Source organism: Schistocerca serialis, chromosome 6 (genome assembly GCF_023864345.2).
Source record: "Schistocerca serialis cubense isolate TAMUIC-IGC-003099 chromosome 6, iqSchSeri2.2, whole genome shotgun sequence".
NCBI lineage: Eukaryota > Metazoa > Arthropoda > Insecta > Orthoptera > Acrididae > Schistocerca > Schistocerca serialis.
Window position 1 is genome coordinate 306,326,627 of NC_064643.1, and position 108,866 is coordinate 306,435,492.

General features: G+C 42.5%; 1 protein-coding gene across 1 annotated transcript; it reads left to right on the plus strand.

Annotated features, from left to right (window-relative positions):
* Positions 1 to 311: 311 nt before the first annotated feature.
* Positions 312 to 108,626, plus strand: LOC126484835 (ankyrin repeat domain-containing protein 12-like). Its single transcript, XM_050108429.1, has 7 exons — positions 312 to 428; positions 25,191 to 25,352; positions 34,966 to 35,216; positions 60,666 to 61,938; positions 81,946 to 82,013; positions 100,050 to 100,247; positions 108,001 to 108,626. The coding sequence occupies exons 1-7, from the start codon at positions 361 to 363 to the stop codon at positions 108,624 to 108,626; spliced, it is 2,646 nt and encodes an 881-aa protein (XP_049964386.1). The 5' UTR covers positions 312 to 360.
* The last annotated feature ends 240 nt before the right edge of the window (positions 108,627 to 108,866 follow it).

Consider the following 108,866-nt stretch of genomic DNA (forward strand, 5'->3'; position numbering starts at 1 on the left):
GCATGCCAGACGGCAACGAGTCCACCCTCTGAGGGTGGCGTTCCGTTGACGTCTAGTGTGAATCGACTTTTAATGGGAAACCTATTGATGCGGTATCTGATTTGCCTCCGAATTAACGATTCCATTTTGCGCTCGATATTTTGACCCCTAATTTACGTAGTCGTCTTTTCGGTCCACTCCGTGGCGCCCAGTGTTAATCGATCTTCAGGTGAGACAGGTATGAGTGTTGCTTCTCGTGCTTGTCAACATCAGCAGGTAGTTTCCTCAGTTGGCAGCATTGCTATTCAAATTTCGCGTGGGAAACATGGAGACAGAAATGCGATCAAAATATGTTATAATTGTCAGTGGCTGCACCGTGAAATGGAAGATACCAGGAATATTTATTTGGCATATGCTTTATACGATAGTATTGAAGACAAGAGTGTGAGGTTAGTACTGCATGATGAATGTAGCAGGTAGCAAGCCCAGTTATACTGTACCTTCTTGCTTCAGCTACAGCTAGGCTTTTAAAAAGTTTATCTACACATGTAGCTGTGAAGTACTTGATAGGCAACACTTCTTGACGTAGGCTATAGTGCGTTAAAAGTTTGCTTGGGTTCTATTAGTGACAGAACGTAGAAGAATGATTGATTGCCGCTCTGTTATCCAAATCTGAGTGTTCGCATTGGATTCGTACATGGGGGAGTGATAACATTCGTTCTTTATTTCTTATTTGGCGCCTAATTGTGGTCGGTTTCACAACTATAACATGTGTTAAATTGTCTTATTACCTCCATTTAAGATGCCTTACCGATAATGCGAGATATATTTGTGGGAGATAGGCCTGCTTCACATGTCACCGAATAACTGACAAGCTGTAGCGCACTTTGCATTAGAATAAAGCTTATGCTGTACCGTATTGTTATATTTTCATTTTTAATAAAATACTCCTAAAATGCCACAATGTAACGGTACCAACTTGAAGTAACATTTGCGCGAGCTGTGGCAGTCGGGTGAAGGCATTGGTTTACGTATGAATTTGTATTTGGTTCCAGTGTCTGCAGTGTGTAAAAGATTTTTTTTTTTTTTGCAATATAGCATAAAGCAACTTAAGCAGTGTCGAAAAATATTTAGCCTATATAAATTATTACAATTTTGAACAAATTGGTAGGTAACATTGTGTATATTTGCCCCGGGATTTGTGTTTTGGATTTACAGAGTAGACTTACGGAAATTATACATACAATAATTTCTATTTCTGTGTACTTTTGTTTGGATCGTAATATACCTTATTTTTTTCTTAAGCTTTACACACATGACTACAGTACAAATATACAAGTAATAAAATATTCATTATTTACCAACATACTTTTCTGCACTCTCAAATTCTATTTGCACTAAATAATCCTTATGAAGTTAATAAATGTGTTATAATACTGTGCCCCCCACCCCCATCTCGGGACTAGTGTAGCAGGGGATACAACCCGTCGGCTTTGGACAATGACGTCACAAGTGGCCAATCGAGAAGCGATTCTTCTTAGTGTTGTAGCTCCCTTCAGCGGCTGATAAGTGTTTTTTGGCTTTTGAAAAAAAAAAAAATCTCACGAGATAGAATAAACAGATCCACTTTATTAAGCAATCAGTTAAAAAACGAAACTGAAACATAACAGCAAAAGCGAAAATGGTAAACTGCTCTCTGGCGACTTGTGATGTCATTGTCCAAAGCCGACGGGTTGTATCCCCTGCTACACTAGACCCCCCCATCCCCACCCTCCCTCACCCATAGACTCTTAAGTAGGCACTTTACCACATGAACACATGAAAATACGACCTTTGTTCACACTTCTGTCTGTGGTAGTCTTCTCAGGCAGTCTGTATTTCTTCCCATATGAATGGAAATCTGATTTTTTTCCTTTAGTAATATGTTGTCACTTATTAAGGGAACTATTGCTCTGTAAGTTTTGTGAGCATTTATGGAAATATCAATGTTAGATTTTGCAAGGTAGTAATTACAAAGAAAAATGTTGCATATGTCTTTGCATCAGCCTAAGTCTATACCACAACTATTCACTCTATGGACAACCACTGTAAACATGCTGCTAAGCCTGTGGCAGTCCCTTCAGTCTGTTCTGAAACCTGACTGTGGAACTGTCAGTGTGTTGCTATGCCCATGCTCGTCTCCCTGTACTCCCTTCAGTCCATCTGGGAAAATGAGTCAGTATCAACCCAAATGAGTAAGATGTGGAGCAGAGAAGAATGACAATATTGTGTGCAATAGATCTTGGACACATGATTTTCTTGTAAAACACATTAAATTGTGGCAGGCTGTTGTAGTAGCTGTCTTTCATTATTAACCCCTACACAGAGTTCTCTGAGTAAGCTAATTTTTAATTCTGTAGTAAGCATTACTTATGAAGTATGTTTTGGCTGCATTTATGAACTGATATGATTTTGCGGTCTCTTTTATATATTTGGGGAAGGCAGTATGCAATTTTATTCCCTAATGGAAAATGCTGTTTTGAGTTTGTTTTCCTTGGTAAATGTGGAGTCCAAACTAGCCCTTGTTCTGGGATTATGCGATTGAAATAATAGTTAAATAATTACTAATGTTTTGCCTGATTGGTACAACAGATTGATAGCTGTATTTGGTAGATGCAGTAAGGATACTAAATTTCTGAATAATTACTTATAATGAGGTTGTTTACTACATGTCATTATTATTCTTATAGCTATTTCCTACAGCTCGAAAACTGTTAATGTTTTGTGTCTTTGTTCCTTAGAAAAGCATTCTATATGTAAACTCTGAGTGTTTGTAGTAGTATTAGTAGTAGTGGCAGTATATCACTGCAAGACATTGCTCGTTACACATTGATAGGACCCTAAGAGAGTAACTTACTGCTGACATTCTTTTTGCCAGCCGCTCTTTGTGTGTTCATTCCATGTTGACTGACAATATTCATTCCTATAAGCTATGTGTTTGTTAAACAATCTGTAGGTTAATCACATGTCCTCAATGCAATAGATATTTTTCCTCTTTGTGCTGAAATGCATGCTGTTTGTTTCCTTTATGTTCAGTGTTAATTTATTGCATACGGCTCACTTGTAGACATCCTTGAGGGGTTCATTTACTTTCTCAGCTAAAGTTGCATATTTGGACACCCATCCTCCTGCAATCTTAGTTATGGTGACAGACAGGATTACTGGAGACTGGGATACCACTGGTTTTGACCAATGACATCATCACCATGTGGAAAACTCACAAGCAACACACTACAAAAACAAACAACTCAAAATTGCCAAAAAATAAAATTTCAAAAAATCGCTCAAGACACACCATAACATCCCAATCTCCAATTCACCTCTATAGCGCAACCCTTGACCAGGTTACCAATAAACACCTGCGCAGCTACAAAAACAGACATCGTGATCCCCAGTTCACTTTTATAGCTTAAACCTAGAGTAAACATGCACTTAAGGTGTCAGCAGCTTTTCTGTTGCATATTGCAGTTGCGAAGTGAACATGACAGATGAGGAGGCACGTAGGACAGGTTGGCAGAACCCATGAGAAAATTGTTATTGATAAATATTATGAGTGGATCAATGTTTTTTAATTAAATATTGGCAGATTTACTCAGTTGTTGCACAGGCACATAAGAGTAAAGTTTCAATTGTACGACTTATTCATTTATATGACAATATTGTGCCATTGCATAATTTCATACACTTCACACCGTGACAACTGTAGCACACTGAATGACTCAGTAACATACCACACAAACGCACCGTCACCACCCAATTAAACTGCTGGAGCATACCACCTCTTCTTACATCAAGCTCTCTACAACATTTCACTTCCACTCTAAAACACACATCGTGGCTCGATGACGTCACTCAGCGTATTGCAGCACAGCACAACTACGTCACAGGTCAGAGCAGGTGGGTGGCATTGTATAACCAACTACTCCGCAATGAAGCGGACTAAGTCATCTCTTGCTGGTGACCATATGGCACCAGCAGTCTCAAAGAAGGGCAAGAGAGAATATAATGCCGACAGGTATGACCCTAAATCATTTCCCTCACTCGCTACACCAGGGAGGAACATAGAGCTACAGAACAGAGAGAGCCATGCTCGCCTCGGTTTTTAGTATGTAGCAGAACCAGTTTTTTGTTGAACATCTCTTGAGGGTAAGTTTGGAGAAGTGACAGTGCTGTCAAAGATGCGAAACGATGCAGTCTTGATTCAGACAGCATTCCCAGCCCAGTCCCGAGCGTTACTAGCCTGTGACAAGCTGGGCGATATTCTTGTTTCCACCACTCCCCATAAAAGCCTCAGCATGGTTCAGGGGATTATTTTTCATCGTGACCTCCCCTTGCAGTCTGATGACGAGCTCCGTGCCAATTTAGAATGGCGGGGTGTTCATTTCATCGGGCACGTTTACAGGGGACCCAAAGACAACAGGGTTGCTACCAGTGCCTTCATCTTGGCCTTTGAGGGCCTTGCCTGAACAGGTCAAAGTGATGGTTTACTCCTGTGACATTAAACCATTCGTCCCTCCCCATATGTGGTGCTTTGAGTGCTGTAAGTTCGGGCGCATGTCTTCCCGCTGCACTTCCAGCACCACATGTCGAGACTGCAGACGTCCACTGCACCCAGATTCTCCACGTGCGCCACCTCCCACTTGCATCAACTATGGAGAGCACCACTTCCCCTGCTCACTGATTGCCCAGTACTCCAAAGCAAGAAGAAAGTTAAGGAGTAAAAGACCCTGGACCAGTTGACTTACGCAGAGGCTAAATGTAAATTCGAAAGATTACACCCCATTCAGTTGACGTTGACATATGCTGCAGCTACGTCACCATCGCCATCCCAAGTGCCAGTGGCTCCTCACTCTGTGCCACGAACAGTGGGCCACCAGAATACATCAGGGGGGAAATCTTCCTCCATTGCTCCCAAATCGCCTACTTCGGGAGCAAGCGCACCCCCCCCCCCCCCCCCCCCCCCCAATGCAGGGGACATCAGTCACCTCCCCCCCTGCCAGAGAAGCAACAGCCTCCTCTGGCTCCTCTCATGTGGAAGGGGTCGCTTGGGGCCCTCTCTTCCAAGGTCTCCACTAATGCCACGGCGGGCACTCGCCAGTGGCTCAAGGAGCCAAAAGCTGCTGGATGAAGAGCTTCGCAGTCATCCTCTGTGCCTGAAGCTGCTTCAGAGAAATCTTCCATTCAAGCCCCTGAAGAGAAGCAAGAGAGCGAGCAAACTAAGTAGTACTTTGCTAAGAAACAGGACCCTCTGGCGGCCCCAACACCACCACTCCCTATCAATTCTGCATCTGAGGATGCAGTGGAAATCTTTGCGTCCCCTATGGACCTGGATCTCACTGAGGCCTCATCCACCATAGAAATGGCTACAAATACTCAGTCGGAGGTAGCAGGGTGACCGTCAGGCGTAACCTGCATCCTTGTGTGTTTCCTGCCTTCCCAGCCTCACGATAATGTCATCCTCCAGTGGAACTGTGGCGGTTTTTCCCACTATCTGGCTGAGCTATGGCAACTGTAATGCTTTACACCTGCTTTCTGCATTGCCCTCCAGGAAACCTGGTTCCCGGCAATGCAGACCCCTGCCCTCTGTGGCTATAAGGGATATTACGGATACTGTAGCAACTATAATAGACTGTCTGGTGGAGTTTGTGTCTGTCCTAAACTCAGTCTGTAGTGAAACTGTGCCCCTTCGAACCCCTCTTGAAGCTGTTGCTGTCAGAATAAGGACAACACAGGAAATAACTGTATGTACTGTATATCTTCCTCCTGATGGTGCAGTACCTCTGAATGTATTAGCTGCACTGATTGATCAACTCCCTATACCTATCCTACTTTTGGGAGATTTTAACACACGTAACCTCTTGTGGGGTGGCACAGTTCTTACTGGTCGTGGCAGAGATGTCGAAAATTTACTGTCACAACTTAACCTCTACCTCTTAAATACTGGGGCCACACATTTAAGTGTGGCACATGGCACATATTTGGCCATTGATCTCTGGGTTTGCAGACCTGGCCTTCTCCCGTCTATCCACTGGAGAGCACTCGACGACCTGAGTGGTAGTGACCACTTTCCCATCTTCCTGTCACTGCCCTAGCATCAGGCCCACGGACAACTGCCCAGATGGGCTTTAAACAAGGTGGACTGGGAAACTTTCACCTCTGCTATCACCGTTGAATCTCCCCCACACGGTAACATCAATGTGGTGTTGAGCAGGTAACCACAACAATTGTTTCTGCAGTGGAAAACACGATCCCTCGTTCTTTGGGGTGCCCCCAGCGAAAGACAGTCCCGTGGTGGTTGCCGGAAGTCACTGAGGCAATTGGGGAATGTCGGCAAGGTCTACAGTTGCATAAGCGGACCCTTACCTGGAGCACCTGATCGCCTTTAAAAGGCTCCGTGCCCGTGTTCGCAGCTTATCAAAAGGCGGAAACAGGAGTGTTGGGAGAGGTAGGTGTTGACAATTTGGTGCCATACGTCACCTTCCCAAGTCTGGACAAAGATCAAACGAGTTTTTGGGTACCAGACCTCAACAGTTGTTCCTGGTGTTAACATAAATGGCGTATTATCTACTGATGCAAATGCGGTTGTCGAGCACTGTGTCGAGCACTGTGTCGAGCACTGTGTCGAGCACTGTGTCGAGCACTGTGTCGAGCACTGTGTCGAGCACTGTGTCGAGCACTGTGTCGAGCACTGTGTCGAGCACTGTGTCGAGCACTGTGTCGAGCACTGTGTCGAGCACTGTGTCGAGCACTGTGTGTCGTAGAATTACCACCCAGCCTTTCGCACTCTCAAACGGCGGCTCGAAGGGGGTCCTCTCGTTCACTACACACCACAGTGAAGCCTATGACACCCCATTCACAGTAGGAGTTTCTCAGTGCCCTTGCACATTGCACCAACCCAGCTCCTGGGCCAGATCAGATCCACAGTCAGGTGATTAAACATCTCTCGTCTGATTACAAGTAACACCACCTTGTGATCTTCAGCTGGATCTGGTGCAATGACATCTTTCCGTTGCAGTGACAAGAGAGCACCATCCTACCAGTGCTCCACCCGGTAAAAACTTGCTTGATGTGGATAGCTATCGGCCCATCAGCCTCACCAATGTTCTTTGTAAGCTACTGGAATGTATGGCGTGTTGGCAGTTGGGTTGGGTCCTGTCCCGGAGTCATGTGGCCTTCTGGCTCCATGCCACGGCGGCTTCTGCCTGGGTCGCTGTACCGCTGATAGTCTTGTCCCTCGAGCCTTTTCCAGACGCCAACACCTTGTTGCCATCATTTTGTATTTACGGAAAGCGTGTGACACCACCTGACGACAACATGTACTTAGTACTTTATATGAATGGGGTATGTGAGGCCTGCTCCCGATATTTATCCAGAATTTCCTGTCGCTTTGTACTTTCCGTATCAAAGTTGGTTCCTGCCATAGTTCCTCGCATATTCAGGAGAATGGGGTCCCACAGGTCTCTGTATTGAGTGTATCTCTATTTTTAGTGGCCATTAACGGTCTAGCAGGAGCTATAGGGCCGTCCGTCTCACCCTCTCTGTATGCAGATGACTTCTGCATTTAGTACTGGTCCACCAGTACTCGTGTTGCTGAGGGGCACCTACAGGGAGCCATCCACAAGGTGCAGTCATGGACTCTAGAACACGGCTTCCAGTTTTCAGCCGTGAAGTCGTGTGTCCTGCACTTCTGTTGGCATTGTACTGTTCATCCAGAACCAGAACTTTACGTTATTGACAATCCCCTCACTGTAGTGGAGACATATCGATTTTTAGGACTGGTTTCCGATGCTCGATTGATGTGGCTTCCTCACCTTTGTCAGCTTAAGCGGAAGTGCTGGCGGCACCTCAATGCCCTTTGCTGCCTGAGCAACACCAAGTGGGGTGCAGATCGCTCTACGCTGTTGCAGCAATACAGAGCCCTTGTTAATCCCGCCTTGGATATGGGAGTGTGGTTTATGGTTCGGCGGCGCCCTCAGTGTTGCATTTACTAAACCCAGTGCACCACTGTGGCGTTAGACTAGCGATGCGAGCTTTTAGGATGAGTCAGGTGACCAGCATCCTTGCGGAGGCTGGACTTCCTCAATTGCAGATCCGGTGTGCCCAACACAACTGCTGGCCAGTTACATTGCACACGTTCATGGTTCGTGGTTCTCCTGCACAACCAAATTACTGTCTCCTTTTCCCACCCACGGCGGTTCGTCTCCTTCATTGGCGGCCCAGATCAGGGCTTACAATTGCATTTCGCATCTGATCCCTTCTATCTGAACTGGAGTCCTTGCCTTTATCACCTATACTCGAGGTACAATCGCTTACACCTCCATGGTATACACCTAGGCTGTGGCTTCGCCTGGACCTTTCACATGACCCAAAGGACTCGGTTAATGCCGCGGCTCCCCGCTATCACTTCACCTCTATTATTGACATGAAGTGAAGTGATTTACACAGACGACTCGATGGCTGATGATCACATCTGCTTTGCGTATGTACCATGGAGGACATATTGAACAGCATTCCTTGTCCGATGGGTGCGGTGTTTTCACTACAGAGCTGGTGGCTGTAACTTGTGCTCTTGAGCACACCCGTTAATGCCGTGGGGAGTCGTTTCTTCTGTGTACTGACTCCTTGAGCAGCCTACAAGATATCCACCAGTGCTACCCTCGTCATCATTTGGTAGTGACCATCCAGGAGTCCATCTGTGCCCTGGAATGGTCCGGTCGTTCAGTGGTGCTAGTGTGAATCCCAGACAACGTACTTGCTGACAGGCTGTCCAAGCAGGCTACACGGAAACTGCTTATGGAGATCGGCATTTCAATAACTGACCTGTGTGTGTGTTTTTACGTCACCAGGTTTTTCAACTTTGGGAGACGAAATGGCGTAACCTCAGCACGTGCAACAAACTGTGTGACATTAGGGAGACTATGAATGTGTGGCCATCCTCCATGTGGGCTTCTCACAGGGACTCTGTGGTTCTCTGCGGCTCCGCGTTGGCCACGCTTGGGTGACCCACGTCTACCTCCTATGCCGTGAAGACCCGCCTCAGTGGTGATGCGGCACCCAGTTGACAGTGGCCCATATTCTGGTGCACTGTCCCACTTTGACTACCCTGCGACAAAATCTTCAGTTACTGAACTCGTTGCCACTAATTTTATCTGACAATGCCTCATCGGCTGATTTAGTTTCACGTTTTATTCGTGAGGGTGTGTTTTATCATTTGATCTAAGTTTTAGCGCATGTCCTTTGTCCCTCTGTGTCCTCTGCCCTAGTCCTCTTATGGTGGAGGTATAAATGTATTGCAGAGTGACTGGCTTCTCCTGTTTGTTCTCATGGTCAGCCAGCCATGGTAATCTCTTTTGTCGTTCTAATCTCTTCTACCTGTTTTTTGTGTTTCTGTGTTTTTCTTCTTCCCTTTTTCCATTTAAGTGTTTGTTACCCTTCTGTCGTTCTTGTGATTTTTCCTTTCTCTCCGTTTTGTGTTGTGAGTTTTGCTTGTTTTATTCTCACCCTTGTGGCCTTTTTTATATTCAGAACAAGGGACCGATGACCTAGCTGTTTGGTCCCTTCCCTCCCTCTTTTAAACCAACCAGCCTTTCCAACTCCTCGCACACCTGTTCCCATTCGGACCTATCCTTCTGCACTGCCCAGCTTGCCCATCGTCTTGAGTGTCCGTTCTGACACCTAACCAAGCGACCATTTCCCATATGCTATCCATTTGCTGACTCCTACCCGATCTGCACGCATGCCTAAATGGCAGCTTTACTCCTCCCTGGTGACCTTCGAAGAACGAGATTTCCCCAGCAAGACAACTATGTTTTTGTCGACCCTTCGGTGATTTCGTTGAGTCGATCCACAACTCTAAACTTTATGAAGTATTGAATTATTACAGTGATAATATTAATTACTTAACACAATACATTAATTTTAAGAGAACCTGTGAAGTTGTCATTCAGTGGAGTAGGTGACATTTGCCAAAAAACTTCTTTAATCCTCTACATTATCCACAGGATATTTAATATCACCAAGAAGGTTTCTGATTATTCTTTCTGTCATAGAGTTAAATGTTTTGTCTCTGTTGAGGTTGTTCTGGTCCTACTGTTAAAACCATAATCCACACTAGTTTTTTTGTGTCCGAGGAATACTGTTGATTTTCAAAGGTCATTGATAAATCTATCTATTACGAAGTACTTTTCAATATGTCAAGGTTTTTAAGAGGTCACTCCAGGATGTTAGAACTGATGTCAGATATAATGCATGCATCTAACTTCTGTATTCAGAGAATGCTACTCTTGCAGGTAAAGTTTCTTCAAAAAGTGATTCCAGAACTCATTAGCAAATGAAAGTGCAGAAGAATAAGTAAGCCATTGTTACTGGCATAATTGCAAGTTCACACAGTCAAGAATTACTTTCCTCCCACACATTTGTGCAAAGGATGCCCCAATATCTGTATTCATCAGTCTTAATGTTCTTGAACCATCCTAAGTTAGAATGGTGCAAATTGTGATCTCTGAGTGCTGGATACATTTCTGCAAATCAGTGATCAGGTGATCAAGAGCAATACTGTGTTAAAAAAAAAAGGAGGTTGTTAATCAGGGGCATCACATTACGAGACATCTCCAGTGTCCTCTTTGTGTCTGTGCAGCGAGCTACCTTAATTTAAGTATTAACTGTATTTTTCTTACTTGTCACTTCTTCTTCCGTGTGTTTTTGCTCTTAGGAAGCTTTAATTGTCGAGTGCTATTAATAGTGTTCCATAGATTTCGTGTTTGTTTTGAATACAGTCAGAGAGAGTCCTTTTAGTCAACCATAGTGCCAGTAGTGCTAGTGTTTGTTTTCAATACAGTCCAGAGACAGGTAGTGCTATTTTCATTGTTTTCTACAAGAAGTGGCTAGCAATCACAGTTTAGTCAATAATCAGCCGCCTTTAGTGAATTAGCAGTCTAGTTAAAAGGTGATTAACTCTCTTCAGTAAATTGATTCCTTAGGATGGATAGGATGTGTGACTGCTGTGTACGGACACAGGAGGAGCTGGCCACTGTTCGCAAACAGCTGAACGTGTTGATGGCCGCGGTCAGCCGTCTTCAGGCTGCTGTCTCGGATTGTAGTGGCAGTGGGGAGTCTGGTGCGTCGCAAGGTACAGTCCAGGTGTTACATGCTTCACCCACTGTCCCCTGTGGGTCCGGGGTAAGAATAGGCCCGAGGTATTCCTGCCTGTCGTAAGAGGCGACTAAAAGGAGTTTCAACCGTTTCGGCCTTGGGGTTTGACCTCCATTTTTCAAAATTCTACAGAAGTACGAGCCTTTTGGGGAAGGACGCCTTACGTGGTGTACCACTGGTCCTCAGTGCACTAAGACCTTGGCACTCAGCATTGTAACAGCGTTGTAATCATACCCACTATTCCTCAAATTGGGCCTAAACGCCTGAGGGGTTGTACAAGTTACGCCCATAGTGCGTCCCCATCTGCACCTACGATCATGATGGACTTTCCATGGCACCCGAAATCCAGCACGGTAGCCAGCTCGTTGTGGTGGGGTCGTCATGTACCCTCTAGGTTGTAGCCCCCTGACAACACAGGGATCGTACTGCTGATAGCTGAGCTGCACCCTCCCCACGTCGGCCAAGGAGTAGATGCCCGTCTCCTTGGGGCATCAGGACTCCCGGCAACGGTCATCCTGCCAGGTGGCCCTTGCTGAGGCTGGGTGGCGCCCGTGGGGAGAGCCCCTGGTCGGAGTGGGTGGTATCGGGGCGGACGTTTCGCAGATGAAGCGTCAACATGTATCAGGTCGCTCTGCGGCTGGGTCTTTTAAAAAGAAAGGTACTGTCTGGTTCTGGTTCTCCTGCCCTTTCCCCCTTGGCCACTCCCTGGGAGGAAGGACAGGCCCGCTGGCTTGGGGCGAAGTACTTCCCCCGCTATTTGGTCTGTTCTCGAACCGATGGGGGGACGTTCGCCACCTCCAAGCCCATGTTCTTTGTTCAGCACATCAAGGACATCTTCGGGGAAATCGAGGCTCTCAGTAAAATGCATTCGGGGTCCGTTCTTATAAAGACCACCTCCGCCACACAGTCGGCGGCGCTCCAGGTGTGCGACCGACTAGGGGACATCCCAGTGTCCATTGTCCCGCATCTGGCACTGAATAGGACGCAGGGGGTTATTTTTCATCGGGACCTCCTGCTGCAATCTGATGAGGAGCTCAGGGCCAACCTGGAGCGCCGAGGCATGCATTTTGTCCGGCGAGTCCAGCGCGGCCCCAAAGACCGTCGCATCGACACCGGGGGCTTTATCCTCGCCTTCGAGGAGGACATTCTCCCGGAGAAGGTAAAGGTGATGTGCTACCGGTGTGACCTTATGTCCCGCCTCCTATGCGCTGTTTTCGGTGTTTGTGCTTTGGGCACATGTCGTCACGGTGTGAGGCTGAGCCCCTTTGTGGCGATTGTGGACGCCCTCTTCGTGAGGAACATACATGCACCCCACCACCTCGGTGCGTTAATTGTCCTGGCATCCACTCGCCTAGATCCTTAAACTGCCCCGCGTATCAGAAGGAGAAGAAGATTCAAGAACTCAAAACTTTGGATCGTCTCTCTTCTTCTGAGGCCAGGAAGAAGCATGACCGCCTCCATCCCGTGACGTTGACCACTTCGTTTGCCTCAGTCGTGTCCACTCCTTTCACAGTATCCTCACCCCTATCCTGTCCCCCCTCCACCTCCTCCCCCCATCCGGGGTCTATGCCTCCGCCTCCAAAATCCCTCCCTTCCAAATCCTCCTCCCCGCGGCCCCCGCCCCCCGCCCCCTCTGCCCCAGGGGCCTCCCTTCGTCCTCCTCCCCCCCTGCCGCCTGAGAAGCGATCCTTTTCTCAGGCGTCCATCGGGGAAACGTTCCGGACCCCAGCTTCCGAGGTCCGGCATTCCAAAACGGACCCCGCGCGTGAGGACCTTCTTCGGGTCCAGCCCACCATCCCTGTGCCTCCTCGGACTTCCAAGAAGGGCCCAAAGAAGAAGTCTCTATCCCCTTCTCCACCCCGGCACGTTTCATCTGACACTCCATCCGTGAGTCACTGCTCCCAGCCGTCCTCAGTTTTGCCGGGATGCTCTGCTGCCAGGCGCTCAGCAGGCCTCTCGTCGGCAAATGATGCTGCCCCTCCTACACAACCCGGGACAGCGGCCGCAGCTGGCGACGACTCGTTGGAACAGGATCCGCCTCCCGCCAGTTGTAGCGTTGTTCCCTCGAAACCTGGCCCTCCGCGGCCGTCGAGGTGACCAGCTCTTCCCCCGTCTCGTTCCCCCTCTTTTTTGACTAGCGATGGCCTTGTTACATTGGAACATAAGAGGTATTCGATCTAATCGGGAGGAATTACAACTGCTCCTCCGCCTGCACTGTCTGCTCGTCCTTGGTCTCCAGGAAACCAAGTTGCGCCCAACTGACCGTATTGCCTTTCCCCACTATACCTCGGAGCGGTATGACCTCACCCCTGTGGACAGTATCCCAGCTCATGGTGCGGTCATGTTGCTCGTTCGGGACGATGTCTATTACCATCCCATCCCATTGACCACCCCACTCCAAGCAATAGCTGTTCATATTACTCTTTCTGCTTTTACTTTTTCAGTTTGTACCATCTACACTCCATCGTCATCCGCAGTTAGTCGGGCTGACATGATGCACCTGATTGTTCAGCTTCCTCCGCCGTTTTTATTGTTTGGTGACTTCAATGCCCATCATCCCCTTTGAGGCTCTCCTGCATCCTGTCAAAGAGGCTCACTCTTGGCGGATGTCTTCAACCATCTCAATCTTGTCTGCCTCAATACTGGCGCCCCGACTTTCCTCTCGGACTCTACTCATACCTACTCCCACTTGGACCTTTCGATCTGTTCTACCACTCTTGCCCGTCAGTTCGAGTCGTACGTCCTTTGTGACACCTATTCAAGCGACCACTTCCCCTGTGTCGTTCGTCTCCTGCACCACACCCCATCCCCACGTCCTTCGAGCTGGAACATACCGAAAGCTGACTGGGGACTTTACTCCTCCCTGGCGACCTTTCCGGACCACGATTTTCTCAGTTGTGACAGTCAGGTCGAATACCTCACGGCTGTTATCGTCAATGCTGCCGAACGTTCCATTCCTCATACTACCTCTTCTTCACGTCGCGTTTCCGTCCCCTGGTGGAATGAGGCTTGTAGAGACGCTATCCATGCTCGACGACGTGCTTTACGCACCTTTCGCCGCCATCCTACGTTGGCGAATTGTATTGGATACAAACGACTCCGAGCGCAATGCTGTAGAGTCATCAAAGACAGCAAAAAAGCCTGTTGGGCCTCTTTCACCAGCTCCTTTAACAGTTTTACACCCTCTTCTGTCGTTTGGGGTGGCCTGCGCTGGCTGTCGGGCATTAAGGCCCACTCCTCAGTACCTGGCCTGTCCTCAGGTAATGAGGTCCTTGTTGATCCTCTGGCTGTCTCCAACACCTTTGACCGGTTTTTCGCGGAGGTTTCAAGCTCCGCCCATTACCACCCTGCCTTCCTTCCCAGGAAAGAGGCAGAAGAGGCTCGGCGACCTTCCTTCCACTCGATGAATCTGGAAACTTATAATGCCCCCTTTACTATGCGGGAACTCGAACGTGCGCTTGCACTGTCCCGGTCCTCTGCTCCGGGGCCAGATGCCATTCACGTTCAGATGCTGGCACACCTTTCTCCGGCGGGCAAAAGCTTTCTTCTTCGTACCTACAATCGCGTCTGGACCGAAGGTCAGGTCCCCATGCGTTGGCGTGACGCTGTCGTTGTTCCTATACCCAAACCCAGGAAGGATAGACACCTTCCTTCTAGTTACCGTCCCCTTTCTCTTACAAGCTGTGTCTGTAAGGTGATGGAGCGCATGGTTAATGCTCGGTTAGTCTGGATTCTTGAATCTCGACGGCTACTTACCAATGTCCAATGCGGCTTTCGTCGCCGCCGCTCTGCTGTTGACCACCTTGTGTCCTTGTCGACATTCATCATGAACAACTTTCTGCGAAAGCTCCAAATGGTAGCCGTGTTCTTCGATATGGAGAAGGCTTATGATACCTGTTGGAGAGGAGGTATCCTCCGCACTATGCACAGGTGGGGCCTACGCGGTCGCCTGCCCCTCTTTATTGATTTCTTTTTAACGGATCGAAAGTTTAGGGTACGTGTGGGTTCCGTATTGTCCGACGTCTTCCTCCAGGAGAACGGAGTGCCTCAGGGCTCCGTCTTGAGCGTAGCCCTTTTTGCCATCGCGATCAATCCAATTATGGATTGCATTCCACCTAATGTCTCAGGCTCTCTCTTTGTCGATGACTTCGCGATCTACTGCAGTGCCCAGCGAACATGCCTCCTGGAGCGCTGCTTTCAGTGTTGTCTAGACAGCCTGTACTCATGGAGCGTGGCAAATGGCTTCCGGTTCTCTAAAGAGAAGACGGTTTGTATCAACTTTTGGCGATATAAAGCGTTCCTTCCGCCATCCTTACATCTCGGTCCCGTTGTTCTCCATTCGTGGAAACAACTAAGTTTCTTGGGCTCACATTGGACAGGAAACTTTGTTGGTCTCCGCGCGTCTCTTATTTGGCGTCCCGTTGTACACGTTCCCTTAATGTCCTCAGAGTTCTTAGTGGTTCATCTTTGGTAGCGGATCGCACTGTCCTGCTTCGCTTGTATCGGTCCATAGTTCGATCGAAGCTGGATTATGGGAGCTTCGTCTACTCGTCTGCTCGGCCATCCCTCTTACGCCGTCTCAACTCCATCCACCATCGGGGGGGTTACGTCTTGCGACCGGAGCCTTCTACACTAGTCCCGTCGAGAGTCTTTATGCTGAAGCTGCCGAATTACCATTGACCTACCGGCGCGACGTACTGCTGTGTCGGTATGCCTGCCGGCTGTTGTCAATGCCCGACCACCCCTCTTATCAGTCCTCCTTCGCCGATTCTCTCGACCGTCAGTACGGGTTGTATGTGTCTGCCCTGCTGCCCCCTGGAGTCCGCTTCCGTCGCCTGCTTCGACAATTGGATTTTGCCCTCCCTACCACCTTCAGAGAGGGTGAGAGCCCGACACTACCTTGGCTCACTCCCGAAGAAGGGTACTCCGGCTGAAGTGTATTGCTCACGGTTTGTCGAACTTCGTGCTAGACTTGCCGGTCACACCTTTATTTACACCGATGGCTCCAAAACTGACGATGGTGTCGGCTGTGCCTTTGTCGTTGGGGCCGCCACCTTTAAATACTGGCTCCTTGACCAATGTTCCAGCTTTACGGCCGAGCTTTTTGCTCTCCATCAGGCCGTTCAGTATGCCCGCCGCCACCGCCATTCATCGTATGTACTCTGCTCTGATTCCCTCAGTGCTCTTCAGAGCCTTGGAGCTCCCTATCCAGCCCATCCCTTGGTGCAACGGATCCAGCAGTCCCTCCATTCTTTCACTGATAATGGTTCTCCTGTCAGCTTTCTGTGGGTTCCCAGACATGTAGGAGTGCCTGGGAATGAGGCTGCTGATGCTGCAGCCAAGGCTGCAGTCCTCCTGCCTCGGCCAGCCTCCCATTGTGTCCCGTCATCTGACGTTTGTGGGGTTGTTTGTAAGAGGCTTGTGTCGTTGTGGTGGGATGCTTGGTCATCCCTCCAAGGAAACAAGCTCTGGGCAGTAAAACCGCTCCCAACTGCTTGGACAACCTCCTCCCGACCGTCTCGGCGAGAAGAGGTCCTTCTGACCAGGTTGCGGATTGGGCATTGCCGGTTTAGCCACCGCTACCTGCTCTCCGGTGACCCAGCCCTGCAGTGCCCTTGCGGTCAAGCATTAACAGTGCGCCATGTTTTATTGTCGTGTCCCCACTTTAGTCAATCTCGTGTTGTCCTGTCCCTGCCATCTACTTTACTGGATATTTTAGCTGATGACGCTCGAGCAGCTGCTCGTGTTCTGCGTTTTGTAACTTTGACTGGCTTGTCCAAAGCCATCTAACTTTTTACTTATTTTATCTGCATCTTTGTCAAGACTTACTGGTGTCCCCCCTCCCCTTGAGTTTTACTAGATTCCATGTGCTCTAACAACTGTGACTGGGCGCTAATGACCTCAGTAGTTGAGCGCCCTTAAACCCCACTAAAAAAAAAAAAAAAAAAAAAAAAAAATTTCACCCACTGTCCCTGCTGTCGAGACATCTTCGCGGGTACCGGGTGCGGTTGGGCCACCCTCTCCCCAAGGGGAGTGGTGGGGTCAGCGGCATTCGCGGCGCACGAGGCGGAGGGTAAATGTGGAGGCTGGCCGTGTGGCATCGTCCACTCTGCCTGAGTGTGGACATGTGGCTGCTCCTTCAGCAAGGTCCGAGCAGGCACACGGGGGGAGGGGTTTATTAGTTATCGGGAGCTCCAACGTTAGGCGGGTGATGGAGCCCCTTAGGGAAATAGCGGAAAGGTCGGGGAAGAAGGCCAGTGTTCACTCTGTCTGCTTGCCGGGGCGTCTCATCCGAGATGTGGAGGAGGCCCTACCGGTGGCGATAGAGAACATTGGGTGCACCCGACTACAAATTGTTGCTCATGTCGGCACCAATGACTCCTGTCGTCTGGGTTCAGAGGTCATCCTCAGTTCGTACAGGCAGTTGGCGGAATTGGTGAAGGCGGAAAGCCTCGCTCGCGGGGTGGAAGCAGAGCTAACTATTTGTAGTATAGTTCCCAGAACAGATCGCGGTCCTCTGGTTTGGAGCCGAGTGGAAGGCTTAAACCAGAGGCTCAGACGATTCTGCGGAGATCTGGGGTGCAAATTTCTTGACCTCCGCTACCGGGTGGAGAAATGTAGGGTCCCCCTGAATAGGTCAAGCGTGCACTACACGCCGGAAGCGGCTACAAGGGTAGCGGAGTACGTGTGGAGTGCACAGGGGGTTTTTTAGGTTAGAGAATTCCCTCCCTAGGCCCGACAAGACGCCTCCTGAGACGCGGCAAGGTATTAGTAGGCAAAATGCAACAGGGAATAGCAATATTAATGTGCTAATAGTAAACTGCAGGAGCGTCTATAGAAAGGTCCCAGAATTGCTCTCATTAATAAACGGTCACGACGCCCATATAGTACTAGGGACAGAAAGTTGGCTGAAACCAGACGTAAACAGTAATGAAATCCTAAACTCAGATTGGATTGTATACCGCAGAGACAGGCTGGACAGTGAAGGGGGAGGCATGTTTATAGCAATAAGAAGTGCAATAGTATCAAAGGAAATTGTCGGAGATCCGAAATGTGAAATGATTTGGGTGAAGGTCACGGTTAAAGCAGGCTCAGACATGGTAATTGGATGTCTCTTTAGGCCCCCGGGCTCAGCAGCTGTTGTGGCTGAGCACCTGAAGGATAATTTGGAAAATATTTCGAGTAGATTTCCCCACCATGTTATAGTTCTGGGTGGAGATTTTAATTTGCCGGATATAGACTGGGAGACTCAAACGTTCATAACGGGTGGCAGGGACAAAGAATCCAGTGAAATTTTTTTAAGTGCTTTATCTGAAAACTACCTTGAGCAGTTAAACAGAGAACCGACTCGTGGCGATAACATATTAGACCTTCTGGTGACAAACAGACCCGAACTATTTGAAACAGTTAACGCAGAACAGGGAATCAGCGATCATAAAGCGGTTACTGCATCGATGATTTCAGCCGTAAATAGAAATATTAAAAAAGGTAGGAAGATTTTTCTGTTTAGCAAAAGTGACAAAAAGCAGATTACAGAGTACCTGACAGCTCAGCACAAAAGTTTTGTCTCAAGTACAGATAGTGTTGAGGATCAGTGGACAAAGTTCAAAACCATCGTACAATATGCGTTAGATGAGTATGTGCCAAGCAAGATCGTAAGAGATGGAAAAGAGCCACCGTGGTACAGCAACCGAATTAGAAAACTGCTGCGGAAGCAAAGGGAACTTCACAGCAAACATAAACATAGCCAAAGCCTTGCAGACAAACAAAAATTACGCGAAGCGAAATGTAGTGTGAGGAGGGCTATGCGAGAGGTGTTCAATGAATTCGAAAGTAAAGTTCTATGTACTGACTTGGCAGAAAATCCTAAGAAATTTTGGTCTTATGTCAAAGCGGTAGGTGGATCAAAACAAAATGTCCAGACACTCTGTGACCAAAATGGTACTGAAACAGAGGATGACAGACTAAAGGCCGAAATACTAAATGTCTTTTTCCAAAGCTGTTTCACAGAGGAAGACTGCACTGTAGTTCCTTCTCTAGATTGTTGCACAGATGACAAAATGGTAATATCGAAATAGACGATAGGGGGATAGAGAAACAAGTAAAATCGCTCAAAAGAGGAAATGCCGCTGGACCTGATGGGATACCAGTTCGATTTTACACAGAGTACGCGAAGGAACTTGCCCCCCTTCTAGCAGCGGTGTACCGTAGGTCTCTAGAAGAGCGTAGCGTTCCAAAGGATTGGAAAAGGGCACAGGTCATCCCTGTTTTCAAGAAGGGACGTTGAACAGATGGGCAGAACTATAGACCTATATCTTAATGTCGATCAGTTGTAGAATTTTGGAACACGTATTATGTTAGAGTATAATGACTTTTCTGGAGACTAGAAATCTACTCTTTAGGAATCAGCATGGGTTTCGAAAAAGACGGTCGTGTGAAACCCAGCTCGCGCTATTCGTCCACGAGACTCAGAGGGCCATAGACACGGGTTCACAGGTAGATGCCGTGTTTCTTGACTTCCGCAAGGCATTCGATACAGTTCCCCACAGTCGTTTAATGAACAGAGTAAGAGCATATGGACTATCAGACCAATTGTGTGATTGGATTGAACAGGTCCTAGATAACAGAACGCAGCATGTCATTCTCAATGGAGAGAAGTCTTCCGAAGTAAGAGTGATTTCAGGTGTGCCGCAGGGGAGTGTCATAGGACTGTTACTATTCACAATATACGTAAAGGACCTGGTGGATGACATCGGAAGTTCACTGAGGCTTTTTGCAGATGATGCTGTGGTGTATCGAGAGGTTGTAACAATGGAAAATTGTACTGAAATGCAGGAGGATCTGCAGCGAATTGACGCATGGTGCAGGGAGTGGCAATTGAATCTCAATGTAGACAAGTGTAATGTGCTGCGAATACATAGAAAGATAGATCCCTTATCATTTAGCTACAAAATAGCAGGTCAGCAACTGGAAGCAGTTAATTCCATAAATTATCTGGGAGTACGCATTAGGAGTGATTTAAAATGGAATGATCACATAAAGTTGATCGTCGGTAAAGCAGAAGCCAGACTGAGATTCATTGGAAGAATCCTAAGGAAATGCAATCCGAAAACAAAGGAAGTAGGTTACAGTACACTTGTTCAACCACTGCTTGAATACTGCTCAGCAGTGTGGGATCCGTACCAGATAGGGTTGATAGAAGAGATAGAGAAGATCAAACGGAGAGCAGCGCGCTTCGTTACAGGCTCATTTAGTAATCGCGAAAGCGTTACAGAGATGATAGATAAACTCCAGTGGAAGACTCTGCAGGAGAGATGCTCAGTAGCTCGGTACGGGCTTTTGTTAAAGTTTCGAGAACATACCTTCACCGAAGAGTCAAGCAGTATATTGCTCCCTCCTATGTATATCTCGCGAAGAGACCATGAGGATAAAATCAGAGAGATTAGAGCCCACACAGAAGCATACCGACAATCCTTCTTTCCACGAACAATACGAGACTGGAATAGAAGGGAGAACCGATAGAGGTACTCAAGGTACCCTCCGCCACACACCGTCAGGTGGCTTGCGGAGTATGGATGTAGATGTAGATGTAGAAAGATAACGTTCTATAGAGTTCTGAAAACCTAAATTCCCTTGCTTTTCTTGATAATATTTCCACAATAAGACAGTCATTTTACAAAAAAATTTAAATTCTAACAGTATTTTAATTCTTCTGAATACATTTGACATCTTTCTTCAGTTCAGCTCAAGGTTCTTTTACACTTACAGCAGTAACCAAGTCACATCATACATGAATGCAGCCTGGTGGTGTCTTAGACTCCTATTTCAAAAGGTGCACTCTGTGTCATTTTTAAGACTCAAAAAACCAAAGTGTGGCAGGGATGAAAATGTTTGCTTATATTCTGCTTGAAATCTGCCTCTTCCTGGTCAGGCAAGTGGACAGAGTTGATGCTGTTTCACTCATTGGTGAAATTCACTCACTGTTCACTATTGGTAGCTTCTGATATCAATTCTCTTCTTGGGGGAGGTGGGGGGTGGTGGTGGTGGTGGTGGTGGTGGTGGTGGTGGTGGTCTCTCTCCCTCTCTCTCTCTCTCTCTCTCTCTCTCTCTCTCTCTCTCTCTCTCTCTCTGTGCGTGAGTGCGTGTGTTTGTTTGTTTCAGCATATGTCCCACATACGGATTTTTGAATTTCCTTGTACAGCACTCTCATTGCATTTGTTCCTTGAAAATGACACATTGTGCACCTGTAGAAATATTGGCATTGGTCAGAGATGCCACCCAGCTTCATTCCCATACATTGTCAAACATTTTATTTGCTGGGAGAAACATCTGATTGTGAATTGCCACTCAGTGTTCTGCAGAAGAAGAAGAAGTAGAATAGTAGGAGTTTGAGGAGGAGTAGGCAAAGTTAGCCCAAATAAAGACTCCTTGTGTGGTGTTTTGTACTATCAATATCATAAGAAATATTATTCTTTCTTTTGCATAATCAACAAAATATCTGAATTTTAAATTTGTACCTGATCAATACACTGTCCTCAAATTAATGGCACATATTAGGTTAAACAGTATTATTGAAGATGACTGGAATGTAAAAGATAATCAGTGTTTGCAGTGGTGACTGTCACGTCAATAAACATTATTGAAGTAAACATTGAACCTTCCTCTCTTGAGGCCAGTCTATTGACCAACAATTTAAAATTGGAATTTGGATCGTGATTTATCATTGAAACTGAATGTTGTACAAAATGTCCCATGCTAATTCCACATACATATGACAAAAGATGAAAATATGTTTAGAAGCACCAGCTGGTTTCATAAATTTTTGCCCTCAGGGGCATTGGTTCACTGAGTACATGCTTTGCGACCCCAGGGTTCTATAGCTGGGCATTGGTAAGTGCCACTAATCTCCTATTACCATAAGCTCTGGGCATGCTTCAATGACCAGTGTATGGTGCGGCAGTGGAACATCGTGTATCGCAGGGAAAGTGGATCTTGGCATGATCACCCAGATTGCGAGGTGTGCTGCGTGCTGATGAGATGCATTACTGTTGAGGTGGAACAGTCGTTAGCGGGCAACCTCTGGGGAATCTGCCGAACCTTAGTTGTATAGGCTTATTCAGGCACATTGGACTTTGTCTGAGTGGACCCTTGTTTCCCTAGCTGCTCGTGGGACCGAGATGAAACCCTCGAAATCATCTTCTCCTCCTCCCAGTGAGAAGGGTGTACCACCTGGAAGTATTCACACCCAGTCCTCCAAACGAATGAGGGAGGCTAGCCCTCTTGGTATCCTGCATCAGCTGAATTATGATAGCAGGAGTCGTAAATCAAAATGTGTTTTTGGTCATTAAGAGGAAGGAGAGGCATTTGAAAAAGTGTCACTCTTCTATATCCATAAAAGCTTGGAAGGACTTGGTGGAAGCCTGAAGTCTATTAAGCGGGTGTGGAATGGTTCCCTCCTGGTTGAGACTAAGAGGGCAAAGCTGGTGGAACTACTTACGAAGACCGAAAAATTGGATTAATATGATGTAACTCTTGAACTGCATAACTCCCTTAACTTGAGTAAGGGTGTGGTCACGTCATGACATGGATATCGACATAGCCGAGCTTAAAAAGGAATGGGCATTACGGGGGGTAATGGATGTAGAGCAAAGGATGCGTAGAAGTAATGGAGAAATTGAGAAGACTGCCACCTTCATTGTGGTCTTTAATTCTCCGTCGCCTGACTACATCATGCCAGGTTTCCTCTGACTCAGGGTTAGGCCTTATGTACCTAACCCTATGCATTACTACAAATGCCAGCGTTTTGGTCACATAACTCTTGAGTTGCGGGGGTGAAGTGACATGTGGGAAATGTGGAAAGGCAGCCCACGGAGGTGGGATTGACTGTTAATCTCCAGCAGTCTGTGTTAACTGCTCTGGGAGCCACCCAGTCTGGAGCTGAGACTGCCCTTTTTTGCAGAGGAACGAAAAATTCGGGAAATAAGTCACCGAACAGATCCCCTGTGCTGAAGCCAAAAAGGACTATAAAGTGACTAAACCTCCCATCTTTACCACTTTTTATGCTTCCATGGTGCAGAAGCCTGTTCGTAAGTTGACGCCTCAACGCAGACGTCTTCAGTGTACAACCATCCACCACCAACACCTGTACTTGCATGTATACATGCCAAAGCAAAACAAGTAAGGATAAAACAATAAAGTATTTTAAAATGTCTTAGCTATGGTACATGGAGAGCAGACAGGACTTGTCTGCTCTGGTTTTACATGGCTTTTGTGTGATCTCGGCTGGATTATGGGTGCACGGTGTATGGGCCTGCGAGACCCTCTTATTTAAAGCTGTTGGATGTGGTGCACCATAAAGGAATTTGGTTGGCTACTGGGGCTTTTAGAACAAGCACCATACCAAGCCTCCGTGCAGAGGCTGGTGAACTGCCTCTTCACGTCAGGTGACAGCTACTTACCATGCACCAGGCATATAAAACACTGTAGACCCCATACACACCCATCTACCATAATGTTGCTCGGCCTCCACTGGAAAAGCTTATTTGTACTCGGCAATAGGCAACGAGGCCCTATGGGGTTCATGCACGGGATTGTCTTCTAGAGATGGGTGTGATCGGTCTTCATGTTTTACATTATGGTGGGAACAGATTTCCACCTTGGCTTCTCCATAGGCCCTGACCTATTTTAGACTTGACGAATTTTAAGAAAGATCACATGTCAGATTTTACATTTCAGTCTCTGTTTTTTAACATTTTAGATATGCATCATGGTTTCACCATAGTCTACACTGATGCCTCCAAGCAAGGAAATTCCCTTGGCTGCTCTGTTGTGTTCCCCCACCATTTCACCAGGATTCGCCTTCCTGATGAGTATACCATTTTCTCAGCAGAGCTCTACATGATCCTGGAGGCACTGGAGCATAAGCATCCTGTTGGGGGAAATGGTTTCTTATTTCCTCAAATTCCGTTAGTGCCTTACAATTGTTACAGAGCCTGTACCCGTACGAGGAGTTGGTCCGCCTGATGCATGATCAACTGTACTTGCTCCAACAGCAGGGTAAACGGGTCTCATTCTGCTGGGTGCCAGGTCATGTAGGGATATGGGGAAATGAACAGGCTGATCAGGCTGCCAAGAAGGCCTGTAGATGACAGGATGTGGCACAGTGTCCTATTCCCTCGCAGGCTGTCGTTTCTGCACTGCTCAAAAGAAGTACGTGCAGTTGTGGGATGAAGAATGGCTGGCGGTGAAGGCGAATAAGCTGCAGATGGTGAAGTCGACAACCTGACCGTAGCATTCCTCCTGGCAGTTGCTCAGGTGGGGTGAAGTAACCCTCACGCATCTTAGAATTGGCCTCTGCCCTCTCATGCATAGCTTTTTACTACAGTGAGAAGATCCCCCGTTTTGTGATACTTGTGGCGTGCACGTCTCTATCCACCGTATTTTAACAGAGTGCATTTTATATCGTGATGCAAGACCGGAAGCAATTATTGGTGGGGATCTGCCCTCTATTTTAGCTGAGATGAGTGTGACTGAGATTTTAAAGTTTTGTGATGTGTATGGAATCTGGCCTAAACTTTTAGGCTGGAGCTTTTAGTGTGTTGCAGAGTGGCTGGCTTCTCTCTCTCTCTCTCTCTCTCTCTCTCTCTCTCTCTCTCTCTCTCCCCCCCCTCCCCCTCCCCCTCTCCCTCTCCCCCTCTCCCTCTTTTTTTTTCCCCCTCCAGTCAGCCATGTCCATCTGCTATATTGTTTTAGCTCTGTATTGCACTTTCTTCCTGTGTCGTTAATGTTGTACTACTGATGCAATACTTCATTCCGTGGTTCTGTGTGGGTACGCACATAGTTTTCCAACTTTTGCTACATGTGTTTTACATTCTATTTTATCTTCCTGTTTTGTGTATTTGATGGACACCCCTCAATCTGTTTTCACTTGGGCGCTAAAGACATTGCTGTCATGTGCTGCATTCAAACATGTCCTTCTGTCCATCATACATTTTTTCTAACTTTTAACATTACTGTTCCAGTCACATTAGACAACTTTTGGAAAACGAGAAGGCTAATCCAAACACACTGCTTCCAGAAAAGGACTTCACTCCTCTTCATTATGTTGTTGGGTGTGATTCACTGTTGTTTGCTGAGGAAGTAGCAAAATTATTTCTACAGCATGGAGGTGATCCAAACATCAGGTAAGAATGAGTATAATAGGACAGTATTTGAAGTCTTTTTGTTTTTTACTGTAAAACGAGGATAATAAGAGTCCATTGTAAATAGTAGACTGTATTTTCTCTATCTGGTAGTCATAGTTAAAATTTTCAACTTGTCTTTCATATATTACTTATTCCGTTTTCTATTTCCATTAGTTACTTGTAAGATGATCTCTGAATACATTATTAGTATTTGAAAACTAGAAATTGCTGTCTTCATTTTTAGTATTCATTGTTCCCTTTTCTTTGTTAACTGATCAGTAGATCACTATTGTTTTAGCTCCAAATGCAGAAAAATCAAAGTTGATACATACGAGGAGGAAAAACCAATGCATAATGTTTGAATACAGTATTAATAGTGTGCTGCTCAACACAGTTATGTCGATTAAATATCTAGGCATAATGTTGCAAACGATATGAAATTGAAAGAGCATTTTAGGATTTTAGTAGGGAATGCAAATGGTAGACTTTGGTTTATTGGGAGAATTTTAGGAAAGTGTGGTTTATTTGTAAAGGAGACCGTATTTTAGGAAAGTGTGGTTCATCTGTAAAGGAGACATTATATAGGACACTAATGCAACCCATTCTTTAGTATTGCTGGAGTGTTTGGGATCTGCACCTTGTTGGGTTAAAGGAAGACATCAAAGCAGTTCAGAGATGGCGTCTTAGATTTTTTGCCAGTAGGTTCAAACAACATACAAGTATTGCGGAGGTGCTTTGGGAACTCAAATGGGAGTCACTGGAGGAAAAGCGAAGTTCTTTTTGATGAGCACTATTGAGAAAAAAAATTAGAGGATGGGCATCTGAGGCTGACTGCAGAACTATTCTACTGCCACCAATGCACATTTTGCATAAGTACCACAAAAGTAGCACTGAAAGACCTGAGTCGAAACAAAACCCTGGGAGTAGACAACATTCCATTGGATCTACTGATGGCCTTGGGAGAGCCAGTCCTGACAAAACTCTACCATCTGGTGAGCAAGATGTATGAGACAGGCGAAATACCCTCAGACTTCAAGAAGGAGAAAAAACCTTGTTTCACAAAGCGCGTAGCACCCAGCGCACGTTGGTTTATCGATTACTCATATGCTTTTCGTGCGCCTTCCTGTTGGTTTTTGAATACACTCTGTAAGTTTATCTCTGAATGAATCAAAAGCCGCACGGGGTAGCCGTGCAGTCTAGGGCGACTTGTCACACTTCACGCAGTGTAGGGCGACTTGTCACGGTTCGAGCGGCTCCCCCCGTCGAAGGTTCGAATCATCCCTCAGACATGGGTCTATGTGTTGTCATTAGTGGAAGTTAGATTAGTTAGTGTGTAAGCGTAGGGACCGATGACATCTGCAGTTTGCTCCCATATATATATAAAAACAAAGATGATGTGACTTACCATACGAAAGTGCTGGCAGGTCGATAGAAACACAAACAGACACATACATACACGCAAAATTCAAGCTTTCGCAACAAACTGTTGCCTCATCAGGAAAGAGGGAAGGAGAGGGAAAGACGAAAGGAAGTGGGTTTTAAGGGAGAGGGTAAGGAGTCATTCCAATCCCGGGAGCGGAAAGACTTTACCTTAGGGGGAAAAAAGGACGGGTATACACTCTCTCGCGCGCGCGCGTGCGCGCACACACACACACACACACACACACACACACACACACACACACACACACACACACAAGCAGACATATACAGAGGCAAGGAGTTTGGGCAGAGATGTCAGTCGAGGCGGAAGTGCAGAGGCAAAGATGTTGTTGAATGACAGGTGAGGTATGAGTGGCGGCAACTTGAAATTAGCGGAGATTGAGGCCTGGTGGATAACGGGAAGAGAGGATATATTGAAGAGCAAGTTCCCATCTCCGGAGTTCGGATAGGTTGGTGTTAGTGGGAAGTATCCAGATAACCCGGACGGTGTAACACTGTGCCAAGATGTGCTGGCCGTGCACCAAGGCATGTTTAGCCACAGGGTGATCCTCATTACCAACAAACACTGTCTGCCTGTGTCCATTCATGCGAATGGACAGTTTGTTGCTGGTCATTCCCACACAGGTCAGTTGGTAAATCACGTGGGTGCTTTCACACGTGGCTCTGCCTTTGATCGTGTACACCTTCCGGGTTACAGGACTGGAGTAGGTGGTGGTGGGAGGGTGCATGGGACAGGTTTTACACCGGGGGCGGTTACAAGGGTAAGAGCCAGAGGGTAGGGAAGGTGGTTTGGGGATTTCATAGGGATGAACTAAGAGGTTACGAAGGGTAGGTAGACGGTGGAAAGACACTCTTGGTGGAGTGGGGAGGATTTCATGAAGGATGGATCTCATTTCAGGGCAGGATTTGAGGAAGTCGTATCCCTGCTGGAGAGCCACATTCAGAGTCTGATCCAGTCCCGGAAAGTATACTGTCACAAGTGGGGCACTTTTGTGTTTCTTCTGTGGGAGGTTCTGGGTTTGAGAGGATGAGGAAGTGGCTCTGGTTATTTGCTTCTGTACCAGGTCGGAGGGTAGTTGCGGGATGCGGTAGCTGTTGTCAGGTTGTTGGTGTAATGGTTCAGGGATTCCGGACTGGAGCAGATTCATTTGCCACGAAGACCTAGGCTGTAGGGAAGGAACCGTTTGATGTGTAATGGGTGGCAGCTGTCATAATGGAGGTACTGTTGCTTGTTCGTGGGTTTGATGTGGACGGACGTGTGAAGCTGGCCATTGGACAGGTGGAAGTCAGCATCAAGGAAAGTGGCATGGGATTTGGAGTGGGAGCAGGTGAATCTGATGGAACCAAAGGAGTTGAGGTTGGAGAGGAAATTCTGGAGTTCTTTCTTCACTGTGAGTCCAGATCATGAAGATGTCATCAATAAATCTGTACCAAACTTTGGGTTGGCAGGCTTGGGTAACCAAGAAGGCTTCCTCTAAGCGACCCATAAATAGGTTGGCGTACGAGGGGGCCATCCTGGTATCCATGGCTGTTCCCTTTAATTGTTGGTATGTCTGGCCTTCAAAAGTGAAGAAGTTGTGGGTCAGGATGAAGCTGGCTAAGGTAATGAGGAAAGAGGTTTTAGGTAGGGTGGCAGGTGATCGGCGTGAAAGGAAGTGCTCCATCGCAGCGAGGCCCTGGACGTGCGGGATATTTCTGTGTAAGGAAGTGGCATCAATGGTTACAAGGATCGTTTCCGGGGGGGTAACGGATTGGGTAAGGATTCCAGGCGTTCCAGAAAGTGGTTGGTGTCTTTGATGAAGGATGGGAGACTGCATGTAATGGGTTGAAGGTGTTGATCTACGTAGGCAGAGATATGTTCTGTGGGGGCTTGGTAACCAGCTACAATGGGGCAGCCGGGATGATTGGGTTTGTGAATTTTAGGAAGAAGGTAGAAGGTAGGGGTGCGGGGTGTCGGTGGGGTCAGGAGGTTGATGGAGTCAGGTGAAAGGTTTTGCAGGGGGCCTAAGGTTCTGAGGATTCCTTGAAGCTCCGCCTGGACATCAGGAATGGGATTACCTTGGCAAACTTTGTATGTGGTGTTGTCTGAAAGCTGACGCAGTCCCTCACCCACATACTCCCGACGATCAAGTACCACGGTCGTGGAACCCTTGTCCGCCGGAAGGATGACGATGGACCGGTCAGCCTTCAGATCACGGATAGCCTGGGCTTCAGCAGTGGTGATGTTGGGAGTAGGATTAAGGTTTTTTAAGGAGGATTGAGAGGCAAGGCTGGAAGTCAGAAATTCCTGGAAGGTTTGGAGAGGGTGATTTTGAGGAAGAGGAGGTGGGTCCCGCTGTGACAGAGGACGGAAGTGTTCCAGGCAGGGTTCAATTTGGATAGTGTCTTGCTTTTTGATTTTAGTAGACCTAATAGACATTTGATATTGGTACTCCGTGAATTATATCGTGTTATAAATATGACCATTGTTGCCAAAACAGTCTCGTTTATTTGGTGTGTGTTAAAATTGCTGCAATATTAGGCAGGCTTATTTCATTTTATCTAACAGACAGTGACAAAACACATGTAATCAGATCGCCACACCACTCTTGGATACTATTTGTATTAACAGCTTTTTCACAATTCAACGACGACATTTCGATTTTTCATGTAGCAAAAAGTTTGACGAACTTTGATGAGGTAATAGATTCTTTCCCAGAAAGGAAAGCACGCCATGTAAAGCTGTAGCAAGATTAGAGAGGAAGAAAAGCTAGGACTTAAGGTCTTTACTTGTTTTATGTATCCTATATTTAATTTTATGTCAAACAAAACAGCAAGTTATTAGCTAACAGGCAATAAAGAGTGCAAATTTTCTGCAGAGTTCTCATTCTCCCGATTACAAATAATCCCATCCAGTATTAATTGTGTGTTTTTTATTTTTATTTACTTATTTTTTTTTAAGAGGGGCAGGATGTCAAACCGGTCTACTGGGAGCAGGAGAGGCACCACAGGACATTTTAATTTCCACTGTCCTGAATGTAGTTTGATGGCATCCAGTACAAAATATACACGATTCAGTTCCACAGAGCGAAATACAGTGTTGTGCGATAGAAGAATGCTGTATGAAGAGGGGTGGCACTGCGCTCTGTCACATGTAAGACCAAATAATATGTCTTACATTTCCTTGAACATATGTTTTACGTATGAGACATCTTCAGAAAGATGTGCGCTACAGAATGATCATATTTTTGAAAATTCGATTTTTTAAAATTTTTGACGTCTTATCTCAAATGCTCGAGGGAGGGGGCCAGCGGTGGGGGGCTGGGAGGGGAGGGGCGGGGGACGCCACTATCTTAGTATTGCCCCGGTTCGGAAATATCATAGATCCGGGACTGATGTGCAGAGCAGTGAGAATTATAGTGGGGAAGTATGTAGTCTCTACGTGACCTGTGTTTACATTTAATGATTTTGCTATTTACTCTTCGTTTACTGCTCTCACGTCAAATGAAAATAAAATGGATTTCTGTGGGCGGGAGCTGTCAAGTGAATTAAAATACATTCACATAATTACGGAAGGCTAATATACGTTATTAGTTTCAGATTTTATTTCCACTTTTCTGACAGCCATGCATGAATCGCCTTGTAGAACAATGAAGTTATTTTTGTCGGTTTGCAAAAGAAATTTGTTTTTTATTAATATTTTCTGCTGAAGCAGTCAATGTGTTTGATACAGTGTTTAGTTCCACACTATTGGCTAATTTCAACTGCTCGCTGCATTTCAAGTGCACTTTTTCATCTTCTAGCACGTGGCATTATGGCCTAATAAAGAATCAAAAATGAGTTAATACAGTACTGGTACTCCGAGAAAATTTACATTCTGAAACCAACAATGAAAAGCTTAATATCAGGTCGAGGCCTACTTCATTGGGAATCTGGACATACGAATGTGCTCTTTAAGTATGCACTTTAAATGTGCCATTTTAGTATGGTTCACGAAATTCCGATGCTGTTGGAGTATCCTCTGATGTTTTTCTTTTCTTTTATGACATACTGTAAGATCTTTTAATGTTTTACACGTACGAACATATGGGCTTCATGCATCATAGCAGTTGCCAAAGCGCGGTGGTGCCTGTTATCTGGCACTCTCTGACGACTACTGAAACAAACCTATTTGTAACAGGTCGTGGGAAAATATTGCGAATGGTTGGTTGAAAAGCGTTATTTTCAAAGTAAATTTCCTTTTACGCAAGTTGAACTAGGTGCGAGAGTGTACGATGAATTTCTTAAATCAAACAGTATTTGATGACGAGCCAGTTAGAAGAATTTTGAGTCTAGATCAGACATTCATGTTGTTATTATGAACAAATTGATGTATTGCTATGGGAAGCTCTTTCTCCTCTGCGGCAGCTAATTTATTTGTGGAAAACTTTGAGGACAGGTCACTGGACTCGGTTAAAAAATTTACTGGTAAGTTTGTGTGATGTATTTTAAAGTGTAACGTGCAAAAAATGTCAACATTATATGTGAAAACTTAGCTTCTCTTGCAGCTTATTAACCTTAGAGACCAATATTATATGTGTAAGCTTTGCTTTCCTTGTAGCAACACTATGTATATTAATTTAAAACATAACTTTTGCTGTTGGTGTATCCGCGCTACTTAACTCTGATGTTGCCGTTAGCTGACTACATCATGTGTCCTGTGGTCTGATTAACTGCTGTCATCGGCTGGCGGGATCACATTACATGAGCTATGACTGGCTTACAAAAGCGCATCGCAATCTCGATTACAATGGTTCGGAAAGTAACATGCGATGTTTGGTGGAATATGAATTTATATTTTCATAATACGAAAATATGCAATGTACATGTTGCTGCACATCAAAAATCTTTCCGGAGTTTGTTCCCTGAGTTTCGTTTTCTAATGTGCCAGGAAATTCTACACCCGTGTCTACAAACATTACCATTCAAAGGACTGATAAGTTTTACAGTTCCAAGGGAAAATATACTGTCACTTAATAACATGGAAAAAGTATGTTTTCAGCCGGGAGAAAGTGCATTTTGATGCGGGAAAAATCCGGGAATTTTTTTTTTTCGTTGTCCACGTATACACTCTGTTATGGAATAATTTGCATTCATCTTAGCCTACCAATAAAGGTCTTTAACATTACTATGAATCAGAGAGACCTGTGACCATTTGTGCTGCTCTTCTTCATATACATTCAGTTTCTTCTGTTAGTCCAGTTTTGTATGGGTTCCATACATTTCAGCACGTTCTAAGATGAGAAGCACAAACACTATGTAAACTGTCTCCTTTGTTGACCGACAGTATTTTTCCAGTATCCTGCAAATGAAAACTGCCAGCTGTTTTATCTGTGACTGAGCCTATGTGATATTCATACAAATTGTTAAACACAGTGTGTTAGCTGTTATCGATCCTGGTAACTCCATTGGCTGTCTGTTAAGTTTTGGGTTGCTATTGTGTGCTTGGTCTTTAATATACAACATGAAGAAAAGGACCTGCAGCACACTTCTGTGTCACCCCTGAAGCTATTTCTAATTCTGTTGACACTCTGTTCAAGACAACATGCTGCATCTTCCCTACCATGGAATCCTCAATCAGGTCACCAATTTTGTTTCACACTCCACGTGAAAACACTTTCGTTGTGGTATGGAGCCAATTTTGTTTCAGAAGTCAAGAAACATTGCTTCCATCATGATTTCTGTGATTCATGACTTGCAGGATGTTATGTGAGGTAAGTGAAAGTTGAGTTTCACATGATCGGCGTTTTCAGAATATGTGCTGACTGGCCTGGAGGAGATCATTCTCTTTGAGGTAACTCAGTTTGCTTGATCTCAGAATATGTTCTAAGAGTTGACAACAAATGGATGTCAAGGATATTAGACAATAGTTTTGTGGATAACTCCTGTTACCTTTCTTATATAGGTCTGTTACCTTCCTTATATAGGGTTGTGGCCTGTGCTTTTTTTCCCCATCATTAAGCGTAGCTTTTTGTTTGAGGGATCTACAGTATACTGTGGTTGAAAATGGAGCCAGCTCTGCTGAAAATTCTGTATAGTTCGTGACAGGAATGTACTGGGACCTAGAGCTTCATTTAATTGTAGTGATTAAGTGTTTCTCTCATGGAATTATTAGCCAACTTTCACGTGGTTTGAGTTTTTGAGGGCTGTGTTGACAGATTTTGGCTGGAAAATTGCAATGAAACTCATTATTTAACAAGGGTTCTGTCTAAAACCCATTGTTTGTATCTTCTACCTGAAACAAACTTATTAGCAACATGTAGCTCCATGTATATAGATCTGTAAAGCATGCTAACTGCTTGCCAGTCAGATAACTGATGTTTCTGTACCTTTTGTTATTATTGTTGCCTGTATAGTAATTTACATTGATATTTGCACTTATATATTTTGCTTAATCTCTTTCTGTCACTGTCTTCTATTAAGTGTTTTGTGTGTTTCATCTGTTTGGTGAGTAGTGATCTACCCACTTATACACAGGTGCAATGACTGTGTGTTGATAACTGCTGTCTTGATATAACTATAAATACGACTGATGCTGTCCTAACTATCAGCAACATAACTTTGTATGAGGAGGGGCAAACCTTAAGTTATTTCATCCTTAGTATTTTTTCCAGTTGAAAACACCATGTTTGTTCCATACTGATCTCCAGTTGCCTTTTTTCCTACTGGATATAGACAAAGTAAAGTGCTTGTGGAAAGATCTACCAAGAGCCATTGTCTGGCATGGTGCATCAGCATGCGTATAGTATGCATCTCTGGTTGCGCAATGAATTTTTAGTGTTTATTTTTTCTGTTTGTGTGCTGACATTTATTCTGCCACTGTAGTGTTCATAATGGGTGACATCAGGAAGATACAAAAATATTGAGTAAACAACCAAGAATGATATCCTTCCATGTATATTTTTTAGAGAACAGTGTTAAAAGAATGCTGTCCATCTGACACTGTCGTATACCTGCCTTTTTAAGTGCACGCCATTATGAAAGGGCATGATGAAAAATGCCTCTGAATTATTTATGTGAAAACTCATGAATTTTTTAAAATAAAACGAAGTTCATTTTCATTCTACATCTCCCTTCTTATTGTCTACACATTTGCAGCCCTCTGCTGCTAGATGGCTATGAATTATAGCATCTAGCATGATATAATGTAACTATTTCAGCGCATGAGAAACAGCATGCTGTAATTGAGCTTCTGATGCAAAGAGTTCGTCCACACATCAAGCACCCTTTTCTTCAGAATGACAATTCCAGACCACACAAGTGAGATCAGACATCTGCAACAATCAGATATCGTGGGTTCGCTGTCATTGATTATCCTCCATGCAGTCTCTACTTTGGCCCCATCAGATTTTATCTGCTTTCAAAACTTGAAGACCTTCGAGGACTTCACTTTGGTAGTGCTAAAATGGGGCAATCAGAGGTGAACTTGTGGCGCTATCAACAAAGTCAAACATTCTACAGTGGCTGTCTCAACAAACTGGAATGTTAATTTTATTTAAAAAGCTTTGAGATTTCACATAAATTCATAACCATTAGATTTCAGCATGTTCTTGTAGTATAAGGCATATCACCTCAATGATTCCACTTTTTGTGACTATATTTGACGTAATATATTTTTTTTCATGATTGTGTGTGGCATGTAGTACTGAAAATCAAATTTTTTATTACGTTGTCATTCCTTACATGCTTCTGACATTCACCTGTTCTAATTATGGCTGATGCTGTGATTTCAATTTGAATCTACAAATTTCAGATAATTTAACTTTCTGTGCTTTGGCTTATGGCACCAACTCTTAGTAAAATTTGTCAGCTTGAATAGGTGAACTTTTCAATGCAATTCTTATGTTTATTGCCCATGGCCCTTCTTAACCCTGACTATTAAGATTTATCTTGACATTTCTATCTTAACATTCTTGTTGGTCCCAGAACGGAAGATTTTTTGTTTCAGTTTGTCTTCTATCGCTAATTTAGGGAAAAATTAATTTATGTGGGACATTCTGATTATTTCTTTTTAGAACTAGGTTTTGAATTCATTGCAGTCCAAGCAATTATTAAATATGCTAAAAAGTGTTATTTGTGATGTTGTGAGTTGTTATTGTAACAAATTTATCTATGGAAAGGACAGGCAACATTATCATTTCTTAATATACAGGAATTCGGATGGGTTGACACCAGTACATGTTGCTGCTGCTTGGGGCCATGCAGATCTGCTGAGGCTTTTGCTTCTGAATGGTGGGGATCCATGGCTTCAGGATAATGAAAGCTGTACTGCATTTCATTATGCTGTCCAGGAGGCTCATTGGAATGTAGCTGAAGTACTTCATCAGTTTCATTTGAAAGATATTTCTCTGCAGCAAGCCAATAACAGCTCCATTGAGAAACCAAAGTATGAGGTAAATCTTGGTAAGTTTGGTAATATTTGTTTGGAATAATCAGATTGCTTGACACAACTTATTAGTTCTGAGGTGATACTGGTGTTGTTCGACTAGTTCCTGCAGATTCCAGAGAAAGGTACGATGTATCACTTAGACAGCAGCTACACTACAGCCTGTATATAAAATTTTTTTTGAATAAGTTATTGTTGAAACTTTTAGGTTTTATGTAGAATGAAATAAAAGACAAAAAAGATTGGAAATTCAGCCTGAATGATTGGTGCTGAGCAACTCCATAATGTGAAGTAAGTATGTGCTTTCACCACAATCACCACTTCATCCTGCCCCCCCCCCCCCCCCTCTTCTTTGCCCTCCCATTCCCACCCCGCCCCTGCCCCTGCCCCTGCCCCTGCCCGCGCCCCCATCCCCATCCCCGCCCCCCCACCCCCAACCCCCAACCATCTCTTCTTCCTCCTTACGGAACAAGGTTCTAACATTGAATAGGCCTGTGGACTGTCTGTCTGGAGATAGGATGATTGAACCCACACAGTCCAGATTAAAAGTTCCCATGTTTTCCCAGCACACATTAAGCAGATACTAAAATACGAGGGCAACCACCGATAGGCTATAAATAAAAGAAAAGTTCATAGAAAACAATTATTTTATTACCAAAAGTTTTGTACACTTATGATTACTTTTCAACATAATCACCGAAAGGATTGAGAAATTTATCGTACCTGTGAAAAAGCTTCGCAATACCCTCTTCAAAAAATGTTGCCGCCAATGATTACAAATGAGCATTGATGTTTTGAAGATCATGTTGGTTTGAAAGTGCTGCCCTCCTAGCCAAGTCTTCAGTTCAGGGATAAGGTGAAAGTTGCTGGGTGCCAGGTCAGGACTGTGCGGCTGATGATCGAAAATGTCCCATTGAAATTGTTCAAGGAGACGTTGGGTTGTGCCAGCAGTGTGTGGGTGAATGTTGTCATGGATCAACACAATTCCGGTCAGCATTCCTCTTAATTTGCTTTGAATGGTTCTCCGCAAACGTCGTAAAGTTTCACAATAAGCAGCTGCATTGATAGTGGTTCTGGGCTGCATAAACTGTAGAAGCAACACACCGTTTTGGTCCCAAAACATGCTATCAATAACCTTTCTGTTGTTGAATGTTTGTTTGAATTTGTTTGATATGTTTGGTGAATTTGGATGCATCCATTGTTGTGATTGTCATTTTGTTTCTGGTGTGTCGTATTCAATCCAAGTTTCATCTCCAGTAACAGTTGTTTTCGAAATGTTCTCTCCTCCATTGTGATTACGGACAAGGTAATTTAAAGCTGATGCCATTCGGTGACTTGTGGGCGTCTGTCAACATTTTTGGAACCCAATGAACTACAAAGTTTTTCGTAGCATAAATGTTCAGTAATGATAGTGTACGACAGATCTTGAAACTTCTGGAATTTCCGTAAACAAAGAAGTTATGGTGAATCTACGATTTTTCTCTAACCATTCTGTCAACTTGTTCAACAAGGTTGGCTGTAACGACATACTTGCACCCTTGGCTCCCTTCGTCATGAGCATCATTTCAGCCATCTTTAAACGTTCGTTACCATTCACTTACAACACCATCCGTCATGAAGTTATTACCGTACACTCGGCTCATTCTCCGATGAATTTCTCCTGCACTATTCCCTTCAGCTTGCAGAAACTGAATTACACTTTGTAATTCACACTTGGTGGGAGCAACAATGATGGCAGCCATGTTTACATGGCTGTAGTGCAACGTAGGCTGATGTCTTGAGGTCGGCAATGGCGGAGTGTGTAGTGCTGGGGCGGGGGCGGGGGGGGGGGGGGGGGGGGGGAGGTTGGAAAAAAAAAGCCTCTCTTGTTTCCTTTCAAAGGGTTGTGGCTGAATTTCCATTCCTTTCCTTGTTCAGAGAGCTTGTGTTCAGCCTGTAACAACTAAATTGTTGAGAGTACTTCAAGGTCTAATCTTCTACTCTTTTGTCTTCCCTCTTGTCCTCCTCCCACTGCTTACTTCCTCCCTTATTCTTCATTCTTTCCCAATGCAAATTTGAAATAGCTCCAGCTGCGTAAAATTAAATCAACTCTATTCTTAAGAATTTGTTGTATTCATTTACATTGTGCCATTTGTTTATTTTCAGTTACTATTTTACATCTAATAGTTCCTGTCTCTTAAATGCTGTTGCTTTAATTGTTATTAAGTGGAATTAGTGAGATAGCATATGTAAGTATTCATTAAGTCAGCTGTTATTAATCCATCACCAACAAATGAAACAGTCATTATGTATTTAATATTGGTTACGTTTTGTGTGTATTTCTTATTATTATTAAACTGTATTTGCAACCTGTGACTCCTCGTTGTGTTTTACAACTCTTTCTTGGCAGGGGAACAGAAATGTATGATTGTATTTTATCTGAATTTTGGATCATCACATTTTGTCCGGTGACAAATTGGATATCACTGCAATGCGTTTCTCTTCTTACGTCATCACAAGTTTACAATTTCCTTGCAGAATAGTTACCAATCTTTTGATTAAAATTATGTAGCTGGTGTCTTGTAACAAATAAGCCAGGCAACACAATCAATACAGTTTAAATTGCTCTTTTTTATGTACTGTATTGCTTCGTTACTGGCACTGATACTGTAACTGTAGCACCAGTCAGTTTGCAAAATAAACTCAAGGACTTGCTCACAATTTATGAGAAACTGAACTGTTCATGTGTGTGTACACACTTGCTAATAAAACTTCACTGCTCGCATATGTCATTAGCGGAAAAATTCCAGTCTGCAATGAAACTGCTCAATGATAAGTGCCTAGCATTACAAAAGGCGAAATCTTCTAAAGTACATTGTGCACTTAGACTAATCAAAGCTACAAACTATTACAGTGCAGCCAGTTGCCACCCAAAATCAATCACTGACTCTGTTAGTGTGAAGGATACAGAGCTCCTTTATCTGTCGGTAAACCCGAGATCAAGATTCTCTAGAGCCTTACAGAAGTCATCCAGTCCAGGACGCACAGCATCTGCTACATGAAATGTTTTGACTCTTTAAAGCCCTTTCTCACCACTCATCAGTTCCCATCTAAATTATGCGATGTCACTATTACACCCTTGTAATTGATCTGCTATTGGCTGTAGCATCTGTAGCTCCCCCATCTTCGCACTCTGTCATAGTGCCATGCAGTAAGTTGCAAATTTGCAAAACTTTGAAGCACTTGGCCAACTTTAACAACTATAATCAAACAAAAGTTATGTACTTCCATGAATGTTTCACCAGATAAAAGAATCTCAGGTTCAATAATGTCTGAATTTGTTGTCTGAACCAAGTACAGGAACAGTGCAATTGTTTTGATTTGTGTTCTGATCTCTGCAGCTGTCAGAGGATAATGAAATATGTTGTATATTTGGTTGAATCTGTTTAATCCATCTCATGATACAGGTACAGATTTCTGAGCTACCTCACTTTCAGTTCAATCCGAGCATAGCAGAATGCATCATTTGTCTAAGAAAGTTCATAGATAGTCAAATTGTTTGCTCATATTTTCAGACTACAGGACATTTAACTGACTTCACTTGCAAGACAGACTGTAAATGAAATGAGTCAAGGATACAGAGCTCTTGCCTGCTTTACATCTTCCATAATCAGTAGCTATTTCTTGATTGCACTCATTTTTCCTTGCAATATGCTCATTATACTCTTTTTTTCCATTGCTTTCTTTTCTTCATAATTATATGCTTTCTCATGACTCACACATTTTTGACATTGATCCTTTTTAAGTTTGCATAAGGCAAGACTGTAGTTCTGATCAAATGGTCTTCTAAAAGTTATTTTGCTGGCTGGTTTGAAGTCCATACATTCTTCCTTATATGGACTGTATATTTTTGATATGCTTACAAGGGGAGGCCCTGCTGTTGGAATCACTGATTTATTTCAAACTTTGTACACCTTTAGTAAGTCATTAAAACAACATAAAGTGCAAGTAGCAAGATGCACTACTATAGAGTTCCAAGAAAGTCGCAAGAGAAGTTTTATGCGTCTGTTATGTACCTGATGTATGTGTGCGAAGGTGCCGATTCTAAGAAGTTGGTATGGTAATGTGGTTAGCCTACGCAGTTCACAAGACAGTCGAACACAGTTCGAATCTGTCTTGCATGTTACGCTGTCTTCCACCTTTAAGCTCTCAGGTTTTCAAATCTTGTCCAGTGCAGCCCCCCAACAATCAGTCTTTCCTTCTCATCCTGTCTGGTAAGTCTCTCGTGACCTGCGATTCTGGGCGACTTTCCCAGAATCTACCTCTTTTCCTAGACCTCTCCAGTCCTCCTCCTTCACCCTTCTTCCTTCCCCTTCAACCCTTTCACCTGAAGGAGGATCCACTGGCTCCGAAAGTTTGCCTAGTTATAATCTTTTTTGTGTGTTCTGCCACTGCTTGGTGAGTACTTTTTTTTATCCAGCCAATCATCTTATTTTTTTTCAAAAATTGATTGTTTTTGTTGTCCTGAACTTTCACATGAGAAACAGAAATTTACGCGCATCTATTATTCTCACCAAATCCTCGAAAAAATATATAAAATGAATATTGAAGAAGTTACCTTTTTATTTACTTTTCACCTTTCACTGACATATTGGAGGTCAGCATTCACATTTGTTTTAAAAATATGAATTTAAGTTTCTTGTGTGATGTTTCTGTTTCTCTGTATTGGAAACAACAGTATGAAGGCAGGGTCATTCAACATCATATCATGCATGTCATGTCACCCATCACCTTAGATTTTCATGAAACTGTGCACTTTTTCTTATGCTTATAATGTAAGAACATGCACAATCTTTTTGCTCTCAGACTAAAACATTTTTAATATTAAACAATAGAAACTCCATGATGGAATATAACAATATTAGAGAAAGAAAGTTGCTACTTACCATATACCAGAGATGCTAAGTTGCAGACAGGCACAACAAAAAGATTCTCACAGAACCGATGGACGCTGAGGCTGCCGTCACGCCGCCGCTGCCGTTGCCCATGGAGGTCGTTGCTCCCCTCCTTATCTGAGCATACCCAGCAGCGATGCATGGTGGCGGTGGCACCGCTGTCGGAGTCGTGGGCTGAGGCGGCAGAAGCCACGAAGCCTCCAATTCTGGCGGAAACAACCAGCGGCAGAAAACTGAGGATGCCACAAATGAATCTGGTTCCGGAGTCCCTTGACAGTGCTATGCTGCAGCAACCAGAAATGAGAAATAAGGCATGGCCAAGCCGGCGAAGAATGCGCCCCTGCTCCCAGCGCTGCCTGCCAGAGAAAACGCGATAGAACACCAAACACACGGTGTGAAGCCAGAACGAGGTGAAGCAGCGGGATCGCATGGTGGCGGGTGCAAAAGCTGCAGGAGTGACCGATGGGCGCGGCCATGTAGCAATTCCACTGGGGAATGGGTGCCGTGCGGCTGAGAGCGATATGAAGCAAGGAAAGTCCAGAGTGCTCACTCGCGAGAGTGCGTGGCTTGCAACTTACTCATCTGCGCTTTAAACGTACGCACAAAGTGTTCAGCCTCACTGATTGACTGGGGATGTAACGGGGCTGAGGTCAGATGGTGAATGAATGCCATTAGCAGCACAGAACGCTCCCAACTCTGAGGACACGAATTGGGGGCCATTGTCAGAGACAATAACTTCAGGAAGGCCCTCAATGCAAAAAATAGATGTTAAAACCCGAACAGTACTTGCAGATGTAGAAGAAGACATAGGTACAACAAAGGGGAAGTTGCTGTACGCATAAATAACTATCAACCAGCGGGTGTCTCAGAAAGGACCTGCAAAATCAATATGAACGTGCTGCCAAGGTGCAGTAGAAGTCAGCCACGCAGAGAAGTGCTGGCAGGGAGCAGATTGATGCTCCGTGCAAGAGTGACAGTTAGCAAGCAAATTCTCAATTTGTTTATCAATGCCTACTCAAGTGCAGTGATGATGTGTTAATTGCTTCATCTGCACTATACCCCCAGAATTTCAGATTGCAACGAATGAGGTACAACCACATGAGACTGATCATTGTCAGTTCGTAACAAGATAACGCCATGGTGTACAGACAAGTTGTGACGTTGTGCAAAGTAATGTCGAACAAGTGGATCTCGAATCTGCGAAGCAGATGGAGTCCATTGAGTACGAATATACTGCAAAAGAATCTGCAAAGAAGCGTCAGTGGCTGTCACGGAAGCAATGCGACGAAAATCCACCGGAGGCCCATCAGCTAATTCCTTATCTTGCAAATCAATAAACATGCATGACCATTCGGAAGAATCAAACTCTTCGTCAGGACTGATAGGGAGACAGGACAAAGGCATCAGCATTGCAATGCTGGGCCATAGGCCTTAACAAGATTTCGTGATTGTAGTTAGACAAAAACAAAGACCAATGTTGCAACTTTTGTGCAGTACGGGCCGGTACTGGCTTTGACGGGTGAAACATCATCATCAAAGGCTTATGGTCGGTGACCAAATAGAACTTGCGACCGTACAAAAAAATCATGAAACTTTGACATTCCATAGACAATAGCTAAAGCTTCTTTCTTGATTTGAGAACAGTTTTGCTGGGCAGAATTGAGCAACTTAGACGCAAAAGCGAATTAATGCGGTTAGGGAGAACCGCTCCAATGCTGTGAGAGGATGCATCAACAGCCAAAACAACTGGGTTGGGGGGATCGACAGGAATCAAACAGAGATCACTCAACAAAGCAGATTTGAGCTTGTGGAAAGTAGCGTCACATTCCGAAGACCAAGCAAAAGGAATGTTCTTACACTGAAGATGATGCAAAGGCACTGCAATCTGTGCTGAATATAATATATGATTTTTGCCCAACACAGACGGAAGTTCTTTCAAGTTCCTGGGCACTGGCAAGTCTCTAATAGCACTGAGATGTGACGGCGAGCGGTGGATACCTTGTCCATTAATCATATGTCCTAAATACTGAATCTCAGTTTGAAAAAATTTGCACTTATCTCTGTTACACTTTAGTCGTGCCTGCAAAAGTACTGTAAATAAGGCACACAAATTCTGTAAATGTTTACCTGATACAACTATATCGTCCACGTAATTTGAGCAACCAGGGACAGTGGCAAACAACTGCTGCAAGTAAGGCTGCGTTCACACTGCCGACCGGGCCGGCCAGGGATGACGCGTACTGGCTCGGCTCGTGCCTAGCCAGCTCAGGCCGACGTGTAGTACATTCACATTGCGCGCCGGGACGGTGAAATGGAGGAAAATCCACTTCTCCGATTTTCATGTTTTAAAAACTCTTAACCATATATAAGACTTCGCCACATCGTTTTATGAACTTATTTTTTCCTTAAAAGCGTTACTTACGTCGTGAAATAAGAAAAAGTCTACTTTTCGTTTCGCGTGATTTCTTAGTTTCGTAACGCTTCTCAACCGATTTTGAAGAAAGTGTGCGGCTAAAAAATCTGATTTTTTGTACACGTTGTATTGTAACATCTTAGCTTCGTATTGAATCATTTATCTTTCCATATTTCTTAACAGTCATTGTGAAATGATGCTATTTGTCAACGTTGTGCACTTGATTTACAAATCTTGTAGTGAAAAAGTTATGTAGCAGGTAGCTTACTGTTAGATCCGTTTTAGACCATACATTGTTGGAAATGAAATGTAGCTAAAAGTACCAAAAAGTTTTTGTAATGATAATGATAATGATACTGATATCTGTCTCTGGTCACAAGTAATGCGAGCTACTCAGTGGCGTCAGTGCCGCGTCCGCAAGCCACGGAGTTCGCGCGGTTACAGCTTGGTTTAGTGTAGTCATATAATGCAGGACAGAAAAAAACTAATTACTTGTGATCAGCGCAGACCTAGTGTCGGACCCTCGTATTATTTTAATGGTCTCATTGTCTAGATAAATCCAAATGTATAATAATTTTTCCCCCCGGCTACTGGACAATCATCTGCTATGCTTTTATAATTGGCCACACGTTGCATCACAAAAGACAAACAATTATTTGTCATCAACATCCTACAATTAGTATAATGTACATTTCGTATTTCGAACTAAAAGATAAGAATATATTAATCTAAGAAGAGATCTTGCACCTGATGCATTGTAAAACTAATCACAAAAGCAAACTGGAGATTTGTGATACCTTTACTGCAGAAACTGAAGCGCAATTCTGTAGTCTCGTTGTCTACTTTGACAGAAAAAATAATGGGGAGTTAATGAAACTACTGTAGATCGACACAGATGTGCGTTTCATTGTTCTTCATTGTCTTTTTTTTTTTTTTTCTTCCTTGGTGGGCTGCGCTGCATTGTCAAGGTAATCACCACTCTTTGGCTAAATGGCTGTTAGCTGCCGGAGGCCAAATAAATAAATTTAAAAAAGATCCCCACCCTTCGACAGCTGACAAGCAAGTCAGTAGAAAACGTAGCTGCAGTCAACAGTTGCTCGCCTTTAGCTAGTCTGTGCTGTCGTGTAGAACAATGTCTTCACTCTTTTATTGGTATTGTTTTGACTCTGCAGTAACTCATAGAGTTTTGAAGTACAGAAGAACTAGGGGGTTATGGATTCATCCCATAAATAGCGACAGACATTTAGGAGAGTTTTTTCTTTACATGAAGAACTTAAAAACTGTCCTGAAAAATTTTATTCATATTACAGAATGAATCATAATACATTTCAGTATGTGCTGCAGAACATTCAAGACAAAATTTCAAAATAGAACACAAATTTTCGCAGAAGTATAACAGCAGAAGAAAAATTGTGTATAACGATAGGGTAAGATTCGTTAGTATACACTTTTTGGTTTGCAGTAGAACTTTGTACGGCATTCACTACCTCCAATTAATTGTAGTCATGCTTTTGTATTTTAAATTTCACAAATGCTTACCTCTGAGGGGAAGAGAGTTTATGGGACTCCTGAGAATCATTAGGAAGTAATTAGCTTCGTCATTTTGGGTAATGTCTTGCTGTGCCTTCAACGAAGAATCACAGAAACACTCCTTCAGAATTTTCCAAGTTTTTTCTTCTTTTTTCTTCATGATGCAGCACTTGGCAGTGGTGATGGTTCATCATGTGGAGCCACTGATGACCCCACATAATTCTTTTCATTACCTTGTAAGATAGACAGATTGATAGGCGAAGAGTTTTGAGATAATGCCCTTTGACTCAGTGGTTCTATTTCCACTGATAAGGAACTGTGCATAGCTCTTGGAACTCAGGAAAATCATATGACAGAAGAAAGCCCGAGTGGAATTGCATTTTAGTATACTATTCCCTGGATCACATGACCTTATTTTGCCAAGTTATAAAAGTTATTCTCTGTAACTGTCTCTCAGGTCTTTGCATTTCGATTTCATTATTCTAATTGAAAGAATATAGAAGGATGCAAGAAAATGTCTCTTTAATTATTTATTGTTGTATAACTGTGAAATGACATGGACTAAGTAAATATCTACCGTGCAAACAAAACTGTAAAAACTTCGCCCAACACCACACTTACGTAACACATTTTACGATTTTTTTACTCAGGTATCTGTCCACTGGCATCCCCTTTCATGCACTAGCATCGTCATTCCGATTAGGAGTGTCCACCGTATCAGTGGTGGTGAAAGACGTTTGTATGGTCATATGGGAGTCACTTGCTCCCATTCATTTACCAACTCCAACTGTTTCTCGATTTAAAGAAATTGCCAGTGAAATGCATACGAGATGGGGATTTCCAAACTGTGTTGTATGTATAGACGGGAAGCACATGCGTGTCCAATGTCCTAAACTTTCTGGCAGCATGTTTTACAATTACAAACAGTATTATCTGATTGTACTCCAAGCAGTTGCTGATGCAAATTACAAATTTATAGCTGTAGATGTTGGTGCCTACGGTAAACAGTCTGATGCAGGCGTGTTTAAAGAAAGTATGTTAGATAAGAAACTTACAAATGGGGAGCTGTTATTACCGCCACCAACAAGACTTAAAGGAATGTGTCAGGAACTACCGTACGTCATTTTGATGAGACCTTTTCCTCGCAGAAATTTGAACAACGAGAAGATTCTATACAGTGATATGCATTCCAGAGCAAGAAAAGTTGTTGAATGTGCATTTGGTATAATGACCAATAAATGGAGACTACTGAGGAAGGAAATTGAAACATCCATTAACGTAGCTGATCACATAGTCAAGTGCATTTGTCTACTTCATAATATTGTCATTGACAGAGAAGGATGCAATGTTGAAGCTGAAAAGTTTTGTAACAACGCTGATATGCAGACAGCTGGTGCCACATTCAACAGAAATTCCACATTACGGTCGAAAACTGTCAGGAACACTTTTGTTGAATATTTCGTTAAAAATGCAACTTAAAATAATTAAAAAACCTTTCAAAAATAAATTTTGGAATTGAAAGTACTTAGCTATTTACTGTATTTTTGTGTATCTCATTTCATCGTCAATAAAACAAATAAAACTATAAAGGAAAATAATTTATATTTGTGTGTACTATCTGAAACACACTCCTTGGTTACTTCGTTCCATAATCTGGAAACTGCATAGTTACTGTCATACTAGCCGAACACAAGTTAATGTCATATATATGTTATTCTGCATTCATTAAAGTAAGAACATCGCAAAAAGATGTCACAGACAACAGCTTATAGTAACGTGCCACAGCATGACTTCACAATGCATTGTCATCTGGTAGGGACACATTTCCGTCCCTCAGTGACACTCATATCTGTCTCCGTTGACAAGTAATTGCGAACTATTCAGTGGCGGCAATGCCGCGATCGCTGGCAAGCTATTGTTGTAAATGCATGTACACACGGTAGATTAAATAAATGAAGTAAAAGTAATTTCGCATGTATCATTATAATAAACGTAATTTATCCTCACTGATTGTGAAATGTGAGGTAACATCTTAAAATAAGACATGTGCAGTCATACTTGTGATGAAAGCAGAAGGGAGACGAGCGATGCGTGTACTGCAGAAGCTGCCGGCAATATTAAACACTTGAGATGTCGCCGGCTCGGTCTGGGAGGCTCACGCCGTGTCGGCGCGGCCCGGCCGCCAGTGTGAACACCGCAATTCAAAACCGTGTGCTTGATATCAAAGCGGGCAGCGGCCCGGCCCGGCCAGGCTTGGCTCGGCCCGGCCGGCAGTGTGAACGCAGCCTAAGACTAAAAAGTAGCAGGAGCCGAAGCACAACCAAACAGAAGGCGGCGAAACTTGAAAAATCCAAGGTGGGTGTTGATCTTAAATTAGCACTGTGACTGTTCGTCGAGCGGAATCTGAAAGTATGCGTCCTGCTAGTCAATCGTGGAAAAGAATTTTTCCACACCAAGCTTATCAAAAATGTCTTCAGGATGCGGTAAGGGAAACGCAGCTACCACTGTCTGGGGATTTACTGTAGACTTAGTCAGCACAAATACAGAGATGACCATTTGGTTTCTTCACACACACTATAGGCGAAGCAGAAACAGGTTCAATGACACCACTGTCTTGCAAATGCACAAGTTCAGCAGCTACAGCGTCGCACAGTGCGTGCTGTACCAGACGTGCTCGCCCGAAAATAGGTGTGGCATTGTCTTTAACTACAACATGCACTGCAAAGTCTGTGGCACAACCAAGGCCATCAGAAAACAGTTCAGTAAAATCATCGCATAGTGCGGCAACACTGTCTGCATGGCCACTAGTGTTGATACAAAGTACATTGTCCTGAATTGCGAGGCCAAAAAGTTCAAATGCGTCCATGCCAAAAATGTTCGTAGCATCACTCGAGCGGAGCACATGGAAAGACACTGTACGGGGTGTTGCACCGTACGTGGCTTGCAAACTACACACGCCGAGCACTGAGATTTCCTGTCCAGTAAAAGCAGTCAGTGTGGAATGTGAACGACGAAGCGGGGGCGAGCCAAGCAAGTCATACGTCGATCTGTTCAGGAAAGAAAATGACGCACCAGTGTCCAGCTGCATGCGAACAGAACGTCCGCAAATGTTCAAAGTTACAAAAAGTTTCCTCGCATTGTGCTGAATGTGAGAGGAAGTGTCTGACAAAACTTTATTCACATGACGAGCTGTAGAAGCACATGAAGCAGAAGGCCCTGCCTCTGATGGGATAGGGAATGCCTCTGACCAGATTGGGTTAGGTTGTGGTGGGACGATGTGTGGGATAGGTCTTGCATCTAAGTGTTTGCAGGGACATGACACATGAGGTAAGGGGTTGGGAACAGGTGTGGAGTAGGGATGGACAAGGATATCGCATAGGTCTGGTGGGTGGCAGAATACCATTCATAATAAGGCAGTGCTTACCGAAAACAGTAAGGAGATTCTGAGTTTCTGTATTGAGTTGCAAGCTGTAATTGGCACAGCTGAACTGTTTGATTTTAGGAAAAGAACCAGTTCTGTTAGACACCCCAGTGCCGAGGGGAGATAACTGATGTCATGAGGTAAATAAAACTGGAAATAGTGCATTACTGAAGGAAAATATGTTAAATGCAGTGCGCTATTGCATATCATCTACTTGAACCATTCATTTCCGAGCTAACTGTTTCTCTGCGGCCATTCCAGGGTTGAGATGCTCATTCATTTAAGACCCAAAGAACTAAGTGTTAAATCTTTAGAGAGCTTGTGAACAGGAGAGTCAGTCTTCAGTGATGGGTAGTGTAGTGCAATGTGATGATCATTGTCAGTGACATACAGAATGTGTTCTGTATATCACTCATCTTCTTGATGCAGATGGGCCAACTCCTCATAATTATTCATTTTATGTATTTTTCCAGGATTTGGTGAGAATCATAGTTTGTGTGTAAATTTTTGCTTCTCATGTGAAAGTACTCACCAAACGGTGGCAGAACACATACATAAAAGATTATAATTAGGAAAACTTTCAGAGCCAGTAGATCCTCCTTCAGGTGGAGGTCTAAGATAAGGGGTAGATTTTGGGAAAGTCACCCAGAATCACGGGTCAGGAGAGACTTACCAGACGGGATGAGAAGGAAAGACTGATTGTTGGGGACTGCACTGGACAAGATTTGAAAACCTGAGATCTTAAAGGTGGAAGACAGGGTAACATGCAAGACAGAAATTACTGCTTAAACATTGTGCATGAATTAATAAGAGTGAAAAGCTAAGTCTATTATGCATAACAGAGGAGGAAGGCGGTGGCAAAAAATGGACAGGTAAGAAAACGAAATGTGTAGAAAACTAAAGAAGGCGGAAAAAATTAACATAATTAAGGCCAGGTGGGTGGCGAGAACCGAGGACATGTTGTAACACTAGTCCTCACATGTGGAGTTCTGAGAAAAATGGTGTCTGGAGGAAGGATCCAGATGGAATTGGCACCAAGGTCACAATTGTCATGTTGTAGAACATGCTATGCTACAGGATATTGCTTGTTGCCAATATACACCCTCTACCTATGCCCATTCATCCTAACTGATAATTTGGTGGTTGTCATGCCAATTTAGAAGGCCGAACAGTGTTTAGATAATAGTTAGTGTACGACCTGTCGTTTCACAGGTGGCTCTCCCTTTTGATAGTGTGTTTTGCCAGTTGTAGGAGTGATGTAGGTGGTGGTATCAGGGTGCATAGGACAAGTCTTGTAGCGGGGACAGTCACAGGGGTAGGAGCCATAGGGTAGGGAGATGGGTGCAGAACGGGAGCATAGGGGCTGACAAGAATATTGCGGAGATTGGGAGGGCAACAAAAAGCTATTCTAGATGCCTTCTATCTGAGATTTTGCCCACCACATCTAGAATAGCTTTTTGTTGCCTTCCCAATCTCCACAGCATTCTTGTCAGACCCTATGCTCCTTCTGCACCCATCTCCCTAACCTGTGGCTCCTATCCCTGTGACTGTTCCCACTGCAAGACTTGCTCTATGCACCCTCCTACCATACCACCACCTGTACTAAAGTGCGCGTCATATATCCTGGCGGCCGAGTTTAGGTTCGTTCTGCGCATCTGACGTCACAAAACACAGTCAGCCAATGAACAGAGAACGACGTTGCCAGATCTCGACAGCAGTGCAGAGCACGGACGAGTGTCTTCAGTTTTAGAAACGTTCAGTCATAAATAAAGTAATAGAACAAAAGCAATGTCTTGATAGCAGACTTTCTTTTACAGAAAGTTTGGAAAAAGCATTCTTTATACCAATTGCTTCATATTCTATTAATTAATTAAACCAAACAAGCAATAAGACTCCTAATTCAGGCGATAGCAAGGAAAGGTGTTTGTTTCAATCTCACGAATTGCTTTTTGGCAATAAAGAACAGCGGTAATTGTATATTTCCTATTGTACTTCGACGAAGCGTGAGTAATTCATAGTCATACCAACAGTGTTTATAAGTAGATGCGTGAGGTGTTAGAGTCCTTATGGAGTTACACTGTTCGATGAGCTGAGGTAGCGGAACGGTTAAGGTGTTGGGCTGCCAAGTGAAAGGTTATGAGTTCAAACCTTGTGTGGTGCTTAATATTTTCTTTATTTAAAAACAATATTGGAGTGCCTTACTTCACGAATTTTATTCGTTTGAATGAAATTTCTAGTGCTTTGCCTCTTCATTAACTTTTTCGCTGCTGCAGACACGTGCTCCCCGCATTCCGCGCTGTCCACGATTTTGTCGTCACTGCACTTCTCGCCTGTGCAGACACATGGTGTTCCCACTGCTTTGACACACTTATCATTCGATTTCACAAAAACTATTGGCCAAAAAATTTGATTTTTTACACGTCTTCTTGCCTGATACCTTCCCCCCATAAATGACTTAATTTTGTTTTGATGTGCAGCATTAAATGTAGTAAACCATTGCACGAAATTTTGAAGAGTTTGCAGAGGTAAAAGTCCATAGCGTATACTTTCCGTATGGTCGATTTTAGTTGCCACAATGTTGAGAATGAAATGTGGACAAGATACCTAAATTTCATATGGAATTTACTGTATAAGAATATCTCATTTAATTTAAGTGCCACATAGGTGTCGTATGTGATATTGAGAAATATTCAGTCTTTCGCGACTGTAATAAAAGTTTGGCTTTATTTTAAAGCACTTCCATCGGAGAAAGGTATGGCACAGACACAATGGTATTCATGTTCTATTTCTTGTTTTTGTTCCACAGTCGCAGTTTTACCAATGGTATTGAAATATATCCCTCTTCTGCAACTGTAATAAGCGACTTATTTAGACCAGACACGTTTCTCTCTTTTGAAGCATCATAAGAGGACTGTATTTTGTGTCCTCCATTGCCAAGTCACCTTTCGTAGTTTTGTGCTGCGGTAGCACAATATTCAACGTCTGTGTTGGCTCATCAGTGTTTTAGCAAATAAATGCTGTTTGTGTGTGCCACACACAAAATTATATTTGACATAGCTCTGAGCACTTCACTGACAGACGGTATATTCAAGTCCTAATGTTTTTGTAAGTCCACAGTTTTGTTTAATGTGTTTTGTCTACTTCCTTTTGATTGATTGAAGTGCTTTAAAATAAAGCGAAACGTGCCCAGTGTAAGTAAAACTTTTGTTACAGTCGCGAAAGGTGGAATTATTCTCAATATTACATACGACACCTATGCGGTACTTAAATTAAATGAAATATATAGGTATCTTATCCACATATCATTCTCAACATTGTGGCAACTAAAATCGACCATACGGAAAGTATACTCTATGGACTTTTACCTCTGCAAACTCTTCAAAATTTCGTGCAAAGGTTTACTATATTTAATGCTGCATAGTAACTGCGTTGAACATCGAAACAAAATTAAGTCATTTATGGGGGGAAGGTATCAGTCAAGAAGATAGGTAAAAATCTAATTTTTGAGCCAAATAGTTTTTGTGGAATCGAATGATAAAAGAGTGTCAAAGCAGTCGGAACACAATGTGTCTGCACAGGCGAGCAGTGCAGTGACAAAATCGCCCACAGCGCGGAATGCAGGGAGCACGTCTTTGTAGCAGCGAAAGGGTTAATGCGGCCGTGGTGGCTTTACTTCATGAACTGCGCGCTCCCCCCTACACGTAAGCTTGCGAACTATGCTATACTATGGTGCTGTTTCTATTGGCGCGTGCGTCGTGTGCAACTGGCAACGCAGCAATCTCCAGCGTCTGGGCGGGCATGCGCGAGCCGCCAAGATAAAAGAATTGAGCTATAGTCCTGTAACTGACAAAATATACACTATCAAAGGGAGAGCCACCTGTGAAACAACACACATCATATAACGAGTGTTACGTAAACACTGTTCGACCTTTTACATCGGCATGGCAACCGCCAAATTACCAGTTGCAATGAAGGGGAATAGGCAGAGGCTGTATACCGGCAACACCCAATGTCCAGTTGCAGAGCATGTTCTACAACATGACAGTCGTGATCTCCACGCCTGTTTCACCACACAGGGTGACCCCCCCCCCCCTCCCCCTCCCCCTCCTGCTTGTCCGGGGGTTAGAATAGGCCCAAGGTATTCCTGCCTGTCGTAAGAGGCAACGAAAAGGAGTCTCAAACGTTTCGGCCTTTATGTGATGATCGGGTTTCAACTCCATCTTTCTAAATTTTTCCGAAGAGCAAGCTGATTGGGGAAGGGCGCTTTCCGTGGTGCATTGTGTCCGCCATGCATTGAGATCTTTAACCCACTTTCTCATCGTTGCATTTTAGTCCCCCTCATTCTCCATATCTTGAATGAGGGCATCTTCCCGGGTGCATTTTCCACCTTGCACTGTGCAGTGTTGCTTTCTGTGCTGATAATGACTGTGGACTTCTTAGCACCTCATATCCAGCACGGTATCCAGTCTGTTGTGGTGGGGCTGCCATTTACCCTGTTGGTTGTAGCCCCCTGACAACACAGGGATCGCTCTGCTGATGCCTGTGCTGCACGTATGCCACAGAGTAGATGTTCATCTCCCTGGGGCGTTGGGGCACCTGGCAGTGTCTATCCTGCCAGGTGGCCCTTGCTGAGGCTGGATGGTGCCCTTGGGGAGGGCCCCTGCTTGGAGTGGGTGGCATCAAGGCGGATGATACGCCGTGAAGCATAGTACATCATCCCGTGCTGGTTGTCTGCTGCCAGCAGTCTCTAAACGGGCAAAGTCTAACTTCAATACTAAGAAATAGGACCACAAATCATTCCCCTCCCTGGCCACACCATGGGAGGAATGCGAGGCTAAGGATGGCAGTGAAGCTTATTCGCCTCGGTGCCTCGTATGTACGAGAGTTGATGGGGAATTTTTCATTTCCATGAAGCATCGGTTTTTTGTGGAGCATTTGGAGGACATGATTGGGGAGGTGGAGGGCTTGTCCAAAATGTGCTCTGGGTCAGTCTTGATAAAAACAACACCCTCTGCCCAGTCACAGGCATTACTCGCTTGTGAAGAGTTGGGGGATGTTTCTGTTACGATCACACTCCATAAGAGTTTAAATATGGTCCAGGGTATTATATTCCACAGGGACCTTCTTTTGCAGTCTGACGATGAGCTGCGCACCAATTTAGAGCGGCGAGGTGTTCATTTCGTCCAGCGCATCCATTGGGGTCCAAGGGATAATCAGGTTGCCACTGGTGCCTTTATCGTGGCCTTTGACGGTGACGCATTGCCTGAGAAGGTCAAGGTGATGGCCAGGCACTGTAACATCAAGCCATATATCCCTCCCCCGATGCGGAGCTTTAAGTGCTGGAAGTTCAGTCATAAGTCTTCCTGCTGTACTTCCATTGTCACATGTCAAGATTGTGGACGTCCATCACATCCCAATAATCCGTGTGCCCTGCCTCCCATCTGTGTCAACTGCAGAGAGCATCATTCACCTTGCTCGCCAGATTGCAGGATTTTACAGAAAGAGGGGAAAATCAGCATAAGACCCTGGACCGACTGACCTACACTGAGGCTAAGAGGAAATCTGAGCGCCTGCCTCCTGCGGCTATGACCTCCCCTTACACTGCCGCTACAACATTTGCCACCCCATCAGTTCCTCACATTCCTGTTGCCTCTCAGAACCAGAAGTCTACACATGCCCCTTTGATGGTGGGGGGGGGGGGGGGGGGGCGGCGGGCAGGCACTTCCCTCCCTGTTGCACCCACACCACCTACATCCCCACCCCCCGCCCCCGCCAACCATCGGGGAGTTCAGTTCCCACTTCTGAGCTGGAGAAGCGCAAGTCTTCTTCAGCTCCTCTCTCCTCTCACTAGAAAGGGGTCCCTTGGGTCACTCCCTTCCCAGGTTTCTGCTGGTAGGAAAGATTACACCCACCATTGGCTGAAGAGCCCAAAAGCAGCTGGTCATAGGGCTTCACGCTCCTTCTCAGTCCCGGAGACTGAATCAGTCCTCCCAGCCAGGGAAACCCAAGGAACAGTGAAAGAAATCCAAAAAGAAGGTCACTAAGACCAAGGGAATTGCGGTGGCACCCACAACACCGCTACCTATATGCTCTGCATCTGCGGATGAGGTGGAGATTCTGGTGTTCGCTGACGACCTAGATCTCACCAGACCTTGAGACACAATGGATATAGACCGCTCAGACAAAAAGTTGGTGGCAACAGGTGACCCTGAGGTGTAAACTGCCTCATTGAATGTTCCATGCCTTCCCAGTCTCACGATGACGTCATCCTCCAGTGGAATTGCGGTGGTTTTTTCCACTACCTGGCTGAGCTACACCAACTGTTAAGCTTTACACCTGCTCTCTGCATTGCCCTCCAGGAAACCTGGCTCCCAGCAATGCGGACCCCTCCCCTCCGCAGCTATTAGGGATACTACAGGAGTAGTAGGTACCATAATAGTGTCGGGTAGAGTTCACTTTTATGTCCTAAACTCTGTCTTTAGTGAAACTGTGCCCCTTCAAACCCCTCTTGAAGCTGTTGTTGTCAGAATAAGGACAACACAGCAAATAATTGTATGTATTGTATATCTTTCTCCTGATGGTGCAGTACCCCTGAATGTATTGGCTGCACTGATTGATCAACTCCGTATATCTATCCTACTTTTGGGAGATTTTAACGCCCACAACACCTTGTGGAGTGGCACAGTTCTTACTGGCCGTGGCAGAGATATTGAAAATTTAGTGTGACAATGTGATCTCTGCCTCTTAAATACTGGGCCCACCACACATTTCAGTGTGGCACATGGCACATATTTATACATTGATCTCTCGGCTTGCAGTCCTGGTCTTCTCCCATCTGTCCACTGGAGAGCACACAACCACCTGTGTGGTAGTGACCACTTTCCCATTGTTCTGTCACTGCCCTGGCGTCAGGCCCATGGACAACTGCCCAGATGGCTTTAAACAAGGCGGACTGGGAAACTTTCACCTCTGTTATCACCGTTGAATCTCCCCCACATGGTAACATCAGTATGGTGGTTGAGCAGGTAACTAAGATTGTTTCTGCGGCGGAAAACGCTATCCCTCGCTCTTTAGGGTGCCCCCAGCGAAAGACAGTCCCTTGGTGGATGCTGGAAGTCGCTGGGGCAATTAAGGAGTGTTGGCAAGCTGTACAGTGGCATAAGTGGCACCCTTACCTGGAGTACCTCATAGCCTTTAAACGGCTCCATGCCCGCATTCGCATTTTATAAAAAGGCGACCACTGGGTGCCACACGTCACCTTCCCAAGTCTGGGCAAAGATCAAATGAGTTTTTGGGTACCAGACCCCAATAGGTGTTCCTGCTGTTAACATAAATGGCATGTTATCTACTGATGCAAACGCGATTGCCGGGCACTTTGCCGGGCACTATGCTCGAGCCTCTGCGTCGGAAAATTACCCCCATTCTTTCGCACTCTCAAATGGCGGCTGGAAGGGAAAGTCCTCTCATTTACTACACGCCATAGTGATTCCTATAACCCCCCATTCACAGAGTGGGAGTTCCTCAGTGCCCTCGCACATTGCCCCGACACAGCTTCTGGGGCAGATTGGATTCAGTCGGATGATTAAACATATCTCATCTGACTACAAGTGACATCTCATAGTGATCTTCAACTGGATCTGGTGTGATGGCATCTTTCCATTACAATGGTGGGAGAACATCATCATTCTGGTGCTCAAACCCAGTAAAAACCCTGTTGATCGGGATAGCTATCAGCCCATCAGCGCCCCCCCCCCCCCCCCCCTCCTGAACATTCTTTATAAGCTGCTGGAATGTATGGTGTTGGCGGTTGGGTTGGGTCCTGGAGTCACGTGGCCTACAAGCTCCATGTCAGGACAGTTTCCGCCAGTATCGCTCTACCACTGATAATCTTGTGTCCCTTGAATCTGCCATCCAAACAGCCTTTACCAGACGTCAACACCTGGTTGCCGTCTTTTATGATTTACGAAAAGCGTGTGACACCACCTGGCGACAACATATCCTTGCAATATTATACAAGTGGGGGTCTCCAAGGCCCGTGCCCGGTTTTATCCAAAATTTCCTATTGCTTTGTACTTCCCGTGTCCAAGTTGGTGCCTCCCATAGTTCCCCTATATCCAGACGAATGGGGTCCCACAGGGCTCCGTATTGAGTGTACCTCTATTTTTAGTGGCCATTAATGGTCTAGCAGCAGCTGTAGGGGCGTCCGTCTCTCTCTCTCTCTCTCTCTCTCTCTCTCTCTCTCTCTCTCTCTCTCTCTCTCTCTCTCTCTGTATGCAGATGACTTCTGCATTTCATACTGCTCCACCAGTACTCGTGTTGCTGAGGGGCACGTACAGGGAGCCATCCACAAGGCTGCAGTCATGGACTCTAGCCCACGGCTTCCAGTTTTCATCCGCGAAGTTGTGTGTCATGCACTTCTGTTGGCATTGTACTGTTCATCCGGAACCAGAACTTTGCCTTCATGATGATCCACTCACTGTATTGGAGACATATTGATTCTTAGGACTTGTTTTAGACCCCTGATTGACGTGGCTTCCTCACCTTAGTCAGCTTAAGCGGAAGTGCTGGCAGCACCTCAATGCCCTCCGCTGCCTGAGCAACACCAAATGGGGTGCAGATCGCTCTACGCTGCTGCAGCTCTACAGAGCCCTTGTTCAATCCTGCCTTGACTATGGGGGTCTGGTTTATGGCTCGTTGGCGCACTCAGTGTTGCATTTACTCGACCCAGGGCATCACTGTGATGTTTGCCCAGCGACAGTAACTTTTAGGACGGTCCAGTGACCAGCATCTTTATGGAGGCCGGAGTCCCTCCCTTGCAGGTTAGGCATGCATAACTGCTGGCCAGTTAAGTTTCAAAAGTTTGTAGTTCTCCTGCACATTTGAATCACCATCTCCTTTTCCCACGCACGGTGGTTCATCTCCCGCATTGGCGGCCCAAGTCAGGGCTTCCAATTGGAGTTTGTGTCCAATCCCTTCTTTTGAAACTGGAGTCTTTGCCTTTGCCATCTATACTTGAGGTCCATTCACGTACACCTCCATGGTCTACACCTAGGCTGCGACTTTGCCTGGATCTTTCACACGGCCCTAAGGACTCGGTTAACCCTGCGGCGCTCTGCTGCCACTTTCTCTTGATTCTTGACATGTACCAAGGCAACAAAGTGGTTTACACAAATGGCTCAATGGTTGGTGCATACGTCTGCTTCGCATATGTCCATGGAAGACATTTTGAACAGCATTTCTTGCCCGATGGCTACTGTGTTTTCACTGCTGAGCTGGTGGCTATATCTCGTGCTCTTGAGCACATACCTTCATGCCGTGGGGAGTTGTTTCTTCAGTGTACTGACTCCTTCAGCAGCCTACAAGCTATCAACCAATGCTACCCTCGCTGCCCTTTGGTATCGACCATCAAGGAGACCATCTGTTGTTGTTGTGGTCTTCAGTCCTGAGACTGGTTTGATGCAGCTCTCCATGCTACTCTATCCTGTGCAAGCTTCTTCATCTCCCAGTACCTACTGCAACCTACATCCTTCTGAATCTGCTTAGTGTATTCATCTCTTGGTCTCCCTCGATGATTTTTACCCTCCACGCTGCCCTCCAATGCTAAATTTGTGATCCCTTGATGCCTCAAAACATGTCCTACCAACCGATCCCTTCTTCTAGTCAAGTTGTGCCACAAACTTCTCTTCTCGCCAATCCTATTCAATACCTCCTCATTAGTTATGTGATCTACCCACCTTATCCTCAGCATTCTTCTGTAGCACCACATTTCGAAAGCTTCTATTCTCTTCTTGTCCATACTAGTTATCGTCAATGTTTCACTTCCATACCTGGCTACACTCCATACAAATACTTTCAGAAACGACTTCCTGACACTTAAATCTATACTCGATGTTAACAAATTTCTCTTCTTCAGAAACGATTTCCTTGCCATTGCCAGTCTACATTTTATATCCTCTCTACTTCGACCATCATCAGTTATTTTACTCCCTAAATAGCAAAACTCATTTACTACTTTAAGTGTCTCATTTCCTAATCTAATTCCCTCAGCATCACCCGATTTAATTTGACTGCATTCCATTATCCTCATTTTTCTTTTGTTGATGTTCATCTTATATCCTCCTTTCAAGACCCTTTTCATTCCGTTCAACTGCTCTTCCAAGTCCTTTGCTGTCTCTGACAGAATTACAATGTCATCGGCGAACCTCAAAGTTTTTACTTCTTCTCCATGAATTTTAATACCTACTCCGAACTTTTCTTTTGTTTCCTTTACTGCTTGCTCAATATATAGATTGAATAACATCGGGGAGAGACTACAACCCTGTCTCACTCCCTTCCCAACCACTGCTTCCCTTTCATGCCCCTCGACTCTTATAACTGCCATCTGGTTTCTGTACAAATTGTAAGTAGCCTTTCGCTCCCTGTATTTTACCCCTGCCACCTTTAGAATGTGAAAGAGAGTATTCCAGTCAACATTGTCAAAAGCTTTCTCTAAGTCTACAAATGCTAGAAACGTAGGTTTGCCTTTTCTTAATCTTTCTTCTAAGATAAGTCGTAAGGTTAGTATTGCCTCACGTGTTCCAACATTTCTACGGAATCCAAACTGATCTTCCCCGAGGTCCGCTTCTACCAGTTTTTCCATTCGCGTTAGTATTTTGCAGCTGTGACTTATTAAACTGATAGTTCGGTAATTTTCACATCTGTCAACACCTGCTTTCTCTTGGATTGGAATTATTATATTCTTCTTGAAGTCTGAGGGTATTTCACGTGTCTCATACATCTTGCTCAGCAGATGGTAGAGTTTTGTCAGGACTGGCTCTCCCAAGGCCGTCAGTAGTTCTAATGGAATGTTGTCTACTCCTGGGGCCTTGTTTCGACTCAGGTCTTTCAGTGCTCTGTCAAACTCTTCACGCAGTATCGTATCTCCCATTTCATCTTCATCTACATCCTCTTCCATTTCCATAATATTGTCCTCAAGTACATCGCCCTTGTATAGACCCTCTATATACTCCTTCCACCTTTCTGCTTTCCCTTCTTTGCTTAGAACTGGGTTGCCATCTATGCCCTCAAATGGTCCAGTCGTTCAGTGGTGTTTGTCTAGACCCCACGTCACGTCTGAATTTCACACAACAAACTTGCCGACAGGCTGGCAAACCAGGCTACGCGGGAACTGCGTATGGAGATTGGCTTCTCTACAACTGACCTGCATTCAGTACTAAGCCACAAGGTTTTGTGGCTTTGGGAGACGAAATGGCATAACCTCAGCACGCACAACAAACTGCGTGACATTAAGGAGACTTCGAAGGTCTTCCATGCAGGCCTCTCGCAGGGACTCTGTGGTTCTCTGACGGCTCCGCATTGGCCACACTTGGGTTACACTCGGCTACCTCCTGTGCCCGGCTGACAGAGGCCTATATCTTGGCGAGCTGTCCTTCTTTGGCTGCCCTGTGACGGACTCTTCAGTTACTGGACTTGTTGCCATTAATTTTAGCTGACAGTACTTCATCAGCTAATGTAGTTTTAAGTTTTATGCATGACGGTGGGTTTTATCATTCTACGTAAGTTTTAGCGCATGTCCTTTGTATCTTTTGTGTTCTCCACTCTAATGCTTTTAGGGTGGATGTTTTAATGTGTCATAGAGTAGCTAGCTTTTCCTTTTTATTGTCGTGGTTGGTCAGCTACGGTCATCTGCTTCTTGTTTTTATCCCTTCGACCTGTTTCTTGCTTCTCTCTGTGGTTTTCTTTTCCTGTTTTGTCTGTAGCAGTGTTGGTTGTTCTGTCGTTTTTCTGCTTCTTCCTGTCTCCTGTTATTCTGCTAACGTCTCCATTCTTCTCTTCTGTCCCTTGTGTAATTATTTTACTGGGAACAAGGGACCGATGACCTTGCAGTTTGGTCCCTTCCAACCCCCCCCCCCCTTCCCTCCCCTTCTCTCCCCTTCCCCTCCTCTTTTGAACCAACCATCACCACACATGCCATCTGAATTCTTCCTCCAGACACCATTTTTCTCAGAAACCCACACGTGGAAACTAGCATTACAACAAGTCCTTGTTTCTCGCCACCCACCTACCTTAATTATGTTAATTTCTTCCGCCTTGGCATTTCTTCACAGTAACTACTTCTTCACTCCATTTTAGTTTTCTACGTAGTTCATTTTTTACCTGTCTATTTTTCATCGTCCCCCTCCTTCCTCTGTTACATACAATGCACTTAGCTTTTCTCTCTTATTAACTCGTGTGTGATGTTTTAGTAGTAATCTCTTGCATATTACCCTGTCTTCCATCTTTAAATATCAGGTTTTCAAATCTCGTTCGGTGCAATCCCCAACAATCAGTCGTTCCTTCTCATCCCTTCAGGTAAGTCTCCCCCTGATCTGTGGTTCTGTGTGACTTTCCTGAAATTTACCCGTTTCCTTAGACCTCTCCAGTCCTTTTCCTTCACCCCTCTTCCTTCCCCTTCTACCCTTCTGCCTGGAGGAGGACCCACTGGCTCCTAAACCTTGCCTAATCATAATATTTTGTGTATGTGTGTGTTCTGCCACCGCTTGGTGAGTAGATTTTTTTATCATGTGAATGTTTGGATTATAGTCTTGTACTGCTATCTTGGTGACATCGATTGATGATGATGATGATGATGATGATGATGATGATGATGATGATAAATGGTTTAGTAGGACTTACCACTCACCTGTACGTGACTGATAAGAGTTTCATAAGAGACTGTCAGTGCAGAGATGTCATTAGCTTTTCAGTTCCTGTGATCTATTGTATTCTCATTCACACAGTCACATTGACCTCAAATGCCTCTACTTGCAATCAATGTATGTTCAATTGTGTGAGCTAGAATGAAAAATCATGAGCCTTGGTGATGTGTCTTGTCGTGTTATTTGGTATGCCACACATCAGTTTTATGAGTGGTTACTTTTCTGCACTTTTATTTAAATGTATAAAGAGTGATACTAATGTGCTTCAGTTTCATAAGTATGCTGATTAAGAAAAATTTGGAGTTTTATATGCTCATAGAATGAAGTTATTAAGAGTTAACACTGCACTGTGTTTGTGTGTGTTATTGAGTGGGGAAGATACAGCAAGTAGTAATGTTATTTCATACACTTCGTGTGCTATTGATACACCTGCTGTCTTTTATGATATGATGTTTTCTTGTCTTTTTCAGAAAAAGTTATCCTCTCCAATGGTGATATCCTTTTGGAATGTGGCGTTAGCTCCACTGTTCCTGAAAGTCGGTCGACATTAAAGGATTCCGTTTCACTTTTTTCTGGTCGTTATTCAGATCTATATGTGGGTAATAATCTAGTTGACAATTTGAAGCAGTCTTCCAATGAAAAAAGTAAAAAGCATATACAAATGCCAAAGAGTGGTGTACATTCCTCAGGATGCAGCAATTTGTTCTTCTCAGATTCCAGTATTTCTACTAAAGATGCAAGCAGAGTCATAGAATGTATAACATTAAGTAGTAGTGAAACTTCAGATAAGAACAACTATTCAAGTGAATGTAAAGTTATATCATCAGATCAAAATTCTGATATGTCTTCAATATGCTCAGAGGCGAGCATCCAAAAATCTGCTACTGAAAAATGTGTATCATTTGAATACAAGCAGTCTTCATCAGTATTTTCAACAAAATCATTTACATCGGGCAATTCAGCGAAATCGAGAAGAAAACTTTTGCCACGTTTTGGCAGGAACTTGGGCAGTAATAGTACACACTGTGACTTCAACAGTTCTTGTATGACTGTTGATCAGCAAGAAAATAATACAAATGAAGCTGTGAAGCACATCACTGAAAATATGCTGCACTCTGTAACATGCTCATTGGAAAAGTTATCAGTGGATAGTAGCTGTGATGGCATTGAGACTTTAGATTCATCGCATTCTTCATCCAGGAGAAACCTTAGTTTAAGGACGTGTTCACGTTCAGAGCTTTCTCATTCAGAACTTAACAATGGTTTCTTGGATAAAGATACTCACAACGATATGAATTGTACACCTGGAAAGTATGATGAAGGCAGTATTGTCTGCTGGATGTTTCAAAGTACTCCAAAGAAAAAACACCTTTCTTATGAAAGGGATGCATCTTATGAGGGACAGCTAAAAGTAAATAAAAATCAGAAACCAGAATTGGCTGCAACTACCAATGCAGGTAGTGACTTGATAGCAGGAGTGGTATTGGAGAAAAGTGTTCAATCCTTACAAAAGATTCTAAGTGAAGATACTTCTCCAAAATCAGATTTGCATATCTGCCTAGAAGGAACAAGTGATTCTGGTCGATCAACAAAGACCTCTGATTATGTTAACTTCCGTACGTGCAGTTCAGACTCATCATCCAGCAGTGGATCATATTTCAGTATAACTGAAGAATATAGATATACAGATGAAGAAAATGGAATAGTCCTTAAAGAACGTAGAATCTTAACTGAAAAGTGCAGGTAAGTGAAACAGAGAAATTGTACAGTTAAAATGACATTCTGTCTAGAAAAACATAGTGTGGAATACGGTACTTGCAATTAACTATCTCTTTGTTTTTCAAAAATATTTTTTCCATATCATCACCTATTCTCTCTTTAACTCAATGAAGTCATATTTAAATACCCTACTGGTTGCTGTGACATCAGATTTAATACATATCTGCTAGTATGATCTCTGTGTGTATCAGCCAGTATGATTTTTGGGTATGGCAGACCTCAAAAGTCATTTAAATGTAGCCGGCTGCTGTGGTGGATGGTTCTAGGCACTTCAGTCTGGAACCGCGCTGCTGCTACGGTCGCAGGTTCGAATCCTGCCTCGGGCATGGATGTGTGTGATATCCTTAGGTTAGTTAGGTTTAAGTAGTTCTAAGTATAGGGAACTGCTGACCTCAGATGTCAAGTCCCATAGTGCTTAGAGCCATTTGTACCATCTAAATGTAGAGCAGCACCTAACTTTTAACTCATTGGCATTCTCATTCACTTCTTTTTCCTCTTGAGTGGTGCATAAGACACATTTTTGCGACATGGTTTCTGTTCTCTGTTGGGGGTGTGTCCTTTGGGAAATCAGCCCGTGGTTTTGAATGAAGTCTCATGGTGGTGGTACTCCACTGAAGGTTGCCTGTGAACAGATTACTCGAGTAGCTGTGAACGCTCTTATCAGTTGCTGTGAAACCTCATCACCGTGAACTATGCATTTCCGCATGTTTGCTTCTGGAGATCAGTGACCATGTGACACACAGAACTTGCTTCGTTTTGGCATACATTTATGAGCAAACTATTAGCTAGAAATTGAACTCAATGCATTCCTAGCTGAGCATTGTTCTAAGATTTAAATGCCCTAGCTACATCTTGCGAGAACAGTTCCTTATTTGATGCTGTTGGGTTAAGTGAAGCCTTGCCAGGGGTCTCTCACCTCTTTTGTGGGCATGGGTGTGGTGAGCAGAGTCCAGAGCCTCTTTTTTTTTTTCTCTTCCCTGCACTGCTACTCTTACTACATGTTCACTCAGACTTGGTTTGTAGGACAGATTCATTATTGGCACACTTGTTTATTCTTACGACATAGTGAGGCTTTTCTCACTTTTTCTACATTTACATAAATACTCCACAAGGCGCTGACAGTGTGTGGCGGAGGGTACTTGTGGTACCACTAATTGGTCCCCCTTGCCTTTTTCATTCACAAAAGAAGAATGATTATCAATGAGCCTCTGATAGAGCTATAATTTCTTGAATTTTCTTGCTGTGGTTATTTTGTGTGACTTTTGTGGGAGTAATTAATATGTTGTCTGACTTCCTGTAACGTATCTTGAAATTTCAAAAACGAACCTATCCGTAAGGCATGTCACCTGTGGCAGTGTCTGCTACTAGAGATTTTTGAGCTCGTCTGCAATGCTCTTGCACAGACTAAATGATACCAGAACCAAATGCGCCACTTATCACTGGATCTTCTCTCTCTCTCTCTCTCTCTCTCTCTCTCCCTCTCTCTCTCTCTCTCCCTCTCCCTCCCTCTCCCTCTCTCTCCCTCTCCCTCCCTCTCCCTCTCTCTCCCTCTCCCTCCCTCTCCCTCTCTCTCTCCCTCCCTCTCTCTCCCTCTCCCTCCCTCTCCCTCTCCCCCTCCCTACCCCCCCTATCAGTCCTGCCAGGTAAGGGTCCCAGACTGATGAAAAATATTTGAGAATTGGTTGAACAAATGCCTTGCAACCCATTTTTTTAAAGTTTAGATTTCTTCCTATTAATCCGTCTGGCATGTGCGTTTCCTACTACTAGTTTTATGTGGTCATTCCACATACAGTTGCTCTGGATAGAAATTCCTAGATATTTAATAGTAGTTACTTGTTACCAGCAATTTATCAGTAGTGTAGTTGCTTAGTAGTGGACTTTTTCCTATGTATGTGCAATATGTTACTAACTGATGGTGGGGCCAGCACTGCAGTTTTGTCTCCTGTCAGCTCCTTCTGATCGGCTGCTCTATTGGCCATCTGCACCCTGCATCCCTGCCCACACTCCTTCTGCCAACACAGTGCTCTGCCCTAGGTTTGTGACCAGATGTGTGTGCTCTCTGCCCTAGGTTTGTGACCAGATGTGTGTGCTCTCTGCCCTAGGTTTGTGACCAGATGTGTGTGCTCTCTGCCCTAGGTTTGTGACCAGATGTGTGTGCTGCCAGCACTTCTACTGTTCCTCCACCTGCCCCCATTGTCTGTTTAATGTCTTCTCATTTTCACCTCTTGACACATTTTCATAATGTGTTCCCAGTATGTACCCATTTTTGCAATTTATCGGCAGTTCTCTTAATAGGATCACAATAGATTTCTCAAAGACAACTGTCCCAGAAGTTGAACATGGTCATAACCCATTCCATGTAATTCCATCAGGCCATGTTCGGGGACTGCCATCTTGTTAGGCTGCTGCAGTAGTGTGTGCTGCTGGTGTTCCTGGCAATGATCTTTGACGTTACGCACCATGTAACATATGTATGTCTTACTACATTGGCAGGGTATCTGGTAGGCTCTGGTTTCCATAGTGCAAGGTTGTCGTCACACTACCAAGCAATGCCCATGTTTTCGCTGTTGGACGGGAGACCATCTTCACTTGGTGTTTCTGGTGAATTTGTCCTATCTTCCTGGACAATGTGCCACAAGAAGGAGTAAATGCAATGGCTGTGTCCTCGTGAGAATCCTGCTCTGGTTCTGCCGGTTGTACAGAGGGTACAGGATGTGGAGCTCTCCAAATTTGCACTGCTTTTAGCCATTTTTCTGGAACACAGGCTCTCAGATGTAGAAGTGTTTTATTGATACTTACAGGATGCGAGCTTTATGTACCTACGTCTTGAGCACACTATTCCTCTGAGCCAGATGGTGGCAGCTGTCCGCATTTTAGGTTGGTGTGCATCTGCTTCTGCTACACTCTGGCTAAAAGTGCTATCCACACTTCTTTTAACGATGACATACAGAAAGGGGAACACTTCATCCACTTAGACTTCTGTGACAAAATTGATGTTGCAGTATGTGGAATTTCTGTGTATAAGGAAGTCATTCAGTTTGTTATGCTCTCAGACAGACAAAAGCTATGAAACTGAATATCTTTAGCAAGGAGAGGGCAGCTGTAACAAAATTAAGAGAAGATCCTGGTGTTGTGTTGCCCTTATCATCTGGTAAACTGTGGCTCTAGCTCACCAGGGCTACATTGAGAAAATCTGGGGCCTGCTAGAAGATAGTTCATACTGAAAGGTCGACCCTGACCCCACTAAGAAGGTTGAGAGGAAGACATTGTGCTTCTCAAAGAATATGGCTTGCCAGATGAGGTTGTTAAAAAGGTAAGACAGAGAACATCAGTTTCACCTAGACTTTATGGGTTGCTGAAGATTCACAATGATAGGGTTTTATGCCTCACTATCAGCAACATTAGTGCTCTGAAATACTAAAGTTCCTAAAGGATTTGCTTAGTCCTTGCGTCTGGAAGTGTTCGCATCACATTTGCAGCTATGTAGATTTTGTGGGACACCTTAACAACTGTAATCTTATAGATACTGACATCCTTGTGAGTTTTGACATTCTCTCTTTTTACCAGAGAGCCTTAACAAGAATCGTTAGAACTTATCGGCAAGAAATTTACAGATGGCCAACCTTTTTAGTTAAGTTTTGAGATTCACCAGTTGTCACCAGTATATATATGGAATATTTTGAGGAGAAGCCCTTGAATTAGTCCAATGGAAATACATCTATTTCTTCCACTACGTACAAGGTGTACAACTTTGCTTCCACCATTTTCCCCCAACATTTGAGGCTTTAGTGAAACAAATTGGTTACACATGTATCATTCGAAGTATTTTCCATTTTTGGCCACTACTTTCTCCCATCTTTCAGGCAGTGTACAAATCCTGCGTCGAAAAAATTGTTCATCTTTTGAAGCGATCCATGAATCGATCCAATTTGTGGCTTCTTCATGAGATTGGAAGTGTTGGTCAGCCAGGCCATGCGCCATTGATCTAAACAGGTGATATTTAGAGAGAGCAATGTCTGGAGAATATGGCAGGTAGGGTAGGACTTACCATTTTAATGTTTCCAAGTACATTTTGAGCTCTTTTGCAACATTGGGTCGAGTATTGTCGTGCTGCAAAATCACTTTATCGTGCCTCTCGCTGTATTGCGGCCATTTGTGTTTTAATGCCCTAGTCAAACACATTAATTGCGTTCGATAACAAGCACCTGTGATTGTTTCACTTCGTTTTAACACCTTATAGTACACGATGTTGACGTGGAAGCATGGCTGGGATATCCCCATGATTTTTTTGTGTTTTAGGGTTATTGTAATGAACCCATTTTTCATCCCCGGTCTCAATGCGATGCAGAAATCTCTTCCGTTTTTGCTTCTGAAGTAACTGTCCACAAACACGCAAATACCTTTCAACGTCTCTTGGTTTCAGCTCACACGGGACCCAAGTTCCTTCTTCCTGAACCATGCCCATAGCTTTGAGATGTGTTGAAATGTCTTGTTGTGTCACTCCCACCAATCGTGCCAATTCTTCTTGAGTTTGACACGAGTCTTCACTCAGCAATGTCTGCAATTCTGCATCTTCAAAAACATTCTCTCTTCCACCATTATGCCAGTGTATGACGTTAAAATCACCGTTCTTCAAGTGTTGCAACCACTCGTGACATGTTCTTTCACTAATAGTGTCCTTACCATACGTACTTGAGAGCATTTGATGAGACTTGGCTGCTGTTTTCTTCATATTGAAACAAAACAGTAACACCTCCCGCAAATGGCGAGAATTAGGCTCGTAAACTGACGTTTTCAATCAAGAATAACTGATATGCAACACGATCGACTAATGTTTGAATAAGGTTATGTTGACCAAGGTCCAAGCTAACTGCATGACGTCTGCAAACTGTTTCTTTCTACTGCTATTTACCGTGGCGCCACTTACCGGCAAACGGCAGAAGCAAAGTTGTGCACCTTGTAGATCACACAATCATGTGGCCACATGCTGAATGACTTCCTTATACATCTCAGTTCCATACACCAGAAATCAATTTCACCGTGGAATTTGAAGTGGGTGGAGTGGTCCCCCCTCTGGGTGTCGTTCTTAAAAGAGTGGACAGATCATTTGTGCCAGATGATGATGCATGCTGACCTATACTTACTTGCAGACAGGGACCACCACCCATTTCAGAGGAACGGCATGCTCAAAACATTAATACGTAGGGTTCACACACTGTCTGACAACAAAGTATTGACAGAAAACTTGAACATCTGAGAGTTGTGTTCCTGAAGAATGACTACAAGGAATGGCAGATTTGGAGAGCCCTACATGCTATACCCTCTGTTCTACTGATGGAACCAGAAGAGAATTCTCATGAGGATGTGGCCATTGCACATTGGGGGGTGGTAAATGTGAAAATGTTAAATATGGCATCCAGTCAGGACTAATGTGCTGTCATTCTTTTCACGGTTGCAGAAGGACAAACCCCGGTAGACTGGCTTATTGACACCCAGATTCTGGACTTTATTGTCTTCAGATGGAAGCTTTTTGAGCTCTCCTTATAAATTACAAGTCCCTCCAAGGACTCAGCATTTGGTTGCTGTATACAGGCTTGGTGACCCCAGGTTCCTGAGCTGGGGACTGGTAAGCGCCACCAATCCTCTGTTACCGTAAGCTCTGGGCATGCTTAGACGATGACTGCGTGGCACAGCAGTGGAATGTTGTGCGTTTCAGAGAATGGGGGCCTTGGCTTCACCACCTGGACTACAAGAAATGTACACACCTCTATTTAAACAAACAAAAACAAAAAAAAAAAAAAAACCTCAACCTCAAGGTGTGCTACATGCTGATGAGGTGAATGGCTGTTGATGTAAAACAGTCTTTAGTGAGCAACCTCTGGGGCACCTGCCACCCCCCCCCCCCTTCCCTTCAGTTGTATAGGGCTTGCTCAGGCATGCAGGGCTCTGCCTGTGTCCATGGTTGTTTCTGTAGTGTCTTGTGGGATCCCTATGGAACAGTCTCATCAAACCACTACTCCTGATGGGGTGGGTATACCGCCAAGTAGAACGTACACCCACTCTTCAAAGAGAGCTCAGTTGGTCAGTCCTCCCAAAAAGAAGTCTCAGAATTGTAGTAACAGGACATTAATGTGCAAAGCACTTTCATTGTTGTCGAGAGAACGGGAGAAATGGTTGAGAAGATCTCCCCTTTCTGTATTCGCAAGGCATTTGGAGGTATTGCTGGGGCCCTGAAAAGTGTTAAACGATTTCATAATGGAACACTTCTCGTGAACACTTCTAGTGGAAACTGCTAATTCAAACAAAGTATCGAAGCTTCTGGGATACAAGCATTAGGTGACAATCCAGTTGAGGCTGAGTTGCATACCACTCTTAACTTTAGTAAGGCATGGTTACAGGCTCCGATATAATTGAGGTGGACACTGTGAAGTTATGTGAAGAATGGAAAAATATGGGCACCATAGAAGTGCAGAACTATGCGAGAATATACCCATCTTAAGGTTCTCCCAGTTGTTGCTAACTCAATGCGATGCTTCAGATGTTAAAGATCCCCAGGGTTCCACAACTCTTCTGTGGATACGTGCGTGATGAGCACGGGACCCTGAGCTAGTGCGCCCTATCCTTTCCTTTTCCACATCCTTCCCCGTCCCCCATCCTTCCCTCCCCCCACGTCTTCCCTTCCCCTTCCCCTTCTCTTTGGGAGTATGTTTTGTGCCTACGTCCGGAGACGGATGCTTGTAACTGTAAGACATAGTTTCTCTTCTTTGCTCTCTATGCTGGAAAGTCTCTGTCCTCCCTTTGACCTTCTCTTTTCCTTGCCTCTTCTCTTTACCCTCTTCTCCGCTGCAGCATTTGAGACCACTCTTCTTTCCCATCTGTGCACGTCTGAAGGCCGACCTCCACGTAGCCAGTGACGGGGTAACACACAATTCCCTGCCCCGGGTTGACAGGTAGGATACGTACGTACCCCCTGGTAAAGGCCAGGCCCAGGGAGGGGTGATTACCCGAGCTGGTACCTTCCGAATGTGCAGATTGGTCCCACCGTCCCTTTCTCAGGAGGTGTGACCTGAGGTGTAAACAATCACCTAAGGCGGGAGTGCTCTCAGAGAGGGACCCCCCACTAGGAAGGAGCACACCATCGGAGACGCCAGTAATCATAGGGGATACTTTCACAATGGTTTCCTCTACTTCTACAACTTCTGCTCACAAGCGAAAGTTAGAGAAGTTTCGGCCACGAACAATTCTTCCATCAGTGCCACAGTTCCTAGTTGTTTCTCAGTCTGATGAAGGTCAAGATTCTCCACAGTCAACCCTTTCATTATTCAGAAAGGTGTCGATGCAATTGCAGGTCCTGTAATGTCTTGTTGCTGGTTAAGAAACCTTGTTTTTAGAGTGAGTCATTGCCCTCCAGGCATAAAAATTGCTGTGAAATACACTACTACACACTTTCCCTGTCCGGGTGGAAGCGCACCACACTTTAAATTCATCATGCGGAGTGATTTATACATGCTCAATCGACAGATTGTCCGATGAGGACAGTCAAAACTACCTGTCCGACCAGGGCATAACGGCTGTACATTGACTAATGAAAAGGGTTGGTAAGGACTTGGTACCAACCCATACTCTCTTCTTGAAGTTTGACAGAGTTCAACTTCCATTGAACATTAAAGCAGGATATGAGATAATTTCAGTTCACCCTTACATCCCCAATCCTACGTGTCGCTATCGGTGTCGGTGGTTTAATCATACCAGCCAGTCATGTTCCAATATGGCCAAATGCGTTACGTGTGGCAGGGATGCCAATGAGGGTGATTGTCCACTTCCCCTCTCATTGCATCAACTGTATGACGACCATGCTGCTTCCTCTAGAGATTGCCCTATTTTCAAAGATGAACGAATTATTCAGGAAACCCAAGTGAAGGAAAAGGTGTCTACATTTGTTGCTCATAAGTTATTCGCCAGTCGAAAGCCCACTGTGCCCCCAGCAGGTAAATATAGCACTGTCCTTGCATCTCCTCGGCCTACCAAGGAGGTAGCCACACAGACCTGCGATCTCACCTTTAGTGTCATGGTCGTCAGATTGGCCAATGCAAAGATCATCCGTTCAACCTCCCCACTATCACCTGCTCGCTCTACAGCTCACCGTTCATCGGCTTCTGCTAAATCACAAGCCCCAAAATTAGATGCATGGACTTCCAAAAAAGAGCCTACTCGCAACGATTTTTTATGTACCCAACTTCACAACCATCGATTCCTCCCTCATCTCAATGTCCTGTTTCCAAGAAGGCTTATAAGAAACGAATTTCCTCTCCTTCTCCGCAACATCAAATCTCATGTACAGTGCCACCCGCGGTAACCGTTCTCGGCTGTCTTCCGTGTCACCAAGGCACACCGCTGGCCACCGATCAACTGGCCGATCGCTGGTGGCAGGAACTGCCCCCAAACAACCTAAGGATCAGGATCTTCTGCCTTTGGCTGAATGTTGTTCCACACTGTCGGCCTCTGGCTCTCAGAGGTCATTGAGTTAACGGCAACCGTGGTGAGATTCTTCCCTTTTCTGTCCTCCCTATGTCAATTATCCATTGGAGTATCCGCAACATTCGGATGGGGGGGGGGGGGGGGTTAGAGACAAGTACCGCCCCTCCACCACACTCTCCTTCCCTTATCTTGTGGTCCTGCAGCACTATTTTCAGGACTTATACTCGCTGCACCCTACTGGAGAATCTGTGTTTTTCTCCAAAGGCCTACTGATTACAGGGCTCCCTTTAGAGAACACTTTCCGTGGAAATTTGCACATCAGCAGTAGGACACGATCCGGCGGCTGAAAGGCCCACAAACAGCGAGTCATAAGGCTCCCTGTCCCTCTTCAGTTCTTACCTTCACCAACAGATAAGCTGTTACATGAGTGCTGACTATCTAAAGTAGTAAAGTAGAACAAGAAGAAATCTCATGAGGAGACTACTCTGATGAGACCAGAGGTGCCAGACAGCCCCTATGTCCTCAGATTCGGAATGTATCTTCATCGATGATACACATCACCCAGTCGTCTTTGCCCCTTCACAGCTAACCAGGGCATGCTTAATGTGAGAATACTTCGGAATTGTAATGGATATTAATTTCACATGCCAGGACATCAATTAATATCAACTTGTCCCCATCTATGTGCCATCCAAAAAACAGATTTCAATGACGGTCGTGATCCAAATCTTTGAGGTTACTGTGCATTCGGTCGGAATCATACAGGCCCCCAAAGACCATGTGGTAAGTGTTTCGGTTTGAACAGATGTCAGTGAATGGTTTCCTCTCCATACCGCATTGGGGGTGATAACAGTGTGTGTGAAAATGATGCCAGCACTTACCATTTGCAAAGTTTGTTCATCTCTAGGCAGGACACTCACATATCTTGAGATGGGCATAATAATCAGAGAGCTCCATTCCACTCCTTACTATCATCTCCCCCTTTCCACTACTTACAAATTTCAAACCACAATGCCCTTTGTGAAGGAATAACATTTCATTTTGTATGGAATTCTGATTGACTGTCTGCTTTCTGATCTTGATCTGTCTTCTCAAAGACTGTACCCGTACGCACTGTAGTACTGTCCATGGCTATTATTCTTAAAGTCTCTTCCTCCAATCTTCTACAATAGTTGCTACTAAACAATCTTTGTGATACCTATCACTTTGTGGTGAGCCTTTCACTTTTTCTCACTACTTGATAGACAAGTTGCTGTTTTGTGGTCTCTGAAGAACCAATTGTCAGTAGCCCAGCTCTACTGTCACCTTTGTCCCCTCTGTTTGGCTTTGTAGATGAGGTTTTCTTACATTACCACCTGTGCCACCATAACTGCAGTTCCCTTTCTACAGTCCTTCTCCACTGGCAGATGGTATCCTAGTGAAGGAGACACATTGCAACAGTTATTCACTATCATCAAAGGGCCTTTGAACGTCTGAAGCAAAGTGTGTAGCAGACTACCCTCATTACTTTTAAGTGGTTCTGTGCAAAGGCTTGGAACTTAGTTCAATGAAATAAGAAGGGATGTCAGGAGTGCATCATCTCTGCCTTGGGAGCGCACAAATCTTCACCTGAAGTGTGGACTGAGCTCCCTAGTCCAGTGGGCCAACAAACATTAACAACTGTTCTGGGTCTCCTGCATGGTGGTATTTCTACCAGTGAGTAGGTTCTTGCTGAAAACTTCTCAATCACCAATTTGGGACAGTGTCAGCATCCTCTTATTATCCAGCTACTTTCCAAATGCATAAAGGACAAGTTGAAGATATCCTTTATTCATTAATCTCTGTAATTCTGGATTCTACCAGGAACCTATCACTGACTGGGAAGTGTCTCATTTTGTGATCAGGCTCCAGACTCTGGTTCAGTTCTGAATAAGATTCTTCAACTATATTTGGCTGGAAGATGTTTTCCCTTTGCAGTAGAGAGGTAATGTCATCACCCACTCAAAATTCCAATGTCCATAGACAGCCACAGATTGATCAACCTCAACAGTGTGCTCTGCAGACTGCTTGAAAGGATGATAGCATGACAATTGAGCTGGGTTCTCTAATCACCAGGCTTTTTGTCCTTTGCAAGTGTGGTTTCTGAAAGGGATGATCCACAACCTACAAACTGGTTAAATCGGAAACAGCAATCTGACAGGATTTTTCTAAATACCAACTTCTGAGTGCTGTTGTTTTTGACCTATGCCATCTATTGCACTTGCATTCCATGACGGGAATTCAAGGTGTCTTACCACTTTTTATTCATTAGTTTCTATACCTCCTCTCAATTTGGGTCCAAGAGAATGCCATCCTACAGGGTTCCATGCTGAGTGTTACACTGTTCCTTACTGCCATTGGTGTGGTGCACAAGTGACTTCTGTTGGACCAGTGACTAACCCTCACTGTGTGTCAACAACTTCTGCATTTAGTGTAGTTCCAATTGTGTAAATGGAGATGATGATCTAACAATTATTGAGAATTGAGATATACTAGTAGGGAAAGGAACAGAAGAAACAGTTGTGAGAGAATAAGGGCTTTCCACTAATGAGAGTGAATATACTGTTCAAAAATCCCAAGTTGAAGAGGTATACTTGGAAAAGGACTGGAGACACAGGAAGGTTCCAGTTGAATTATGTCATGGCTAGACATTTATTTATTTATTTATTTATTTATTTATTTATCTTACAGCTCGAAACATGTATTTAACATGCATGGGCAATGTTATAATAATTACATTCAGATTATTGATACACAATATAAATAGATTACATGCTACTAAGTAAAATATCATTTAAGTATATTTAATATAGCATTCCTGAGGTCAAATCATGTCAGCACCATACTGTATGGGCACTTCAATACAAGCCATTTTTTTAACTCGTTTTTAAAAATTCTACCAGAAAGCTGTTTCAGGTTGTTTGGCAGAGAATTATAAAATATTGCTCCCTTAATGAATGGGGTATTTGTTGTTAGATTCAATCGTCTGCTCACCATATGAAAGTCTGATTTTTGTCTTGTATTGTAATCATGGATTTCCATATTCCTGTTTGTCACTTTTTTGTCTTTTTTCACTAATAATATTGATTGAAACATATATACTGCATAGATAGTCATAATATTAAACTTAATAAACAGGTTTTTACATGAAGTTCTGGGTCTTACTTTTGCCATAGTTCTTATTACTCTTTTCTGCAATACAAATACCCTTTTTATATTGTATTGGCTACACCCACCCCACAATACAATTCCATAAGATAGATGGGGATGCACCAACCCAAAATACGCTATTTTTATTGCTTCGATATCTAAATATTGAACTAATCTCCTTAGTAAATACAGACTAGATGTTATTTTACCACAGACATGATCTATTTGCTGATTCCACGAAAGTCTGTCATCTATATACATCCCCAGAAATTTACATTCTGAACAGGTATTTTCCTGAATGTCCTCATTTAGAACAGTATTTTTATTTGAACTACTTGTCTTAAAATAAATTAAATTAGTTTTGTTAATATTGACCCTCAGGTTTTCTTTTTCAAAATGTGTTTGGGCTTTTTCAACAAAATTCTGTACCACTGAATTTAGGTCATCATTACTACGTGCCCAGCAAACCCCAGAGGTGTCATCAGCATACATAGTAATACGATGACTGGTGTCTAATACTTTTGGGAAATCATTCACGTAGCAAATAAACAAGAAGGGGCCCAAGATAGAGCCTTATGGCACACCAAAATTTATGTTTCTTATCTTTGATCTTTTTGCAATTACCTCTCCATTATCATACACAACTTCTGTGCATTGTTGTCTATCTTTAAGGTAAGATTCTATTAAAAGCAACAGTTTCCCACTGACACCATTATAAGCAAGTTTACTTAAAAGAGCGCCATGATGGACTCTGTCAAACGCTTTGGAAAGATCTAAAAACACTCCTGCCATTTCGTATCCCTCATTTATTTTCTCCATCAGACAGTGTACAAACTGCACTGCTGCAGATATGGTGCTCCGACCACTTCTAAAGCCATGTTGGAAATCTCCTATTAAGTTATTCATATTATAGTGCTCAATTAGGATTTCTAGCATTATTTTTTCAATTAATTTACCAAACACTGACGTTAAGGCAACTGGTCTGTAGTTCTGTGGTTGTTTTCTTTCCCCTTTTTTATATAAAGGTTTAACTGAAGCAAGTTTCAGTTTCTTCGGAAACACACCTTCTTCAAGTACACAATTTATTAGATAGACTAACGGTCTGGCTAACTCACCCTTGCATTTTTTCAGTAGAAAAGGAGAGAATTCATCCCATCCAGCTGATCTTTTATTTTTTAGGTTGTCAATTAGCTCTGTTACGTCCTTGATGGTTACTGTAGGTAGCATACAAGAGTCCCTTTCCTTTTCCTTATCATATTTAAACGGCCTCTCCTGTTTTATGCAAGTATCATTTTCAATAGCATCTATAAAGTAATCATTAAATATATTGCTAACTATATAAGGATCAGAAAAATTATCATTATGTAAACTTAACTCTATATTATTAATTTTAGTTTTTGAATCAGTGTTCCTCATATCATTAACTACTGCCCAGCACGACTTTGAGACACAGTCAGAATTTCGGATCTGTTTACTAATATGTTCTACTTTCCTTCTCCTTACTTCCTTGCGATACTCATATTTATATTTTTTATAATCCTCTTTGTGTGAATCAAGACTGGTTTCTCTGTGTAGCTTATACATATTCTCCATTCCTTCTTTGAGTCATTTCGTTTTTTCATCAAGTTTTACACGTTTGACTACTGGAGGTTTATTTTTATTTACATTCATCTTCTTTGCTGGGATAGTAATATCAATATGTCTAGTTAAAATTTTTACAAATACTTCCCATTTGCTGTCAACTCCCCTTTCTCTATAAACTGATTCCCAAGATTCTTGACCCAAAGTATTCTTTAGCAAGGTGATGTTGTATTAAGAAAATAATCTTCTATTCTCAAATTTTTTGTTTTGTTTAAGTTTATGAAGACAACCAATCACTAATAATTGTCCTAGATGATCAGATATGTGCCCATTTACAGTCTGTGCCGAAACAACATTTTCATAATTGGTCATCACATGATCTATGGAACTGCTGCTTGACTCAGTTATTCTAGTGGGCACATGACCAAGTAGATCTTTAATATCATAGGATCTTATGCAGTCTTGTAAACCTTTGCATTCCTGGCTGTTGCTTAGTGTGTTTATATTAAAGTCTCCTAACATTACAATATTTACTGTATTGCCACCCTTGCTTAGCTTCCCCAATACACTATCCAGTGCTTCCAGGAAAACCTCGAGATTACCAGAAGGGGCTCGATATATACCTAGCACAATAAGTGGGACGGATACAATCATTAACTTAATTATCACTGCTTCAAAGTCTTTCTCGATACAATAACCCTTAACCCATGATACTTTTTCTACAGAACTTATTATGTTACATTTCCTTACATAAGTAGCAACATCCTCTCCTTTATGTTCTGTTCTACAAAAAAAACGATGTAAGATTATACTCCTGTAACTTATAATACTGAATATTATGGTTAGCTTTTTGATGCTCTGTAACCACGATTACATGTGGAGCTAGATCTGTAACTAAGGCCTCAAATACATCGATTTTGTTACCCAAGCCTTCAACATTATAGTGTAAAAATGATACAGTAGTACAATCATGAGAGGATATATCCTTCTCAAGGTTAACATTATCACACAAATTGATAGTTTCTAAATTGGGAACACTGAGGGACTTTTTTATCCTAAAAAATCAACAGTCTTGACACTGCAGTGAGGAATTATTTCGGTTTGCTTGCTCTGCAGGCATATATCATTATCACTTCCGTCTTTCGTGTGTATGACATCTGAGGTACAAGGTATCACATTTTAATTATCGCATTTTGTTTCCTCAATAGCTCTGTTGATGTCAGTTGCTAGAATATTCTTGCCCAGATGATTAAGATGTAGTCCATGTACAGTGAAGCTGCTTCTTTGATAACTGTTAAGGTCCAGCAGTCTCACATTTTTTAACTTGGAGCAGAAATGTTTTAATTTTTTATTTGTAGATCGGATTTCTCGGTTCACACACGACCAGTCAGGCAGATCAAATCTCGCCGGAATATTTGACAAGATCACATTTGTATGGGACAACATCATTAACATAAAAATCAACTTTTTAATAAATGAACTGGTCTCGTTGCAATAAATGTCATTTGAACCTGCTATAATAACAACGACATCACTTTCTGTAAAATCGGTGCAGTCGTTGTTTACAGAGCTTGTTACATCAACAAACTTCGCCCCAGGTTTAATAACTGATGAAATGCGCACGTTTTCTGTGGTCGAGTTAGACATTACGATCTGAAAAAATCAGATATTGGATTGTGAGGTGTACCAGGAGCAGATATAGACTTGGATCACAATTTAATATTGAAGAGTTAGACTGGAGCTTGAATATTGTCCAGAAGAATCAATGTGGAAAGAAGTGGCATACTGAAGAAATGAGGAATGATGAGACATATTTGAAGTTCTCTAAGGCTTTATATGCTGTTATTATGAATGCCACAGTAGGCAGTTCATTTGAAAAAGGAATGGATATCTCAAAAAAGCCAGACACAGAAAATGAACAGAGAAATATAAAGATAAGGAAGGCAACTGTGAAGTGATCTTGTATAACTGAAGAAATCCTTCTTTGATCAACCAATTGAAGTAAGTGCACAGTGTTCAGGGAAAGACAGGGATACAGCAATATGTCACTCAGAAATTAAATAGTAGGAGGTGCAGGGAAGCCAAGGAAAAATGGCTGCAGGAAAAATCTCAAGAAATTGAAACAGAAATGATCATTGGGAGGACTGACCCACAATATAGAAAAGTGAACACAACCTTTGGTGCAGCACAAAGGAATGATGGACAGGTAGAAGCAGCACATTGAAGGCTGCTTTGAAGGTGAGGAACTGCCTTATGAAGTAGTATAAACAGAAGTCAATATGGAAGATATAGGGGTCCAGTATTAGAATAAGAGTTAAATAGAACTCTGAAACACTTGCAGTCAAGTAAGGCAGAAAATAGAGATAACATTCCTTCAGAATTTCTAGAAAAAATTGGGAGAAGTGGTAACCTAATGACTGTTCTAGTTGGTTTGCAGAATATGAGTCTAGAAATACCAGGAGCCTTTCGGAAAAATAGCAGCTACGCAGTCCTGAAGATAGCAAGAATGGATCAGTGTGAGAACCATCACACAGTTGGCTTAATAGCTCATGCATCCACATTGCTAAGAAGAATAATATACAGAAGAAGGAAAAAGAAAACTGAGAATTTGTTAGATGTTGATCAATTTACCTTTCAAAAAGATAGACACCAGAAAGACAGTTCTGACATTGCAATTGATAATGGAAGAAAGTCTTGATAAAAGTAGGATGTATTCATGGGATCTGTCGACCTAGAAAATGGAGCAAGGTGTTAGAAATTACAAAGAAAAATAAAGAGTGAACCACAGGGAAAGATAGGTAATGTACAAGAATCAAGAGAAAACAATAGGTATGAAAGACCAAGATTGAAATGCTTGGATTAAAAACCTTGTATGTCAGATATGCGGTCTTTCACCCCCTATTGTTCAGTCTGTACCAGATGTCTGCATTGGTGTTCGTGCATGCTGGAATTGTTCAGTGCTTGTAGTGCCTTGGAAGTCCAGCAAATGTCAGTGTGGTTGTTACGGTATATTAATAATTTTTACTTATGGACCGTCTGACAGCAACTGAATAAAACACAATTTTAGTGCCATACGCGTTTCGCCTTTATTTTCTGCAAGGCATCATCAGTGGCCTGGAATATATACATATGTTAGCTATTTTATTTACATTTTTGTCATTGTGCCTATAGGTTATAAACAGTTCTGGTGGTTGGTATTTCCTATTAAGTAGTAATGTTTTGAACTGTACTTACAGGTTGTGTGGACAATTTCCTACATATCACGCTCCTGTTGCATTTTTGTTGTTGTTCTTCTTATGAACGCCAATGTGCAGTTTTTTTCTGCATTCCACAACACTATGCACTGAACGCTTGTTTTAAAGCAATGTTTTGGTTTCTGTTGCCGACTGTCAAATGTTTTTGCCAAAGTTCGAATGTTATTGCCAAACTTATGAGTGTAACTATTGAAGTATCTGTGGTCTGTTCGTGTATGCATTTGTGTGTGTGTGTGTGTGTGTGTGTGTGTGTGTGTGTGTGTGTGTGTGTGTGTGTCTCCAGATGATGTGGGGAAGAGTTTTCCTTTCTTTCAGACGGTCCATAAGTAAAAATTATTAATATACCGTAATATTACACGCAACTGAGGAAGACAGGACTATAAAAGTTGAAGATGTCAGTGTGGTTGCTTTGCACACAAGGAGCAACTGCATTTGATATCTCTCACACTTGTTCAAGCATTCCATGCCAGAATGCTTTGGGAAAGAAGGAAAATACACTTCTCTAATTTCACACTGTAAAAATGCTTGAAGGTATGTAAGACTATGCCACCTATTTCTTCATCAGAAATTTTACTTTCCTTGGGAAAAAAGAGAACTGCCAATTTTCATTTTGTGTTCTTTTCTAGTTCCACTAAAATTTTGAAAAAATAGCATGGTTAACAAATTGATTGTTTTCGCGCCTGGTAATGTAAAATCTTAGCTTCTTAATAAAGCATTTATTTTTTCATAATTCTTAACAGTTCTTGTGAACTGGTGCTGTTTGTCAAACGTGCATTTGATTTACAAATCTTATATTGAGAATGAGAGAGCAGGCAGATTGCTGATTGCCACACTTTAGACCATGCATTACCACAGCTAAAATATAGCCAAAAATACAAGAGCATTTTTGAAATTGTATTGGCATTGATATCTATCTTTCTCAAGTAAATGTGTCTTATGATATTGCAGTGCCTGTGTTATTCTGATTACAATGCAAAGTTCCTGTGGACATGCATGCATGTCCAAAGGAATAGGCTCTGCAGGGACTACAGCTGTTCCGAAATACATTAAATGTATTCGCAATTGCAAATACTGACAACAATTAGCTGTAGCATGGAATGACAACATTAAAGTTCAGCGTCTGACCTGTACTAGAATATACTTAATGGAGTCCAGGGCGTAGACGCATGGTTCACGACGTATGGAAGTTTGGGTTTGGCCATGAATTGTGCATGGATAACAACATGGTAAGGCGACCACTCACGGCAAGCAGGAAATCCGGGTTTGAGTCCCGTCCAGCATAAATTTTCATTGTTGTCATTCCATTCTACAGCTGATGGTTGTCTTTATTCACAATTGCAAATACATTTAATGTAAATGTGTGTTACTAAATGGTGTCAGTGCCAGAATCACAAGCCAATGGAATTTGTACAGTTTTAGTGTAGTTTAAATTACTCCAGGAGGGAAAAACAAATTGCTAGCAAACAACACAGGCACAATATTGGACCCTTGTGTAATTTTAATCATCCATGTTCAAAAAACTGCAAACATATACGAATTTTTCCCTCTGTGAGGATCGATTACTCTGGAGAGTCGTCTGCTGTGGTGTTAAGAGTAGCTCAAATGTTAAATCATAAAAATTGTTACTACTTGAGAACAGACAGTAGGTCAGCATTGGTCGTAATGTCGTATGTCTTTTTTAATAGCATTGCAGATCGATTTCAGCTGACAGTGCAGCTATCATCAGTGCTATAAATACAAATACAAGAATCAGGCGTAGAAACAGCCCATTGATCAAATGCCATGTCACAGTTGTTGTACACAATCAAAATTCCACAATCATGTGCCTTTATAAATAGTCATGTAGATTAAGCATAATTACTCTCTTTGTCGGAAAGGTTACCAGACAGGTTTTAAAAAAATACAAAATTACATCTACCAAGTAATGATCCTGGCTCTTGTCGAAGTATTTGGCTATCAATACACAGTTGCCAATGTTTCTGGAGGTATTGAAAGCAAGCAGGAAAAGTTTCTACTGAATTGCTTGTTAACATCTTTTGTCACAGCCTCTTGGATGTCTGTGATATCTTGATGAAGCTTTCCTTTCAGTCACTTCTTCACTTTTGGGAAAAGAAAAAATTGCTAGATGAGAAGTCAGGTGAACATGGTGGATGTGGGATGGCAGAAACAGAACGTCTTGGTTACAGGTAAAGCAGTATGGGGTCTTGCATTGTCCTGGGAATGTCACAAATCAGGACGGTGACATCAAATTGCGTGTTGCAAACATTTCAAGACTTTCAATGTAAAGAGTTTGGTTCACTATGTGACCTGGAGGAACAGTTGTGGGAGGATTGCCTCCGCTACACGAGCCCTTGAGGACTCTCAACTATGTCGACCCACATGCTGATCTGATTATTTGTGGCACCTTCTTTTACTATTGTCTGATTACTGATGACCATAAGGCTTTTATCCTTTTCACTTTTAGTATTACTGATCTTCTCACCATTCAGCTAGAAGGAATTAGCATCATACCCCTGTGTATAGTCTCCGGGGATTAGATGCTCTCTGCCCTGCAAGGTGGCTTGACACTATACTTTCATCTCTCATGCAGTTATTTTTCTTCCCTGGCACAACATTGCTTCGATTTTACCACACCTACTTACCTCACTATACCAGTTCAATCTGATATCTGGCTGACATCATTAACCCCAGATGAACTGTCCCGTGACCGAGGGTCAGATGACCCTGTCTTTCAGTCCCTTAATCCCTTAATCCCCAGCCAACCAATGTAAAGTGACAGTGAAACAAATTGGATTTTATCAGCTTCGGCATTCTTCCTGGAGCTCCATAACAGAAATATTCCAGTATCATTATTAAATCAGCTTTAGTAGTCTTTTTATTAAATGTATGAAATACGGATTGTTTTTATATATTCTTGTACTTGTTGGTACCACAATACACTTGCGTGAAATGACTTTTCGTAAGAAGATACTGGGGTTTGGTAGAGTGCTACTAAGATCAACTATTTATTCATAAAATGTTAGACACACAAGCTGGTTGGAACACTACAGGGATTACAAGGTTAGGTGGTATAACCTTCTTCTTGGAGTCTGAACAGTCTCATCTGGCCATTTGTGCGCGCGCGCGCGCACACACACACACACACACACACACACACACACACACACACACACACACACACACACACACAATACCTGGCGGGAAGGGGGGGGGGGGGGGTTCACACAGCTGTAAACCACTTTGATAAAGAATGCACACACACTAGCCTGTCAGACCTCTCAGACTTAGACGATCATTTTTTTCTCATTGTAGCCCTCCCCCTTCTTTCCACCACCTCTTCATTCTTTCCTTTTCCTTATCCATCTATCTTCACAATACTCTCCTACATTCCTCAACCCACCCTGGCTGTAATATTTTTAAGTTTCTTAAAGTAAACTATCGTATAAAATGTGTGTGTGTACTGATTCATGCTTTTTATTTCCTTCCTTAGCATTCCTGATGATGTTTTTGAAAGTGTGAAGATTCCTGCAGAATGCTGTGTAAACCTCTCATTGCCTGGTAAGTGGAAACAAAAAATGATTCGAAACAGCGGTTTATTAATATTTGTATCCAGCAGCTTTATTATTGGTGACAAAGCTATGACTGGTGTGGCAATAGAAAACAGCAAAAGAAAAGCCAAAGTTTTAAATTTCACTTTTAAGGAATCATTCATGCAGTACAGTTGTACAGACATACCACCATTTGAGTGTTGAACAGGCACCCTTATGGAGGACAGAGCAATAGGCATCCCTGGCATTGCGAAGCAACTGAAATAGTTAAAAACAAACAAGTTGCCAGATGTAGATGGAACCCATATTCGGTTGTACAGAGAGTATTCCACACCGTTGGCTCCTTCTTAGCTTACATTTATCCTGAATCTGTCAGCCAGCGCAATCCCAGGTGGCTGGAAAAAAAGTGCACGTGATTTCTGTATGTAAAAGGGTAAAAGAAGACTTGCAAAATTACAGACCAATATTTTTAATATTGGTTTGCTGCAGAATGCCTGATATTTTCTAAGTTCAGGTATAGTAAGTTCCCTTAAGACAGAAAAGCTTCTGTCCACAAATTAGCACAGATCTAGAAAGCATCACTTGCTTGAAACTCAGCTTGTCCTTTTCTCCCATGATATCATGTGAGCCATGGATGAAGGGCAACTGGCACATTCCATATTCTTAGATATCCAGGAAGTGCTTGACACAGTGTCCCACTGCTCACTTTTAATAAATGTCGGAGCATACAGAGTAGGTTCCCAGACATGTCAGTGGCCCAAAGACTTTTTAAGTAATAGAACACCCATGTGTCATACTCAGTGGCAAGTGTTCATCAGAGACAAGGGTATCGTCAGGAATGTTCCATACGATCTGCTGATGGGTAGGGTGAGCAGCAGTCTGCAAATGTTTGCTAGTGATAATGTATTATATGGGAAAGTATTGCAATGTAGTATATGGAAAAAATATTGTCACTGAGTGACAAGGATGATACAGGATGACTGAGATGGAATTTCTATTGGTTTTATAAATGGGCAGGATGATCAAAATACAGAAAAATGTAAACTAATGAAGGTGAGGAAAAAAGGCAAATTGTAGACTTCGGTTTATCAGGTGAATTTTATGAAAGTGTAGCTCATTTGTGAAGGAGACCACTTGTAGAACACTAATGCTGCCCATTCTTGAATAGTGTTTGGAATGCCCACCAGGTCTAATTAAAGGAAGACATAGTGGCAATTCAGAGGTGTGATTCTAGATTTATTACCAATAGATTCTTACCAACATATGGATATTATGGAGATGTTTTATACAGTCAAATGGGAAATCCCTGGAGGGAAGGTGACTTTGTTTACACAAGACACTGGAGAAAATGTAAGAGAACTGGTATTTGCTGCTAACTGCAGCAAAATTATGCTGCCATCAATGTACATTTCGTATAAGCACTGCAAAGACAAGGTTAAAGGAACTCGGGCTCTTGTGGAGGCTTAGAGAATCTTTTTTCTCTCACTTCATTTATGAGTAGAAGGGAAAAGGAAATGAACTGTATTGGTACTGCAGTGCACTATATAGTGGCTTTTGTAGTAGGAATATAGATGTAGATGTATCAGGAAGAGGTGATGTCATGAGAGTTTTCAGGGGAACATCTTAGCTCTGGAGGGGTAATCTATTGAAGCTTTGATGGCCTGGATGGTACTGTGTAATGAGTGGGCTGCTGCTGATTGTTTTGGAAGGGGGGGGGGGGGGGGGTTGAGAGGTGTTGACTGGGAGGTCAAAATCCAGGAAGGTGGAGTAAGATTTGAAAGAGGCTTAGGTGGATTTTAGTTAAGTAAATGTGTTAAGCTGTTGCTTTGTCTTCATGAAGAATTTACTTTGAGAAATAAATGAAAATATGTGTTTTTTGCCATAATAATACCAGTGTTTTGATGGCTTTGAGGGGTGGTTTAGGTACAAAGAGCATGTTGAGGTGTGTAGAGATGTATTGTAAAAACTGTCTTCTTGGAGTGTATGTATAAATGGGATGCACACCAGTTCCCACATATTTGCAGCAGCATAACCACCAAGCATTAGTTATGGCAGATTGTATGTATTGTTCATATGGCAGATACCTATCTGCCAAATCATATTAGATACTACGAGCTGAAGTCTTGCTACAGAAATGTGCAGAGCCACAAAACTAATATATGAATCACTTAAAGGACCAAAATGAGGAAATGTGGGCTAAACAGAAACATCTAGAAAGCTACTGTAATCAGTTTGCTGGCATGTCAACTTGATGATGAAATTTCATGACATGTTGAATGACAAAGGGAACTCATAAAATTGGCGAGCAAATTGCAATGGATGTGCATTAACATTACAAAGGACAATTCACAACAAGCAAGTGGTGTTTGGCAATAATTTGTCTTTCAAGCATTAATGTTTGTAGTCATTTGTTACCCTTAGTGGAGAACAACTACACCGAACTACCTGATGATGATGGTGATGATGATGATTTTCATGGATATAATGCAAAGATCTTGTTGCACATTGGCATTTCTGCATAGTTAACTGCTGCTATAGCACCAGACTTAGAAACCCGCAGTTCATCACACTTCACATTAGAGCTTAAGAAATTGATATTTTGCTCCGGGCATGAAAGTTATTAGTTCACACCTGAATGTGGTGTGTCTCCTCACCCAGGGATAGAGTTCTGGGTACCCTCATCGTGCATTGACAAATTAGTGTGTGTAACAAAACATTGATAATGATCAAAGCTATTACAAGAAAAACTAAATAGTTTTGGAACACACAGTCATATTAGGTCCACTGTGTGAGTGCTGTTGTGTTGTGGTCTTCAGTCCAAAGACTAGTTTGATGCAGCTTTCCATGTTAGCCTATCCTGTCCAAGCCTCTTCATATCTGTGCTACTACCACGCTTTACATCTGTTTCAACCTGTTTACTGGCCGCCCACTACAATTTTTATCCTCCCACATATCCTTCCATTATCAGATTGACAATTTCTTGGTCCCATCAACCTATCCGTTCTTGTAGTGAAGTTGCACCATAAATTTCGTTTTGCCCCCCAGTTCGATTCAATACCTCCTCATTTGTTATTTGATCTACCTTCTAATCTTCAGCACTCTTCAGTAGCATGACATCTCAAAAGTTTGTCTTCTCTGAATTGCCTGTCATCCATGTTTCACATCCCTACTGTGCTATGTTAAAGACACATATCTTCCGAAAATTTTTTGATTAAAAGTTAATGAATAGCTTTTCTCGGAAATGCGTTTCTTGCTGTTCCCAATTTGCATTTTATATCTTCCCTACTTTGACCATCACTAGTTAATTTGCTGCCCAAAGAACTCTAATACACCTTATTTTTGCCAATAGTAAGCATTGTCTACCTTCAAGTAATACTCACAGCAAGTAGTGATTGAAAGTTATATTTTATTGTGGATAACTTAAGATACTGCAGTTGAATGAGTGAAAAGTTCTTGTTTTAAATGGAAATAACTAACTTTTTAGGTTGTATCAAACACCTGAAACACTAATCTATAGTCATAACTTTTATGGCTCATAAATAAGTATCCATTTAGTGGAAAGTGTGTAAAGTTATTTGAATCTATTTCTAAGTGTTTAATTTGTATTGCAGTGTGTGATAAGTGTAGATGTTGCCTTCGGTTAATCAGACAGGGAATGGTATGTTTAGATTGTGGGCTGGAGCCCCATTGAGGTGATCATAGTGGGAACTGAGTGGAGAATCCTATAGGTTCTCCCAAGGAACTGCAGGCTGTGCAAAAAGTCAAGAGAATTGCGGAAGAGGAAGCAAAAATTTGTGCCTTCCAGGCTGAATTAGATGATGTACAATTTGACCTAGAAAGGCTGAAAGGGGAAAAGGACTGTGGGAACTGAGTAAAGGTATCAAACAGTGGGTGAAAGGAGAACTGCTCTTAGACTTACACATTTGAGCTTATAATATCTAATAAGTCTAACTTCTTACCTGAAGTAAGAGGGGAATAGCGTTATCCAGTGTAGGTCATAGCAGGGTGCAGCAGACTGAGTGAATAGAAACTAAGTGTACATAGGTACCAAAAGAGATCGGGAAGAAGAATCTTGCTATGAGGTAGTAGCCATGGCAGGGGTGTAGGCTGGATGATACAGGACAAATAAGGAACTGGTACCCGATCACAACCATTGTGAAGCAAAGTGCTAGCTTTAGCCAGGTTGACAGGACATGGAATATTTCTGGAAAGATTTTTGTAAAGAGAATCAAGTGATCATAGTAGGTGGAGCAGGGAACAGCTTGGTTAAAGACAAAAATTACAGAATTATGGATGACTGGAAGAAATAGGAGCAGCAACTATGTGCATAAGCAAGAGTCTTCTGGAGATTCTACACTACAATGACCAGCCTAGATTAATCCCACTGTGAGTCATGTGAGCAAGGAGTTGAGCAGGCTGCTACTAAGTGGAATGGAATCTCATAAGTGTACAGTGCCTATTGATACAGTTGAGAGGTGGAAATAAGAGAAGGAAAGGTAAGGTGGCTCAGCATCTTGCCGAAAATGTATAGGGATAGCACTATCACAGAAAGTAAGATCTCTTTGGTTACTGGTGTCAGAGGGGTAGCTTCTTTAAGGTGTCTTATTGTGAAAGATATTAAAATAACTGAAGAATGCATGAAAAGTAAGCTTAGCTTATTTCATCAGAATATAGGATGAGTAATAAGATAGGAGAGGTTCTTGTGTTTCTGGAAAATTGAGAGAACCATGGAGATAGACATCCTATGCCTACCTGAGCACCATGTAACCACAGGGTTAGGGAAGTTAAAAGATTACACTCGGAGATCTTACTGGTGTGGAACTAATTTAGAAAGAGAGTTTTTAAGACAGAGTACAAGCTCAAAGAACATTGAAACAAGATTTTGTTGTGATCAGCACTTAGAAGTGTGTGCATGTGAATTAACATTGAAAAATAGTTTACTTTTAATTGTAATCGAGGCACATAGATCCCTTACTATGCTATCTGTTAGACATCAGTGAGCAGTTAAATCTGTGGTGATTTCAATGTGATTTTCTAAAGAATTGTCATAGAAAAACTGATCTGGAAACCTTATTTGGATTGCACAATTTGATATCGGTAATTAAAGCTCATCTGGATTGAGTAGTGTTTCCAACAGAGTTCTAGAGACTTGTTTCCATATAATAACTGCTGTCTTTCCTGAAATATGTGGTGCATCACTAACTTGTAGAATTCTTGCAAAGGGATTGAAATATGCCATTGTTATCACCCTTTGTAAGAAGGGCAACTATTGACTTGTTTCACTACTAAAATCAATTTCCAAAAATTTTGAGGTGATGTTTTCTATACATAGACTAGTATCCCACTGGAGCAACAATAATATCCTCAGTAAGTTGCACTTTGGATTCCAGAAGAGTTGCTCAGTTGAGAATACCATTTACACATTCACTCACCAAACTTTACAAGCACTAAAGAAGAAAATGGCACTGGTTTGTACTTAAAGTGGCATTTATAATGCATTTGACTGTTTGAATTGCAGTATTATCTCAGACAGACTGAGGTTTTATGGAACTAATACTCTAGCCAATCAGTGGATGCTATCCCTACCTACATTGAGATGATGAAAGTCATGTGATACTGATGTGCACATACACACGTGGTGGTAGTATCACTTAAACACATATAAAAGGTCAATGCATTGGCAGAGCTGCCATATGTACTCAGGTAATATGTGTGAAAAGGTTTGACTGATTATGGCTGCACAACGGGAAGCAACAGAATTCAGTATTCAGAGATCCTCTGTATCAAGTGGGTGCTGCAATTACCAAATTTCAGGCATTACCTCTCACCACAGACTAACACAGTGGCTGATGCCCTTCACTTAATGACGGAGAGCAGCAGTGGTTGTTGAAAGTTGTCAGACAAGCATCACTCGGTGGAGAAAGCGCAGAAATCAGTGTCAGACGTACAGTGAACAGATTCGTTAGGACAGTGTGGCAAAATTTGGCGTTAATGACGATGTCAGCAGACGATAGATGCAAGTGCGTTTGTTAACAGCACGTCACCTTGAGTCCCGCTCCTGGGCTTGTGATCTTATTGGTTGGACCGACTGGAAAACAATGGTGTGTCAGATGAGTCGAGATTTCAGTTCATAGGAGCTGATTATAGGGTTTGACTGTGGCACAAACCTCACGAAGCGATGGACTTAAGTTGTTAGCAAGGCACTGTGCAAGTAGGTGATGGCTCCATAATGGTGTGGGCTGTGTTTAGCTGGTGGAAATGTTTGTGTTTGGCTACTTGGAGATCATTTGCAAATATTCACAGGCTTCTTGTTATCAAGTAACAATGGAATGTTTATGGATGACAATACGCCATGTCACCAGGCCACAATTGTTCATGATTGGTTGAAGAACGTTCTGGACAATCAGAGCAATGATTTCCAGAGCAGATTGCCAGACATGAATCCCAACAAACATTTATGGGACATTATTGGGAGGTGAGTTGGTGCACAAAATCCTACACCGGCAACATTTTCACACTAGACGGCTATAGAGGCAGCATGGCTCAATATTTCTGCAGGGGACCTCCAACTACTTGATCATACCCCATCGAGTTGCTGCGCTACACTGAACAAAAGGTCTGGCTTGATATTATGACGTACCCCATGACTTTTGTCACCTCAGTGTAAAAGACTGCAGAAAATTGTGTTTAGTAAGTCAGTCAATGTAAGTAATCTGACTGGGGAGAAATCGTGTATGGGGTTACCCATGGCTCATTCTTATGTCTGCTGCTGTTCCTCATATATGTAAACAATATTTTGTCTAATACACAAGAAGCAAAATTAGTTCTTTTTGTGGATGATACTAGTATTGTAACAGATATACAGCAACAGAACAAATGGTAGCATATTGAGTGCTGCACAGCAAGAGAAACTACACCAATGATGAGTGTAGGACATGGTGCGGAAATAATAATGAGAGTGGAAAATTCAATTTTTTGGTGTCCATATTAATGAGAACTGAAACTGGAGAAACACATTCTGGACCTCCTGAAACAACTTAGTTCAGCCACATTTGCCCATTGAATCATTGTAATTATTGAGGAGAGATAAGACAGTTGTGTTGTTGTGGTTTTCAGTCCAAAGACTGGTTTGATGCAGCTCTCCATCTTGCACTACCCTGTGCAAGCCTCTTTATTTCTGAGTAACTAGTGCAACCTACATCCTTCTGAATCTGCGTACTTTATTCATCTCCCTATGTGATTTTTACCCTCCACACTTCCCTCCAGTACTAAATTGGTGATCTCTTGATACCTCAGAATGTGTCCTACCAACTGATCCCTTCTTTTAGTCAGGTTGTACCAAAAATTTCACTTCTTCCAATTCCATTCAATACCTCCTAATTAGTTACATGATCTACCCATCTTAGACTTTATCCTGTAGCACCACATCTCAAAACCTTCTACACTCTCTTTGTCTAAATTGTTCATCACCCGTGTTTCACTTCCCATGCATGGCTACACGCCATACAGATACTTTCAGAAAGAACTTCCTGACACTTAAATCTATACTCGATGTTAACAAGTTTCTCTTCTTCAGAAACACTTTTTCTTGCCATTGCCAGTCTACATTTTATATCCTCCCTTCTTTGCCCATCATCAGGTATTTTGCAGCCCAAATAGCAAAACTCATCTACTACTGTAAGTGTCTTATTTCCTAATCTAATTCCCTCATCATTCCATTATCCTCCTGTTGCTTTTGTTGATATTCATCTTACATCCTTCTTTCAAGAAACTGTCCATTCCATTCAACTGCTCTTCAGAGTCCTTTGCTGTCTGTGACAGAACTAAAATGTCATTGGCAAACCTTAAAGTTTTTATTTCTTCTCCCTGGACTTTAATCCATACTTCAAATTTTTCTTTTGTTTCCTTTACTGTTTGCTCAATATAGAGATTGATAACACTGGGTCTAAGCTACAACCCTGTCTCAACCCTTCTCACCCACTGCTTCCCTTTCATGCCCCTCAACTCTTATAACTGCCATGTGGTTCCTATACAAGTTGTAAATAGCCTTTCACTTCTTGTATTTTACGCCTACCACCTTTATAATTTGAAAGAGAGTATTCCAGTCAACATTGTCAAAAACTTTCTCCAAGTCTACAAATGCTAGAAACGTTGGTTTATCTTTCTATAACCTATCTTCTATGAGAAGTCATAGGGTCAGTATTGGTTCATGTGTTCCTACATTTCTCCAGAATCCAGACTGATCTTCCTCAGCGTCGGCTTCTACCAGCTTTTGCATTCTTTTTTAAAGGATTTGTGTTAGTATTTTGCAACTTTGACGTATTAAACTGATGGTTTGGGAATTTTCACACCTGTCGACACCTGCTTTCTTTGGAATTGGAATTACTATATTCTTCTCGAAGTCTGAGGGTATGTCCCCTATCTTGTACATCTTGCTTGTCAGATGGAAGGGTTTTGTCATGGCTGGTTTTCCTAAGGCTATCAGTAGCTCTAGAGGAATATTCGGTACTCCTGGAGCCTTGTTTTGACTTAAGTCTTCCAGTGCACAGTCAAATTCTTCTCACAGTAGCATATCACCCTTGTCTTCTTCATCTGTCCTCTTACATTCCCATAATGGTGCCCTGAAGTGCATGTCCCTTTTACAGACCCTGTATGTACCCCTTCCACCTTTGTTTCCCCTTCTTTGCTTAGGACTGGTTTTCCATCTGAGCTCTTGATATTCATACAAGTGGTTCTCTTTTTCTCCAAAGGTCTCTTTAATTTTCCTATAGGAGGCATCTATCTTACCCGTAGCGATATATGCTTCCACATTCTTAAATTTGTCTTTCAGCCATTCCTGCTTAGCCATTTTGCACTTCCTGCTGATCTCATTTTTTAGGTGTTTTTATTCCATTTCACCTACCTCATTTATTGCATTTATAAATTTTCTCCTTTCATCGATTAAATTCAGATTCTCTTGTGTAAGCCAAGGATTTCTCCTAGCCCTCGCCTTTTTTACCTACTTGATCCTCTCCTGCCTTCACTATTTCATCTCTCAAAGCTACCCAATCTTTTTGTACTGTGTTCCTTTCCCCTGTTCTTGTCAGTTGGTCCCTAATGCTCCCTCTGAAACTCTCTGCAATCTCCGGTTCTCTCAATTTATCCAGGTCCCATCTCCTTAAATTCCCACTTTTTACAGTTTCAACCTGCAGTTTATAATCAATAAATTGTGGTCAGAGTCCACATCTGCCCTAGGAAATGTCTTGCAATTTAAAATCTGGTTCCAAAACCTTCCAATGTCTCCAGGTCTCTTCCACATTTACAACTTTCTTTCATGATTCTTAAACCACGTATTAGCTATTATTAAGTAATGCTCTGTGCGAAATTCTACCAGACGGCTTCGTCTTTAGTTTCTTTCACTCAAGCTATATTCACCTACTTCTTTTCCCTCTCTTCCTTTTCCTTATGTTAAATTCCACTCCGGTGTGACTATTAAGTTTTCGTCTCCCTTAACTGTCTGGATAATTTTTTACCTCATCATACATTTCCTCTGTCTTCTCCTCATCCACGGATCTAGTTGTCATATAAACTTGTACTACTGTGTTGGGCGTGAGTTTCTTGTCTAACTGGTCTACAATAATGTGTTCACTACAGCGTATCTGTGTTCCTATTTTGTTATTCATTATTAAACCTACTTGTGTGTTACCCCTATTTCACTTTGTATTTGTAACCCTATATTTACCTGACCAGAAGCCCTGTTTCTCCAGCCACCGAACTCCACTAATTCCCACTATACCTGGCTTTAACCTATCCATTTCTATTTTTAAATTTTCTAACCTGCCTGCCTGATTAAGGGATTTGATATTCCCAATTCCAATCTGTAGAACACCAGTTTTATTTCTCCTGATAATGACATCCTGAGTGGTCCCCACCTGGAGATCCAAATGGGGGACTATTTTCCTCCAGAATATTTTACCCAAGAGGGTGCCATCACCATTTAACCAGCATTCCCTCAGGAAAAGTTATGGATGTAGTTTCTCCTTGCTTTCAGCCATTCGCAGTACCAGTACAGCAAGGCTGTTTTGGCTGACGTTACAGGGCCAGACCAGTGGGTCATCCAGACTGCTGCTCCTACAACTACTGAAAAGGTTGCAGCCCCTCTTTTGGAACCACATGTTCATCTGGCCTCTCAACAGATACCCCTCCATAGTGGCTGCACCTGTGGCATGGCTAACTGTATCGCTGAGGCTGGTATTACACTATCAAATATCTTTGTCAAAGATTTGATCAAAAATGTGATCAAATATTCCGTCAAATATATTTGACAAAGATATTTGACGTAGCGCTAGAAGGGGTATTACACTGTCATCAAATTTTTCGTCAAAGTTCAAGATGGCTGACAACAACTTGTTATTAACCGCAGCAGTTGCACGTACCGCAACTGCATTGTGTGCACATGTTGGAAAGAAATGGGGCAAAAAAAGGAACCATGCATACGAGGTTGACAGTCATAAATTCCTGGGATTACAGCTTGATAATAAATTCCGTTGGGAGGAGCACACCACAGAACTGCAGAAATGCCTTAACAAATCTGTATTTGCAATTCGAGTGTTAGCAGACATAGGCAACATAAAAATGAAAAAGCTGGCATACTTTGCCAACTTTCGTTCCATAATGTCATATGGTATAATATTTTGGGGTAAATCTTAAAGTCAAACAAAAGTTTTCAGAGTCCAAAAGCGTGTAATACGTATTATTTGTGGAGTAAATTCACGGACGTCCTGCAAAAACATCTTCAAAGAACTGGGTATACTAGCTACTGCCCCTTAGTATATTTACTCCTTAATGAAATTTGTCCTAAATAATTTATTGTTTTTCCAACAAACAACTCAGTTCGTACATACAATACCAGGAACAAAAATGATCTGCACAAAAAATTAAAAGCACTTACTTTAGTTCAAAAAGGGATCCACTACTCAGGAACACTCATCTTCAATAATTTGCCAGCAAACATAAAAAGTTTAGTTACAAATAAAGATCAGTTTAAAAGGAGCCTGAAAGACTTACTAGTGGCAAACTCCTTCTACTCCATTGACGAATTTTTTAATAGAAACAAATGATGTATTGTATTTATTCATACTGTTAGTATTGTTATTTCAGCTTTTAAAAAAATTGACATGTTCCACATTCACGAGGATCTCCTCAGCACGACTCTATGGAACGAAAAACTAATCTAATCTGTGTGAAGCTGTGGGTTTTACGACGACACGATAAAAGCATTCAACAAAACTTGTTACGTGAGCTTACAGTGGAAGATGTCAAGTCGTACATCAATTATTTAAGAATGGATGAGCATACATTTCTGTATGTGCTCAGTGAAGTGTATCCTCATATCACAAAGCACAATATTCATTTAAGAACTGCTACATCTTCAGAAGACAGGCTCACTGTAACACTCAGATTCCTTGCTACAGGAGAGGGTTACACACACACACACACACACACACACACACACACACACACACACACACACACACACACACACATTTGTTTACTTTCATTCAACAATGTCATATGAAATCATGTTGTAGGCTAACTCATCTTTAAGAGTGTATTCATTGCTCAAAACCTTGCTGTAAGAGTAATTCATGGTGCTCACCCGCAATCATCTTGAAGACATCTGTTTAAGGAATTGAGTATTTTGACTGATGCTGCATAGTATATTTATTCCCTAGTGAAATTTGTTGTAGATTATGCTTTGCAGTTAAAAAGGAACAAGGATGTACATAGTTGAAATACCAGAAGAAAAAAATGTGCATTCACACACATACTCCACAAGCTACCATGTGGTACATGGCGGAGGGTACACTGGTCACTTCCTTTCCCCTTTCCACTATCGAATAGAGGGAGGGGAAAAAGCCTGTCTACAAGCTGCCATATGAACCCTAGTTATTTGTAGCTTATCTTTGTGATGGTTGCACGAAATGTATGTTGGCTGCAGTAGACATTCTGCAGTGAGCTTCATATGGTGGTTTTCTAAATTTTCTCAGTAGTGTTACTTGAAGAGAGTGTTACCTTCCCTCCAGAGTCCCTTTTGAGTTCCCAAACATCTCCATAACACTTGTGTGTTGTTTGAACCTATTGGTGACGAATCTAGCAGCACACCTCTGAATTGCTTCTTTGTCTTCTTTTATTCCAATCTGGTATGGATCTCAAAAACTCTAGCAGCACTCAAGACTGTGTCACAGTAGCATCCTATAATTGCTCTTCTTTACAGATGAACCACACTTTCAAAAAATTCTCCCAGTAAATCATAGTCAACTATTGCCATCCCTACCACAGTCCTCACATGCTTGTACCATTTCATATCACTTTGCAACTTTATGCCCATATATTTAAACAATGTGACTGTGTCACTACTAATGCTGTATCTGAACATTATGGGTTTGTTTTCCTTACTCATCTGCATTAACTTACATTTTTCTACTTTTTAAAGCTAGCTGCCATTCGTTACACCAATGAGAAATTTTGTCAGTCATTTTGCATCCTCCTATAGTCACTCAACTTGGACACCTTTCTGTACACCACAGCATCATCAGCAAACAACCGCAGATTGCTGCCTACCCTGTCCGCCAGATCATTTATTATACCGAGGATGAAAGCAATCCTATCACACTTCCTCGGGCACTTCTGGCAAATACCCTTGTTTCTGATGTGCACTTGGCATCAAGGACAATATACTTGATCCTATTATTTTTGAAGTCTTAGAGTCACTCACATACCTGGGAACCTATTTCATATGCAAGTACCTCCACTGAGTCTGCAGTGGGACACTGTATCAAATGCTTTCTGGAGGTCTAGAAATGTGGAGTCTACCTGTTGCCATGCATTGCTCCACATTAAGGTTGTCTTTAGCACAAAAAAGGGTGCATTTTTATCACGTACCTAGTGATGTAAAAGGTTTGATAGACAGCAAAATTAATTCTGTTGCTATAGGTTATCCATCTTGACACCTGACAAAAGTTTTCTACTACTTTTAGTGTCTCATTTCCTAATCTTATTCCCTCAGCATCAATCAATTTTCTTTGACTGTTGTCTTTTTCAAGACACTACCCATTGCATTCAACTGCTCTTAAAGTCCTTAGCCATCTCTGATAGAATTAAAATGTCACTTCCAAACTGCAGCAAAATTTTTGTTTCTTTTCCCTGAACTTTAATTCCATTTCAAAACACTCAATGTATGGACTGAATGATGTCAGGGATAGGCTACAACCCTGTCTTCACTCCCTTCCCAACTACTGCATCACTTTCATGTCCTAAGACACTTTATAATGAGCATCTCATTACCGTACAAGATATGAATAACCTTTCAGTTCCTGTACTTTATCCTTGCTGACTTCCAAATTTCAAAGAGTGTAGTCCAGTGGACATTGTCAAAAGCTTTCTCTACAAATATATAAATGTAGGTTTGCCTATCTTTCAAAATAAGTCATTTGGTCTGTATTGCTGTACATGTTACTACATTTCTGTAGATCCCAAGCTGATGTTCACGATGACTGGCCTCTACCACTTTCTCCATTCTTCTTTAAATAATTCACGTCAATATTTTGCAAAAGTGACTTAGCTGATAGTTCAGTTGTATTGACACCTGTCAGCACCTGCAAACTTTGGAACTGGAAGTATTACATTCTTTCTGAAGTATGAGGGTGTTCACTTGTCTCATATATCTTGATAGAAAAGTTTTAATGTCATCTACTCCAGGTGTTTTGGGTGCTCTGTAAAATCCTCCTCACAGTATTGTATCTCTTGTTTCATCTTCACCCACTTCTCTTTCTGTATTGTTGTCCCAAGTTTGTTGTCATTGCTTTGACATTTGACCTGACCTGATGAGCTTTTTTTAGTCTTGGAGAATCTTCCCCGATCCATTGTAAAGATTGAACCTTGGTCTCAACATCATAACTGTCACCAGTTATGATTCTCATAAGGCACATCTCATTCTTATTTGTGCAATTGGGATGCACAGTTTCATTGGCGGTCCTGACATGAGCATTGTTGGTGTATGTCAGAGGGCATCCTGAATGAGGGTCAACTTTAACTTCTGTCCAGCCATTTTTAAACTGTGTGAACCATTTGTAACACTAAGCACTGCTTAAGCACTCGTCACTGTAGACTTCCCGCATCATTTAGTGTATCTCTGTAAAGGTTTTCTTGAGTTTCTCACAAAATTTAACGTAGATGCACTGCTCCTCGAACTCTGCCATCTTGAAATTTGCAGACTGTGACACACAACGTTCTACTCAATACAGCACTGAACAATAACTAAGAGACATGAAACAATAAAACTTTCAGCAGTTACACATTAATCACAGGTGCAAAATTACAAATGATCAAGAATTTTTTGAACAGACCTTGCACATTAGATTTGCTGTTCTACATCTAAATGGATACTCCGCAAGCCACCATACAGTGCATGGTGGAGGGTACCCTGTACCACTATTTGTCATTTCCTTTCCTGTTCCACTTGCAAATAGTTAGGGAAAAATGACTGCCTATATGCCTCCATATGAGCCCTAATCTCTTGTATCTTATATTTGTGGTTCTTACATGCAATATATGTTGGCAGCAGTAGAATCATTGGGCAGTTCTCTAAATTTTCTCAATAGTGTTTTTCAAAAAGAATGTTGCCTTCCCTCCAGTGGTTCCCACTTGAGCTCCCGAAGCATCTCCGTAACAGTTAATTGTTGTTCGGACCTACTGGTGCCAAATCTAGCAGCCCACCTCTGAATTGCTTCGATGTCTTCCTTCAATCTGACCTGGTACGGATCCCAGACACTTGAGCAGTACTCAAGAATAGGTCACACCAGTGTCCCATATGCGATCTCTTGTACAGCTGAACCACTCTTTCCTGAAATTCTCTCAATAAACCAAAGTCAGCCATTTGGCTTCCCTACCACAGTTCTCACATGCTTGTTCCACCTTGTATCACTTTGTAACATTACACCCAGATGTTTAAACGACTTGACTGTGTCAAGCAGGACACTAGTAATACTGTATCCGAACATCGCACTCCTCCATGGTGCACTCCTGTTCATAGTAGCTTGCCTGCATTACTATTTTATTATGTATTAGACCCACTTATGCAATTTCTATTCTGAATTTGTGTTGCAAAAACTTGGCCAGGAGTCCTGTTCTTCTTACAACATTCCACTAAGTCCCATTTTATCTAATTTCAGCCTCTTCGTTTCTTTTTTTTTAATTCCGTAATCTACCTACCTGATTAAGGGACCTAACATTTTACGCTTCAACATGAAGTATGCCGGTCTTGCTTTTCCTGATGTCCTCCTGAGTAGTTCCCACCCAGAGATCTGAATGGGGAACTGTTTTATATCCAGATTATTTTTCCTAAGAGGATACTATCATCATTAAGCCACACACTAGAGGTGCTGGCTCCCAGGGAACAAAAACACAATATGGGCGTAGTTTCGCGTACTTTCAGCCATTCACTGTAAGAGCATTGCAAGGTCATGGCTACGAAGTCTTTCGCGACGTATTTCTTGAGTAAAAATTTCCCGGTGTACATGCCGCATCAAATCAGGATAAATCTCCAAGCTTTCGACCACTACCTCCGTGGTCGTCGTCGGGGCTAAAACTGACTGTTGTGAACTAGCGAAGTTCCCACTTTTTATATGCAAAGGGCGGCTTCTTATTAGCTGGAGTACGTCAGCGATATGGCGCGTAGCGAAGTGGTGCCCTCTACTTCCATAGATGTAGTTGCTATCCCGCGTTGCTTGCAGCGCCATCCCTTGAATCAGGAGGTAAAGTGCGAGAAATTTTTTCTCTGTGATATTTCTTTATCCAGTGCACTCTTCCAAGTGTTGCTAAGTGCATAGCCATTGTCTCTATTAAAGTTATTATCGCTAAGTCTAATTTCGACTGCTTCCCGGATCACAGAGTCCCAGTAATTCGATGTGTGGGCTATTACTCTGGTTTCTTCAAATAAAATCTTATGCTTGTTAAGCAGGCTATGTTCAGCCACCACTGATTTTTCCAAATACCTGTATTTCAGGTGGCGTTGGTGCTCGATGCAGCGTTGAGACCGATTGTTAGCGCTATTAGCTCTCCCACATACAAGCTTGCAAAGCACTTAACTAAATTGTTGGCGCCTATAGTTGGTCACTGCCCACATCATATTAAAAATTCAAAAATGTTTGTTGATATCATAAAACAGATGAAGGTAGGCCCAAGTGCTATCATGGTCAGCCTCGACATGGTTTCTCTGTTCACCAAAGTACCTGTGGATGACACATTACAACTGTTGGCTGCTCATTTCTCCTCAGAAATTTTGAAGTTGTTCCGGCATACCTTGACGACCACTTATTTTTTATACAGTGGAAATTATTATGAAATGACGGATGGAACAGCCATGGGTTCGCCACTGTCACCAGCAATAGCGAATTTTTTCATGGAGGACTTCGAAGAACGAGCCCTGAGCAGTGCTCACCTCCGCCCATCATGCTTCTACAGATACGTCGACGATACTTTTTTAAGGATATCAAATTCTTAGTAGTTGTTGAAAAAATTAGCAAGAATGTTGTGAACAAATGAGTAAAACTCTACCTCCATCAAGATAAGCCTGTGAAGATGTTGAATAATGCAGTGTCTGTATTTCTAACTGCTTTCAAAACTGATTGCTTTTATAACAAACTGCAAGCTTTTTAGGTCTACAACTTCGGCTTGAGATACAAAAACCGGTTGAAAAAGAACAATGTTATTACTAAGAGGCTCACTGGCTCACTTTGGTTTACAGCAGCTTTAATATTGGGTGCTTTGAGGTGTCCATTGATGGTAGACTAGAAAGTCCACTTAATGTGGTAGAATGCAGCAGTGCCTGCTTAAACGTTGATCATTAGAATGGTAGTCTCTTGGACACTGATTTCAGTTTCTTGTATAGCCTCCTCTCAGTACTGTACATACATGAATTCACGTGCAGAGATGGTCATTGATATGTATAATATTAACTTGGAGAGATGCTATTATGTGTTACTTTTGCCTGATGCTGCAACTGTTAAAGGAATGTTGCTAGTAATGCAGGCTGATTTTGGGGGTCTGTGGATAGATCTGGTCAGGGAAATGAAAATCTTGGAGAGCTTGTTGGATAATGTGAAAATGGATCATGTCTGATTGAAATATGCTGGATGACCATTTATATTTGATTGAATACCAGACGTGTACAGTGGCTCCACTAATCATAGTGCCATAAATCATTGTCTGAGTCACTATGATGTTTCCTACTTCTGGTCGACACCGTACTGAGAAGCAACCACCAATCTGTTCCTGCTCTATGATGGTCATATCCCAGCTGTTTCATTTGCTAAATCAGAGGAGTATAGTAGGGTTCTGTGTAAGAGGCAGGACGGTGAGACAGACCAATGTTCATAGCTTGCCATTCAGCAAATGGTTTTTGATGATCCAGGTGCATGCAATGCATACAGCATTGTGTTCACCTTGCAGCCAGCGATGGCTGATCATCTGATGTGGCTGTTCAGATATGAATATTTATGATGCTTCCATCTGGAACAGAGGTGCAGCAAGTGCAGGTTCCTTGACTTTGCAGGAGCAGTATTGATGTGCAGCATGACACTCAACAAGTAACATGTTGGGTAATTCTAAGGAAGGCTCCATAGTCTCCCGCAAACCCTTAATCTGTCCCTTCAGAAATTCAGTTTATTGTAAAAGTTGAGGTTGTCAATCCAGTTCTGGCATGTTTACAATTTAACTAAGAGAATACGATCCTCAAAACAGCAGATGACTTTTCAGAATGTAAAGTATGGTTGTATGGGTTTGCAAGTTCGTGCTAAATATATGGTTCTTATTTAATCTTCACCTAACAGCTTCAGATCATTGCCTTTACTACCCCATGTCAATGCAAATTTGATTCCTAGAGCAAAGCTGTAGATGACGTTCATTTTTAATTTCCCTCAGGCATATAGGCACCTGTTTCTTTATTTTTCCCCGTTTCAAATAAATTAATGTGATGACCATTTTGTTTTTCTGTTTCTTACTGTAGATTCACTGTCATCATCATCAACATTGTCTTCACTCAAACTGAACCTGGATTATGATACAGAATCTCTGCGGGCAGAACTGAAAGAGAGAAACTGTATTCCAGGGCCAATTACCAAAACAACAAAGAGATTGTATTTAAAGAAACTTGTTAAACTGAAGAAGACTGGTGAATTTTGTAACCCGGGGCAAATAAATATTGGTAAGTTAATTATTTCTTTAGCTATAATATACAGATTTTGGAAATGCCCACATTGTCATTACTTGCAGAAGTTAGGACTAATTTCTGATCTTTTTAGTGTATCTGAATTGTTAGTTTAAGGAGTAAAGGTAACAACTCGCCAAATAGTTAAGAGGCTGAGTCATTAATATGGATACAAGCAAGACTGGGAATGACGATAGTTAACTGTGAAACAACAAAAGGCACAATAGTGGAATGAAGAATGGAAAACCTACAGAGGTGAGGAAGGATGAATATACTTAAGTGCTCAGTAATGAAATTGGCTGAATGGGTGGACTAGAGAACATGCAAACTTTCTTGCTGAATGAAAGAACCGGCCCTGGCAAATACTTGCGAAAAAATATACCCATGTTTGGGAAATAAGACTAAATGAATCTTCAGATGTTTTATAATGCTTGACTGAGACTAAAGATAAAGTTGGAATTATTTTAATAGATATTGATTAGTGGAAAACGTACTACTAGAAATTCCTTACTTATTGCAATCAAACTTATGGAAACAGCAGGTCCAGAAACCCATATTGTGGAGAAATATGAAACGATAAACTCTTAGCAAGTTAGTGGCATTACAGACTGAGAGAAAGTGGGAAATCCTCTGAACCTGGCAACTTTAACATTGAGCTAATAAAAGCCGCATCATATAAATTATTTCAGATCCTACCTAAAATATTTCTAAATTGCTTGGGGGGGGGGGGGGGGGGGAGAGATAAGGTAATAGAATATTGGGGGAAAGAAAACAGAAATCATATGATTAATAAAATGGGATGCTATGCTGACTAAGAATCGTCAAGGGATAAATGTTAAATGTTAGGCCGTAGCGAGTAGAGGAGAAAGTGTGCCGATTCCCCTAGTTGACCGGTTCCACCGTGCGATGTTAGTTGCTCCGCTTGTGACCCAAGGAAGCGCACCTTCACTACGTTTACATGCGACACATCTTCCAAAAGGTGAAAACTGCCTTGTTTACATGTTAAGGTGTGATGCAGATTTTTAGCCCAGTTAAATATGGCGTATGGAAAACAGTTGATCCAGCTTCTGATCCAGTCGACACAGTTGTTATTTCTTTTAAATTAAATGTTTATAGGTAGGCAGTTTCATGCTCGATCCAATATTTCTGCTTCTCCTTCACTGCACAATAAATCCATATTAACCAAATATTCTGAAAACAAGAAATAACTTGACAACGCAAGCATGTTTCAAATCCAGTTGCATTTACATGAGAGTGAGATTTGATTACATAATTGGAAAACCAGTAACTAGAAGCGGATTTCCAGAATCAGCTTTGAAGTGTTTTCATGACCACCCAGAGGCGGTATTGGGAAATTGGTTTACGAAATCCGGTTTTGGGAGCACCACATAAAAGGCGTGCTTATTGCTGGAGTTGAAACAGGTCAACATAATACACGAACAGGATCATTTCATAACAAAATGAAAAAATGTGGGTCTAGTTACCATACCTCAGAGAATGTAAATTGCCGACTGGTTTAGATTAGTTCCAGACATACTTTGACATTTCTTGAGGACTTTGTGTGATGAATAATCAGTTCAGATTTTGTTGACTTGCTACCACCTAATCTTATAGCATATTTTCCCCTCAAGAAGATTGTGCCGTTGCATTGGCCACTGAGTTACTGAACCATTTTGTAGACATCACCAGACCTATTTATTCAGTTGACTGTCATCAGAAGTGAATGAAATAATTCTTGTTCTGGATAGCTCAAGCTGGATAATAACTTGAATCAGTGTCTGTGACACGTCGTCACCAGAAGCTGTGTTGCAACTCACATATACTGCGAAAGTTGAATCCAATTACGGAGTGGAAGAGCATGATTTGAAAGTTTACTCTTACAATCATCTGAAGTGTATTTCTCTGCATTAATGGAATCAGATTTTCAGCCAAGCATAACTGAACTGCAGGTCTTGCTGGAACTTATTTTCTTGAAAAATCAACATAACTATGCATTTATTTTCCTCTTGTAATAATTCCTAATTGCTTCCACAGTATGTGTATTAATTCTTAATTCTGTATGTCTATTTGAGACTAAGTAATAAATTTAAGAGTTGTTTCCAAACAAGTGTGGACAGTCCATGCAGCAAACAATGTCTTTATTATTTGGGTGACTTATTTTCTAAAAGTAGAATGTCAAAAAGAAACACGTGATCATATTGAATTCTTTGTTATTTATCAGTTACCATTTCTTTCTTATGGTGTCAGCTATGCTTATTACCTTGTTTGGAGTTGTATAGGTAGTAGAGGGTCTCATTTGAGTAATCGTACGCTTTTAATCTAGAAATTGCTTTTGAAGTGGATTTATTTTGTCATTCACTGACCTCAGTTTATTATGTAATTACACAAGTTTCAGTTTCTCACATTTCAGTGTTCTTTTTACTGAAACTACTGTTGCGTCTGGCATTGATTCATTCTGTATATTTTCCTCGACTGAAGAAACAATGGCATACATCACAACTTTTTCTGGTTTACAATATTCTGGGCTGCAACTTCTCTTCTGCGAGTGTTTCTCTGGGATGCTAAACATATCCTTTTTTGTAGTAAGTTCCTCTATGAAACATGATCCTTACAGTAATCAGTTTTGAGTCATATATCTGTAGTTTGGAGGAACTGTTCTGTGATTTTAAAAACTCTACTCCCTTTTTTGGATTTCTGAAATGTATTTGCCTTTACTTTATCTATAACTGGATCAGTACACTGGAACTAACAAGTGGGCTATTTCTTCCCTTATCTTGTTTAAATATGAGTAAACAGAAATCCTACCACCATTTTATAACAGCATACTGCAACTATTCAAAGTTCCTCACACAACACGGTAAGCAAACCCACAAAATAAGCACACAAAATACACATTCCTATACCGAAATGCACAAAGTTGAGTATAAAGTGTTAGTGCTGCTTGTAGTGTGGGGCATGCCGCTCCCTATACTACCTAATGCTAAGGTGCGGAGAGTCGGCACACTTCCGCGTCTGCTTGCTATGGAAAGGGTATGGTATGGGAGCTAGATGTTGCTGTATTGATAGTTGTTAGAACACACAACCTTGTAGGAAAAAGTTATTAGAGACCGGATTGCACAGTTTGATTTTAGTTGATGTGCTGAACGTGGGACATGGTTCCACAAGGTATTCTGTGAAAATGTATGAGGAGTATGTTCAAGGTTTGTAGAAGATTTAGATTTTTGACTTATGCTGCAATATTGATGTAAAATAAATAAAATGCTATCTTTTTAATTCCTGGTAACAGAAGAATTGAGGCAGGTCAGTTTGGATTCCACACTGTTCAAAATGTTTGTAGATGAAGTGCTGGAGAATTGGTACTGAAAGTGTAGCAAAAAATCTAGTTTGAAATGCACTGTCATTTAGCAATGACTAGGTTAGCATAGCATCAGACAGGGTTATCAGTGAAATTGTTCCTAAATCGTGGAGAAGTATTAGGAATAGGACATTACAATATGCTTGGATGTATAAGTAGAAAGATAAGTTGGCCAAGGCAGACCAACATTAAGACTAATAAACTTGCTATTAGTCGACCATGTACTATTGCATCTGGGAGTTAGTGCACTTCAGTCAGCTTATTGTGAGTAAGCACATAACCGGTGTTGATGGTGTATGTGCAACTAACCTGAAAGCATGTCAGTGTGATGAGTTTTCCTTAGTTACCACTGTATTTTGTTTACTGTAACATAACCGTGTGTTTCTGATAACATCTGCCCAGTATCTTTCTGTTTGGTCCTATAGCAATTTCTCTAATTTGTCTGAAACCCCTATAGCATTCTGTGAGCTATTTATGTGGAAAATTTGTGTGTTTTTAGCAAGGTTGTTAACTTTCATTTTTCTCTGTAGCTCTTAATTATCTGCACCTATCTTGAGTTCAAACACTAATGGATCTTGTTGGTCATTCTGGATCCATTGTCTCATAGTCCTCTTAGATTTCTCATCAGTAGTTGTCGAAAGGTCCTGTTTTATGGCAGCTGCAAGATATGAAAGAAATAATTTTCTTCATTCTACTGGTGACTGGTACAACCTCTCAGAAGACAGTACAGTTTTATTGGGGCGAATTCTCCAAACTCCTTTGTGTCACTTTTTTTTATTTAGGCAAGTTCGATTAATTTTCTTTTAGTTTTGAGGAACATATCAGTATTCTTCTTTTTAATTTTATTGTTAAGAATATCTGTATGCTGATGAGGTTAAAAGTTTGCCTTCTTTGCATTTTATTGGTTCTATTTATCCGTATCGTGTGCACACACGCATGCAGTGTATTTGTCAGATGCATTTTCTCTGCTCTTTCACAGATATTTGCAATCTGGTTTTTGTGGTGTCTAGGTGGCGTCAGGCTAAACAAATACTGTTCAGCCTATCTTTGACATGATGTCAACTGTCGACAGAAAGCAGGGGTTTTTCCCATTACAAACGGGTATTTTTAAAATGGAATTTTACGTTCCTATTTGATAAAGTGGTTGCAAATTAATCTGGTGTGACATTTGTTTTATTGATATGTATTAACGGCGACAGTAAAACAAGAAGAATAACCAGTATCCTAACAGTGGCAGCATCAATCTGGCCCGCACTGACTGCTGCAACCATGCAGCAGCACTGCTCAGTTACTGCTGGTGCATTGGTTATTCTTAATATTTTACTGTCTCTGTTAATACATATCAATGAAACTAATATTGCACTAGACTAATTTGGAAATGCCGTATCAAATAACACACATTCCTCCTTAAACATTACTTTGTTTGTAACAAAAACAAACTGATGCTTTCTGTCGACACTGGGCATTGCATAGAAAATGTCATGAGCAGTGTTTGTTTCCGCTGTCTCCAGCTACACATTGCAAAAATGAATTTGCAAATATCTGCCGAAACAGCAGAGAAAAATTGCACGGTGATTCTTAGGAGGGACGCCCAGGTTGGATGTCAATGTAACTTCATATACATGCACAACGTCAGTAGGTGAGGGATTAGGGTTACAATTATCTGTGATTGATAGAGCACCCGCTAGAGTGCATTAGTGTTATTTGTGTTTAGTGTTGTTGTTAGGCCCAGTAGGGTATATAAGAGGTGTGAAGAGTGTCCGATGTTGAGTAATTACTATGAAGGACACGGAAATGTCACATACTCATGTGAGATGATATGACAAAGTTCGAAAAGGACCTCTTTGTAGGTCTCCATTTTGTAGGCGGGTTGAATCTTGCCGTATCCAGATTTGCGAGTTATTGGGATGTAATAGTGGCATACTGTTGAACTGTGTGGTAGCATGAGGTATGCTCCTCATCAGGGATCCAGTTGAGCATGCATGACCATCACAATGTAGCATCACTATACTGTGCACCAAGCACATCATAACCCCATAACATCTCTGCTTGCGTCCGCCGCTCGTGGTCTCGCGGTAGCGTTCTCGCTTCCCGAGCCCGGGGTCCCGGGTTCGATTCCCGGCGGGGTCAGGGATTTTCACCTGCCTCGAGGTGACTGGGTGTTTGTGTTGTCCTCATCATTTCATCATCATCCAGGAAAGTGGCGAAATTGGACTGAGCAAAGATTGGATAATTGTACGGGCGCTGATAACCACGCAGTTGAGCGCCCCACAAACCAAACATCATCATCTCATCTCTGCTTGCCATCTGAGAGCAAGTAGTGGACTCCCTACAATGTTGTGTGTCATACCATTCCATTGGTTGGAGACTAGCAGCAGCCTTGTGTAGGCTGCTGTTAACACAACACTAAAAGTGACTGCATTTGAAGTGGTGCTGTAACTGGGAAATGTGGACTGCTAATAAATGGCGTCGCATTGTGTTCGCTGATGAATTGCAGTTTTGCACTACGCCAGATGAATGTCGGTGAGTATAGTGACTATCTCGAAAGCGGTCCCATTTTTCCAGTGGTTTCGAGAGGCACAGTGGTATTATCCCTGGAATTGAGGTGAGGGTGCCCATAGGGTATGTCTTCAGGTTATGCTTGTAGCCATAGAGGGAACTCGGACAGTACAGTGACTTGTTGCAGACATCCTGCAGCCTTGTGCATTACTTCTCGTGGAGCAGTGCTGTGGTAGCAATTTTCAACAGGAAAATGTTTGTCTGCACACAGCACACGTCTCTGTGAACTGTTTCTGTGCTGTTGAGATACTCCCGTGGCCAGCAAGATCCCCAGGTTTGTCACTGACATAATGTGTGAGACCGACGTGGACTTCAACTCCATTCGATTGTCGGTATCCACAATATCAAGGACTAATTAAAACAGTTTTGGGCCATCTTGCCTCAGGAGAGGATATAGGTGTTTCGACACTTTCCCAGCTGAATTATTGCATCCATCCAGGACAGAGGGGGAGGGGGTGGGAGGTACAAGTTCATACTGATAAGTGGGCTTATACTGCCAGGTTCTTTTTAAATGTGATTCAATTCTGTAATCACTGAAATAAAATTGCTTACCTCTCAGTTCCATTTCCTCCTTCCCTTAGGGGTGATTCACTTTTTGTTAGACAGTGTATATTTATTTTGTTTACTTATTCTTCCACATCGCCACTAGTTCTTATCAACCTCCAAACCAGTGCAGACATGTGTCTGGCATGTGGCAATATAGATGCATTGTCACAGCATTTAAGTTGTGCACAGGTAGTAGGTTTGCAGACTACATCATTGAAGAGTTTGGATGTGTTACATGTTGTATTAGTGGATAATGACATTTTCTGAGGCTTGTATTCGAGACATAAATGTGTCATAGCCTGACCAAGTGGGTAGAGTGGAAATAAATGCATTTGTTTACCATTATTAAATTCAGAGTTTTAGTGTGTAAGTACAAAAATATAATTGGGCACATAGCAGACGGTTGCATGTGACGAGTTCAGAGTCATAGATCTTAGAACAAATAATCACCATTTTATGCTAACTTTAAAAGATAGACACTTCCTTGTACCATATTCCTGTTAAACTATCGTATTTCTTTTTAAATATCTGCCAAAAGTTTTGTAGTAATTTCATGTTTGTTTTTCTTAGTATTTCCTTCTATCTCCTCTAACATTATTTTGAAATGTTTGTGTCACTAACTTCAGAGAGTTAATGATTTATTTCTACATATTACATTACATTAATACTCGCACTTATAGGTATGTAAGAGTCTCTAGCACACGAAGCTCGGAACACTAAACTAGTTGAAAATCAGAGGGGGTAACACAACACACAGAATTGTGCACGTCATGGAGTATTTATGTACACTGCCACTGTACTTGTCAACATGGTGGGGTGCTCTATATGACTCGACACCCCCCCTCCCCTCGCTCCCAGTCAGTGTAAACAGTATCTGAGGTGAAGAATATGGCATTTTTAACAAATGCCATTAATCTTGTTTGAGGAAATCAGTAAAATGCAACTGACACTTCATTGACTATTGCGGCTAATTGTGTAGGAGAGAACACTGCAACAATATAAGATTTCAATGCTGTCACAAGTACCTGATTGTCAAGTATTGTCAAGTAAATCCCTGGTTTAATTTTTTACATGGGGATTTTTTTTTATAATTATTATAATGGAAAAATAGAACATAAGGGGAGAAAATTTCAGGCAGGATCAAAATTTGGTTAATTCTCAGATATATTAATTATATAAAAGAACTGTCAGGTTAAATAATCCCTTTGTAAATGATTTTAGTTTAAAGAATATAACTAAAATTTGTTTGATAGGAATGTTGCAAGAGTTTAATTAATATTTCCTATGCAGAATACAGTCCAGAGCTTGAGTGCACCTTGAAGACAATGGAGTGGGTGAATGGTCTTGCTGCCTATATCAAGTTGGAACAAGAAGTAGCTACTCAATTTTCAAATCCTAGTTGTGAAAGAAGATGGCGAGGTGGTATAACGAAATCAGCATTCTGTTATCTGTTACTTGATCCAAGAGTAACCAAAAATCTTCCATGTAGGACACAAACAATGCAGCCTCTCCAGATCTGGCAAACGTTTCTGTCATCTGTCTTTTATATTGGCAAAGGTGTGCGAAATAGGCCATATTCTCATCTGTATCAGGCAGCTTCTTTATGGAAAACAAAATCGAAGTCTTCAGACAAGAAGGTACAATACATTTTAGATATATGGAGTGAAGGGTTTGGAGTTGTATGCCTTCATGTGTTCCAAAATGTTATACCTGTTGAGGCTCACACCCGTGAGGCAGCTATGATAGAAGCTATGGGTTTGAAGGCATTGAAAAATGTTCGTCACAGTGAGTATTATGGAACTGCTGCAACTTGGAATTCAAAGCAGCGACGAAAATTAGGTGTTTATCTTCTCTACAGAGCATTGCTGGTTTTTTTGAGCGAAGGGGAGAGGCAGCTTGGACCAGAAAACTTATAGTACCTAAATAATGTCCTATTTGGGGCTTGACATTTCTGTGTTAAAGTTAATTTTAAGTACCTATGGATCTAAGTGGCAGGTACCCCCCCCCCCCCCCCCCTTACACACACACACACACACACACACACACACACACACACACACACCAAAGAAAATGTTAAAAGTAGATATTGTATCCAAACCTAATGTATTGTTGTAATGGTGGACAGTGAGAGCAGTGTTATTAATAAGAGAAATAGA

Bases quoted from the DNA above. Each gene is read 5' to 3' on its own strand.
- LOC126484835 (XM_050108429.1), top strand. From the start codon at position 361: ATGGAAGATACCAGGAATATTTATTTGGCATATGCTTTATACGATAGT. The intron at 35,217-60,665 runs GTAAGTTTGGTA...TGTCTTTTTCAG, and splicing joins AAAGTATGAGGTAAATCTTG to AAAAAGTTATCCTCTCCAAT. The intron at 100,248-108,000 runs GTAAGTTAATTA...TTTCCTATGCAG, and splicing joins CCCGGGGCAAATAAATATTG to AATACAGTCCAGAGCTTGAG.